Below are 144179 nucleotides of genomic sequence, written 5' to 3'. Positions count from 1 at the left end.
TGGGGGTGATCTCCCCTGCTCGTCTTCAAAATAACGAGATCTTTTACATAAATGCGGCCGCCGTTGCCAATCATGCCCACATCCCAAGAACGAATAATAATAATAAAAGGTTGACTCTAAACTAGGTTGAGTGGCCTGCTCCTATTTCCCGTGTTCTTACCAGCTCTGCCCCAGTCTGTGTCACAGGTTCGCTGCTGTCACCATGCCCCGGCAGGCTGGCGCTCAGGCGCTCGCGGCTCCAGCCCAGCGCGCTCAGCATGTCCTCAATGGATCTCGTGCAGCCCTGGCTGAATTCCAACAGCTCGCTCACGCGCTCCAAACGGCCCTGCAACCGTTTCGAATACTCGATGTTGGCCTCCACCGCCGCCGCCATTTTGCACACGGACCCGGTTTTAATCTACTCGCACATTATATAATCTATAATGAATGTCTATATTAAAAAAAAAACCACGGTCTCTAAATTTAACAAAACACAAGCACCACGACTCCGCCGCTGCCGACACGACTCGCCTCGCCAGAAAAAGCAACCCAGCCCAAGGAAGTGCCCGCCACTGCAGCAACTTTTACTCTGCCTCATTTCCGGGTCAGTAACAACAACACATTTATATCGCGCCTTTAACCTAACAAAACGTCCCAAGGCGCTTAACATGAATGTTTTAAGACAATTTTTTTGGACTATAGTCAAATATATGTACCATAGTCTTGGTAGATTTAAAAAAAATCTTTTCTTAATAAAACCTCACACAAGGAGTCACTTTTTTTTATTCGTCTCTGGCATGTGGGTGTCGCTGGCAAGGCTGGCATTTATTGCCCATCCCTAATTGCCCTTGGTACTGGTGAGCTGCAATTTAAGAGAGCAGTTAAGATCAACCACATTGCTGTGGGCCTGGAGTCGCATATATAAAAAAAGACTTGGATTTAAATAGCGCCTTTCACGACCACCGGATGTCTCAAAGCGCTTAACAGTCAACCGAAGTACTTTTGGAGTGCAGTCACTGTTGTAATGTAGGAAAGACAACAGCCAATTTGCACACAAGCAAGCTCCCACAACCAGCAATGTGATAATGATCAGATAATTTGTTTTTGTTATGTTGATTGAGGGTTAAATATTGGCCAGGACAGGATATAGGCCAGGTTTCCTTCCCTAAAGGACATCAGTGAACCAGATGGGTTTTTACAACAATCCGGCAGTTCTTGGTCACCATTACTGATACTAGCTTTTTAATCCAGATTTTTATTTAATTAACTGAATTTAAATTCCCCAGCTGCCGTGGTGAGATTTGAACTCATGTTGACCCCAAGTCTCGAAACCTAACCCAAAGTGCTCTCTCATCCATCCTTTTTTCCAGCGGGCTACAACAAATAAAGGCCTTTTTTTTTCCACTCAAAGGAAATTTGTAAAATTAATCAATACGGTTCTTGTTGGTGTTCGCCGCATGTCACATCCTTGCAGTGCCCACCAGTTGGCAGAAGGCCTCAAGTATGCTGGTGGAGACTGCGTGCACCTTCTCTAGGCCTGCGCAAGAGAGGTGAGCAGCAGAAGCAAACTTCCCTCCATGGGACGCGTCTAACCTGAACCTGTGGATGACCACCTTGGCCAGGTGGTTGCAGCAAACCCATGATGAGGTACTCTGACTTGTGCAGACCATTCCTGTTTGTTAAATATTTGTTAAACATGAGGAAATTGCATGTTTTTTACCAACTGCTCTGTTAGCATTGTGAAAGGGGCAACCTTGAAATGTTACATTTTTGAGAGTGCAACTTTGCTAGGGGTGGGGGAGTCATTAATTGAGAAAAATTTGTGTTATTCCATGGTTCATATCTTCTACACACCTCTGGGCCTTTCGCGACCGGTGAGCATTGCATGGTATAGAGGGGATAATCAACACAATTGCATTATGAATGAATTATTATTTGTGTAATGTTGTTATATTGTCCATAGCTAATTACTGTTTGTGGTGCCCTAGGGCACTTGGCTTAATGTTTTCTGTTCCCGTGACACTGGGACAACTCCCCCAATTGCTGTGGGATTTGAACTCATGTCTCCGGATTATTAGTCCACGCCTCTGGATTACTAATCTATTAACATAGCCATTATGCGGCAGTTGGCGAGAGGCGGGAGCAGCATCGGAGCGGCCTATAAAAGGCCCAGCGGGTGTTCCATAGGCAGCGGCAGTTGGCGAGAGGCGGGAGCAGCATCGGAGCAGCCTATAAAAGGCCCAGCGGGTGTTCCACAGGCAGCGGCAGTTGGCGAGAGGCGGGAGCAGCATCGGAGCGGCCTATAAAAGGCCCAGCGGGTGTTCCACAGGCAGCGGCAGTTGGCGAGAGGCGGGAGCAGCGTCGGAGCAGCCTATAAAAGGCCCAGCGGGTGTTCCACAGGCAGCGGCAGTTGGCGAGAGGAGGGAGCAGCGTCAGAGCGGCCTATAAAAGGCCCAGCGGGTGTTCCACAGCAGCGGCAGTTGGCGAGAGGCGGGAGCAGCGTCGGAGCGGCCTATAAAAGGCCCAGCGGGTGTTCCACAGGCAGCGGCAGTTGGCGAGAGGCGGGAGCAGCGTTGGAGCGGCCTATAAAAGGCGTACTTGTGCAGCTACAGCGGTGCGAGAAGGCAAAAAAGAAGTAGAAAGGAATCAAAAGGTGATGTCACAGCCAAGTGGGTAATTGATTGGCTGGTGATTGGTGAGTAGCTTTTCTTTTTATTTTTTATATCAGTAAGTAAACTGTAACATTGTTGTGCCAATTTAAGGGTATCTAAGGGTTAAGGCATGGCAGGAGAGCTCGGTCATGTGTTATGCTCCTCCTGCACCATGTGGGAACTCGGGGACACTTCCGGTGTCCCTGACGACTACGTGTGTGAGAAGTGTATCCGCCTCCATCTCCTGAGGGACCGCATTGCGGAATTGGAGCTGAGGGTGGATTCACTCTGGAGCATCCACGATGCTGAGAATGACATGAGTGGCATGTGTAGTAAGTTGGTCTTACCGCAGGAGAAGGATCCACAGCCAGCTAGGGAATGGAAGACCAGCAGGAAGAGTAGTACAAAGAAGGTAGTGCAAGGGTCCCATGTGGTCATCCCCCTGCAAAACAGATACACTGCTTTGAGTGCTGTTGAGGGAGATGACTCATCAGGGGAGGGCAGCAGCAGCCAAGTTCATGGCACCGTGGCTGGCTCTGTTGCACAGGAGGGCAGGAAAAAAAGTGGGAGAGCGATAGTGATAGGGGATTCAATCATAAGAGGAATAGATAGGCGTTTCTGCGGCCGCAACCGAGACTCCAGGATGGTATGTTGCCTCCCTGGTGCAAGGGTCAAGGATGTCTCCGTGCGGGTGCAGGACATTCTAAAAAGGGAGGGACAACAGCCAGTTGTCATGGTGCACATTGGTACCAACGACATAGGTAAAAAAAAGGATGAGATCCTACGAGAGGAATTTAAGGAGCTAGGAGCTAAATTAAAAAGTAGGACCTCAAAAGTAGTAATCTCGGGATTGCTACCAGTGCCACGTGCTAGTCAGAGTAGGAATCGCAGGATAGCACAGATGAATACGTGGCTTGAGCAGTGGTGCAGCAGGGAGGGATTCAAATTCGTGGGGCATTGGAACAGGTTCTGGGGGAGGTGGGACCAGTACAAACCGGACGGTCTGCACTTGGGAAGGACCGGAACCAATGTCCTAGGGGGAGTGTTTGGTAGTGCTGTTGGGGAGGAGTTAAACTAATATGGCAGGGGGATGGGAACCAATACAGGGAGACAGAGGGAAACAAAAAGGAGACAAAAACAAAAGACAGAAAGGAGATGAGTAAAAGTGGAGGGCAGAGAAACCCAAGGCAAGAAACAAAAAGGGCCACTGAATATAAAGGGGCTGCAGGAGGGGTCAAAACTAAAAATCATGGTTTAAAAACTAGGATGAAAACACTCTACCTAAATGCACGCAGCATTCGAAATAAAGTAAATGAGTTGACGGCACAAATCATTACAAATGGGTATGATTTGGTGGCCATTGCAGAAACATAGTGGCCAAGATTGGGAATTAAACATACAGGGGTATCTGACAATTCAGAAAGATAGACAAGAAGGGAAAGGAGGTGGGGTAGCTCTGTTAATCAAAGATGATATTAGGACAGTTGTGAGGGATGATATTGGCTCCAATGAACAAAATGTTGAATCATTGTGGGTGGAGATTAGAGATAGTAAGGGGAAAAAGTCACTGGTGGGCGTAGTTTATAGGCCCCCAAATAATAACTTCACGGTGGGGCGGGCAATAATCAAGGGAATAATGGAGGCATGTGAAAAAGGAACGGCAGTAGTCATGGGGGATTTTAACCTACATATCGATTGGTCAAATCAAATCGCACGGGGTAGCCTGGAGGAGGAATTCATAGAATGCATACAGGATTGTTTCTTAGAACAGTATGCAACAGAACCTACAAGGGAGCAAGCCATCTTAGATCTGGTTCTGTGTAATGAGACAGGAAAAATAAACTATCTCCTAGTAAAAGATCCTCTCGGAATGAGTGATCACAGTATGGTTGAATTTGTAATACAGATTGAGGGTGAGGAAGTTGTGTCAGAAACGAGCGTACTATGCTTAAACAAAGGGGACTACAGTGGGATGAGGGCAGAGTTGGCTAAAGTAGACTGGAAACAAAGACTAAACGGTGGCACAATTGAGGAACAGTGGAGGACTTTTAAGGAGCTCTTTCATAGTGCGCAACAAAAATATATTCCAGTGAAAAAGGGTGGCAAGAGAAGCGATAACCAGCCGTGGATAACCAAGGAAATAAAGGAAAGTATCAAATCAAAGACCAATGCGTATAAGGTGGCCAAGGTTAGTGGGAAACGAGAGGATTGGGAAAACTTTAAGCAACAGCAAAGAATGACTAAAAAAGCAATAAAGAAAGGGAAGATAGATTACGAAGATAAACTTGCGCAAAACATAAAAACAGATAGTAAAAGCTTTTACAGATATATAAAACGGAAAAGAGTGACTAAAGTAAATGTTGGTCCCTTAGAAGATGAAAAGGGGGATTTAATAACGGGAAATGTGGAAATGGCTGAGACCTTAAACAATTATTTTGCTTCCGTCTTCACAGTGGAAGACACAAAAACCATGCCAAAATTTGCAGGCCACAGGAATGTGGGAAGGGAGGACCTTGAGACAATCACTATCACTAGGGGGGTAGTGCTGGACACGCTAATGGGACTCAAGGTAGACATGCATCCCAGGGTATTAAAAGAGATGGCGGAAGTTATAGCAGATGCATTCGTTATAATCTACCAAAATTCTCTGGACTCTGGGGAGGTACCAGCGGATTGGAGAGCAGCTAATGTAATGCCTCTGTTTAAAAAAAGGGGGCAGGCAAAAGGCAGGTAACTATAGGCCGGTTAGTTTAACATCTGTAGTGGGGAAAATGCTTGAAACTATCATTAAGGAAGAAATAGCGGGACATCTAGATAGGAATAGTGCAATCAAGCAGACGCAGCATGGATTCATGAAGGGGAAATCATGTTTAACTAACTTACTGGAATTCTTTTGAGGATATAACGAGCATGGTGGATAGAGGTGTACCGATGGATGTGGTGTATTTAGATTTCCAAAAGGCATTCAATAAGGTGCCATACAAAAGGTTACTGCTGAAGATAGAGGTACGCGGCGTCGGAGGAAATGTATTAGCATGGATAGAGAATTGGCTGGCGAACAGAAAGCAGAGAGTCGGGATAAATGGGTCCTTTTCCGGTTGGAAGTCGGTGGTTAGTGGTGTGCCACAGGGATCAGTGCTGGGACCACAACTGTTTACAATATACATAGATGACCTGGAAGAGGGGACAGAGTGTTATGCAACAAAATTTGCAGATGACACTAAGATTAGTGGGAAAGCGGGTTGTGTCGAGGACTCAGAGAGGCTGCAAGGAGATTTAGATAGGTTAAGTGAATGGGCTAAGGTTTGGCAGATGGAATACAATGTCGAAAAGTGTGAGGTCATCCACCTTGGGGAAAAAAAACAGTAAAAGGGAATATTATTTGAATGGGGAGAAATTACAACATGCTGTGGTGCAGAGGGACCTGGGGGTCCTTGTGCATGAATCCCAAAAGGTTAGTTTGCAGGTGCAGCAGGTAATCAGGAAGGCGAATGGAATGTTGGCCTTCATTGCGAGAGGGATGGAGTACAAAAGCAGGGAGGTCCTGCTGCAACTGTATAAGGTATTGGTAAGGCCGCACCTGGAGTACTGCGTACAGTTTTGGTCACCTTACTTAAGGAAGGATATACTAGGTTTGGAAGGGGTACAGAGACGATTCACTACGCTGATTCTGGAGATGAGGGGGTTACCTTATGATGATAGATTGAGTAGACTGGGTCTTTACTCGTTGGAGTTCAGAAGGATGAGGGGTGATCTTATAGAAACATTTAAAATCATGAAAGGGATAGACAAGATAGAGGCAGAGAGGTTGTTTCCACTGGTCGGGGAGACTAGAACTAGGGGGCACAGCCTCAAAATACGGAGGAGCCAATTTAAAACCGAGTTGGGAAGGAATTTCTTCTCCCAGAGTGTTGTGAATCTGTGGAATTCTCTGCCCAAGGAAGCAGTTGAGGCTAGCTCATTGAATGTTTTCAAGTCAAAGATAGATGGATTTTTAACCAATAAGGGAATTAAGGGTTACGGGGAGAGGGCGGGTAAGTGGAGCTGAGTCCACGGCCAGATCAGCCATGATCTTATTGAATGGCGGAGCAGGCTCGAGGGGCTAGATGGCCTACTCCTATTCCTAATTCTTATGTTCTCATGTTCTTATACCCCTATTCACTATTCTGAGCTTTTAATTGAAATAGATAATCTGTGAGAACGTTTTATTGGCGGTATCCGCCTCTTGACAAGTTGGAGGGGGTGCACGTGCAGTGATGTTATTGGTCAGATGGCTCCAAAATCATATTGGTCCCTTTTCAATAGTCCATACACCTTTGCAGAGTGGATCTGTTTATTTTTCTTGTGTAAATAAAATTCAAATAAAGGTTGCTTCCATCCTTTTAAGACTTAAAGTTACTATGATGTCATAAAGGAGGTTGATATAACATGACTTTTTGCACCCCAACTGCCAGATGAAGCTCGAATTATGTCCAAGCACAATAGAAACATAGAAACATAGAAAATAGATGCAGGAGTAGGCCATTCGGCCCTTTGAGCCTGCACTGCCATTCAATGAGTTCATGGCTGAACATGCAACTTCAGTACCCCATTCCTGCTTTCTCACCATACCCCTTGATCCCCCTGGTAGTAAGGACCACATCTAACTCCTTTTTGAATATATTTAGTGAATTGGCCTCAACAACTTTCTGTGGTAGAGAATTCCACAGGTTCACCACTCTCTGGGTGATGAGGTTTCTCCTCATCTCGGTCCTAAATGGCTTACCCCTTATCCTTAGACTGTGACCCCTGGTTCTGGACTTCCCCAACATTGGGAACATTCTTCCTGCATCTAATCTGTCTAAACCAGTCAGAATTTTAAACGTTTCTATGAGATCCCCACTCATTCTTCTGAACTCCAGTGAATACAAGCCCAGTTGATCCAGTCTTTCTTGATATGTCATTTCTGCCATCCCGAGAATCAGTCTGGTGAACCTTCACTGCACTCCCTCACTAGCAAGAATGTCCTTCCTCACGTTAGGAGACCAAAACTGTACACAATACTACTCCAGGCGTGGCCTCACCAAGGCCCTGTACAACTGTAGTAACACCTCCCTGCCCCTGTACTCAAATCCCCTCGCTATGAAGGCCAACATGCTATTTGCTTTCTTAACCGCCTGCTGTACCTGCATGCCAACCTTCAATGACTGATGTACCATGACACCCAGGTCTCGTTGCACCTCCCCTTTTCCTAATCTGTCACCATTCAGATAATAGTCTGTCTCTCTGTTTTTACCACCAAAGTGGATAACCTCACATTTATCCGTATTATACTTCATCTGCTATGCATTTGCCCACTCACCTAACCTATCCAAGTCACTCTGCAGCCTCATGGCATCCTCCTCGCAGCTCACACTGCCACCCAACTTAGTTTCATCCGCAAATTTGGAGATACTACATTTTATCCCCTCGTCTAAATCATTAATATACAATGTAAACAGCTGGGGCCCCAGCACAGAACCTTGGGGTACCCCACTAGTCACTGCCTGCCATTCTGAAAAATACCCATTTACTCCTACACTTTGCTTCCTGTCTGCCAACCAGTTCTCACTCCACGTCAGCACACTACTCCCAATCTCATGTGCTTTAACTTTGCACATTAATCTCTTGTGTGGGACCTTGTCGAAAGCCTTCTGAAAGTCCAAATACACCACATCAACTGATTCTCCCTTGTCCACTCTACTGGAAACATCCTCAAAAAATTCCAGAAGATTTGTCAAGCATGATTTCCCTTTCACAAATTCATGCTGACTTGGACCTATCATGTCACCTCTTTCCAAATGCGCTGCTATGACATCCTTAATAATTGATTCCATCATTTTACCCACTACCGATGTCAGGCTGACCGGTCTATAATTCCCTGTTTTCTCTCTCCCTCCTTTTTTAAAAAGTGAAATAGAACCATACAGCACAGAAGTAGGTAATTCAGCTCTTTGAAAGAGCTATTCAATTAGTCCCACTCCCATGCTGATTTTGCCTTTTCATGTCCAATTCCCTTTTGAAGGAGAGTTTCAAACCATTTCATTTTTAACCAGCATCAAGACAGATGTTTTGTTCTTGAGTGATTACTAGTCTATCTTATCGAATAAGCTGACTCAGATCATCTGCTACTGAAACCCTCATCCATGCCTTTGTTACCTCTAGACTTGACTATTCCAACACTGGCCTTCCCTCTTCCACCTGCCATAAACGTAAGTTCATCCAAGTTTTGCTGCCCGTATCCTAACTTGCACCAAGTCCAATTCACCCTTGTGCTTGTTCGTCTACATTGACTCCCGGTTAAACAACGTCTCGATTTAAAAATTCTCATCCTTGTTTTCAAATCCCTCCGTGACCTTGCACTTAACTTAATTTGGCAACAATGCCAAAGGTTTTCTACTGATAAGAAAAGAAGAAAAAGATCAAATACTCATCAATCCAGCAGCCAATCACGTACCCGCTTGGCTGTGACATCACACTTCGATTTATTTTTACTTCTTTGTTTACCTTCTGCCCCTGCACTTGCACCAACTAGCTCCTCGAACTCCCGCTGGCTGCTCCTGTGTCCACTCTTGACAGTCGCGCCCTTTTATGGACCTCTCCGACTGCCACTGGCTGCTCCTGAAGGTAGTGAATTGACCTGACACATGGTCTTGATTGTAGGGCTTATCAATATTAGGAGGTTCTAAGAAATTGGGAGTTGCTCTGTCTTACGGTAGGGATTCTAATTGCCTGATTGTATGTAAAACTCACTTATGTATGTAAAGCACGCTTATATACTCACTTACATTGGGTTAAGAAGAGGGAAGCAGCAAAGCTTGATGGTTAATGAACCATCCGTTGAATTAACCTTAGTACAGACTCATGGAAACTTACATATTCAGTACAGAACAAGGACAGTAAAATGTTTGGGAACATATATTATAGCAGCATGGTTTGACTGGTAGTTTTGACTAGATTTCTTGGGAGAGGGATCAGGAGGCACCACCCTGGAAAACAAAGTTAATCAACACGTCATGAGGAACTGAGGCAAAGTTGACACCACTGAATAACACATTCCGGGAGGGTGACATGTGATGGGAGATGGACAGGTGGGGGAGAACCACTCAGAGCCAGTCTGAGCAGTAGGCCAATCGGTGGTTTTGTAGGAGGGTTGCACACCTCGAAAAATGTATAACAGTAATTGTAAAACTTTTGTTCTGAGAAATGTTCATCGGAAGCCTTTCCTCGCATGCTTGAATAAAAACTGGTTAAACCAAAGTTTAGCCTGAGTGATTCCATGGTCACTATACAGACGGGCGGGTGTTGATTCCTTATATCAGGGAGTCTTGAGAAAAAGAAGTCTTTTTACCCCAACAATCACCGTAAACAACCACAGACTCCTTGATTTGCATTACTTTTTTGTAATGCGCCACTGTGTCCCAGAAAGTGTTATCTATGAAGTAATTTGTTTAAGGTAAGGTGTGCAGGATCTTACAGATCTAAGGGTTAAGTCATGGCAAGAGAGCGGAGACCCGTGTCATGCTCCTCCTGTGCTATGTGGGAAATCAAGGACGCTACCAGTGTCCCTGACCACTATGTGTGCAGGAAGTGTGTCCAGCTGCAGCTCCTGACAAACGGCATTGCATCACTGGAACTGCGCATGGACTCATTCTGGAGCACCCGTGATGCTGAGGATGTCGTGAATTGCACGTTTAGTGAGTTGGTCATACCGCAGGTAAAGGTTACTCAGGCAGATAGGGAATGGGTGACCATCAGGCAGAGCAGTGGAAGGAAGGTAGTGCAAGGGTCCCCTGCGGTCATCTCCCTCCACAACAGATACACCGTTTTGGGTACTGTTGGTTGAGATGACTCATCAGGGGATAGCAGCAGCAGCTAAGTTCATGGCACCATGGGTGGCTCTGCTGCACAGGAGAGCAGGAGAAAGAATGGGAGAGCTATAGTGATAGGGGATTCTATTTTAAGGGGAACAGATAGGCGATTCGGGGGCCGCAAACAAGACTCCAGGATGGTATGTTGCCTCCCTGATGCAAGAGTCAAGGATGTCTCGGAGCGGCTGCAGCGCATTCTGGAGGGGGAGGGGGAACAGCCAGCTGTCGTGGTGCATATAGGTACCAATCTATATAGGTAAAAAAATGGGATGAGGTCCTGCAAGCTGAATTTAGGGAGCTAGGAGCTAAATTTAAAAAGTAGGACCTCAAAGATAGTAATCTCAGGATCACTACCTGCGCCACGTGCTAGTCAGAGTAGGAATTGCAGGATCGTTCAGATAAATACGCGGCTTGAGGAACGGTGCAAGGAGGAGGGATTCAAATTCCTGGGATATTGGAACCAGTTCTGGGGGAGGTGGGACCAGAACAAACTGGACAGTCTGGACCTGGGCAGGACCAGAATCTATGGCCTAGGCGGAGTGTTTGCTAGTGCTGTTGAGGAGGGGTTAAACTAATATGGCAGGGGGATGGGAACCTATGCAGGGAGGCAGAGGGAAGTAAAAAGGGGGCAGAAGCAAAAGGTAGGAAGGAGAAAACCAAGAGTGGAGGGCAGAGAAATCAAGGGCAAAAATCAAAAAGGTCCACATTACAACATCATTCTAAAAGGATAAAGAGTGTCAAAAAAACAAGCCTGAAGGCTGAGTCTGAGTCTCAATGCGAGGAGCATTCGTAATAAGGTGGACGAATTAACTGCGCAGATAGCTGTTAACGGATATTATGTAATTGGGATTACGGAGACATGGCTCCGGGGTAACCAAGGCTGGGAACTCAACATCCAGAGGTATTCAACATCCAGGGAGGATAGATAGGAAGGAAAAGGAGGTGGGATAGCATTAATGGTTAAAGAGGAGGTTAACGCAATAGTAAGGACATTAGCTTGGATGATGTGGAATCTATATGGGTAGAGCTGCAAAACACCAAAGGACAGAAAACGTTAGTAGGAGTTGTGTACAGACCACCAAATAGTAGTAGGGAGGTTGGGGATGGCATCAAATGGGAAATTAGGGATGCGTGCAATAAGGGTAGAGCAGTTATCATGGGTGACTTTAATCTACATATTGATTGAGCTAACCAAACTGGTAGCAATACTGTGGAGGAGGATTTCCTGGAGTGTATAAGGGATGGTTTTCTAGACCAATATGTCGAGGAACCAAATAGAGAGCAGGCCATCCTAGACTGGATCTTGTGTAACGAGAGAGGATTAATTAGCAATCTGGTTGTTCATGGCCCCTTGGGGAAGAGTGACCATAATGTGGTAGAATTCTTCATTAAGATGGAGAGCGACACAGTTAATTCAGAGACGAGGGTACTGAACTTAAAGAAAGGAAACTTTGATGGTATGAGACGTGATTTGGCTAGGATAGACTGGCAAATGATACTTAAAGGGTTGACGGTCGATAGGCAATGGCAGACATTTAAAAATCACATGGATGAATTACAACTATTGTACATCCCTGTCTGGCATAAAAATAGAACAGGAAAGGTGGCTCAACCATGGCTAACAAGGGAAATTAGGGATAGTGTTAAATCCAAGGAAGAGGCATATAAATTGGCCAGAAAAAGCAGCAAACCTGAGAACTGGAAGAAATTTATAATTCAGCAGAGGAGGACTAAGGGTTTAATTAGGAGAGGGAAAATTGAGTATGAGAGTCAGCTTGCCGGGAACATATGAATCTGACTGCAAAAGCTTCTATAGATATGTGAAGAGATAAAGATTAGTGAAACTAATGTAGGTCCCTTGCAGTCAGAATCAAGTGAATTCATAATGGGGAACAAGGAAATGGCAGACCAATTGAACAAATACTTAGGTTCTGTCTTCACTAAGGAAGACACGAATAACCTCCCGAAAATACTAGGGGACCGAGGGTCTAGCGAGAAGGAGGAACTGAGGGAAATCATTATTAGTCAGGAAATGATGGGACTGAAGGCCGATAAATCACTAGGCCCCGATAGTCTGCATCCCAGAGTACTTAAGGAAGTGGCCCTAGAAATAGTAGATGCATTAGTGGTCATTTTCCAAAATTCCATGGCCTCTGGATCAGTATCTATGGATTGGAGGATAGCTAATGTAACCCCACTTTTTAAAAAAGGAGGGAGAGAGAAAACAGGGAATTATAGACCGGTTAGCCTGACATCGGTGTTGGGGAAAATGCTGGAGTCAATTATTAAAGATGTAATAGCAGCGCATTTGTAAAGCAGCGACAGGATCGGTCCAAGTCAGCATGGATTTATGAAAGGGAAATCATACTTGACAAATCTTCAAGAGTTTTTTGAGGATGTAACGAGGAGAGTGGATAAGGGAGAACCATTGGATGTGGTGTATGTGGACATTCAAAAGGCTTTTGACCAAAGTCCCACACAAGAAATTAGTGTGCAAAATTAAGGCACATGGTATTGGGGGTAATGTATTGACGTGGATAGAGAACTGATGTGGATATCTGAACGGAATATATGGAATTAAGGACAGTAAAGTAAACGGGATATATGAAGACGTATAAGCCATGGAAGAATAGCTGGGAGAATGTCAGATTGCAAATAGTGCAACATCAGCATAGCTAACAGTCTGTCTCAAGGTTTCAAGTCACTAATCCTGCCAATAATATATAATTGTAACATGAAATACATCTGCAGAATTGCAAGGTCTCAGTAAATAGTCACACCATTAGATTGAAACATTTAGAGGCAATACTTGAGCTTTCAAGAAGAACATCTCATATAGATTGACTAATGAGTGGCTGAGTTAGACTGTCAATCCATTTGTATTTTGTTATCTGATTTCAAAACTGTATAACTGTTAACGCTTTACGATGTAACTTCACCTATCCGTAGGGAGTGTGTACGCTCTATCCAGAGAGTATATCTTCTGTCTGATAGGTCTTACTGGCCGGTAATAAAGACTGCTTTGTTCAAAGCACAAGAGGTATTCGACTCAGTAATTTTACTGAACCAGATTGAAGTAAAAGAATCCAGGAATTAACATTTGGTGTCAGAAGTGGGATCTCAACGGACGACTGCCGAAAACTTGCGAATTAAGAGCCAGACTAGCCTTGGACGAGACGAGGGGAAAATGGCCACTGGAGTGAGTATGATTTCAATACTGCTCCAGTTTCCCCCGGTTTCAAAAGTCTGAGGAAAGTTTAGCCACTCGCTGGTTCTCAGGTAGTGTCTGAACGAGATCCAGGACAATCTGGTGAATACCTTTCAAACTTAGAATAGGGATAGAGATAGGGAAATTGTGCGATGACGCAAACTAAGCGGCGACTTGGAAAGGGAAAGATAGTTAGAGCTAGATAGGGATAGATGATCAATCATGGATCCAAAAAAAAATTAATAGGAAAGAAAAGAGACTCTTATGAATGTCTGTTTAAATGAGAAATGCTTCTGTGACTTTTACTGTAAAAAAAAAAGCCGGGGAGTTGTGGTTTGTTTTATCTCAAACAGAATGAAAGTTTGTTTTAACCCTTCGTAGTGTTGTCCTGTATGTGGGAAGTTTAAGAGTGTGAACCTTATTGAATTACGTATATTCGGATGATAAGTTGCGGAGCCAGGAAATGCCCAAAGGATAGATTTGTTAAAAAAAGAAAAAATTACATGGTCCCGGTGGTTAAAAAAAAAGAAAAACTTGTTGAAAGCAAGCATTCAGAGAAGGCACAGCAAAACAACTGAGATGGATTCAAAAGGATTTTAAAAAAAAATTATATTAAATAACACGACCTTGAGGCTGGAACAATTGAGATAACGAAAAGCAGTCCACAGCCTACGTGCCAGACTTCTCTCTAGTTATAAAAAAAAAGTAACGTACTAAATAGGTGCTGAAAGAAAAAAAAAAAATGTTCTGAGATTTTAAATTATGAAAAATATAAAATCACTCCTGTCCAGTTGGCAGAAAAACTCCATTAAATTAGGGCTTTCATTGACTGATTGGATTTAAACTGCGCAGTAACGCGAAAGGATAGGGAAATTTGGAGACTAAAAGAAATTAATTGAGGCTCATAAGATATCAAAATTAGAAAATTAGGCTCACAGGGAATAAAATGGGGATTTAAATAGAGGATAGGTGTTCAACTCAGGTACGACGAAGGGACCTTGAATATCACTTGGCCCATCTAGGCTCTGATTGAATTGAAAAAAAAAAACCCCCGCAGCAACTCGGAAGGTAGGGCCGACGCGAACGCGCGGCCGAGAGGAGAAGGGCCGAAGCGAACGCGCAGTGACGTCAACGCGCAGTGACGTAGACGCGCGGTGACGTAGACGCGCAGTGACGCCGAGGCGCAGCAACGCGAATCGCGAAAGTCAGTGCTAATGGCAGTAAGTCTGTAAGTCTTAAAGTGTTTAGAGTTTTAAGTAAAGTTTTAAGTATTGAGATCGCGCGGCGACGCGGACCGTGCGGCGACGCGGGTAAGTGTTAGAAGTCTTTGTCTATTTTGTAGATCGCGCGGCGATGCGGACTGTGCGGCGATGCGGGTAAGTGTTAGAAGTCCTTGTTTACCTTTTAAAGTTAAAGTATCTTAACTCGCGCGGCGACGCGAGCCACGGGTCGACGCGGTTCGCGCGGCGACGTGAACTGCGAGGCAACGCGGATTGCGCGGCGACGTGAACTGCGAGGCGACGTGGTAGTTTAGTATTGAGATCGTGCGGCGATGCGGGTAAGTGTTAGCATTAGTAAAGTTTGGTTATTTGGAGTTAGTTAAAGTCCGTGTTAGTTCTGTAAAGTCTGTGTCTATTTTTAAGTTTGTTTAAATTGCATGACGACACGAACGCGTAGCGACACAGTAATACGAGGGGCAGTGTGAAAATGGGTAATCAGTTAGATAAAACCACGGATGCGGATAATCCGCTACAAAAGTTATGTGAGGAATTCCCTGAAAGAGCTGAAGACTTTAGAAAATTATCAGGAGCCCTGAACAAATTATTAGGGGATGACCAGTGGCCTCTAAGTGACACTAGAAGCGTAGAGGTAAAAAAAAAGCACAGAGGTAAAAAAAAAGCACAGGGATTAATTTGGAGAAGGGGACGAGGAAAAGGGGATAAAAAAATTTAATTGCAACCTGGCGACATTATTGTCAGAAATCAAAAGATGCATCACTTCTATCGAGTTGGCAAACAAATGCTATTAAATTAGGACTTGCATTGACAGAGGGAACACGTTAAAACTGTAGACGTCTTAAAAAAAAGAATGAATGTGCGCACGAGAAACTTGCTAAGAGATCCTCTGGGACCTCTGAGAAAGGTATTGATCAACTACAAGTTAAAATGGCTGGCTTTGTGTTAACCGAGGCTGATGATGAAATTGATGAGTGGCCACTGACTCAGCGCCCAACGGCGCCTCCCGCACCCCCTGGCCTCTTGCTCCAGTCCTCTTCCCAACACCCTCCACCTAACACTCCGGTAAAAAGAGTTAGGAACAACCACATATCACCAAAGCAACAAACCCAAACTGACTCCTCATCCTCTGATAGCGATTCGGATCCCCAGTTTACAAGCAATATAGCCGAAAGGACCAGATCTCACACGCGAAAGGGCAGAACTATATCTCGACATCACAAACAGTCCCGTAAATCTTCTAGTCAACCTACCAGTCCAAGTTGTGAAAGACATAGCAAACACCCACGCCGATCGAGACGCAGAACTGTCAAGCAGTCAGACAGCTCTGAAACATCCTCCGGCCTAGAAATGATTTCCAAGATCCCAAAGTCCCGACACCAATTCCCTGTCAGACCAATGCCAAACCCTGATGCACAACAAGCTGCAGACCACCTCTCTATAGATGTCTGTGATCTTCAAACAACTATTTGATTGCTCACGCTATCCGGACAGATGGAAAGGGCAGTTAGAGGTTATTGGCAGAAAAAGAAAGGGGAGGGGGGAGGTGCACCCCCAACCCGGGTCAAGACTGAATACGTGACTAGAAAGGAAGAGCCATCTCGGGAGGAAGGATCAATAGAACCGCAGTGTTGCATACAGGATTGGATGGATAAGCAAGGATACGGTTATACTAAACAACCAAACGGCCCGAGCCCTGCTAATAAACCTCCCTATTGTCCCCGGCATGGTATGGGAAGAGGCCGGGACTGGGTAAGAGGAATTGACTGTTTTAATTGTGGGCAGGAAGGACATTGGAATAAAAATTGCCCCTACCGTCAGCATAGAGGAGGAAGAGGAGGGGGGCAAGGGGGGAGAGGAGGATCTTACACTAACTTCTCCCAGAACAACTCCTTTGGTCAATTGTCCCCCGATTGACTACGCAGCTTGATTGTGCAGGGATCCTCCCCGGACGACGAACCCATTCTGAATGAGTGGCAACCCTTTTTGATAGATACGGGAGCCTTCATGTCTTCTGTACAATCAAAGCTTAAACTCCCTGCTTCTACTGAAACACAGGAACTTTCAGGATTCCTGGGACAAATCTCGACATTCCCAGTGTCAGAACCGGTTAAAATGGGTTACCAGGAAGAATCGGTGGAACATCGAGTTGTTATCACAACCAATCTGGACTGTAACTTGATGGCTAGAGACCTCCTTTGCAAATTCCAGTTGCATTTGGAGTGTGGAGATAATGGGATTATTGTAAAACAGGAAACCCTTAAGCGGCAGTATTATACCACTAGAACCCCTCAGTGGTGGTCTCTGGACCTGCCGCAGGCACCCTGTCACGTGACCCTAGCATACGATCCCAGTGGAAAGAATCAGGACCTGCAGAACTTTTATCAGGATCACGAAGGGGAAGTGAAGGGAATTCTATTAAGGGCTAGAGTGACTGGACTGGAAAGAGAGGCAGATTTTGTGGAAGTGGATAAGAATCTGTGGAAACAGCCCCTAACAATGGCACCGCATATTGCTCGTGAAGTATTAGCCCCTCACCATGCTAAAGATTTGGGAGTTATGGTACGCAAGGCCATAGATGAGGCTGACCCTACCAGCCGGGATGTGCAAATTGTAAAACATGGCCGAACAGTCCAATTTAATGGGGACCCCGAGAAAGTATTAACAACTCTACAGCATCATACTGGCTCGGACATACCTGACTATGTGGATCCTCATGTGTGGGCAGAGGACCCCTCCGAAGTGGGTTATACTCCCATTAATTGAGATCCCAGTGCAGGGCAATGTGGACTGGCCCTCTATCCGACAGAACCCACTGAAATCACAGGCAATCCTAAACTGACTTTTCGGCACTGTACTGCAATTAATCCGGCCTGTTTTCTTACTGAGCCACCCCAAGATGAGGAAGAACCCAGTCATGATTGTTTATGTTTGTTGACGGAAGTACTTTTATTAATCCAGAAGATACACGAATCTCAGGATACGCCATAGTAAACCAGGAGAATCAGGTCTTGGAATCTGCTGCTTTGAAACCGCCTATTCTGCTCAACAAGCTGAACTATTCGCCCTCACCCAAGCCTGTATCTTGGCCAACGATCTCAAAGTCAATATCTATACCGACTCTAGGTATGCCTTTGGGGTGGCGCATGATTTCAGACAATTATGGAAAAATAGGGGATTCCTAACCTCACAGGGGAATGAGATATCTCATAAACAGCTAGTATCTGATTTGTTGCAAGCCCTCATGTTCCCCAAACGCATTGCCATTGTACCAAGAGGCCAAACAGGCCTCTCGTGACCAACAGATGGTAGTGCCCAAAATTATGAGTCAGATTAAAAATCCTGCGAAGGATAAGTTAGCCTCGGAAAAACCAATGCCAACCATCCAAGATGTTATAAAAGCACAGGGGGACGCTCCTGAAAAAGATAAACTGTTGTGGAAATATTATGCATGTACTTATGACAATGTTTCTAAACTCTGGACCACTCCCGCGGAACAGACTTGCATGTCTGACGAGTTGGCCTCATGGGTTATAGAATGTCTGCATTTTGCTACTCATTGTGGAGCAAGGACCACGAGTGACACACTTTTGGCTACTTGGTGGCACCCTAAACTCCAGGCGCTCACCCAGAACATCAGTAGTCGTTGCCTGGTTGGCCAGCAACATAATCCAGGGAAGGGAGTCCCCTGTGATTGGGGTAAAACGCCCCTACCCGAAGGTCCCTTTGAGACATTTCAGTTGAACTACATTGAGTTGCAAAAAGTTCAGTGTTACAGATATGTGTTAGTAATAGTAGATGTGTTTAGCAGATGGATTGAAGCCTACCCTAACCTGGACGATAAGACTCAGACTGTTGTTAAGGTGTTAATGAGGGAAATTGTTCCTAGATATGAGATCTCAGCTAGACTGATGACCACCTATGTTCTTTCTCTGACTCAGGCTCTGCGACTAGTTCACAACCAGGTTCAAGATGCTCACCTCGACCTCCCAGTTTTACCCGAATTGTCCCTCGTGGCACCAGGGAAGTATGGATTCGGAAGGGATTAGAGCCACAATGGGAGGGGCCTTTTTAGGTGTCACTCACTACCCCCACTGCAGCCAAGGTTGAGGGGAAAAGTGCCTGGGTTCACCTGCACCACTGCAAGCTCATCACCATTTAAACAAATTTTGCTGGTTAGTCTAATTCCTGTTTCTGTTCCAGATCTCCTCCTCCCTATAGCTGAACAAGGCAGTTGAAGGAGGATCAGTTTGAACTCTTACCTGTCAGACAGCCAAATACACTGACGGAGACCTGAAGGGAAATGTGAAAACAGAACTCTTTTTATCAGCTAAATAATTGGACTATTTATAAGATGAGACTGTGTCTGTATGCTACTGTCTGCATAATAGTGTTGATATATGACAGTTTTGGTGCACGGGAAGGAAGACAAAGGCGAGAGCTCCATGTAAATACCTTTTTGTATATGTCTTACGTTTATGCGGAAAAAGGGCACTTCACTAGATGCTGGGTGTGTTCACATATCCCTATACATTCCAAAGGGGGAATTCCTTTGCGCACCGTTCCCCTGACCCTAACTGAGACTGTTAGATGGATTCAAAGAAACGATATTGGAACAGGTAGCTAACCGCACTGCTGAGGCTCTGGAGGGCATCACAGCTGAAATGGTAGCGATAAAGACCGTAGCATTACAAAACCGAATGGCCCTCGATTACCTGTTAGCTGAGAAAGGGGGAACGTGTGCCCTGATAGGATCTGAATGTTGCACTTACATTCCTGATAGTTCAGGAAACATAACCCACCTTGCCGATCACATAAGGAGGGAGGTGAAAAAGTTATCCACACCAGCAAAAGAACTTAGCAGGTTTGATTGGTTTCTGGGTGGATCTTGGAGATCCTATCTAATACATGGCGCAATTGTTCTCCTCATAATAATTACCTGCTGTTTGATTGTTGGTTGCCTTAACCTCTGCTGTAAAGCAATGACAAGGTTAGCAGATCCTCTTGTGGTCAAGGGTTCCCGGGTTATGATCCAACAAACTAGAGAACTACTCAACAATGCAATACTCATAGAATGATCCTAAATGTTATCATAGAATGATAAAAGGGGGGATGTGGATATCTGAACGGAATATATGGAATTAAGGACAGTAAAGTAAACGGGATATATGAAGATGTATAAGCCATGGAAGAATAGCTGGGAGAATGTCAGATTGCAAATAGTGCAACATCAGCATAGCTAACAGTCTGTCTCAAGGTTTCAAGTCACTAATCCTGCCAATAATATATAATTGTAACATGAAATACATCTGCAGAATTGCAAGGTCTCAGTAAATAGTCACACCATTAGATTGAAACATTTAGAGGCAATACTTGAGCTTTCAAGAAGAACATCTCATATAGATTGACTAATGAGTGGCTGAGTTAGACTGTCAATCCATTTGTATTTTGTTATCTGATTTCAAAACTGTATAACTGTTAACGCTTTACGATGTAACTTCACCTATCCGTAGGGAGTGTGTACGCTCTATCCAGAGAGTATATCTTCTGTCTGATAGGTCTTACTGGCCGGTAATAAAGACTGCTTTGTTCAAAGCACAAGAGGTATTCGACTCAGTAATTTTACTGAACCAGATTGAAGTAAAAGAATCCAGGAATTAACATTGGTTGGCAGACAGGAAGCAAAGAGTGGGAATTAACAGGTCCTTTTCAGAATGGCAGGCAGTGATTAGTGGGGTGCCGCAAGGTTCAGTGCTGGGACCCCAGCTATTTACAATATAAATGATTTAGACGAAGGAATTGAATGTAATATCTGCACGTTTGCAGTTGGCACTAAGCTGGGTGGCAGTGCGAGCTGTGAGTAAGATGCTAAGAGGCTGCAGGGTGACTTGGACAGGTTAGGTAAATGGGCAAATGCATGGCAGATGCAGTATAATATGGATAAATGTGAGGTTATCCACTTTGGTGGCAAAAACAGGAAGGCAGATTATTATCTGAATGGTGACAGATTAGTAAAAGGGGAGGTGCAACAAGACCTGGGTGTCATGGTACATCAGTCACTGAAGGTAGGCATGAAGGTACAGCAGGCAGTAAAGAAAGAAAATGGCATGCTGGCCATCATAGTGAGAGGATTTGAGTATAGGAGCAGGGAGGTATTACTGCAGTTGTACAGGGCCTTGGCGAGACCACACCTTGAGTATTGTGTGCAGTTTTGGTCTCCTATTCTGAGGAAGGACGTGCTTGCTATTGAGGGATTGCAGCGAAGGTTCACCAGACTAATTCCCGGGACTGACATATGAAGAAAGACTGGATCGGCTCGGCTTATACTCACTGAAATTTAGAAGAATGAGAGGGGATCTCATAGAAACATATAAAATTATGATAGGACTGGAGAAGTTAGATGCAGGAAGAATGTTCCCTATGTTGGGGAAGTCCAGAACTAGGGGTCACAGTCTAAGGATAAGGGGTAAACCATATAGGACCAAGATGAGGAGAAACTTTTTCACCCAGAGAGGTGAACCTGTGGAATTCTCTACCACAGAAAGTTGTTGAGTCCTGTTCGTTGGATTTATTCAAGAGGGAGTTAGATGTGGCTCTTATGGCTAAGGGCATCAGGGATTATGGAGAGAAGGTGGGAGTGGAGTACTGAAGTTGCATGATCAGCCATGATCATATTAAATGGCGGTGCAGACTCAAAGGGCCGAATGGCCTGCTCCTGCACCTATGTTCTATGTTTCTATGATTTTTTTTTTAAAGTCGTCCTTTGCTGTTTCTGAAAATTTCCCAATCCTCTGGCCTTCCATTATTCTTCACCACATTGTATACCTTTGTTTTCAATTTGATACCATCTTTTACTTCCGTAATTAGCCATGGGTGGTTCATCCTTCTCAGAGTTTTCTTTCTCACTGCAATACATCTTTGCTGAATTATGAAATATCTCCTTAAATTTTGCCACTGCTTATCTACCATCTTGCCCTTTAATTTATTTTCCCAGTCCACTTTAGCAAACTCTGCCTTCATACCTTTATAATTGCCTTTATTTAAGTTCAGGACACTAGTTTGAGACCTAGCTTTCTCATCCTCAAACTGACATTGAAAATCTTCCATGTTATGAGAACATATGAAATAGGAACAGAAGTAGGCCATATGGCCCCGTGAGCCTGCTTTGCCATTCAATAAAATCATGGCTGATCTAATCATGGGCTCAGCTCCACTTCCCCGCCCGCTCCCCATAACCCGTTATCCCCATATCGTTTAAAAATCTGTCTATTTCTGTCTTACATTTATTCAATGTCACAGCTTCCACAGCTCTCTAAGGCAGCGAATTCCACAGATTTACAACCCTCAGAGAAGAAATTTCTCCTCATCTCTGTTTTAAATGGGCGGCTCCTTATTCTAAGTTCTACCCTCTAGTTCTAGTCTCCCCATCAGTGGAAACATAACATAAGAATTAGGAACAGGAGTAGGCCATCTAGCCCCTCGAGCCTGCTGCGCCATTCAACAAGATCATGGCTGATCTGGCCGTGGACTCAGTTCCACTTACCTGCCCGCTCCCCGTAACCCTTAATTCCCTTATTGGTTAAAAATCTATCGATCTGTGACTTGAATACATTCAATGAGCTAGCCTCAACTGCTTCCTTGGGCAGAGAATTCCAGATTCACAACCCTCTGGGAGAAGAAATTCCTTCTCAACTCGGTTTTAAATTGGCTCCCCCGTATTTTGAGGCTGTGCCCCCTAGTTCTAGTCTCCCCGACCAGTGGAAACAACCTCTCTGCCTCTATCTTGTCTATCCCTTTCATTATTTTAAATGTTTCTATAAGATCACCCCTCATCCTTCTGAACTCCAACGAGTAAAGACCCAGTCTACTCAATCTATCATAAGGTAACCCCCTCATCTCCAGAATCAGCCTAGTGAATCGCCACTGTACCCCCTCCAAAGCCAGTATATCCTTCCTTAAGTAAGGTGACCAAAACTGCACGCAGTACTCCAGGTGTGGCCTTACCAATACCTTATACAGTTGCAGCAGGACCTCCCTGCTTTTGTACTCCATCCCTCTCGCAATGAAGGCCAACATTCCATTCGCCTTCCTGATTACCTGCTGCACCTGCAAACTAACTTTTTGGGATTCATGCACAAGGATCCACCGGTACGCTCGCGGCCTTCCGCGAGAGGTGGGTACCGGAGGGACTGGAGTGCATCATCACGCCCGGCAACCAAATTTTAATTTGATTTTACGTTTTAAAGTTTAATTTGTTTTAATTGCCGGTGCTTTTAGTGTCCCCCTTCCCTTTTATAGGGGGCACTGGGGAAAATTGTGATTTTAGTGCCCAAAAAAAAAAACCAAAAAAAAAAAAAAGAAAAACACAAAAAAAAACAAAAAAAAAGGGGGGAAAAAAAGGGCCTTGAAAATGTCTGGAGTGTCACCCAGGTCGGGTGGCACCGTTTATTGTTTTTATGTTTTCACAGGTGAACTCAAAAGAGTTTCATGCACAAGGACCCCCAGGTCCCTCTGCACCGCAGCATGTTGTAATTTCTCCCCATTCAAATAATATTCCCATTTACTGTTTTTTTTCCCCCAAGGTGGATGACCGTAAACTTTCCGACATTGTATTCCATCTGCCAAACCTTAGCCCATTCGCTTAACCTATCTAAATCTCTTTGCAACCTCTGTGTCCTCTACACAACCCGCTAATCTTTGTGTCATCTGCAAATTTTGTTATACTACACTCTGTCCCCTCTTCCAGGTCATCTATGTATATTGTAAACAGTTGTGGTCCCAGCACTGATCCCTGTGGCACACCACTAACCACCGACTTCCAACCGGAAAAGGACCCATTTATCCCGACTCTCTGCTTTCTGTTCGCCAGCCAATTCTCTATCCATGCTAATACATTTCCTCTGACTCCGCGTACCTTTATCTTCTGCAGTAACCTTTTGTGTGGCACCTTATTGAATGCCTTTTGGAAATCTAAATACACATCCATCGGTACACCTCTATCCACCATGCTCGTTATATCCTCAAAGAATTCCAGTAAATTAGTTAAACATGATTTCCCCTTCATGAATCCATGCTGCGTCTGCTTGATTGCAGTATTCCTATCTAGATGTCCCGCTATTTCTTCCTTAATGATAGCTTCAAGCATTTTCCCCACTACAGATGTTAAACTAACCGGCCTATAGTTACCTGCCTTTTGTCTGCCCCCTTTTTTTAAATAGAAGCATTACATTAGCTGCTTTCCAATCCACTGGTACCTCCCCAGAGTCCAGAGAATTTTGATAGATTATAACGAATGCATCTGCTATAACTTTCGCCATCTCTTTTATTACCCTGTGATGCATTTCATCAGGACCAGGAGACTTGTCTACCTCGAGTCCCATTAGCCTGTCCAGCACTACCCCCCTAGTGATAGTGATTGTCTCAAAGTCCTCCCTTCCCACATTCCTGTGACCAGCAATTTTTGCATGGTTTTTGTGTCTTCCACTGTGAAGACCAAAGCAAAATAATTGTTTAAGGTCTCAGCCATTTTCACATTTCCCATTATTAAATCCCCCTTATCTTCTAAGGGACCAACATTTAGTTTAGTCACTCTTTTCCGTTTTATATATCTGTAAAAGCTTTTACTATCTGTTTTTATGTTTTGCGCAAGTTTACCTTCATAATCTATCTTTGCTTTCTTAGTCATTCTTTGCTGTTGTTTAAAATGTTCCCAATCTTCTAGTTTCCCACTAACCTTGGCCACCTTATACGCATTGGTTTTTAAGTCAACCCCCTCATCCCCGGATCAACCTAGTGAACCTGCAAAGCAAGTAAATCCTTTCGTAAATATGGAAACTAAAACTGCACGCAGTATTCCAGGTGTGGCCTCACCAATACCTTATGTAGCTGTTGCAAGACTTCCTTGCTTTTATACTTCATCCCCTTTGCAATAAAGGCCAATATGCCTTTGGCCATCCTAATCACTTGCTATACCTGCATACTATCCATTTGTGTTTCATGCACAAGTAACCCCAGGTCCCACTGTACTGCAGCACTTTGCAATCTTTCTCCATTTAAATAATAACTTGCTCTCTGATTTTTTTTTCTGCCAAAGTGCATGACCTCACACTTTCCAACATTATACTCCATCTGCCAAATTTTTGCCCACTCACTTAGCCTGTCTATGTCCTTTTGTAGATTTTGTGTGTCCTCCTCACACATTGCTTTTCCTCCCATCTTTGTATCGTCAGCAAACTTGGCTACGTTTCACTCGGTCCCTTCCTCCAAGTCGCTGATATAGATTTTAAATAGTTGGGGTCCCAGCACTGATCCCTGCAGCATCCCACTAGTTACTGGTTGCCAACCAGAGAATGAACCTTTTCTTCCTACTCTCTCTTCTGTTCGTTAGCCAATCCTCTATCCATGCTAATATATTATCCCCAACCCAGTGAACTTTTATCTTGTGCAGTAACCTTTTATGTGGCACCTTGTCAAACGCCTTCTGGAAGTCCAAATATACCGCATCCACTGGTTCCCCTTTATCTATCCTGTTCGTAACATCCTCAAAGAACTCCAGAAAATTTGTCAAACATGACTTCCCCTTCATAACTCCATGCTGACTCTGCCTGACCAAATTTTGCTTTTCCAAATGTCCTGCTACCGCTTCTTTAATAATGGGCTCCAACATTTTCCCAGCCACAGATGTTAGGCTAACTGGTTTATAGTTTCCTGCTTTTTTTAAATAGGGGCGTTACATTTGCAGTTTTCCAATCTGCTGGGACCTCCCCAGAATCCAGGGAATTTTGGTAAATTACAACTAATGCATCCACAATCCCTGCTGCTACTTCTCTTAAGACCCTAAGATGCAAGCCATCAGGATTTATCTGACTTTAGTCCCATTATCTTACTGAGTACCACTTCCTTAGTGATTGTGATTGTGTTAAGTTCCTCCCTCCCTATAGCCCCTTGACTATCCACTGTCGGAATATTGTTCGTGTCCTCTACGGTAAAGATTGATGCAAAATATTTGTTCAGAGTTTCTGCCATCTCCATGTTCCCCATTACTAATTCCCCGGTCTTGTCCTCTAAGGGACCAACAGTTACATTAGCCACTCTTTTCCTTTTTATATACCTATAGAAACTCTTGCTGTTTTTATACTTAGTGCTAGTTTACTTTCATAGTCTATCTTCCCCTTCTTAACCTTTTTTTTAGTCATTCTTTGCTCGCTTTTAAAAGCTTCCCAATCTTCTGTCCTCCCATTAGTTTTGGCCACTTTGTATGCCCTAGTTTTTAAATTGGATACTGTCCTTTATTTCTTTAGTTAGCCATGGATGGCTCTCTTTTCTCTTGCACCCTTTCCTCCTCACTGGAATATATTTTTCTTGAGAGTTGTGAAATATCTCCTTAAATGTAAACCACTGTTCATCAACCGTCCTACACTTTAATCTATTTTCCCAGTCCACTTTACCCAACTCTGCCCTCATACCTTCATAGTCTCCTTTATTTAAGCTTAGTACGCTGGTTAGAGATCCAACTTTCTCACCCTCCATCTGAATTTGAAATTCAACTATGCTATGATCACTCATTTCAAGTGGATCCTTTATTCAGAGATTGTTTACTAATCCTGTATCATTACACAGGACCAGATCTAAGATAGCCTGCCCCCTGGTTGGTTCCGTTACATATTGCTCAAGGAACCCGTCCCTTACATACTCTATGAACTCCTCCTCAAGGCTACCCTGACCAATTTGATTTGTCCAATCAATATGGAGGTTAAAATCACCCATGATTATTGCTGTTCCCTTTTTATAAGCTCTCATTATTTCCTGGTTTATGCTCCTATGATCACTCTTCCCAAGAGGATCTTTTACTATGAGATCATTAATTAATCCAGTCGCATTACACATTACCAGATCTAAGTCTGCTCCCTGGTTAGTTCCATAACGTATTGTTCTAAGAAACTATCCTGAATACACTCTATGAACTCTTCAAGGCTACCGTTGCCAATTTGATTTGTCCAGTTAATAAGAGTAAAATCACCCATGATTATTGGCATACCTTTCTTACAAACCTCCATTATTTCTTGATTAATACTCTATCCTAGTTGAACTACTGTTAGGGGGCCTATCGACTTCTCCCACCAGTGACGTCTTTCCCTTATTATTCCTTATCTTACCCAGACTGTTTCTACATCTTGATCTTCTGAGCCAGTATCATTTCTCACTACTACACTGATCTCGTCCTTTATTAACAGAGCTACCCCACCTCCTTTTCCTTTCTGCCTATCCTTCCAAAATGGCAAATAACCCTGAATATTCAGTTCCCAGCTTTGGTCACCTTGCAACCACGTATCTGTAATGGCCATCAGTTCATACTCATTTATTTCTATTCGTGCCGTCAACTCATCTATCTTGTAATGAATGTTGCGTGCATTCAGATAAAGAGCTTTTAATTTTGTTTTTTTTTTAACCATTTTTCCCTACTCTGACCCCACTTTCTGATGCACTCATGTCCATACGCTCCTTTCGCTTACTGTCACACTCTGGTTATCATTACTCCTATCGCTACCCTGCACTATTGCCTTTTCCTTTCTCTGACATTTTAAATTTCCATTTACTTGTTTATTTAATATAAAATGATTCTGCTGCAGATGGGTTTGTAAGATCAGACTTTCAATTGTTAAGGCAAGCATTTTAGCAGAGGGAAGAGGGGTGATTGACAATTTTAACTTACTTTTATTTGCTACTTTTTTTTTTTACTAATTCCGATATTATACCGGGGTAGATTTATAGATTTAGTCTTGTAGCTGATGAAAGTTAATAAAAACTGTAACATAAAAAGGTGAAATTGGAGCTTACTTTTGAAAATCATAATTCTGGCATTAGGTTTACATTTATAGATATGTTGACACCTCAGTTTCTGCAGGCCAACCCAATTCACATCTGTCTGCTGAAGAATTCAAACCACCAGGGGGGTGGGGGCAACAGAGGTTGCCTCTTGTATTGGATGGTAGAGTGAATGTGGCCAGTTGAAGGGACTGCTGTCAATGGTGGAGCGATTAAAAAACACTTGCATTTATATAGCACTTTCATGACCATCAGACATCCCAAGCACATTACAGCCAATGAAGTATGTTCTGAAGTATAGCCACTGTTGTAATGATTAAATTGGAGCAAGAGACCTAAATTGGAGGAGCAGAGATCTTGGAGGGTTTTTACTATGTTAAAAACGCTATATAAATACAAGTTGTTGGTTATAGGGCTGGAGGAGGTTATGTTCCAGAAAGAGTAACGGTCAAAAGAGCGAGGTCAGCCTTCGAATGATGTGGCAGTGGGCCAACAATCCATCTACTCCTGCTAATATTGCTCATGTCAGTAATTGGTTAGTGACGGCCGAATGCACTTCCTGTCCAGGAGCCAAGGTCAGGATGGGGAAAAAAAACAAACTGATGATTTCTTACCAAATCTCATGATTTATGAGACGGTGGGGTTAATAGTTCTGCGAGAATATTCCATCACATTCTTGACCAGTGCCCCCTGGTGGAGAGGCTTTGGGTAGTCAGGAGATGAGCCTCTTACCATAGAATACCCAATCAATCCAACATGTAAACAGTCAACCGATGCATCTCCAGCTGCAATGGAGCAAACCCAGAAAATTTACCATATAGAATTTCAAGGCGAATATCTCTTTCAGTTCTGCTCTTCTATTCAGACCATTACTATGTAGTTGTATTGCTCAAAACTGTAGCAGGAGTTTTAAAGAGGTGTAGTGTACAGGTAGAAATTGTGGCCCTGAGTTTCCACAGGGTTCTACCAATCTCCTGCTATAACTTTGATGGAATATTGGGAGAACCCTTGAGAACAGCTATAAATGTTCATTTACACCATTGTTCCAGGGGTTCTGCTGCAGCTGCCTGAAGAACTCCTGTGGAAATTCCAAGTGCATAAGTTTTCCATTTCTTTAATTGACCATAATGGCATCTCCAAGCTGAATTGCAAAATCAGTGCCAACTCTGACAAATGTGAAGGCAATTGTGTTGTTCATGCTGATCCATTAAGAACAAAATTCAGATTGCCTATTTACTTATACTATTAGCAACCAACAGAGACAAAAAAAGAAAGATTCGCATTTATACTGCGCCTTTCACGACCACTGGACATCCCAAAGGGCTTTACAGGCAATGAAGTACTTTTTGAATCAAATGCAAAGCCATTTCAAATAATAAAACTTTATTAATAAAGAAAAGAATACACAATCTTAAAATTCAGCATACTTACAAACTGATAAAAGATTAACCATTTTCATTAGTAAATAGATTTTCTGGCCATGCACTGAATGGTCACCATCCATCAAAAAAAAAATTAAAATTTTAAGCACAATTTCCTCTCTTCCCACTAAAAACCCATAAGCCAGTATGAAACTACATTCAATACAGTGGAGCCCATTCAAGATCAATTTATGTTTCCATGTACAGAAACCTTTCACTGCAGTGTAAAATACCAATGTTGTACAATAAAATCCCACCGAAGATTTGACATTTTTAAATTGTTTCCCTTCATTGGCACCAATCAATAGCACTTTGAAACTGCTATATAGTATAGTATTAATAACTATGTAAAGTAGCAATCTTGTGGTAAAATAAATGTTTTACACTGAACTGTTTATTATATTTGAAACCTGGGGATATTGATTATTAAATCTCAAGTCAAATTAACTCCCTCTGCAACAAATCGATATTGATTTTAACAGGGCACTAGTGTATAATACAAACACATTTGAAAGTTTGAAAATAAAAATAAAAATTTGGATCTTCCAACACATTTTGAAAATCCACTGTATTTAGCTATTTGTAGTAAATGATTAGTGTATTATAGTACTGCCAATATAGGTTGTTTGAGTACTGAGAGATATGTTGCTTGAGGTGGCATCAAAACTTCCTCGCCTAGACCCACTTCGTGAACTTGAACGGGAACCCGAGCGAGAACCTGAACGAGAATTTGGTCCAGAGAAACCACCTATGTTGTAAGGACTATTAATTCCTTTCGTAGAAAACGATGCTGCTTCTAACATCCGCAAGCCAGTTTTATCTTCAACCATAGAACGATCTACTGCCTCTTTATACGAAATCTTCAATTTTGTTTTGGGACAGGTTAGGCTTTTTGAATGGCTACTGGTGTCTTGCAGTTTCTGACCCATTTTGGCATAAACCAAGCCCTTTCTTACTGCTTCATCAATGGAGATTCGTCCTGAAACATTTGGCACAACCAGTCCACCTGTGGCAGTCTGATACTCAAGGAAGCGTTGTCCAGCTTCATATGGCAGCCAATTCTCTTGCATTGCTTCTGCTGCAGAGAGCCTTTTTTTGTTTTTCACATCATCAAAACCAACATATGCTTTTTGTGCTGGCTTTAATCTCTTTCCCATGTCTTCCTCAATAATAGTTTGAAGTACAGCATCTTGAATGGATAGTTTTTGACCAGTTCCAGGATTTATTATACCTCCTGTACAGGCCTGGGCTTCCAACAACCTCTGCCCTGTAATAGTATCAACAATATTGCGACGCATGGCTTCAGAAATTGTCACTTTTTCCAATGTTTCAGTATCAAATATGGCTGCAATAGGAGTAGAATCATCAAAAGAATCAAAAGTTGTTTTTTTAAAATTTGGTGATGGACTTGGACTACTGTTTATTAAACTATTCTGTTTACTCCCATTATGTGTACCGGCATTAATCTTATCAGTGAATAAATCCGCAAACTGCGTAAGTGTCATACTTCCAGAGCGGTAAGCATCAATACTCTTCTTATCAATTAAACCTTTCTTTAATGATTCTTCAATGTCATACTGATTACCAGTTTTTCTGTCAACAACCACTGTTTTTGTGGTCCCATCTGATCCTGTAATTGTTATTTCTTCCCACTCTGCCTCCTGTTCAGAAAGTTCGAGAAAAGTTTCATAATCTATCAAGTCTTTGTGGTATGCTTCACGTACTGTCATTTCTCGGTTTGTATCAGGATCTACGATAACAACTCTACGCTTTCTCACTGCGGATGACCTGGTGGTTGTGGATTCCTTTTTCTTTTCTTTCAGTGGCAACAAACAAAGGCCTGTGACTTTATCAATAATACATCGTTCCATTAACTGAAGATAAGTCAGATTTTCGTCTGTGTTGGGATCAAAGAAGCCTTTGGTGTCATCATCTGGATCTCTCAGAATTTCATTCATTTCTTCATCAAAATAATTACGCTTGTAAGCAACGTCCACTGGCAAACGGTGGCTCTTGTTTGGATCAATAATTCCACCAGTTGCAATTTGGGCTTCCAGCAAGCGAATGCCATGAGTGTGTTCAATCAGGCCTTTTCTCATTGCCTGAAACAATGAGATGATTTTCCCAGTTTCAGGATCTCTGTAACCAGTAACAGCCTTTTCTGCTGAAAGAAGTTTATTTGTGTATTCTCGACCTATAATTCCGTTTGCAGTAGCAGCCTCAACTGTCAGATTTTGGTTATTGATGGGATCAATTATGTAACCTGTGGCTGCCTGAGCTTCTAGAAGCTCAAGAGCTGTGCCCTGTCTAAGCAAGCCCTTCTTCATGGCATGATAGATTGGAAGCTTCTCCTTTGTGGCTTCAACATATACTCCTGAAATGCTACAGTTGCCTTGCAGGTAACCCTTATACCGTTTACTGACATCGTCTACTGTTATGCTTCCACATTCAAGAAGTGTAGCTACATTTTGATCTATAACCCCAGCATTCACAAGATCTTCTACTGACACTGGTACTCTAATCCCTGGTAATGTTATTTCTGTTTTCTGCACTGGCAAAAGAAGGAGGTCTGTTCCAGGATCTGTTCTACAGGCTAACTTTAGCTGTTGATAGGAAACTTTTGTATTCGTATTTGGATCAACAAAAATTTTTGAGTCATCAAAAGGAGAGGTAAGTGTTTGATACATTTCTGCATCAATCAGCCCACGTTTATATGCAAGCTCTTTTGGTAGATATACACTGTTCATTGAATCAATTATTCCACCTGCCGCAATCTGCGCCCCAAACAAGCGAAGACCTGTCTCTCGGTCAACAATATCTTTTTTCATTGCTTCATACAGTGAGATAACTTTTCCTGTAAATGGGTCTTTATACCCAGTTGCAGCCTTCTCTGCTACCAGAAGTTTGTCTCTGTCTTTATAGTCAACAAGGCCCATTGCAACAGCTTCATCCACAGTCATCTTTTTGTTTTTGATTGGATCAGTGATGAACCCAGTAGCTGCCTGTGCTTCCAAAAGTGACAAGGCCACATTGGGTGCAAGGATATTCTTTCTTGTTGCTTCTGACATTGACAGTTTTTCTCCATTTTTCTGAGAGTAGACTCCAGCTATGTTCTCCAACCCATGAAGATTCAAGTTAATGTCATTGGAAACATCCTTCACTGTTTTTTGTCCTCTTAGTAGCTGTTCCAAAGTTGATTTATCAATAAGGTGACAATCATACAACTGGTTTGCTGTAACCTTTTTACGGACTCCATCAAACAAAATTTTTGCAGAATCTACCATAACTACATCACCTGTCTGAGTCTGCTTGTTGAGTGTTAGTGGTTCCTGACTAAGTTTTTCAATTTCTAGTTGGGTTTTAATATGCAGCGCTTCTAGCTCAAATTGCTTTGCTCTTTCACTTTCCTCAAGTTTCCGTCTGTACCTTTCTTCAGTCATTCTCAGTTCTGTTTGCAGTCTGTCAATTTCAGCTTTCAAACGCTCAAACTCACTACTTGACTTTCCTTTTTCTAGCTCTCGTATTTCTGCTTGACTCTTCCAGTAACTTAGATCAGTTCGGACAGTATCATTTTCATCCTGAAGTCGCTGCTTCAAGCGGTATTCAGCTTCTAGCAGTGCCTTTATGCGACTTAGTTCATCTTCATAACGTTGAAGCCTTGATTTATCCTGCTCCAAGAGTTTGATCTTCAGTAGGAGAGATTCCTTTTCTTGCAAAATGTCTTTATGAGCAGAATGTGTCTGCTGAATCATGTTAGTTGCCTAAATGTCAAGATAGAAGATAAATATTATTTTTTCACTTCAATATTTTAATCTTTAGTCAGCAAAATGAAGCTTTTTAAAAGTTATTTTAAACCAAATTATGTTTTATAAATGTTCTTAATATAGCCTGTCAAAATTATTCTTCCAACAGATTCATTAATTTCAAGCTGGTATTAGTTTACTTTCACTATCTTACACACTTCCTTAATTTCAAGTTTGTCCTAAAGAGATTAATCTTTCAAATGAGAAAAAACACATTATTGCATGTTATGAATTTCAGAATTATTTCTCCTGTTGATTAGCTATCTGTTTATATCCCATCACAATATGGAAAAACAGGCAATGATGAAGTAGATTTATGGAAAGGTTTTAATTTATAGTAATATATGACATCTTCATCAGAAGGATTGCTAGGTAAATTCAAAGACTAGAAAGCTTGTGTTAAATGGGTCAGAAGCACCTCAGATTTTTTCCAAAGTCGTGGCTTCCTTGGTAACAAGTATCAGCAAACAAGAGGGATGGGCCCATTTTAGACAATCTCCCTCAAACAGAGCTTACTGCCACTGCCCCATCATATGTGACCACCCCTCTTCTGGGTTTGCTGCGACTTAATCTGGAAGGCAGTGAAATTGCCCCCCCACCCCGGCCCCCCGCTATAGTTATTTAAATGTGGCTGGGCAGTCATGTGTTGGCAGCAGAGATTCCAGCGATCAAATTCTTCTTCCTTCCAAGATAAGACAATCAGGTTGTGGGGAATTCTCAGAGTTTGTGCTGGAGCCAAGGAAACTTGCCCACTACAGGTAGATATTGGAAAATTGGGACACACAAACACCAGTCATTTCCTGGTGTATGCTGGCAGTGGGTGAGGTTCCTCAGCACCAGCATGCATTTGAAAAACTATTTATTGTATGTGTGCCTAACAAAGAATTGACAATACTCAACTAAAGCAACACAGGCCTTTTTGAAAAAATTTCACTCAGTAATGTTCAGAGATTATGACAAGAATAATTTATGGAAAACCATGGAAAGAGATATGATTACCTACCTGGTAGATATCTGGATAGAACTTATACATAGCACGAGACTAAGCCCAGGTTACTGATGAAAAGAACAAAGGATATCCCTTTAAAGTGTTTTGAGCATATGTGACATTGGTTCTGTAACCCTACCTCCTACATCTCAAAAATATATTCAATGTTTTCATTTGTTTCTTTCCTCCTATAATAAGATAAACATATACCACCATACAATAATAGGATAAGGATAAATTTTGTTAACTTCAGTAGCATGGGTGTATACTTTCATCCTTAAAGATAGCAAGGGCTGGCTGGATGACACAAGGGGTGTATGTTCCATTAAATAATGAAGAACACTCTTACATCCTCCTTACCACACAAGATTTTTTTGTAAATACAAGGGTGAGGACCTTTTGCAGTGAGCCACAATACCTGCATTTAGAACTGATCTACCAAACAGCAGTATGTCTTAGAAGATAGGTCCAAACACTAAAGTTTGGTAACATTGTTGATTTATTTGGATTGATCTTTCAGGTTCTTTTTCATCAGTATAGAGACAAGTTCTTCTCAGGATTGTGCTGACAAGAAAAGGTTGAACACTGATATTTCGACCATGTGTTCATGAATACAGCTTAATTGAAGCTCTAAAATCAGTTACATAATGAGCCATTATGTCACTAAGATAAGGGACAGAAAGGTTTTCAGTTTCCATCCCTGCAGAATGTTGGACTGCAGAGATCACCAAACAGCCAGGAAAGAATCATGTTCTCCTAGCAACAGATGTGGCAATAGATGCTAGGGTTGAGTGAGGGAAAAGAACCAACTCCCAAGATGAGTTTCAGTTGAAGAATTCTCTCAAAAATCTCAGGTCATGAGCTATCATGATGCCACTTAGGTCAGAAAGAATCCTACATGCCGTTCCCTGATAATTCTCAGTTAAAAGAATTGTTAGTCCCCTTTTGGAGGGCCAGAAAGCAATGTTAGGACTGGAGTATGCCCAAGGCATTGAGCATTCATGCAGTCAGGTATTTCAAAAATTGGCAGAGGGAATCTTGATGAGCCAGTCATCTAAATGTAATCAGATGTCCAGGTGCTGTAACCTTAGTGATATTATGTAATAGATGTATGGTGAATGGAATTTCTGAGGGTCAGGGTTGAAACTATGCTATAGCATGTAGACAGTTTCTGGTTGTGGAAGTCTGCTCAAGTAAACCCAAGGGTTAACTTTATTTGTTAGCCAATTCTCAAACTCTACAGCTAGGCAGAATTGAAACAGGTTTAGATAAATTAATCAGTTGTCCATTGTATCACGTCTAGATAATACATACAAAAGGACAAAAATGATGTAATTGGCCTTTGCTAATCATTATGAGCTTCTGCTATTGTTCTATAGGTAGCCTTATATGGAAAATGTTTTTACTACATTACAACCAATTAAGTACTTTTGAAGTGTAGTCACTGTTGTAAAGTGCTTTAGGATGTCATCATGAAAGGCACTGTATAAATGCAAGTTCTTTCTTTTTTGACATGATAGTGCGATGGGTAGATGTCGTCATCATGGGCAGTCCCTCGAGTTGAGGATGACTTGCTTCCACTCCAAAAGTGAGTTCTCAGGTGACTGGAGAGTCCAATGCGGGACCTACAGTCTCTGTCACAGGTGGGGCAGACAGTGCTTGAAGGGTGGGAGGGGAGCCTGGGTTGATGCATGCTCCTTCCGTTGCTTGGTTTCTGTTTGTTCTCGGCGGTGGGACTCTAGGTGCTCAGTGCCCTCCCGAATTCTCTTCTTCCATTTTAGGCGGTCGTGGGCCAGGGATTCCAAGGTGTCGGTGGGGATGTTGCACTTTTATCAAGGAGGCTTTGAGGGTGTCCTTGAAGCGTTTCCTTTGCCCACCTAGGGTTCGCTTGCCATGTTGAAGCTCCGCGTAGAGCGCTTGCTTTGGGAGTCTTGTGTTGGGCATGCGGATGTTGTGGCCCACCCAATGGAGCTGATTAAGCGTGGTCAATGCTTTGATGCTGGAGATGTTAGCCTGAGCAAGAACACTGATGTTGGTGCGTCTATCCTGCCAATGGATTTGCAGGATCTTGTGGAGGCAGCGCTAGTGGTACTTCTCCCAGCGTTTTGAGGTGTCTGCTGTATATGTACTATTTTGAAGCGTGGGCAGGGCCCAGGTACAGAGAAGTGGGAAAGTCGGGGCGGATGAGCGGCGAGTGTTTGTGACGAGATGCGGTGAATGTTTATGGCGGAGGAGCGGCGAGAGATCGTGGTGGAGGTGCGACAGATGAGGATACGGGGCCCAGAAGAGCAGAGGGCTCAAGGGCAGCACGGGCCAGTCCACACTGCGATACGTGTGCGCGCTAGGTCCGTGCAGCAGAGCAGGTCTCCAGTCGTCTTGGTTAATCCTCGCCACTGGACCAAAACCTAGCTCTGTCAAGCCCATGTGGTGGCTGGTGTGCAACGGTCACTACACGGTAAAAAAATTCTCACACAGGCATCCTTCCACCCACTCAATTGGAGTTCAGGACTAGAACATCGGGTCCTTCATCGAAACACCTGTGAACTAGTGGAAGCAAGTCATCCTCATTCGAGGGACCGCCTATGACTGACTGTATATGTACTGAGCGAATGGTCAACAGGAAACCAATAATCATGTACCACTTTAACTGGTTGATAAAGAGAGATTGTAAATGTAACCATTTTATAAAAATGTTAAACTGACATAATTGAGTGTTAAAGGTTAGAAGTGGATGTCAAAAGACTATATAAAAGAAAGCATTTTTAATAAGATTTTGGATTTCATAAGAACATAAGAAATAGGAGGAGTAGGCCATTTGGCCCCTCGAGCCTGCTCCGCCATTTAATAAGATCATGGCTGATCTGATCTTGGGCTCAGCTCCATTTCCCTGTCCGCTCTCCATAACCCTTCACCCCCTTATCGTTCAAAAATATGTCTATCTCTACCTTCAATTTATTCAATGACCGAGCCTCCACAGCTCTCTGGGGCAGAGAATTCCACAGATTTACAACCCTCAGAAGAAATTCTTCCTCATTTCAGTTCTAAATGGGCAACCCCTTATTCTTAAATTATGCCCCCTAGTTCTAGATTCCACCACGAGGGGAAACATCCTCTCTGCATCTACCTTGCCGAGCCCCCTCAGTATCTTATGTTTTAATAAGATCATCTCTCATTCTTCTAAACTCCAATGAGTATAGGTCCGACTTGCTCAACCTTTCTTCATAAGTCAACTTCTTCATAAGTCAACATCTTCATCTCAGGAATCAACCTAGTGAACCTTCTCTGAACTGCCTTCAATGCAAGTATATCCCTCCTTAAATAAGGAGACCAAAACTGTACGCAGTACTCTAGGTGTGGTCTCATCAATAATGTTTTATAGGAGCAATAAACCAAGATGGGACATGGGGCACTATAGCACCACTCTGAAGAGATGTTGTAAAGAATTACAGGGTCAACTTATACCGTGTATGGCATTTAACAACAAAGTTAGTGAGATGAGAGATTTACAGCTGTTTGAACGGGGAATTATTATTCAATTTTGAAACTTGTTTAGTTATACATTGTACACGTGATGCTCTCATTCAAGATAAAGTCAGCAGTAAATATGTAATATCTTGAATATCTGTAAAACTAGTAATTGTGGTAACTGCAAGGAATCTTTGGGGGCGAAATTCCCCTGTTGTACATCTCCTATTAGTGCGGGAAAGTGCTTTTGCCTGTTGGGGGTGGGGGGGCGCTACTGACTCCCGCGAAATTGCGTGGGAGTTAGCGTACGCACAAATGCAGTAGTGCATGCACCCCACTGGTCGCATCTTGGGCCGCTGCGCCACCAGTGATGATGTAATCGTGCACAGCAACCCCATTTTGCCCTGTGGCAGAAATTGGGCAACGCCCAGTGATGCTCATGCCAGCCTCACAGGTCAGTACGGGCAATGCCCATGCCAGCCTCTGTCGTGAACCTGGCCGTACTTCACCTGCAAGACGAAAGTTAAAGGGGAGGTGCGCTGTGCCGCGCGTCGCCATTTTTTCTTCTCCAACTCACCGGTTGGGCCGTTGCCCAACAATGCCACGGGATCCAGGCCACGATCGTGTAGCCCCACACTCTGTTTCAGTGCCGGGCTGCGGCCACGGCACCCCGCATCCTTGGTGGCCCAATGGAGACCCATCAAAAAGCCTGCAGAGCACGCAGCGTTCCTCCCCTTTAACGCTGGAAATTCTACACAAATTAAACCTCGAGTATTGTAAATATATAGGCCAAGTCTTCAGTCCAGCAGCCACAAGCAAGAACAAATTCATTGCAATGAACCCCAAACAGCAGAAAGATAGGTCATCAATCTCTACTCCATCTACTTCAGGGCTCCTTGGGTTTTGTTGTTTTTTTTCTATTTTGTTGATTGATTAGACTATTGCCATGCCATATTTATGTGAAGCAGAACAGACATCTTGGCCAGAATCTTCCCAGACCTGCGAGGGCGGTTTTGGAGGCGAGCCGGCTGTCAAAATGGCCCTGATTGACTGTGGAGCGGTGGTCTGCTCTGAACCGTGTCAGTTTCTTAACTGTCGGGTCTGCGTGCAGATTGCAGACCCGACACCAAGCAGCTGGCCTGTCAATTAAGATGCTCAAGAAATAATTTGAAGGATTTTATCCAGGCACTTACCATTTTACCAAGTTTTCAACGAGTTTGCCATCACTCAAATTTCACGGCAGGTAAGTGCGTCGGGTTCTCAGTGTCTCTCCATTGCTTTGGCTAGTTGACAGCTGCAGAAGTGGTATAAAAGCTACCATTTCACAGCTGTTCACTTTCCAATGTCAGAAGTTGAATCCTTCAAGATTTGGAGGAAACTTTATAGCTGTATGCAATTTGGAAGTGTTTGCAGTGTACTCTCTATTCGTCACTTCCTCCGAGCAACCTCTCTCACCATTGACAGATTGCTTGTGTCATCTCAACCTCACCTGCCATCTATTCCTGCTGCATCGGTGCCCTTGAGAAAATCTCACCTTGGTCCTCAGAATCCCACCACGATCAGCCCCAACAACACTAAACACACCAACACCAACCTTCTCTGCAATCACCTGCACAGGACACAGGGCATCAGCACCTGACCACATTACTGCCTGGGAGGCCAGAAATGGCCTCACCATGGCTACATTTATTTCATTTGATGCTGTACACCCTGGCTGCCACATGATGCACCAGGTTGGCACCACCCCACACCTGAACCATAAAGCATCCCTGCAATGCCCAAACTATTCCTTTCACACTCGTCGCCATTGTGCAGGGTACCCTTATGTCTCACCATTCACAACTCACTAAGCCACTTCCAAAAGGTGCATACAAATCTGTCCAAGAACACAAAGTGTTCAAAATAAAGATTTCAAAGTTTGACAACACATTAGCAGAAATTTCACAAACATTGGCTACAACACCCAAGTGACTACCCTTGTGTGTTGTTAGTTGGTATGACTGCATGAGGCTGAGGGGTGGCTAGTGAGATGGGGATGTGATAATGTAGATAAAGAGGGATGGGTGGAGGTTCATGGTCAGTTGATGTGATTAAGGATGTGCAGGAGTAGGGTAGGGAATGCAGAGTGATGGGGATGTGATGAATGGCACAGCAGGATGAGGTTGAGTGTGGCTTTGCAGTAACGTTTCATGATCGACTGAGATCATTGAAAGGTTTGCGCCACTGCAGGCAGGTCCTTCTGACGATATCCTTGCTTGTACCCTCCTGTGCAATGTGCAACCAGGCTGCGTTGGTTTCCTGGGGCAGTCTCTTCGGTCTATTGGAAGGGAAGATAACCTCCCTGCTGTGTGCTGTGACTCTCTCCATAAGCATCTGGAGGGAGTCATGGGAAAGCCTGGGTACAGCTGTGCACCTTTGTGCATTGCTAGTCAGTGTTTGCAACACCTTAATGCTGTAGAACACTGACAGAACAACTGTCAAAAAAAAGTTGGCCATGTTCCCTTTAAGGAAACCGGCTGATGATGTATCCGATGACTTCATCAGACCCGCCACCAAAGATTGTGTTGAGAGGGCGGGATGGAGCCGGGAGCTCATGCTGGCCACACCAGACTTGCCACTGTTGGTGAAATTGCGGCCCTTAAGTGGTTGTTGATGATCTAAAAGATTCATAGGCACCTAAAAAGTCACTTGCCAGTTAGAGATTCCTTTCTTTTCTATAATAAATAACTGAGAAAACTTGGTACCAGACTCTTCAATAAAGCAAAAACATTAATGGCACTGGAAAAAAAAACTGTGGCAGTAATTTTCGTGGGGCTTCTCTCAATCACCCGTCGTATCAGCAGAAACAACAGATAAAAGGCGTAAATGTCCATTTACTCAGCTTCTCCGGGATCTTCCACCAGAGTTACGGTCTGAGATCAAGGAAATCCCATGGGTGTTTCTACCCTATTATGGCAGCAAAAGAAGTGTCATTTTACACTGCTAGAGAGAATCACAGGACTAACGTCACAATGTCACATATGCTCAAAACTTCTTATAAGTTGTCACTTTAGAAGTGGAATGCAAAAATAATGAATTTTTAATTCCACAATTATAGAACTCATGAAGCAGTTATTGGATAGAACTTTGATAGGAGTTCCACAATCTTGCTGTAACTTGATAGAAGATCAATAGACATCCGGTGAAATGGCGTGAAACAGTTGTTTATGCCATTTCTCCAGGGATTTTGACGATCTAGTTACGTCGAGAGTTCAGAAAAACCCACGGAAATTACTGTTGATTGGTTTTAAAATTATTTTTGTGAGGTTGATCAAATCATAAATCATGCAGTAATCAATTTATAACTACGTTTTAGGCACCACATTGAATTTTATTCTTAATCATTGCAATTCAATTTTTAAAACCAGAAAATAGTTAACCACGCAGTATTTCACTGATTTTCCATGACCATGTAAATGTGGAGAGAAGTGTCTATAATTTATACAGGGGTTCCCCTCATCGTCTGCTGTAATTTTGATGGAAACCCCAGAGAAACGACAAACAGCCATTTTACCGATCTGCCGCTGGCATTACATAACATAAGAAACAGGAGCAGGAATAGGCTATTTGGCCCCTCAAGTCTGCTCTGCCATTCAATCGTTGGGAGATCAGGGAACTCCTGCAGAAATACTACCTCAATTTATTGCCCACAGTTTCTAGAAACCAAGTGTGCTCAAAATAGTAAATTACCAAATTACATTAGCATTCACCTTTTATATTTTTTTGCACAGTAAAAATTGTTAAAAAGACTAATACAAAATACTTCATATGATAAGACAGTAAAACTTGCATGTACCTCTATAGCCTGCTTTTGGAATGTTTCAACTTCCAGTCTCAATTTTTCCCTCTCATTCTTTAACTCATTAATTAGCCCTTGAAGGTCAGTTGTTCTTTTGTTAGTTAGTTCAAGTTGGAGTCTTAGTTCAGAGATGGCTTTTGATTTATCACCTTCAGCTTCATTTTGGATTCTCTGAAGATCAAAACTTGTCTTCAAATTTCTTAATTCTTCTTCCAGCTTCAGTCGTTCTTTTGTGAGATTTTCCACAACTGAACGCAGTCTGTCTATTTCGTTTATGCTTTCATTCAAAGCCTTGCTTTTATCTTCAATAGTTTTCTGGAAGTGTTCATTTCTCTGATAAGCCTGTCTTGTATTCTCCTGTTCTTGACTTAACTGACGACGCAATGTTTCTACGTCAGCATACAATCTGCTCAACTCCTCTGCGCTGATTGTCTTCTCTTTGAGTTGTTGGTCAAAAGCTTTCTGGTTTTGGCAGAGATCATCTTCAACTTTTTTCTTCATGATTGAGATATTTTCAATCTGTTGTGTGAGTTTAGTAATTGAGATTGTATGTTCCCTGCAATTTTGTTCAATGCGTTCCACCTCTTTTTCAGCCCTTCTTCTCTTTGAAGATTCTTCTAGCACATCCCTCCTTAGTTGCATTAGCTCCTCATCTATCTTGTTTTTCACAACACTTGCTTCCCTTATACTATTCTGGAGTCGTGCAATTTCTTGTTCCATCTTACCCTTTTCTCTAGATATTTTCTCATATTCTATCTTTATGAATGTAAACTCTTGCTCTGTAGTTTTAATTTTGGTAAGTTTTTCTGTGTCCTTCTTCTGAAAATCAATTTGTAGTTGTTTTAATTTATCATTTTCATTTTCCAAATGTTTCCGTTTATTGTCTTCTTCCTCTAATAAAATTCTTAGCTTTTCAATCTCCCTTCCTTTGTCTTGGATAGCCTTAGCAGTATCCTGCTGAAAAGTTTTAAACCTCAATGTTTCTTCGGTTTTAAATTTGTTGAGTGTTTGTATTTGTAGTTCAAGTTCCTGTCTCTTTCTAGTTTCCTCAACACCAACTGATTTCTGCTGCAAAGCATCCTTCTCTGCCCTTTTTCTACTGAATTGAGTTTCTACGATAGAACTTTTTAATTGTTCTATTTCTTCCTTGAGATTCTGTTTCTCTTTCAAAGCTTTCTCCAACTGAATTTTCAAAGTTGCAACATCATCTTCCTTTTTTATAGTTAGCTTTTCAACTGTGGTTTCTCTTATATGAACTTCTCTTTCAATCTGTGACTTTAACATCCTGTTTTCCTGCTCAAACTTGTCCCTAAGGCTGTCTAATTCACTTTCACACCATCTCCTTTTTAAAGACTCTTCCTGCAATAGATTCTTAAGCCTTTCCATCTCTTTTTCTTTGTCTTTGATTGATTTCTCAATCTCCAATTTTAGCCGCATGGCGTCATCCAGTTCCCTTTGTTTTATTTGGAAAGCACGGTCATGATCATCCTTTTGCTGGTCGTACCGGTTTTCAGTTGATTTTCTCTTACTTCTTTCCTCATCAATTTCAAATGTCAGTCTTGTAATCTTCTCATTGATTTCTTTTATTTGGATAAGGTATGCATCCAGGCTCTGCTTTGTGGCATCGCGGTCCAATTCAGCATTTCTCTTCTGCTCCTCTAAGAGTTGAATCCTTTTCCTGAAGTCTGCATACTCCGTTTGAACCTGGCTTAAATGTTGATCAAGGAACTTCTTCTGGTGTATACTATCAGCATTCTCATCTTGGGCATGTTTAAGTCTCTCTTCCAAAAGTTCTATTTTTGTGTTTTTTATCTGTATAATTAAAATTAGATTAAAGTGGCCTGTGATATTTTGCTTTGTATCCTACATTTTTTACTACAAACATAAAATTTATAATCCAAAAAAGTTGTTTACATTTGTAACCATGGTTATATATTGAGCAAATAAAGGCTGTCCAATTGGTAAATGTAGAGTTTTAAAAATAAACCAAAGTATATTACGAGAGAGAATATTTTACTTCCTGTATGAAAACAGCCAGTTACCCTTGCAATATTGTCAGGAAGAGCTACAATATGAATATTCCTGGAACTGAAAAATAAAAATAAATTCACCTTTACTTCGTCCATGTTCTTCAACATCTCATTTAGATTCTTGCAATAATCACCAGATCTTGTAAAAAGTTCTATATAACGAGATTGCAGATCTGCAGACTAAAAGAAAAAAGTAGGGATTTTTGACGACAATCTGGGAACACTCTCGATCATTATTTCTGGAACTAGCCCTCAAATTACCATGTTTATCGAATTCAGAAGTTGCCAAAATGGGATCTCAATTTATAACCTCTGGATTGACAGTTTAGTATTATAGGGCCCAAATTTGGCCTCCGGTTTTTTCGGCGCACTTACATGAAGTGCGGCGACTTTCCACGCTCAAAACGGCGCCGAAAAGATACCGGCATATTCTCCCCGATCTGTCGACTATCCTTGTGCTTGGTGCGGCGTGGCAATTACAGTGGAGGGCGGAGCTAGGGCTCTGCGCTCAAGAGTACCGGCAGCTCAACACATGCGCACTGGAGGTTCGCGCATGCGCAGTAGCTTCTCTGCAACGTCGGACCCATTGTCCCGCCCCATCCCAGTCCGAGTGGCCTCCCGCACCGAGGTAGGACTTGAGTTTTATTTTTTAATTTATTGATGGTTGTGCTTTTTAGTGAGGAGAATTTTGATATGGGGGGGGGGGGGGCGGGGGAGGAGGAGGAGTGTTTTAATGAGGGTGGGGGGGGGGGGCAGGTTAGGAAGAGTTTTGATCTGGGGTGGGGGGGGGGGGGGTTCAGCAGTCCTGGGAGAGAGAAGTCCACCAGTCCCTCGGAGTTGACTCCTGCAGCCTCAGTTTTCTGCAAGCCCAGCCTGCTGTGTGTTGTGTGTGGCCAGTTACTTGTGCTCTCTCTCCCGCCCAGGCGTCCCACCCACACCTATCCCCAATAGAGTGGCTCTCGCACCTGCAGGCCCGCTGACTTCCCGGGACGAGTTATGAAGGCAGGACTTAAGTTTTATTTATTTTTTTATTATTGATGGTTTTTATGCTTCTTGAATGTTGGTGTGAAGGTGTTTAGTGCTTTGCAAGGTCCTCTCTGCTTCCCTTCCCCCCCCCTCTCCCCCTCCCCCCCCCACCATCTCTGGCTACCTGCGCTGATTTCTTAACTCGCCGCAAGGATTTTCTGTGCAGCCACAAGTGGCCACCACATGCTGGCCTAAGTTAGTTTGGAGCAACTATTACCTGTCCGAGCTGGCTTAAATGCCCAAAACAGGCATAGGTGGCTGGTAACGCCCCCTTTTGAAAAAAAAACGCAACTAAAAAAAAATCCTAACTAACTCACTTACACTGGCGCAAATTAAATGTGCAGAATGGGGATTTTTAAGATACTCCAGAAAAATCAAGTTGCTCCAAAAAGAGAGAACACTCCTGGGCAAATTTGCGCCCATATACCCACTTTACCTAGTGACCGACAGCAACTCCTGCAAAGCTATTCAGTGCCAGAAGTTCAATGTCAGAAGTTCAATGTCCAAAGTAAAGAGTGCTTGATCATCTCCTGCACCTGATATCACCCTCATTAAGGCATGATTTTGGATACCTGGGTTGCATTCCGTAAGTAAGCAACACCTCAGTCTCCCAAAACTCCTGCTGGAAAGCATCAGCTAGCTATCTCATAATCTCCTGCCACTGAGGATACACAAAGGATTAGCAGAAGGTTGGGACCGAAAGGGGAAGCATAGAATTAAAAAAAAATATATATATATATTTTATAAATGGTAGGAAGGCAAATAGATTTGTTTTCCTTAAAATGTTTGTGTCACTGATAGAATATGTGCAGAATGATTTGGGACATAGCGGGGGAATGCCTGCGAGAAAGAGTAGTAGAATGTTTTCAAAATGGGAGCCTACTTAGTGTTGGCATGGTGAAGGTGTCCCTTATAAGCTGTGAGCTGTGTGAACATATCTAACAGTTGCCAATAATGTCCAAACAAGCATCACAGCTACATGGGACAGGTTAGATGCTCCATTTGGTCTTTTCCTGTGTTATTTTCTTATGTTTGTGGAATGCCCATACTGAGCAGGGTGATTGGAGCAGAGGCTGGGGGTGATTACAGCAGAGGTCTGCTATAGCTAGAGGTCTGTGCAAAAAGAGTCTTGTATAGCAAAAATTAAGCAACAAACACAAAAAAAAACAGAAACTGCATCCAAAACTAAGCTAAACAAAAAAAATGGGTTCTAGCCTTGCGAATTGATGAGTAATTTTGGCGCAGGCGGAAAACTGGGAGGGGGGGATTGCGGATCAGCCAGACATTATACATCCTGCCTAATTTTCCTCTCCACAATAACCCCCGACATTTTCAGTGATACAGAATGGAAGTCAACAACTGTCCATTTTAATTGGGCAAGCAGCACACAAAGGGTCAGCTTTTCTTCTACTTGCACTTGAGCATAAAAATAGTCTCGGTGGAGCACAGAGGAAATTTGGGTGGGAAGTCTCACGACTGATTTTACACCCATTCATGGGTGGGAAGTCAGTCAGGCTCCATTATGGACAAGTGAACCCTCTTGGATTTCAATTATGAACTCTGCCCAGTTGATCCTTTACGCCCAAGCACAAGTAAAAATTCTGCATTCATATAATAGTCTTATGTCAACGACTTTAATAGAGATATTAAGTCATTTAAAATTAACAAATTAATGTGTTCTCATTTAAATGATGCATTAAGCATTTGTCTGCAATTATTACCAGCAGTAATCTCTTGATTAATGTTTGTCATACAACTGATTGAAAGTTACCATAAAATCACCTTTTCTGATAGAAATACTGCAGTGTACTGAGGACACCAAAGGCAGAACTGGCAAGCAAAACAGATGTAACCTGCTTGATAACAGTGTATATTTTAAAGGTTAATAATACAATGGGGTAGAATTTCCATGGACATTCCCTGATCATCCACTGTAGCTTTGGTGGAAACCCCGGTAAACAGCATTGATAAATGTTTACACCATTGCTCCAGGGTTTCGGCCAATCTTCTGCTGAAGTTAGGGTGGACATCAGGAGAACCCCCATGGAAACTCCTGGTGAATTTCTCCACTTGGCAATCTATTTTTATTTAGATACAATCGAATATCGAGTGCCACCACTCATTTTTGAAGGGGGAAAAAAAAAAACTTACTATTTGTATACACTCAGCACTGATCTCAATTCAGCATTACGGTTTCTTTCCAATGACAAAAACTATTACTTGGGGTGCACAGTGGATCGTAATGCTGTTTTTAAAAACAACACAGTTGTGTGGTCTAACCTCCAAAAGCATATTTTTCACACTTCAACAAATGGGAATCTACAATCTGATCATATTTGAAATGCAACATTTGGTAAATAACATTCCTTGTGATACAAGACTAAAAAATTATTGTTGGCAGTATTAGGAACCAAATGTTTAATGGGTTTAAATAAACTGGTTCATGCCCCTGTTAAAATAGTGAACAGAGAATGTCACATGAAGGGGTTAAGCATTCAGTTACTAAGATCTGCAGAAGTAAGTTTTGGCCTTTAACTTAAGTCTAGGACATCGATTGCAGAGCACTGTTGCTTTAAGCAAAAGTACAGAAAAAGAAAATGTTTTACATACCTCATGAAGAATTATAGTGGACATCGATTGTGTCAGTTGTCTCTGGATTGGAATATTAAACAGTGTTTCCAGGCCAGCACTGTATGACACTAATTGTAGCTCGTAATCCTGTTCAATAAATAAGATTATGTACATGACTCATCCCACAATATCACATGCAAACATTATTCACCTATTAGAACATATTGGAGTTTCTTACCTTTACTGATGTTGCACATAGGTCTGCATGTTTTTGGTAGTCTTCAACATTGCCTCGTTTGCCCTTTATTTCTGAGTACAAGTTCTATTCAACAATAAAACAAGTATATTAGCATCCAAATGGAAAGGAGATATTTTCAGCAAAATCAAACCATCTCAATTATAATATTGAATGATAGGTAACCGAATTAACATACATTTTCTGAATTGATGTGAATCACTCCAACTTTCCTTGAAGTTAATGTCAATGTGTGGGGCATTATTGGGGTGAGCAGGGTCTTGCTGGGGTCTAAATTTGTGGCATTACTCATTTACACCAGGTCATCCCCACTTTTCCAGTGTAAGTGGTTTCTTGATTGGGGAAGGAAGTAGGATCTGATGGTTCCTGAACTGTCCCCATTGTAGCAGCCGTAGAAAGAGGAGGCAGGACTGCTGCAATCTGGAAGAATTCCCACCAGTTCTGCATCTGGCATCATCATAGGCAGTCCCTCGAAATGAGGATGACTTGCTTCCACGCCAAAAAAGGATGAGTTCACAGGAGTTTCAATGAAGGACCTAATATTCCAGGTCCCAAACTACATCCTGAAGGGTGGAAGATGCCTGTGCGTGGATTTCTTTAACGTGTGGTGACCATTGCATACCAGCCACCACACGGGCTTGACAGAGCTAGGTCTTGGTCCAGTGGCAAGGGTTATCCAAGACGACTGGAGACCTGCTCTGCTGCATGGAATTAGTGCGCAAACATATTGCAATGTGGGCTGGCCCGTGCTGCCCCTGGGCCCCTAGCCCCGAACTCGCGCCTCTCCTGGGCCCGATCACGTCCCTCTACCATCTCTTGCCGCTCCTTCGCCCCGATCACGCCGCTCCTGCTGTACCTGCCCACGCTCCAATCACCGACCTGGACCTTGATGACGTCATTCTTCGCTGCCGTTGCCCTCCTGCACCAGCTCGCGCTGCTCCCTGAATAGTATGCCTCCACGTTGCTCCAGAGGCCGCTCGCTGCTCCTTTTATGGCCCTGAACTGCCGCTGGTGTTCTCACGCAGGTAGGGGCCTCACACTGCTCCAGAGGCCGCTCCTTTTATGGTCCCGACCCGCCACTGGTGTTCACACCTGTGGCATCACTATGTACTGTACACAAAACAGGCCACAAGTACTGCCAGGTGGCTGAATTGAGAACCACCAGATTTGCAAAAGGCTGGTTTACTTACAGGAAAGTGATCAGCTGCAAGAAGGAAATTGGCTTTCATAGGGAATTTTATTATCCATGCAGAGATTCTTCAGCCAGATCTGGCAGCACTGGATACCAGCCAAAACTCCCTACCCTGTGCTCCGCCCCTTCCCCACCCCGCCCACCCCCACCTAGCAGGTGCCCTAACTGCACCGATAGTTGCGTAGGCACCAACTCACTTTGTACAAATTACATGATTCTGGGCATTCCAATAGTGTCTAGAGTGCAACCGGCCAGAGCAGGGAAAGTTCTGCACTGCCATTGTTACAGCTCCAGAGCAAGAAAAAGACAGACTTGTATTTATATAGTGCGTTTCACGATCACATGACGTCACAAGGCGTTTTACAGCCAATGAAGTCCTTTTGAAGTGTCGTCACTGTTGGAATGTAGGAAAAACAACAGCTAATTTGCGTACAGCAAGGTCCCACGAACAGCAAAGTGGAAATGGCCAATTAATCTGTTTTAATTATGTTGGTTGAGGGATAAATATTGATCAGGACACCAGGGGAACTCCCTTGCTCTGCTTCAAAATAATGGCATGGGATCTTTTATATCCACCTGAAGGATAGCACCCCGGTCAGCACTGCACTGAAATGTCAGTCGAGATTTTGTGTTCAAGTCTGGAGTGGGACTTGAAATCACAACCTTCTGACTCAGAGATAGAAATGCTACAACTGAGCCACGGTTGATACCAAGACTGCAGCTTTTTGAGGCCAATATCTCTTAAATAAGTAGAAACCCAATAATTAAATCTATATTCCTCATTATATCTAGGGCAAAGTCTTATTACTACTATACTTGTGTTGGTGCTAATTCCAAGGGTCAAGCAATAGTGAAATACCGACACAAGGTACCATAGAGTCAAATAGTTTGGGGGCAGATCTTCCTCTCTTTTGTGCCAGGTTGCCCCAGGTCACTATCCACTTTACTCCCCGAGGATGTCCTTGGGGAAGCCCCAAAAGGGTGATAAAGCATTTTTATCCATATCTAGCACACTGCTTCAAATGAGGTGAGAGGAAGCAGCACCAGCCCTCTCATCTCAATTTCTTGTCCATTTGGAGGGGTTCTGATGCCCTGTATCCACGTCCCAAATCGGAAGATCTGAACAGGGCCAGGGTACCACCCCCTGGGGTCCACCAGATGGCACGCAGCTTCCCTTTTGGCAACAAGATCAACTTTGGACTAAAAAATGCCACATTTGAATCTCTCCAATCAGGTTTCTGCCCCTACCACAGTACTGAAACAACCCTTCGCAAAGTCACAAATGATATCCTGTGTGACTGTGGTAAACGATCCCTCCTCATCCATCTCGACCTGTCTGCAGCCTTTAACATAGTTGACCGCACCATCCCCCGCCAATGCCTATCCTCCGTCGTTGAGCTGGGTGGGACTTCCTCATCCGGTTTCATTGGCCCTGAAATTCCGGTAGGAGGCTTCTTGCCTCCGACCGGAGAATTTTTCCGAAAGTATCTGGTGGTCCCAGAGGAGTGCGAGATTCCGTTGGGGAGGCCTTCTCTTACCACGCTGTGAAGCGCGCTCCCGTCCTCTAGGTTCCCACGCAGAAGGTGCAGTCACATGTGACTGCTCAGCCAATCAGGTAATGTATTCTCAATTAATAGCAATGGGAACTCCGTATCTACGAGTTCTCATTTTTTTTCCCTCAATTAATAGCAAACACAATAACACCAATTAAAAAATAAAAAACACACCTCACATAATTAAAATTAATTGAAATTAAAGTTAATAAATACCCGAGAAAAAAAAAGTTTGATTTTTTTTAAAAAAACATTTAAATTATGGTTTAAAATAAATTTAACGAAGTGAGCAGGATTTTTAAAAATAAAGTGTATTTTTAATTTTATTTTTTATGTTTTGTGTGTGTTTTAAGACTCTTACGTCTGTAAAAGTAGGCTATGCGCGTGCTTTTATCAGGCGCAAGAGTTTTGAGGACATTTGCTGGGCAAGATATGGGTAAATACCACATTCTTGCCCTTGCAAATGTCCTCGCTCCCGAGATGCGGATGACCTGTCAACAGATCGGAAAAGCTAGTTTTCAGCACATGCGCATTGTGTGCTGAAAACCGGCTTTTCTGATGCCTTCCCAGGTCCGTAGAAACTCCGTACGGACCAGGGGAGGCCGGAATTTCTGGGCCCTTATCTATCCAGTTGTAGCCAGAGAATCACCTGCAATAGCTTCTCTTGTTTCCTGCACCGTTATATCTGAAATACCCCAAGTATCTATCTTTGGCTCCTTCTACATGCTGCCCCTCGGCAGCATCATCCAAAAACAAAGTCAGGTTCCACATGTACACAGACGACACTTGGCTCTACCTCACCAACCACTTCTCTCGACCCCTCCACGGTTTCAGATTTGTCTCGCTGCTTGTCGAACATCCAGTACACGATGAGCAGAAATTTCCTCCAACTAAATATTGTGAAAACCAAAACCAAAGCCACCAACTCCATCCCTCTCACTGGCAACTGTGTGAGGCTGAACCAGACCATTTGCAATCTTGGTATCATATTTGATCCTGTGATGAGCTACCGACCACATATCCACTCCATCACCGAGACCGCCCATTTCCACCTCCAGAGCATCACCTGACTGCCCTGGCCTCAGCTCATCCATTGCTGAAACCCTCATCCATGCCTTTGTTATCCCTAGACTTGACTATTCCAATATTCTCTTGGCCAGCCTCCCATCTTCCACCCTATATAAACTTGAACTCATCCAAAACTATGTTGCCCATATCCTAACTTGCAACAAATTCCGTTCACCCATCTACCGCTGACCTACATTGGTTCCTGGTCCAGCAACACCTCAATTTTAAAATTCTCATCCTTGTCTTCAAATCCCTCCATTGCCTCCATCTACCCATTCCCCCCCCTCCCTCCACCCGATTTTAAAAGTTCTACCATTGGCGGCCATGCCTTCAGCTGCCTTGGCCTAAAGCTCTGGAATTCTCTCCTTAAGCCTAAACAAATGTGGAGCCTCATTCTTTCAGAATTCAGTTAGTGTTATAGACCTTTAAAAAGTAAAAATTAAAATAAAATAAAAAAAACTGTGTCTCTTTTAATCCCATCTTTCTTTCCCTCTCTTTATTTTGCTTTCTGTACATGATTTAAATCTAATTTAATACTTCCTCATTTAAACTCTGCATGTCCCAATGAAGATTCTTCAATCTGATTGGTTGAAGAGCTACAGATGCCACAGATCCCTGTAGAGAGCTATGCTGAATCAGATGCCCGAAGACAGCAAGTTGCGGCTCAAAAGCCCACAAAGTCTGCGGGAAGCTGTCAGCATAATGAATGGGAAGCGCTGTTCCTTCATCGCTGACCGCAAAAGTTTCCTTCCAGCACACAAGTGTAGCATGCACAGGAATTATGAGATGAACCAGTACTTCAACTGGACATTCCTCTGAGTTGGATTGTTATTAATAAAACAAAACCTTGGTAACAGCAGAAATGCTGCACAAGACTGACTCATTTAAAAAAAAAGTGTATTTATTTAAACTATCCGACATGTAGTGAGATTAATCATATGAAAAAAATAAATGTCAGTTACTGTAAATCATTTTTTGTGGAAATATGCAAAACTGCTAATAGCAATTGTTCTCCACATTTTTTGTGATAGCACAATGTACAATCTTAATCTGTAAATTTTATTACATTGGGGTGTCTGGATTTAATGCTTTAAATACATATGTATAATGGTTATCTGTCCATTAATTATAAGTAAAGCACAAAAGATCTTAAATTTCATACAAACCTTTTGCTCATTTAACTGCACCATAAGGGCATTTGTATCCCCAAATCTATTGACTTGCAACCCATCCTGTTTGCGTTTTGTTGTATCAATCCACTGGCTAAGCTTCTGGAACAACTCTCCGTAGTCTTTCAGCTGCCTATATTCTTTATCTAGGTCCAAAGATCTGCACAATGGAAAAAAAACACCAATCTAATTCCATGAGAATAATAATGAATCTATAACAACATTTTATGATTAGGCTACAAATGAATGTAACCTGGTTTCTTTGGAAATTAGTAACTAACCAAATTGCTGGCACACAAAGGTTTCTAAATCACAACTTCAGAAATGTTATGGGCTTTAGCTGTGAACAGCTACAAAGGTAAATGTAGGAGAGAAGTTATTTGAATGAGCAACCAGAGCTTTACAATAAAATATATATTATGCACTGCTTACTCCAGCATTTAGATTTTATGCTGAAATCACAATCTCCCACAAATGAAAAGGTCCACCGTCAGAATCAGGTTTATTGTGCAGCTAGCGCTGGATATTGGTCCTCTTCAGCACCCTTTACTTTGGGGCATTGTGCTCCGAAGACTTGGGACACTTACCCCCCCAGGGTTTCAACTCGAGGTTGGACACAAGGAACTTCGATCTTTACTTGTTTATTACAGATCTACACACTCAACACTTTCTCGTGTTCATATGCTCATTGCAACTTTTGAGAAATGCTTGGGATAGTCCAAGCCCCTCTTCAGCATCTCTACCTACAAAGCAGACCACCAAGGAAAGTGGATTTAATACCTTTAATTCATTTGTTAATAAACTTATAGCTTCCTCAACTGCCATGTTTCCCTACCACTGGGTCTCAACTCCACTTTCCCTGGTGGCTCCACTACAAGGGAGCAGCCTCAACCTCGAGTCAGTAAATGAAAGCAAAAGGAGGGAAATTAGGCCATTCTACGAGAAGACTTTGCACCTTGACATGTTCGGTACTAGAGTGGCTCAAAGCCTATACATGCTAATTCCAGAAGTCATTGCATCCAAGGCAGGATTTTTTGCAGACATCTCTTTTTGCACCACCCCCAAAAGAATATAAACTGAAAGGCAAAAAGAACCCAGGATCTTGCCCAGATTAAATAAGACCTACCAAGTCCACTATGCCTTTGTTGATCTCCTGCACAGTACTTCAATTACTGGTCATTTGCAAGTTGTGTCAAAATTCAAATCCTAATTACCCAGTCAGACTCATTGAGACAACCAGTTTTTCAGCAGCATTTTTTGCAGTTACCAAACACCTATCTCCAGATGTAACGAGCCAGACTTATTCAGAGGTATTGGAAGACGACAGCACTTTTGTCATTTTCACAGGCAATGAGACGTTTTGAATTGTCTATGAACTGTGAAGAAAACTGCAACTATGGTGATAAGAAATAAGACCTATTCATGGGAAGGTTTCATTTAAGAATATTCCTTTGTTTTTTAAACTTAGACAATTACGTTCACAGTGGGCAAACATCCCAGAAAAGGGCTGTGAAATGGGAGATCAGGGCTATCAAGTGAGTGGTGACCTGGTCAGTTGCCAGGAGAATCATGGAATTAATTTCCAATCGTTGACCACGGCTAGAATGAACTCTTATGCGAATGTCTTTGCTTTTGAATTACTTAGGGAATAGGCAATTTTTAACTGTTAAGAAGTACTTTAAATGGGATAGGTTGATGTGGGTTAATAATGAGAAATTATTGTGCATTTGGTGCTATTGTGATTACTTAGAATAATGAAAAGAAATACAAGCAAAGATAACCCCCGGACAGGGGTGAGAAAAGAAACATCCTGATGTTTTTGTCTCAAGTCCGAACTCTATAAAATGAAGAGAAAAGTCATAAATCTTATAGGCTAAAACCTGTTTTAAGATAAATCTTACATTATTCAACTGAATCTACCAGTTCTCTTTCCTGTTATATATTTCACAACTTGTGCATCTTCAACATTGCCTCAATCTATGAAACTCAGTTCCATTTGTATCCTTTGGCAAGTTCAATCTTCCAAGATCCTTGATGACATGGAACTTAAACTAACAAGCCCCTGATTCAGGGACAAGACCGCTACTAATGGAGCTAAACTGATGTATTTAATTTAAAAAAATATATAAATAGGCAATATCCAACCTGCTATCGATTTCTTTGTAAATCCTTTGCCATCGGTGCAATAGCTGTGTGACTTTCTCGTTGTATTTAGTAAGATCTATATCACACTTGTAGAAAGATGGCATTATGTCATGATTGATACGTAGGGTTTCTTGCATATTTTGTTGCATCGATGTCATTAAGTTCTTCTTCTGATCCAGTTCAGTCTTCATTTTCTTAGATAAAGTGTAAAACACTAATGTTAAAAGCTGCTTTTTATAAAATGATGAATTCATTGCAAGACTTCCAGGTTGCAGTTTGGCTTTTAGCACAAACATTAATGCAGGCATTAATGAAGTCTGCCAGCATAAAATTGGCAAAAGATGGGCAGGACGAGACACACCGTCACTTACTCAGGTCAGAGGAAACTTGTCCCATTTTCCAGGTCCCCTCATTCTAATAACTTAAGTAAGCTGCAAGCTCAAAAAGTGTGCTTAGCATTGGCAGCTCACTGATTGGTGCAGGGTGGCAGGAAATTGGGTGCTGCTGAAAGTTCTTAAGATCCTGCAGCAGCTGAAAGGGTCTCGCCAAAGTACCGAAGGAACCTTTGAGCTGCAGGAAGATATCTGGGTTCAGGACAATACCTGCAAGCACCCAAGATTTTGAAATTCTGTTGTGGGGGTGCTGATGTAGCAGGTTTAGTCCTTCTAAATACCATTGAAATGCTCCCGTCTAATATCTTCAGCCACTCATCGTTTGTGGCCAGGACCTGGAAGCGATGTTATTCCTACATTACAATAGTGACTGCACTTCAAGAACATTGGGACGTCCCGAGATCATGTAAGGTGCTTTAGAAATGCAAGTTTTTTTTCCGTTTATTGGGGCAGAACAGTCAAGAAGATGTGAAATATGCTTTATAAAATGGAGAGAAAGCAGGAAAGGGGTACTGAGGGAATGATCAGCTATGATCTTATTGAATGGTGGTGCAGGCTCGAAGGGCTGAACAGCCTACTCCTGCACCTATTTTCTAAGTTAATTCTGTTCTTTCTTTAAAGGCTGTTTAAAATATGCATTTAAAACATAAGAGACACCAAATACACTAGTTAGGTTTCAGGATGTTTTGGTCATTTATTTCCACACAAAAGATTAGAAAATTATTTTTTTTTTTTAAGAAAACGTATATATTTGGAATTAAAGAGACACTCAGACAGAAGATAATTAATATGCTTAAATTCATTAACTTTTTCAGTAATTGAGAAAAAACAGGATGCTAAATGGTGTTGGAAAACCTTTTGATCCCAGGCTAAGGAAGTAAAAATGTCAGCTGGGTTTCTTGCACTGGCAGCTAATGCAAGCAATTGAGTGTGGACACTGGATGAAGGATCAGGCTTGGCTGCAACAGCTACCACGATCAAACTGTCCACCAACACGCACCTTGCAGACTCGTCCATGTGGCCGTTCCTGGTGTACAAGGTTTCAGAAAGCTGCCAACATCCATAAAATTGTAACCCAGCATGAGTTGGCACTTTTAGAAGAGGGCCAAAATGAGAAAGTAGGAATATATAATTGTTCCATAGAGAAACAAAATATAAATACAAGACCTCAGAAAGCAATAATTACCTTCAAGATTTATCAGAGATCACAATTTTATTCCTTTTTTAAAAAATTAATAGTGTAGTGATCCTCTACACTCCACTCTTAATGGTTTATTAGATAGATACTGTGCAATGTCAAACTATGTCACATAGACTAGAAGAACCCAGGGGGTCTGATTTATGGCCTATGTTGAATAATCTGATCTCAACCAAGCCAGTTGCCCTCAGTGATGTTGGGTATGTTAGAGATTAAAATTGAGAAATAGTTAAGAAATCCACTTTGCATGAATCAATCACTATATTGCTTCCATTTTTAGTTCTACAGGTTGAACCTCCCCTTTCCGGCACCCTCAGGACCTGGCCTGTGCTGGATGAGGAATTTTGTTGGATTAGAGGAGGTCATCAGCCCAAAGGAGGGGGGGGGGGGGGGGGGGGGGGGGAAAAGAGAAGGAGGTCGGCGGCCCCTGAGGTGTCGGCGGGCTGAGAGGGCCCCCGAGGTGTTCTAGGGCTCTAGGTTGAGGAGGCTTCTGCTACTGCTGATCACTTTTTTTCTAGTAAGTGTGTTGATTTTCTGTTTATAATTTAATTAAATCATTTACCTAAAGGAAAGGTATCACTGTTGTGCCTAAAAAGGGGGGTGGGTCAGAGTTCTGCGCATGCGCCACCCGGCAGCCGGGAATGGTGCTGGATGAGGGGTGGTGCCGAATGAGAAGGGTTCAACCTGTATATTTAAAATCTTAGAATTAAAAAATGTGCAAATGTAGCTGGTTGGCAATATCTGTAGAATGTCAACAATCTGTAAGGCTGTAAATGTTGTAATATAAAATAGCTGTAGATAGTTCTAATCTCATCAATAAATCTATATGTTTATTCTTTTCTGTACACATAAATAGATAAGGTAGTCTGTTATATCCTGAGATCCATGCTGTGGAGCCGTTTTGAGTCGTGGGGTGTTGAGCTACAGATGCGATCCGCATGCGCAGTTGAATAACCTAACACTCGCTGTTTAGGCTTGCACACAAAGAATAATCATTTTGTACTAGAGCTTCACTACCTGAATGGTAATCTAGCAGAGTAGATCGCACGCCTTTGTAGAAATCAACAACATGAAAATAGGGCAGGTTCTACTAATGCTTGGACAATTTGTTCCACCAAATTACCATCCACCCAATAAATTTATGATTCTATTTACCTGCAGATTGATTCTGTAAGACTCTATTTTATCCGTACTCATTGGGACTGTTTCTTCTTCAGTTAGTCTAGCTTCATAAACTTTTATCACATCCTCCGCTTCAAGAATATTTTGAAAGAGTAACTTCAATGCTTTCATTCTAAAAATAAATTAATGCAATTAGTGCTTTCATGCAAAACATAAAAAGCAAATCATTAAGCCCGACCCACAAATAAAATTCTAATGTATTTGCCACAAATTTTGCAAAGGGCCATATCACTGTGATTTAAAAATCAATACAATTCCAGAATATGCTCTTTTGGTTAAGTTAATTTTGATTCAGTTGTAATGATGCAGCTTCTTCATATTATAAATTCCCATGTCGACATTCATAATGGGTTTTGCCTATGTAGAGACAGCACTCTGATTTCCACTGATTGTTCAAATGCTTTCTAAAAAAGAAATTCAGCTGCTATAATTTCTAATGTCCAAAATAGGGGATTAAACAAAATCTAATACACATATTTCATAATAACACGATTAAGTGTAGCCATTGAATTATTCTTTTGAGTCTTTAAATGCCTTCATTAAAGTTTTTACTTGATGGTCTCAGCCTCTAGAAAATACATGGGCCAAATTCAAACCAGTCACAGCAATGGACATTTTTGTCTAATATCGTGACTGTGGCTTGATTTTGGGTAATTTCCCAGGGAGCATCAGTACCAGTCACTTGTACTGATGGAATATTTTTCTTCACAAGAGCAACATAAAGGGATATCATCGAACTATAGAAAGTTACAGCACAGGAGGCGGCTATTCGGCCCATCGTGTCTGTGCTGGTTGAAAGAGCTATCCAGTTAAATCCCACTTTCCAGTTCTTAGTCCATAGCCTTGTAGGTTACAGCACTTCAAGGATTTCTGCCTCTACCAACCTTTCAGGCGGAGCGTTCCAGACCCACACTATCATCTGGGTGAAAACATTTCCCTTAAACTCCCCTCTAATCCTTCAACCAATTACTTTAAATCTAAGTCCCCTGGTTATTGAGCTCTCTGCTAAATTAGGTGCTTCCTATCCACTCTATCTAGGTCCCATATAATTTTATACACCTCAATTAAATCTCCCCTCAGCCTCCTTTGTTCCGAAGAAAACCACCACAGCCTATACAATCTTTCCTCATAGCTAAAATTCTCAAGTCCTGGCAACATCCTCGTAAATTTCCTCTGTAACCTCTCTAGTGCAATCAGATCTTTCCTGTAATGTGGTGACCAGAACTGTACGCAGTACTCTAGCTGTGGCCTAACTAGTGATTTATACAGTTCTAGCATAACCTCCCTGCTCTTGTATTCCATACCTCAGCTAATAAAGAAAAGTATCACGTATCCCTTCTTAATCACCATGTCTACCTGTCCTGCTACCTTCGGGGATCTGTAGACTTGCACTCCAAGGTCCCTCTACATTTCTCAGTATCATACCATTTATTGTGCGTTCCCTTGCCTTGTTAACCCTCCCCAAATGCATTACCTCACATTTCTCTGGATTGAATTCCATTTGCCAATTTTCTGGCCGCCTGGCCAGTCCATTGATATCTTCCTGCAGTCTACCGCTTTCTTCCTCACTATCAACCACACAGCCAATTTTTATATCATCTGCAAACTTCTTAATCATATCCCCTGCATTGAAGTCTAAATCATTGATATACACCACAAAAAGCAGGGGACCTAATAGTGTGCCCTGTGGAACCCCACTGGAAACCGCCTTCGAGTCACAAAAACACCTGTCGACCATTATCCTACGCTTCAAAATAGATGACCAAAAGTTTGGTCAAAGAGGTAGGTTTTAAGGAGTGTCTTAAAAGGAGGAGAGCGCACTAGAGAGGTGATGAGTTTATGGCGGGAATTCCAGAGTTTAAGGCTTTGGCAGTTGAAGGTACAGGCACCAACGGTGGTGCAAAGAATATCGGGGATCCGCAAGGGCATTGGAGGAGCACAGAGATCTTGTAGGGTTATAGGCTGGAGGAGGTTAGAGATAGGGAGGGGTGAGGCCATGGAGGGATTTGAAAACAAGGATGAGAATTTTTTAAATTAAGGCATTGCCAAGCAGTGAGCAAAAGTAGGTCAGTGAACACAGGGGTGATGGGCAAACAGGACTTGGGGTGACTTAGGATACCAGCTACAGAGTTTTGGATGAGTTCAACTTTAAGGAAGTTACAAGATGGGAAGCTGGTCAGGCGAGAATTGGAATTGTCGAGTCTGGAAGTAACAACTGTATAGATGAGGTTATCAGCAGCAGATAAGGTGAGGCAGGGGCGGTGACGGGCAATGTTACTGAGATGGAAGTAGGCGGTCTTGGTGATGGAGAGGATGGAAATAACGCATGTTGAAAAACATTCATTTGTACTATGCAACAGTTCAATCTCTTAGATCATATAAAATTAACAAAAGCCTTTTGCTACCTATTTTCAGATTTACAGTAGCTTTATTAACTTTTTCAGGATATGTGACGAAGCCACATAGACTCTCCATGAAGAGGAATCTGCTGCATTAATTGTGAATTTACAAGGGTGGCACAATAGTTCCAGGTTTAACAATCTGGACCATTACTTGGAGAATCCAATTGAAAATGGCAGGTTTAATTGCTGTTGAAACTTGAGTCACTTCAATTAGGACTTTAGATAAACAGATGTAGTAATTTGTGTCAATGGAGATCTCCACTGTAGGAAGGGAGGTAAGGCTGACAGAAACCATGCAGCACTTCACGTTACTTAAATATAATTCCCATTCCACTGTGGTAAATGTACGGAACATTTGAAACAGTGTAGTTTGACAGGATCAGTCCCTATCCTATGAGCATAATAAACGGGAGGAGTGAAAATCTAAACAGGGAGGTTAAAAAAAAGTTGAAGTACAAATGTAACAAACTAGCGGATTGCTCATGGTAAGTCACTCTTTAATAAGGACAGCAACATTGCACATTATAACAAGTAACGCACATTATTCTGCTTCTAAGATGCAGCACTATCATTTTAAGGCCACAAGCTCCAATTACAAATCCAAAAGTCAACTAGAGGTCAATTCCTTTCAGAAGCTCCTTAGGTAAATTAAAGGATGACAGTGTCCCAATTTTGCAGCAGCGGGGAACAACAGGCTTTCTTTCTCTATTTTATAAATTTTTTTTAAAAAAGAGGGATTGTTTTGCATCTGTAACAAAATGTGGCATCTGTGTAATGGAACCATTTTTTATATGTATAAACTGTAAACTAACAAATCTCCTGTGGTGTTGTTCAGATAGTTTGGAGCACAGTTTTGATATGTCTAACCTGACATTCTGAGTTTAACCTGGCCCATTCCCTATCAGGGCAACAACAACTTGTATTTATATAGCGCCTTTAACGTAGTGAAACATCCCAAGGCGCTTCACAGGAATATGATGATAAAACAATGATACTGAGCCACATAAGTAGAAATTAGCGTAGGTGACCAAAGGTCAAAGTGGTAAGTTTTAAGGAGCGTCTTGAAGGAGGAAAGAGAGGTAGAGAGGCGGAGAGGTATATAGGCAGGGAGTTCCAGAGCTTGGGGTTTAGGTAACTAAGAGAAATTTGGCATTAGGGGTACCAGCGGGACAAGGGTTAAAGTGCTGGTTCCTGCTCCAACCCATAAGGAGGTAAAAGGCCTCTCTTCGGCCTTGTACCAAGGTTCCAGGAGTTACCAATTCAATAATATTCCGACAGGATACGATGTGAGAACCTAAACAGACATTGATAAGACCTTGTGAAGAGGCTCGAGGCGGACTCACGGGCACCAAGGAGAATCAACAAAATCTGACCTAATGAAGTAATTCTAGTCACGGCCTAAGGTGGTTACGAGGGTCTTGGCCTGTCAATCCAAAGTAGCACTAATAGGTAGTACAATTAGAGAAGTAGCACTGATAAGGTAGTCCAATTAGAGATCTAGGGAGGTCTTTTTGAAATGTATAAAAGTTGTATGATTGTGCTGTTCGGAGAGCATCTCCACTCACAGGCGGCTGTGATAAGGTGTGTTCCCGGACGTTCGTAATAAAAGATCGTTATACCTTGTCATTCGTCTCTATCTGCTAACTCCGGGGGCTGTTACGCGGGTTGGGGCGAGCGTCGACCCTCTATATCAGGGGGCCCGCTCGTGGGAGGAGAAGCCTTCCCATTTTCCCCTTACAGTAACAGAAGGCACGGCCACCCATGGCTGAGCAATTATATTCAGGGATGTTGAAGAGGGCAGAATTAGAGGAGCGCAGACATCTCGGGGGGGGGGGGGGGGTGGGGCGGAGGAGTTGTGGGGCTGGAGGAGATTTCAGAAATAGGGAGGGGCGAGGCCATGAAGGGATTTGAAAATAAAGGATGAGAATTCTGAAATAGAGGCGTTGCTTCACCAGTCAGTGAGCAAAGGGGTGATGGGTGAGCAGGACTTGGTGCAAGTTAGGACACGGGCAGCTGACTTTTGGATCACCTCTAGTTTGCATAGGATAGAATGTGGGAGGCCAGCCAGGAGTGTATTGGAATAGTCAAGTCTAGAAGTAACAAAGGCATGGATGATGGCTTCAGCAGCAGATGAGCTGAGGCAAGGACAGAGACCTGCAATGTTACGGAGGTGGAAATAGGCGGTCTTAGTTATGCGTCGCATTTGTGGTCGAAAGCTCATTTCAGGGTTAAGTATGACCAAGGTTGTGAACAGCCTTGTTCAGTCTCAGACAGAAGTTGAGGAGAGGGATGGAGTAAGTGGCTAGGGAACGGAGTTTATGGTGGGGACCGAAAACAATGGCTTCGGTCTTCCCAATATTCAATTGGAGAACATTTCTGCTCATCCAGAACTGGATGCCGGACAAGCAGTCTGACAATTTAGAGATCATGGAGCGGTCGAGAGAAGTGGTAGTGAGGTAGAGCTGGGTGTCATTGGCGTACATGTGGAAACTGACGCTGTGTTTTTGGATGATGTCGCCAAGAGGCAACATGTATCTACAAGGATAGATCTTTGGGGGACACCAGAGGTAATGATGCGGAGGCGGGAAGAGAAGCCGTTGCAGTTGATTCTCTGGCTATGGTTAGATAGGCAAGAATGGAACCAGGCAAGTGCAGTCCCACTCAGCTGGATGATGGTGGAGAGGCATTGGAGAAGGATAGAGTGGTCAACCGTGTCAAAGGCACAGCTTAAGTACTCCTTCTGGAAAAGTGGTCTAAACAGGCAACTGCAGGTAAATTATTGTTGATTGTAAAATCCTGATGTCAATCAGATAGCAGCTGTAGCTCCTTGAAACTTCTGGCTACCCGTTAGAAAATCCATCGTGCAATGTCTACACTAGACACAAGATTTATCTAAAATAAAGAAAAGCCATGTAGTTGCATAAGTTTTTGGCATTTACGCTATTGTAAAGTGCATTTATACATGTATAGTATCTGTTGCGGTTTCATTCAAGTTATTACATATATAAAACATAGTTATCATTTACTCCCGCTCACCTCTCTAAATACGCTGAAGAAAAATCGCTGCCATTCTTCAGTCTTTGGCCTATCAGGTTAAATTCTGTTTCAAAGAATGCTTTCGAATCACTTGACACATTGGATGAGCTATACCACCTTTGCTGTAGGCTGACAAAATCATCATCAATTGTATTCAACTGATCTTGCACAAGCTGTCAAAATCAAAGTGAAAAAATAAATTAGAATGGAAACAAAGTGGTAATGTTCAACATCAATTTCAGATTAAAAACAAAACAAAATTAGGCTTCAGGAATTCAGGACAGCTTTCACATGAAGTCTGGAAGCTTGATGTAAGCACCATTTATAAGGTGGCACTCAGAAAAACTAATTGACTAGCAAGTGGTCTGTTACTTAACTGCCCAATTGTATTTTGTGAAGGAGCACAGGATGAGTTTTAAAAAAAAAAAAAATGAATTTTGTACCCATCAAGACAAGTTACTCCCATTTCGCCTTGAAATTAGGTGGGAAATCTTCCACTTTATCGCTCCAGGCATGTACTTCAAATTGCACACGCCCAGCCTGTGATTTTTTATCCATTAATTTTAAAGCAGAATATCTCACCAAAGGTTCTTGAATATTGATCATTATTGATAATGTTCAACCTATTTAAAATTAACACGTTAACACCTCCATTAAAAATGCCAGATAAAAAATTTTTTTTTTTTAAAGATATGCCAATACTTAAATAATCCAATTTCAATGCACTGTCAGCTTCAAGACTGCCTATAAGATAGAATGCAGACATCTGTAGCGTAATGCTCCTTCTATTCTGCCTTAACATATCTTAGACCTAACCTCAGATGAGAACCCATATGGCACCAGCATGGTACTTCCATTTCCCACTTCGAAATTGAAAATGAGTGTTGAATTAGAGGTGGTTTTATGCTGTGGGAGGCCTGCATGCATTAGGAATTGGCATCTGACTGATTAAAATCATTTCACACAGACCTCTGCATCTGTCAGAGAGGGGAAGCTTTCATCCCATTTAGTCTGGGTTGGAGTTTGAAAGGTGAAATGGAAGTTTGTTAATAATACAGCGAGCGGCAGATTTTCCATTGTTGTGCTTGGATGTAAATAATCAGTGCAGAAATTAAAAGTAGGCTGGGTGGGGGTGGTGCTTAGGTGGAGCCTGCCTAATTTTCCTACCATTTAAATGAAGGAAAAGAAAATGTGCAGTCGTCATTACTGTCCAATTTTCCTCTATGTGCTCTGCTCAGCCAATTATTTATCCCCAAGCACAATAGAGGAAAATCTGCCTGATAGTTTCAAAGGGGATTGCACCACCCAGTTCTTCCAGAATCTACTTTATTACAATGCAAAATGCTTCCCCTTTTATTTTATAGCATAAATGTTAGGAGAAATACAGCACTCACAATGCAGTGATGCAACATTACAGATCAGATGGAAGCTGTGATTTATATTCAGCTGAAGTTTGTCAAGAGCACCAGTTTGCTGATTTAAAATGGTCAATTATTAAATATCTCTGACCCAGCCAAGATGTACTTTGTACTAAAAACAGAAAATGCTGGAAACACTCAACTGGCTCGGTGGCATCTGTGGAGAGAAGCGGAACCAACACTTCAGTCTGTGACCTTTCGTCAGTGCTTTGTACTTCTGTTTCTCTCTCCATCATTTCTCTATCTCTTCCTTCACTTTAGTCTTTTCCCTCTGGTTTTTAAATATTCAAATGGTAAAATACGCTATCTCATGAATTTACTCAGTGAGAAGCTAATATAGCCCAACAAATTAAATAGATGTTTGGTTGCCCTTTACGAATGCTGCTTACCCTGGCATTGCTGGTCCAATGGTTAAAATATTTCTTTAAGTTCTGGAAACCAAGTTCAAATCTGACCACCTTGAATGAAACATGTCTCCTCTCCCAAATGACTCATTATTCTATGAGTATTGCTGTGATCAATACTGAGTTCTTTGTCTTGCACACAGTATTAACAGATTACATTGAAGCAAATGACAAACATATATAAAATCAATCAATAAACACAGAAAACAAATAAACACTGAAGTTTTTAAGTTAGAAGTTATTTTTAAAGTTAAAATTTCACAGTTAATATTTCATGCTTACCTCCAACTCAGACATCCTTTGTGCAAAGTCCTCGTGCGCATTAGAATCAATGAGGAGATGTATTTTTTGCATCATTTTATGTTCATTCAGCTCCAAACGGTGACGTATCTTCTGGAGTTCCTGTTGGAAACTCATGTCTATCTTTGGCAGTGTTGGTTGTGGTGGTGGTACTTGTCCTTTTAATGGTATTGCATTACAAGGGAACAAAATTTGGGATCAGAAAATGCCATTACTTCCACAGATCACATGATCTCATCATCAACCCTACTCATTGTCTCTTGAAGCAGGCAATTATCCATGAAATAAGTAAAACCTCCATAAAGATAATGCTAATTTCCCTCACCCACTCCCACCCCAAACAAGAAAAGCTCTAGAATATTAAAGCAAACATAACCTACCTGTACAAATCTGCCTAGCTGCATTCCATAGGTGATTCAAACAGTCCTTTCAATACAGGAAATACCCTATTTCATATGGCATTTGATTAACTGATTTATTCTCGTCTTCAATTCTATTCCTAACCAGGTAGTTACTCGGCTCTTTTATGAAGAAGTTAATCTTGATGGGAATTGTTTTTACTCCACTATTCTTTAAGGGGAGGGGGGGGGGGCGAAAAGACGAGGGGAGAACAAAAGTTTTAAAATCTCTAGTCCTGCTTGAGACTTGCTAATTTTGCAAAAGTTAAATATTTGAAATATTAAATAAAGTACTTCAATAACATCTTTGAAAGTAGGGTGATTCAGTATGCGAGCATTCATTGTCAGTGAATTTGGGGCAAGATTGTTTTCTCTCTCTGAACATGACAGGGGTTCTTTCTTTTGCTGTCAGCCTGATTTCATCATGATCTCTTGACACCGCTCCAACTCCTGTTGGTCTTCTGACCTTTCCTCAACTGCTACCACTCTCCTGATCTGGCCTCTTAGTAAAAGATGAGAGGATTTTAAGTGATAAGAAATGAAATGTCTTCAATATTCTGGTGAAAATGAAGTATATGTGGTGCAACATTGCCATCTACTGGTGTAGTAGCATGATAAGGATCACATGACAACAAACTCAATTAATAGTTGCTTTGTTCTTTGACTATGAATAGGATCACTTTCAGTATTTTATTATTTTTCACTTGACAACTCGCCTGAATTAGTAATTCTTAGTTCCCGATGGATATCCTACTTATAAATATACAGATGTATAGACTTGCTTGTAATATTTTATCAACAAGTTGGATTAATCTACGCGATTGAATAACACATTCCACAGCCTCACAACAATCTGAGTAATACAGCTTGTGTTGCTCTTTGTCCCAATTCTCTTACACTTAATCTTATATCTATGACACCTCATTATAGGCCCTCAATCAGTGGAAACAGTACATCTCTATTTATTCTCTCATATCCCTTCATAATTTTGAAACATCTTTATTAAATCATATAATCTCCTTTGTTCTAATAAAAGCTGCCTCAGAATTTTGATGTGGTAATACATTTATGAACACGATCACTATCTTGAGCCAGAGGACAATGTAAATGTAAAAATAACCAAGAAAAATGCATAATAAGCCACTTAAAAATTAAAAAAAAAAAATTCTATCCTGGTTACTTCAATATTTAACTTAATACTTTGATAGTCAGAGAGAAAAGTAAAACAAAAAAGAGAAAGTTATCGGACTTCTACAACAATGCAATTCATCTAATCAGTTTTATTGGTATATGTCACTCACGAAGCTGACAGCATTAGTTGCTTTTGTTATACTTCATTCTTCTAAAGACATTAGGTTTATCTAGTGTATATAAGAGGGCTGATTTTACAAAAGCATGCTCTCAGCCGGGTGCCTCGCACAAATTCCCAATGTATCCTCCCAGCAAGCGGGGTTCACTTCCTCCCATGCGCTCTCTCTTTTTTTGAAAGTTCAAATCAGGCATACAAATAAGCATTGACATCAGGCCTCCAGAAGAGGAGAGAAGAAAGTGAATAATTTAAAAATAGTCACCAAGAAATGTCTATGCTACTATCGAGAAAGTGATTGTAGTCCACTCTATTATGTGCTCTTGATGGAGCAACATTTGAGTGGTGGAAGTGGCATTCAGACATCAAGCACAGCAATGTAACACATATCAAATTATGTATCACAAAGCAACATCAAGTCAGAAAAAGAATAGTGGGGTACATTGGGTGACAGTTTTCCATTCAGAGACAGAATCCTAATTGAGTCAGTCAATCTCCAAAGAAATTTAGAAGAATACAAAAGAAGTACAACTAGCTGTGGAACCAACATCTCCAAAGCAACTTGAAACACAAACACCAAAATGCTCACACTCTTGTTATCCAATCAGGACAATAGTATGTATAAGAACTCGTGAACTTTCAAGTAGCTGCTTCACATTGAGCTTTCAGAGGAAGCCTCCACATCTTGGCCCAAAATGTGGTCACTGCCCAGGTATAATGTTTTGCCCCCTGGAGGGAGTTCCAGATTTCTACTACTCTGAGAAAAAGTACTTCCTGAATTTAATTACATCACCCTCGACTGTCTACAGTCAAGGAAATACAAGGTGCTGATTACTAGAGTAATTGGTAGCTCTTTCAGAGAGCCAGGACAGATACAATGGGCTGAATGGCCAATATCTAAAACACAGAGGATAGATCCCTGGGGAACACTGCTCGTCACATTTTGCCAGAGTACATTCCCGTTATCCCTACCTTCCAAATAATTACCAACCTATGTCATAAGGTTACCTCAAATCAGTGTGCTTTTATTCCTTCTAACAAGCTCATGTGCAGAACCTCATCAAATGCCTTCTTCAAGTCCATATACACACACACACAACATCCAAAGAAACACCTCTATCCACCATGTTCGTGACTTCCTCAAAATATTCAACTAGATTAGTCAGAGATGGCTCACCCTTCACAAATCCGTGCCGATTCTCTTTGATTAGCTCATACCAATTGCTCAGCCACTCTGTCCCAGGTGACAGATTTCAGTAACTTCCCCACAACTAATGTTAAAACTGTCATATGCCTGTAGTTTTCTGGTTTCTCCCTCCCTTCTTAAATAATGGAGTGACATTTACAATTTTCCAATCCATAGAAACAATTCCTGAATCTAGAGAGCTTTGGAAAATTATGACTAATGCACCTGCAGTTTCTTCACTTATTTCTTTAAAAAACCCTGAGGTGGAAACCGTCAGGTCCTGAAGATTAGTCCATCTTAAGTCCCATTATTTTCTCCATTATTTTTTATTGATATGAATGCCAGTAAGCGCTTCCCCATCACTTATTTTAGGTTCCCTGGTATTTTGTCTTCCTCAACTATTAAATGGATTATTTATATCCATTTTAAGAAGTCTGCCGTTTCCTCATTGTCCATTATAGTCTAACCTGTATCTGTCTTAATGGGCTCACATTCCCCCTATCCAGTCTTTCTCTTAATATATTTATAAAAACTTCTACTGTTAGCTTTGATATTAATTACAAGTTTTTTCAATCATATTCCTTTCTTGGCACTGCTCATTACTTTCATAATTCAAAAGAATAATCATAACTTGTACAACTTCTTAAGTAAACACAACATAATTGGTACAAACCATGCGTATAAATGCTTTCTTCCTTCAAAGTGGTCACCAACGTTGTGTAATGTTTCTTGCTGGAGCCAAATTCAGATTCCAGTGTTCTCTTATCTGCGTCAGTAAAGTATTGTGAATCCTTACTGTACATCTGGAAATTTTGAAAGTTCTCTTCCAGGTTTTTTATGACCAGCTCATAATCCTCACGAGACATTGTCCGTAACTGAAAGCAAATCAAAGATTACTTGCAAGGGATAAGTTTTCTGACTTAATTCCCCCTGGAAGGTCACCTCACCCATTGCAATGCACATCAGCTATCTGGGGGTCAACTGTGAGTGATTTTCCGACCATTTAAATGAACGATGGGAAAATCAGGTGCAACATAATCTCAAGTTTCTGATGCACACTTCTAGCAGGGAAGGCTCCCCATTGGGAGGAGATCAAACATTTCTCCATTAGCTACAAATGTTGAGTAAATAGGAAATCTGAACCATTTCTCATTGTTTATCATTCTCATTTTATGTTAATTTCTCTAGTCTTTTAAATCTCTCTGTGCCATTCATCATGCCCAATGGAGAGCAGACACACTCTCTTGATACTACAAGCTAATTGGGACAGGAGGTTCATCACAGCAGGACAGGTCGTTGTCTTTCTTTGCTTTCTCTCGGAAATAGGCGTGTTGTACTTGGCTAATGTGGGACTTTAGTCTCTTATTAACCAATACTGAAATGGCATACATTTTGATATTTTCAGTATAATGTATTACCTCATTTGCTCCAAACAGGTAAGATTTCAAAGCACACAAAAAAATTATTTCAAAAGTGGAGTCCTTACCAATGACACAGTCCAACTACGTATCTTTTCGACATCCATCATGCAATATTGCCAAGATATCAAGCTCTTCATGTTAATATACAATTGATTCCACAGAGAAAGAATAGCCTCATAGTACTGATCAATTCTGATTTCAAAACAAGACAAAATAAAGCATCTTTTAACATTCATCAACAAAGCATCCAAACTGTATTCATAAGTTAAAAAAAGGGATGTGGTTTCATACTTGTTTGCAAGGTCAATTGCACCAGGATTTGGAGGTGGGATGAGAAGACAAACAGACGGAACCAACATTTCCATTCCACCAGGTCCTATCACCCTCCACTTGCTGCGTTGTGAGTTGTCCAATAAAATGCATTCATTTCCCCTATGGACAATCCTCTGAAAAAATGCAAGTTAAAAGAGAATTAATATATTAGAATTGTAGCAAAATTATTTTAATATATTTATTATGTCTCAAGGAATGTACAATGATGTACATTTTGTCACTATTTAGCATATTGGCTCCAGTATGCTATAGGAAACACCTTATTTAAACCAAACACACTACTAAAAACAGAAATGCTGGAAATACTCAGCTGGTCAGGCAGCATCTGTGGAGAGAGAAACAGAGTTAACTTTTCAGGTCGATGACATTTTGCCAGAACTGGAAAAAGTTAGAGATGTAACAAATTTTAAATAAGTGCAGGCCAGGGAAAGGGGAGAAAAGAACAAAAGGGAAGATCTGAGATAGGGCAGAAGGTAGGAGAGATAAAATGACAAAAGGTATTATTACACTAAGCAAAAGGAGATGGTAATGGTCTAGAAGAGGTGTAAATGGGAATGGCAGAATCATCAACAGCTGCCATGTGAAAAAACAGGGACAACGGTTATGGTCTGAAATTGTTGAACTCAATGTTGAGTACAGAAGACTGTAAAGTGCCTAATCGAAAGCTGTTCCTCGAACTTACGTTGAGTGCAAGAGGCCAAGGATAGAGAGGCCAGAGTGAGAGTGAAGTGGAGACATGCGACCGGAAGCTGGGGGGGGGGGGTCAAGCTTATGGACTGAACGGAGGTGTTCCGCAACCCCTGCTCTTTTACCTCCTCCCTTCCCACTGTCCAGGGCCCCAAATACTCCTTCCAGGTGAAACAGCGATTTACTTGTATTTCTTGCAATTTAGTATACTGTACTCGCTGCTCACGATGCAGTCTCCTCTACATTGGGGAGACCAAACGCAGATTGGGTGACCGCTTTGCGGAAAATCTCTGTTCAGTCCGCAAGAATGACCATGAGCTTCCGGTCGCCTGTCACTTTAATTCTCCGCTCCACTCCGATTTCTCTGTCCTCGACCTCTTACACGGTTTCGTGCCATAGATGCTATCTGACCTGAGTATTTTCAGCATTTCTGTTTTTATTTCAGATTTCCAAGCAGTATTTTGCTTCTGTAAACACACTCTAATATTTGGTAAATGGCTTCCTAGGAGATTATTTTTTTTAATTCATAACCTCAAATTGTTCCCACCAATCACTAATGTATAAATTGTACAACAATCTGGTGTTAAATAAAGCAAAAAGAAATTCTACAGATATAACCTAAGCTCAGCAGGACAAATCTTATAAAACTATATTACTTGGTGATTTTCACAGCACAATAAAAAGGGACACACACCAGTCATTACCATTCATTGAAATTATGATGACAACATATGGCCCAATCTGACTCTAGATCAGATTTAAGCTTAAACTTTAGAACAATTATTTTGCATTGACAGTAATTTTAGAGTAAATGTAACTTCAGGATCAATTAATATTTTATTAATGTCATAAGTAGCTTTATTGATTTAAATCCAAAGAATGGTGATCTGGTCATAGTACCCAAAGGATTAATTGTAACTTGATCTGATTGTTTCACGGTCACCATATTTTCATAATTTATTTTACAATTAACTACGCAAATATGGGATAAAGATAGAAAAATAAATCAATCATGGTAAATTCAGTTAAAGGAACCTGTTTTGTGGAGCTCAATTCAACAGTATTGAGGAAAGTTTTGAATACTTTCAATTTTCTCATAACAAAATTATACAATGCATAGTTTCTCATTTTGACTGGACATATCCTTCACGTTCCAATGGACTGTGATACCACTATAAAGCAAGTACATTCTCAATGCATTCAACAATGAGAATGCTTTATTAGTCCAACTATCTGCAACAAATGTAATCTACCTGCCAATTCTCAGCACTTAACAGAAATCCCACTGTACACTGGCTGTTTTAAAAATTTACAAAAATGACTCAACTGACCAGGGTCAGTTAGCAAAATGCTAAGCAGAAATTATACCTGATCCTGTTTGTAGTCACAAAGAGCCTTGAGAACGATTTGGTTTGAACCCCGCTGATCAGTACTAATAGGTGGATTGCGTGGTTTCAGCTGCACGATTTTCTTTGATTTGTTTACCAGGTTTGACACCTGTCTTTTGTATTCATGGATTTTTTCTTTATCCTTCTGCCAAGGTAAAACAGAGAAAGTATACATAATAAATGAAAAACCCAGATGGTAAGGTGGTTACTTTGAGGATCACATGTTCCTGTACATGTGCTACTACATTACAGTAGAGGTTGAGAAGTACAAGACTGCATGTACATAGAAATAATTAAATTTGTATGCTTGAATACAGGCTAATATCTCATACAGTAACATTCAAGAATTTAAACAAAAGTAATAACCCACAAAGTTAATTGTTCACATTTCTTTGACCCCCCACCCCTCTAGCTAGGTTGATCTTGGCATCACAGGCTGTTACTATGACCAGAGGCATCCCAGCTGCAAGCCATTGCCTTGGCAGGGCCCAGCGCCAGAAAACGGAGAAGTAGAATGCAGTTGCAGGTCTCGCCATCAACCTTCAGGGTTTCTGGTTACTTACGCTTGTGGAACACCAGTCAAAGACCTCTGGAGCTGAAGCTCAAACTTGGCCCGCTAAAAAAAAGATTCCTCACCTACCTTCCAGCCTTGACACAGATCCCCCAATTTAAAAGCAGCATCAGTCTAAAGCCCAAAGCAAACTTCCTTAAGCAGCTTGAAAATAGTCGCCCAACCAACAGAAAATGGAATTGAGGTAGCAGCATCAGGAATACGTTCTGCATCCTCTTTCCAGTATCATTGGAGGCCCAGCTCCCCTCTCTCCAGGGAAATCCTAGGCAACACAAGGGGGGAGTATGGGGGGAGGGGGGTGAGGGGGAAACGACACTTAGCACAATAGATCTCCACCCCTTTACATCTGGAGAACAGGAATTGCATGGGACAAAGGGTCAGGAAAATTGAACCCAATATCTGACAATTAACATTCTGACATTCACCCAATATCGGCCAACAAAAAAAGTCTCTGCTTTAAAATTATAAACGGGGTACCTCGGATTCTGCAATCATCTTCTCCAATTGCGGCAGTGATGTTGACTTATCACAGACAAACTTCTTTCTTAGGGAGTCCTGCATTTTTTTCAATGAGTTTTCAGTTACTTGAGCATCCTCAAAAAACTATAAAATGAAGAGTGTGTGAAGGTTAATATAATAACATGAGCAAGAACAAAATCACACAGATGTGTAGTGAAGAGTGCTACTTAGCCAATTAATTTCTCTCTTGTCCACCTAACCATTTTCTTAAACTGCCATTTCCCACTTTAAATAGAAGGTCCATGTAAACTTCCTTGGTGCCACAGTTCGACTAATCCACAGGGCAAAGTGAACCACCTTCTTTCATCTCCCCATTTTCGGAAGTTAAAACATCTGCTATACTAAGTAAAGCAAGCAATAAGCTCTACAACTATCTCACTTGACAAAACAAGTCGTATTTTCAAATTTAAGTTACATTTAATCTGTTACTGGTCAGTATACCTGAAAGTAATTGGAGTTTTCTTTCAGATGAACCTCAATGCATTTGGTAAGCTGGAGAATCCAACTCCACTGTGTCTGTAGCGTATCGATGTATGCCTGCAAAAAAACATTCTCTATTAATATATATTCTGTAGATTCAAAACAAAAACCAAATTGTGATATATGCAGAATAGAAATGTATAATTTGCTATGATGAATATCACTATTTTTATACAAGCTAAAGTTCACAGATATAATTTGGGATCCTGGTGTCCTAGTGGCTGTCATATGAAAAACTGGCCTGGGCTGATGTTCCAAATGTTTCTGAAGGTAGTAAAATGTCCTTGTGTACTTACAGCTTTCCTATTGTCTCATTAAAGCATTCTCTATGTAGCAGTCAGTGTTCTTCTAGTAGATGCAAAATATGGCCCATGGGTCGTATTCGCTGGATGGGACAGAAATAGAACGCAAGCCAGAGATCGAGCTGCACATTAGTCTGAGTCAAGTCATGGCTGTTCATCGAACAGAGTACGCCAACTGACGAGTTCTCATCGCCAGCTTAGGTCATGGGAGTGGATCCCGGAGCACAAGGACTCCAAGCAATGGCACGCAATTGTAGTTCAAGCCTTGCGAAGCCTCGGACTCCCATAGTCAGCACACTAAAAAGAAAACACCTCTCACGGAGGCACAGCAGACTCGAGCCGCTCTGCCAAATAGCCACATAGACTTTCAGTACAACATATAATCGGTCAATCATTTCATTTTTTAGTAATGGAAGATTTTACTATTTGACACTACATTTTGTACATCTAAGATAGCATCTGACTACTATCTGAATTTAAGCTTATAATTTATTGTGAAAGTGGAAGTGATAATCAACAAATTGGCCTGTTTCAAATTTAATAATTTAGCACTTTGCTCTCACCAATGACCATTAGTGAGGTTATTAATTCTTGCACAATTATTTACTCAAGTTATTGTCCCACTTAATTAGCAAAGTGGAGGCATAACTAAATGGACGTGGGTATATTGCACATTGCATTTACTGTTTTTAATTTTAACGGTAGCTGTTGGTCACACAATACATTTTGTGTGCGGCAATGTTTCCTCTAATTTTTTTTTCGTGCCGATCCGTTTAAATTTGCTGCGTGGGACCTCGCCATTGGTGCGCGATTGCGCACCTTAGGGGGAACATTAGTGTGTGGCCCTCGACAGCTTACCAAATAATTGCCCACCCCTGTTCTCGAACTTCATAACTTTTCCCCCCCTCCGTGCTGATGAAGCCTCTCATTGAAGATTATTGCTTTTAAATATCAAGCATTAATGAAAATTATTTTTTGCTCCACATATGCAGACTCCTGAATCCTGTATTTCCAGCTCTTCTATCTTTATTCAAATCTTCAGTAGTCACTGTTTAGAATCTAAATATATATTTAGGACTGCACAGTACTATTTCTTCAGTCTTTTCTGAAAATGCCCACCGAACATGTAGGGTTTAACTCAGAGAAAAAAAATCAGAATCTGTGTTCTTCAAAGACTGCAAACAATTAGCTTACTTGTTTTGTGTGAAGGCGTTGCCAAAATATGAAGTTGACACTTTCACGTGCCCAGTATATAGGAGAATAAAAATGTCTGGTGAGAAATGGAAACAGACAATTCTCTACCAGTTTAGTTTTTTTTTTTATTATGATAAATAAAATGTAACTTAAAAGGACAAAGTCCAAAAGGTGCCCACCAGGAAAGAAATGTTACAATGCAAATTTCACATTTTAAGTAATTTCTGTAACCCAAAAAGGGAATTTCACCAATTATAGTCTAAAAACTGCAGACAGAATTTGTTCTATTTAAATTAATTGTAAATTAAATTGAAAATAGGAAATTAGGTTAACAATTTGCTTTTTGGTTTCAGGGGGCAATAGTATCTGTTCTACTACAAGCTGAAGCCTTTCATTGAAGATTATTGCTTTTAAATATCAAGCATTAATAAAAATTATTTTTTGCGCCGCATATGCAGACTCCTGAATCAGTGATGTTTACTGTTAGAGCCAAAAGCGACAATGCATTGTACTGGAACAGGATTTTTTATATGGCAGAGATGGGGATTTTCCAGATCCTACATATGTGGCACCGCTAGTCTGGATAGAGAGAGGTCCTGTGGAAAGGAGGAAGGAAGGAGGACAGTAGGAGTATGTGCGTATGTATTGGCACATGCGGGGGAGCCTGGTCTCCAGTCGTTTTGGATCCCAAGACCTTGCTCCGTGTGGTGGCTGGTGTGCAACGGCCACCACATTAAAAGAATTCAAGGAGGGAGACTAGGTGACATCATCAAAACGCAGGTCGCCGTTTGGAGTGTGGGAAGGAACATCAGCAGGGCCCAGGTACGGCGGAGGGCGCATGGCGGAGGAGCGGCAAATTGGGGTACGGGGCCAAGAAGAGCCCAGGGCACAGGGGCAGCACGAGCCAGCCCACACTGCGATATGTACGCGCACTAGGTCCATGCAGCAGAGCAGGTCTTAGTCGTCCTGGTTAACCCTTGTCACTGGATAAAGGCCTAGCTCTGTCAAGCCCGTGTGGTGGCTGATGTGCAACGGTCACCACATGTTAAAAAAAATCCCACACAGGCATCTTCCACCCCTTCAATTGGAGTTCAGGACTGGAATATCGTGTCCTTCATTGAAACATCTGCAAACTCATCCCTTTTGGTGTGGAAGCAAGTCATCTTCGTTCGAGGGACCGCCTATAATGAATGCTGATCATGCTCCACATTTTCAAGAGTGGTTATATAAGAACATAAGAATTAGGAACAGGAGTAGGCCATCTAGCCCCTCGAGCCTGCTCCGCCATTCAACAAGATCATGGCTGATCTGGTCGTGGACTCAGCTCCACTTACCCGCCCGCTCCCCGTAACCCTTAATTCCCTTATTGGTTAAAAATCTATCTGTGATTTGAATACATTCAATGAGCTAGCCTCAACTGCTTCCTTGGTCAGCAAATTCCACAGATTCACAACCCTCTGGGAGAAGAAATTATTTCTCAATTCGGTTTTAAATTGGCTCCCCCATATTTTGAGGCTGTGCCCCCTAGTTCTAGTCTCCCCGACCAGTGGAAACAACCTCACTGCCTCTATCTTGTCTATCCCTTTCATTATTTTAAATGTTTCTATAAGATCACCCCTCATCCTTTTGAACTCCAACGAGTAAAGACCCAGTCTACTCAATCTATCATAAGGTAACCCCCTCATCTCCGGAATCAGCCAAGTGAATCGTCTCTGTACCCAATCCAAAGCTAGTATATCCTTCCTCAGTGACCAAAACTGCACGCAGTACTCCAGGTGCGGCCTCGCCAATACCCTGTACAGCTGCAGCAGGATCTTCCTGCTTTTGTACTCCATCCCTATCGCAATGAAGGCCGACATTCCATTCGCCTTCCTGATTACCTGCTCCACCTGCAAACTAACTTTTTGGGATTCATGCACAAAGACCCCCAGGTCCCTCTGCACCGCAGCATGTTGTAGTTTCTCCCCATTCAAATAATATTCCCTTTTACTGTTTTATTTCCTCCCAAGGTGGATGACCTCACATTTTCCAACATTGTATTCCATCTGCCAAACCTTAGCCCATTCGCTTAACCTATCTAAATCTCTTTGCAGCCTCTCTGTGTTGTCTACACAACCCGCTTTCCCACTAATCTTTGTGTCATCTGCAAATTTTGTTATACTACACTCTGTCCCCTCTTCCAGGTCATCTATGTATATTGTAAACAGTTGTGGTCCCAGTACCGATCCCTGTGGCACACCACTAACCACCGATTGCCAACCTGAAAAGGACCCATTTATCCCGACTCTCTGCTTTCTGTTAGTTAGCCAATTCTCGATCCATCCTAATACATTTCCTCTGACTCCACGTACCTTTATCTTCTGCAGTAACCTTTTGTGTGGCACCTTATCGAATGCCTTTTGGAAATCCAAATACACCACATCCATCGTGAATGTGAATGTGTATAGCAGTACAGGTGCTGCCACTTCCCTATCTCTAAACCAGATGGCAAGCTTGATTGACAAGACTTTTAGTCAAGATTTGCACTGCCCTAAATTGATTGATTAACCAGGCACCCCACCTCAATCTTGTCAGCTGCAGGATGATTATTTGCTACTAGCTGGTCACCGTCTTGTTTGAGTTTGTTTAACTGCTTTTCTTTTTCTTCCAACTGGCTCATCATCATCTGGCAAAAATAAGTGAAGTTTAAATAATTAACCACAAGATATGCATAATCAAGGCAGTAAAATAAAATGTTTTTAATTGAATAAAATTTGCCCCACAAGATGATGTCAAACACTGAAGATAGACCAAATGTACAATATAATGTCACTTCCAAACACTACAATGCCTCTTCTGACATATAAAGATACTGTATGTCATGTATAAAATATCTCTGCGTGCCCAGTTGACATCAGTTTACATGCACTAGATTCAAATTTTGACCAGGTAACCATCATGGTTACCAAGTCAGGAGCCTGACAACACCACCAAAGACATATACAGAAAGATTCACAAAGCTCACACTCAAGAGTCTTGCCAGGCTAGAGCGAGAGCAATATAGAGAGAGAGAGATATGAAGATTGTCCATCTCCTAAGTGTTGTTCTTTTTGCTGAAATGCAAAACTTACATTTTTTTTTAAAACTTGGCAATTTCTTTTCCATAATTCCTCTGTTCCAGTTGTAAGTAGTTACTGCTGACATTCATATCATTTTGCATTCATTACCATGGGTTAATTATACAGGATGTAAATACTACAGGAACTCCATAAGGGTGCAGAAAACAAAACAATAAAGCTGAAATATTCTCCCTCTCTTCCAGAACACAAAGTAGTGCAGAAAGAAAGAAATTTTCAAAAGAAATCATCCTTTTTCCTTCAAGTTGCATTTTAGAAAGCATTTTTTTTCTAAGCAATTAAAATTATACTGTCTTTGAAGGGACACAGATGGCAGTGAAATCATTAAACAAAAATCATATCTTTACATATAATTCAAAGTTTAATGTACTACCATTTTATGGTCATTTAAATTATATACATCATCGTTAGGTACCATTATTTACCATTTTCCCTGAAAAAATTAAGTTATTCTACAAAAATGTACTCTAATGTATAAACTAAAAAGGTGAAAATGCACAAAATTACACAAAAAGAATGTTGATTCAGGAAGTTTATGAATATCAAGGGCCAATTAGTTATATACAGAAAATACATAATTCCCTGCATTGGTTTTTCCTTAAAGAAATGGAAACTAGATTGCTGTGAAAAAAAAGCAATTATTCTTTGATTTTCACCAAACTTAATGATGGAGTAAATTTTTAAACAAGTTAGCGCTCTTGGCTTGGATTCTGGCTCCATGACAGGGCAGATATGCAGTCAGGCTTGGAGCTTCAGATATACTTGGTTAGTCCACACTTGGAGGATAGAGAGGCACTGGAGAAGGTGCAAACATTTATAAGGATGATACTCAAACCGAGATGTTACAACTATCAGAAAGATTGAACAGACTGTGGCTCTTTTTTTTCCAGAAAAGAGAAGGCTGAGGAGTCTTTAAAATTATGAAGGGGTTTGATAGAGAAGATGTAGAGATGTTTCCACTTGTGGGGGTGTCCAAAATTAGGTGCCATAAGTATAAAATAGTCACTAAAGACTTGAATTGATATAGTGCCTTTCACAACCAACCAAAGCGTTTTACAGCCAATGAAGTATTTTTTTTTTTTTTTAAGTGTAGTCACTGTTGTAATATAGGAAACATGGCAGCCAATTTGCACACAGCAAGCTGCCACAAACAGCAATGTGATAATGACCAGAAAATTTGTTTTATTAATGCTGATTGAGGGTTAAGTATTAGCAAGGACACCGGGGATAATTCCCCTGCTCTTATTCAAAAATAGTGCCATGGGATCTTTTACATCCACCTGAGAAAGCAGGCAGGGCCTCGGTTTGATGTCTCATCTGAAATCCAATAAAAAATTCAGGAGAAACTTCTTTACCCAGAGTGGTTAGAATGTAGAACTTGCTACCACAGGGAGTAGTTGAGGTGCATAGCATAGATTCCTCTAAGGGGAAGATATGATGGCAGTTACAAATTAATGACAACTGATAAGTACAGACAGACTTTGATTTTTTTTTAAAAAGGAACCTTTTTTTGGTTATTTTAGCAGAGATCAAATTCCAACTTTGAAAGCATTACATTTGGCAATAATTTTAAATTTCACTCCAAGAAAATTTGGGGAACAGTGGTGAGAAGAGCATGAAAAAGAAACTGGAGTAAAAATGTTACGTGGACAGAAGTAGTAATTCTATTTGCATAGAGCTAGAATTTCCTATCAGGCTGCCAACCCCCCGCTAAGATTGGGAAGATTATCAGCGGCAAAAACTTCCCCCCAAAAAATAAAGAAATCCGCCGAGCAAAAAACATTGGCATTGCACCCGTATTCTGGGCGAAAAAGTGCAATTTAGAGTCGATTGGGCGGTTCCTAAACAAAATGAGCGATAAATTTTTTTTAAATCAATAAAAATTTACCGAGGTTGGGCCTAGCAGCAGAAAAATAATAAAAATAATTTTTCAAAAAACTTTACCGAAAACATCAAAAAAACATTCCCAAAACCATTTTAAACTAAATAACCACAACAGATTTTTAAAATAATTAGTAAAAAATCAATTACTAACCTTTTTCTTGCAGAGGTACTCACCTACCGCCCAGCTCCACTGATCCTCGTGTGCGTTTTTTTTCATACTTATCTATGGGTCACTGCTGACCCAAATATCGTGCCAGGGCAATCTGAGGATGATGGTACCTCGAAACCCCCGGCTTAACTCAGGTAGAGAATTTTCCGCTTACCTCATTAGCACCCACAATGGCCAATACTGCCCAGAAACCAGATGGTAAGCCATTGGAAATTCCAGCCCATTGTCATGAGCGTTTGTCTTTGGCTTTATTGGGCCAAACTTGAACAACCAGTCAGTAGGAACAACTTATCTTTTAAAAATGCTTGGCATCAAGAACATGTGCATATTTCTGAAGCAAGTACAAAATACTTATTGAATGTCCACCTTGGGTATAAATTTTGCCACCCTCACCCAACCCTACTGGCTTTCTTTTGGTGGATGTGAGGAAGATAATTTACAATTCTAACTTGTAATTGTAGAATGCAGCTTTGATGAATTTTGTGGTTATCTGAAATATATGGACTTACTGAGAAAGCTTCTTGTTTTTCAGCAATGTGTGTGTTGTTATCACTCCAATCATGAACGAGTTCTTCTTCTTCATGGTCATTTATCCACATAATCTCATTGGATGTGGCTGAAATTATGTTCTGAAGCTTTTTCAGTTGATCAAGTCTATCCACTGAAGTTTTCTAAAATGTACAGCAAATCAAGACTCATTATTTGTTCAATTAAAATCAAAAATTAAAATTTCAGCTTAATGAAAGACTTCCACTTACCAAAATGCTTTCATAATCATTATCTACTGCTTGAATGCTTTCTCTGTAGTTGTCAGAATAGTTGTCATGCTAGGAGAGGAAGAAATCAATCAGAACCTCTGAGTGCATAACCATCATTAGATATTTATTTTGTAATAACAGAAAAATATAGCATTGGTAATTATACAGTGGAATCCAGATATCGTGATCGATTTGGTAAATATCAAACGATCGCTATATCCAACTAAGCATTTACAGTAGCAGTCAATTCTTTTTTGATCCTCCAAGTCCCCATTCTGGAGCAATAAATGCTGGCCTTGCCAGCGATGCCCGCATCCCAGGTACGAATTTAAAAAAAAAGAACAGCAGCCGATCTGCTACCACCAGTTTCTTGCCTGGCAGTGAAAGTTAAAATCTACCCTGCAAGTGAGCGTCACTAGCACAAATCTTAGCACAAAATAAAAGCAGCTTTTAATAGTTGTCTTTCAATCTCATATAAATGATATTCTTAAGATAAAGTAATGCATCGGCAGAGCAGCTCAAGTGGTAATTAAAGTTTAATGTTCCAAGCTGTATATTCAATCTTTGTGCAAATTGGTTATTTGATTCGGTCATCAGCCAACATAGATTTACTATTTTGGTTTTGCAAATATAGTGGGCTAGAAATTCATTGCGGTCCGCTTTCGGGTGCATAACTGATAGCATGCTCCCAGCGCACGGCCGAACCAGGAGGCCAGCGATTTGACAAAAATTGAGCCTCATTGTAATATTAGCGGCAAGCTACGGGTTGCTTGTCACTCCTCCAAAGAATGAGGGGGGGGAAATCGGGCAGGGGCCAGCAGTGGCCCACAGTGGTCACTTTAAGGACCACTGGTTTGGTCGCTGTAGAACTGGAAAAACAAGTCTGAGTATGCACAGCATTTTGTATTATCTCAACGATTTAGGTTGACTTTACTTCCAGTATGAAAGAATCTGAATTGTGCAGCACAGGTATTCTTGGTCGTGCAGTAAAGTAGTCTGATAGAAGAGACACTTTAAAGCAGCAACAGCACACCTAGGTGAATTAAAATTGATTTTGCTGCGCATTGGCATATTTATGTGAGATACACATAAAATAATATTGACCAAGGCCAATTAGAATTTTTCTGCTGTAAAATATATTGTGGAAAATATAAAACCACTTTCATATATGTTAATAATAGTCTTACCTAAAAGGGTGCTGCAGGTAAGCTCAACTAAAAATTTAAAAGTTACCAACAGAGGGCAGTGTGTCATTTAGATTCCTTAGTTTCTTGCATATTTCAGTTAATTTTGACTAATATGGTCACCTCCATAGTTAATCTCTGATTCTGAACTGTGGTTCCCCCTACAGTTTAAAAATAGCCTTGACAAGATTCCAGTCTTCACAATGCTGGCAATCATCATCATCATAGGCAGTCCCTCAGAATCGAGGAGGAATTGCTTCCACTCTTAAAATAAGTCCTTAGGTGGCTGAATAGTCCAATAGGAGAACCACAGACTCTGTCACAGGTGGGGCAGATAGTCGTTGAGAAAAGGGGTGGGTGAGACTGGTTTGCCGCAAGCTCGTTCAGCTGCATGCGCTTGTTTTCTCATGCTCGCGGCGATGAGACTCGAGGTGCTCAACGCCCTCCCGGATGCACTTCCTCCATTTAGAGCGGTCTTTGGCTGGGGACTCCCAAGTGTCAGTGGGGATGTTGCACTTCATCAGGGAAACATAGAAATTAGGAGCAGGAGCAGGAGCAGGCCATTCGGCCCTTCGAGCCTGCACCACCATTCAATAAGATCATGGCTGATCATTCAACCTCAGTACCCCTTTCCTGCTTTCTCTCCATATCCCTTTGGCCGTAAGGGCCATATTTAACTCCCTTTTGAATATATCTAACGAACTGGCCTCAACAACTTTCTGCGGTAGAGAATTCCACAGGTTAACCACTCTATGAGTGAAGAAGTTTCTCCTCAACTCAGTCCTAAATGGCTTACCCCTTATTCTTAGACTGTGACCCCTGGTTCTGGAACTCCCCAGCAACAGGAACATTCTTCCTGCCTCTAACCTGTCCAATCCAGTCAGAATTTTATATGTTTCTAAGAGATCCCCTCTCATTCTTCTAAACTCCAGTGGATACAAGCCCAGTTGATCCAGTCTCTTCTCATATGTCAGTCATGCCATCCTGGGAATCAGCCTGGTGAACCTTCGCTGTACTCCCTCAATAGCAAGAACGTCCTTCCTCAGATTAGGAGACCAAAACTGAACACAATATTCCAGGTGTGGCCTCACCAAGGCTCTGTACAAACTGCAGTAAGACCTCCCTGCTCCTATACTCAAACCCTCTAGGTATAAAGGCCAACATGCCATTTGCCTTCACCACCTGCTGTACCTGCATGCCAACCTTCAATGACTAGTGTACCATGATACCCAGGTCTCATTGCACCTCCCCTTTTCCTAATCTGCGGCCATTCAGATGATATTCTGCCTTCATGTTTTTGCCACCAAAATGGATAACCTCACATTTATCCACATTATACTGCATCTTCCATGTATTTGCCCACTCACCTAACCTGTCCAAGTCACCCTGCAGCCTCTTCGCATCCTACTGATAGCTCACACCGCCACCCAGCTTAGTGTCATCTGCAAACTTGGAAATATTACACTCAATTCCTTCATCTAAACCATTGATGTATATTGTAAATAGCTGGGGTCCCAGCACTGAACCCTGTGGCATCCCACTGGTCACTGCCTGCCATTCTGAAAAGGACACGTTTATTCCGATTCTGTTTCCTGTCTGCCAACCAGTTTTCTATCCACGTCAATACATTACCCCCAATACCATGTGCTTTAATTTTGCACACTAATTTCTTGTGTGGGACCTTGTCAAAAGCCTTTTGAAAGTCTAAATACACCACATCCACTGGTTCTCCCTTGTCCACTCTACTAGTTACATCCTCAAAAAATTCCAGAAGGTTTGTCAAGCATGATTTCCCTTTCATAAATCCATGATCTACCTTCCAGTCCATAGGAACTGATCCAGAGTCAATAGAATGTTGGAAAATGATGACCAATGCATCCACTATTTCTAAGGCCACTTCCTTAAGTACTCTGGGATGCAGCCTATCAGGCCCTGGGTATTTATCAGCCTTCAATCCCATTAATTTCCTGACTAATAAGGATTTCCTTTAGTTCCTCCTTGTCACTAGACCCTCGAACCCCTAGTATTTCCGGAAGGTTATTGGTGACTTCCTTAGTGAAGACAGAACCAAAGTATTTGTTCAATTGGTCTGCCATTTCTTTGTTCCCCATTATAAATTCATCTGATTCTGACTGCAAAGGACCTACGTTGGTCTTCACTAATCTTTTTCTCTTCACATATCTATAGAAGCTTTTGCAGTCAGTTTTTATGTTTCCTGCAAGCTTCCTCTCATATTCTATTTACCCCCTCCTAATTAGACACGTTGTCCTCCTCTGCTGAATTTAAAATTTTTCCCAGTCCTCAGGTTTGCTGCTTTTTCTGGCCAATTTATGTGCCTCTTCCTTGGATTTAACATTATTCCTAATTTCCCTTGTTAGCTACGGTTGAGCTACCTTCCCCTTTTTATTTTTACTCCAGACAGGGATGTACAATTGTTGAACTTCATCCATGTGATCTATAAATGTCTGCCATTGCCTATCCACTGTCAACCCTTTAAGTATCATTTGTCAGTCTATCCTAGCCAATTCACGTCTCATACCATCCAAGTTACCTTTCCTTAAGTTCAGGGCCTTAATCTCTGAATTAACACTGTCACTCTCCATCTTAATAAAGAATTCTACCATATTATGGTCACTCTTCCCCAGGGGGCCTCGCACAACAAGACTGCTAATTAGTCCTCGCTCATTACACAACACCCAGTCTAGGATGGCCAGCTCTCTAGTTGGTTCTTCGACATATTGGTCGAGATAGCCATCCCTAATACACTCCAGGAAATCCTCCTCCACTGCTTTGAGGGTGTCCTTGTAACGTTTCCTGTACCCAGCTTTGGCTCGTTTGCCGTGAAGGAGTTCCGAGTAGAGCGCTTGCTTTGGGAGTCTTATGTCAGGCATGTGAACAATGTGGCCTGTCCAGCGGAGCTGATCAACTGTGGTCAGTGCTTCAATGCTGGGGATGTTAGTGCGTCTGTCCTCCCAGGGGATTTGTAGGATCTTGCAGAGACATCATTGGTGGTATCTCTCCAGCGACTTGAGATGTCTGCTGTACATGGTCCATGTCTCTGAGCCATACAGGAGGGCGGGCCTACAGCCCTGGAGACCATGAGCTTGGTGGCAGTTTTGAATAAACCTTCTCTGAGAAGATCACCTTTCCAAATTCAAAGCCACAATTTGTGGAGCTATTCATTAAGGCTGCATCCCTCAAACATGACTCTAGGACCATTTGCAGTCCAAAACCTCATCTGCTGCGCATTTCTCTGCTGTCTGCTCACAGCTGTGGGATGCTGCTAGAGCCAAGCGACAGCACCAGTAACACAGGCTAGTTGAATTTCTTGGAAGTATGGATCTTCTTCCAGGAATAGTGTTCCAAGTACAGCAGCGAACTTCTTTCCACATCAGACGAAGCACAATTTTGGGGGAAAAAATGTTCCGACAATGGCTTTGCGCAATTACCTGTTCCATTTTGAGTTTATCTATCTTCCAGCGAAAGTCTTCGAGGGTCTTGTGGTATCTTCTTTGCTCGTTTATCTGTTGCTCTACCGAGGCTGCATCTACACCCCATTCTTGAGCATCTAATACATTCTGTATGATGGGGAAAGAAGAGAAGAGATCAATTGCGTCAGAATATTGTTTTTTGAACCACTTTCCTATTACATAAGGCTATCTGTCAATTGTGATTTAGGTGGCTTTTAATTAAAATATATATATATATTCTCCACATATTGACGTAATACAAGACACAAGCATTAGGAATGACAAGAAAAATCAAGCCTTGGACATAGTTTTGTCTACATGGGACACGAGATCAAGCATAAAATGAATGCTGATGGCTTTGTCTACATGGGACATGAGATCAAGCATAAAATTAATACTGATGACGTTGTCTACATGGGACATGAGATCAAGCATAAAATTAATACTGATGGCTTTGTCTACATGGGACATGAGATCAAGCATAAAATTAATACTGATGACGTTGTCTGCACATAACACAGAACTCCACTCTCCACTTGCTTGGATGAGTGCAGCTCGAACAACACTCGAAGCTCAACACCATCCAGGACAAAGCAGCCTGCTTGATTAGAACCCCATCACCACCTTCAACATTCACTCCCTCCACCTCCGGCACACCGCGGCTGCAGTGTGTACCATCTATAAGGTGCATTGCAGCAACTTGGCACGGCTACTTCGACAGCACTTCCCAAACCTGCAATCCCTACCACCTAGGAGGACAAGTGCAGCAGGCACATGGGAACACCCATCACCTGAAAGTTCCCCTCCAAGTTACACACTATCCTGACTTGGAAATATATTGCCGCTCCTTCGTCGTCGTTGGGTCAAAATCCTGGAACTTTTATAACAGCACTATGGGAGTATCTTCATCACGAGGACTGCAGGGGTTCGAGAAGGTGGCTCACCACCTCTTCTCAAGGGCAATTAGGGATGGGCAATAAATGCTGGCCTGGCCACATCCTGGAACGAATAAAAAAAAAAAAAAACGGGATTTTAATTTCCTATACCATCTAAGCATGGAGGCCTACAGCCAGATACCTGCAGCTAAATTAGCCGGTTGGCACCTGACCTGCAGCTTCTGGATGTAGGGGCACAGCTGTAAAGGCGACAACCACTCCAGATTTTTACACAACTGGATGTTTCAAGCGGCCTCTGGTAATATTAGTCATGCAAAACAATCAGCAGTGCATCACTACAGTAAATAGTTGACCCAAAACCCCGTTCAGGCAGGTCTCAAATTCATTAATTTTTTTTACCCGCGGACCCAAGGTAGAGAGAGAGAGCGAGAAAAAAAGCTAAATCAATTTTTTTCAACTGCAGAATTCCTTCAAGGACACGCTACCATTGATGACACCCATATGGCAATAAAGGCCTCATCTGAAAAGCCATCAAATTCATCAACTGGAAGAGATTTCATTCACTGAGTGTGCAGGTTGTGAGTAACACCAGCCACTTCATTCTACATGCCAATGCCTGCTACCCAGGAGGTGGCCATGATGACTTTGTTCTTGGGCAGTCCAAAATACCTGAACTCCTTAGCCACAGCAACACAAGTACCCGCTTCAGCCATGGTTGATGACAGCTCTCAGTCATCCAAGGATAGAGGCTGAAAACAGGTACAAGTATTGAATGCTACAAGAATAATAATTGAGATTCTGCAGGCATGTCAACGTGATAATCCTAGGCGATTTACAATTCCCTCCATCTTTCACCCAAACATTACCACCCTTGGACTCAAAGTGGAATAAGGAAGAATATAATAGTGGGGGGAGGGGGTGAAATGTGTGGCTGTGGAGGCGGGGTTAGGGAGGTATCTTGTAAATAAAGAGCTAAATGAGTCAGTTAATCGTCACACAGTATGCACATTAAGAGGAGGGGAGGCCCATATATCCCTCAACCAAGCCTGGTGCCTTCTCCTCAACCCACCTTCCATAGAACTAGAAATAGGAATATTGCCCATCATAAGAACATAAGAATTAGGAACAGGAGTAGGCCATCTAGCCCTTGAGCCTGCTCCGCCATTTAACAAGATCATGGCTGATCTGGCCGTGGACTCAGTTCCACTTACCCGCCCGCTCCCCATAACCCTTAATTCCCTTATTGGTTAAAAATCTATCTGTGACTTGAATACATTCAATGAGCTAGCCTCAACTGCTTCCTTGGGCAGAGAATTCCACAGATTCACAACCCTCTGGGAGAAGAAATTCCTTCTCAACTCGGTTTTAAATTGGCTCCCCCATATTTTGAGGCTGTGCCCCCTAGTTCTAGTCTCCCTGACCAGTGGAAACAACCTCTCTGCCTCTATCCTGTCTATCCCTTTCATTATTTTAAATGTTTCTATAAGATCACCCCTCATCCTTCTGAACTCCAACAAGTAAAGACCCAGTCTACTCAATCTATCATCATAAGGTAACCCTCTCATCTCCGGAATCAGCCTAGTGAATCGTCTCTACCCCATCCAAAGCTAGTATATCCTTCCTTAAGTAAGGTGACCAAAACTACACGCAGTACTCCAGGTGCGGCCTCACCAATACCCTATACAGTTGCAGCAGGACCTCCCTGCTTTTGTACTCCATCCCTCTCGCAATGAAGGCCAACATTCCATTCGCCTTCCTGATTACCTGCTGCACCTGCAAACTAACTTTTTGGGATTCATGCACAAGGACCCCCAGGTCCTCTGCACCGCAGCATGTTATAATTTCTCCCCATTCAAATAATATTCCCTTTTACTGTTTTTTTTCCCCCCCTCCCAAGGTGGATGACCTCACACTTTCCGACATTGTATTCCATCTGCCAAACCTTAGCCCATTCGCTGAACCTATCTAAATCTCTGCAACCTCTGTATGTTCTCTACACAACCTGCTTTCCCACTAATCTTTGTGTCATCTGCAAATTTTGTTATACTACACTCTGTCCCCTCTTCCAGGTCATCTATGTATATTGTAAACAGTTGTGGTCCCAGCACCGATCCCTGTGGCACACCACTAACCACCGATTTCCAACCCGAAAAAGGACCCATTTATCCCAACTCTCTGCTTTCTGTTAGCCAGCCAATTCTCGATCCATGCTAATACATTTCCTCTGACTCCGTGTACCTTTATCTTCTGCAGTAACCTTTTGTGTGGCACCTTATCGAATGCCTTTTGGAAATCTAAATACACCACATCCATCGGTACAGCTCTATCCACCATGCTCGTTATATCCTCAAAGAATTCCAGTAAATTAGTTAAACATGATTTCCCCTTCATGAATCCATGCTGCGTCTGCTTGATTGCACTATTCCTATCTAGATGTCCCGCTATTTCTTCCTTAATGATAGCTTCAAGCATTTTCCCAACTACAGATGTTAAACTAACTGGCCTATAGTTACCTGCCTTTTGTCTGCCCCCTTTTTTTTTTAAAAAACAGAGGCGTTACATTAGCTGCTTTCCAATCCGCTGGTACCTCCCCAGAGTCCAGAGAATTTTGGTAGATTATAACGAATGCATCTGCTATAACTTCCGGCATCTCTTAATACCCTGGGATGCATTTCATCAGGACCAGGGGACTTGTCTACCTTGAGTCCCATTAGCCTGTCCAGCACTATCCCTCTAGTGATAGTCTCAAGGTCATCCCTTCCCACATTCCTGTGACCAGCAATTTTTGGCATGGTTTTTGTGTCTTCCACTGTGAAGACCGAAGCAAAATAATTGTTTAAGGTCTCAGCCATTTCCACATTTCCCATTATTAAATCCCCCTTATCATCTTCTAAGGGACCAACATTTACTTTAGTCACTCTTTTCCGTTTTATAAATCGGTAAAAGCTTTTACTATCTGTTTTTATGTTTTGCGCAAGTTTACCTTCGTAATCTATCTTCCCTTTCTTTATTGCTTTTTTAGTCATTCTTTGCTGTGGCTTAAAATTTTCCCAATCCTCTAGTTTCCCACTAACCTTGGCCACCTTATACGCATTGGTTTTTAATTTGATACTCTCCTTTATTTCCTTGGTTATCCACGGCTGGTTATCCCTTCTCTTACCGCCCTTCTTTTTCACTGGAATATATTTTTGTTGAGCACTATGAAAGAGCTCCTTAAAAGTCCTCCACTGTTCCTCAATTGTGCCACCGTTTAGTCTGTGTTTCCAGTCTACTTTAGCCAACTTTGCCCTCATCCCACTGTAGTCCCCTTTGTTTAAGCATAGTACGCTCGTTTGAGACACTACTTCCTCACCCTCAATCTGCATTACAAATTCAACCATACTGTGATCACTCATTCCGAGAGGATCTTTTACTTGGAGATCGTTTATTATTCCTGTCTCATTACACAGGACCAGATCTAAGATAGCTTGCTCCCTTGTAGATAGCTTGCTCTCACTACTGTAGGTGCCACACATACTATCAGATATTTCCAATACATTCACTTTTGTAAAAATGAATAGTGTGTCTAAATGATGTAAACACCAATTTCACCCAATATTCATAGAATTGTTACAGCACAGGAGGAGGCCATTCAGCCCGTGCTCAGCTAGTCCCACTCCCCCCCACCTTTTCGCCTTACCCTGCAATTTTTTCCCTTCGGGTACTTATCCAATTCCCTTTTGAAAACCACTACTGAATCTACCTCCATCACCCTTTCAGGCAATGCATTCCAGATCATAACCACTCGCTGCGAAGAAAGGTTTTTCCTCATGTCACCTTTGGATCTTCTGCCAATCACCTTAAATCTATGTCCACTGGTTCTCAACCCTTCAGCCAATGGGAACAGTTTCTCTCTATCTATTCTGTCTTGACCCCTCATTATTTTGAACACCTCTAATCAAGTCTCCTCTCAATCTTCTCTGCTCTATGACATACAACCCCAGCTTTGCCAGTCTATCAACGTAACTGTAATTCCTCATCCCTGGAATCATTCTTGTAAATCTTTTCTGCACCCTCTCTAAAGCCTTTACATCCTTCCTCGAGTGGGGTGCCCAGAATATTCCAGTTGTGGCCAAACGAGTGTTTTATAAAGGTTCATCATAACTTCCTTGCTTTTGTACTCTATGCCTCTATTTCTAAAGCTCAGGATACCGTATTCTTTTTTAACCCACCCTGCCACCTTCAACGATTATCCCAATAATCGATTATTCCTGAACATTATCCCTAATGTACTATTATTCAAAAATGGCTTAGTGGAGAAAGGACTGAAAACTGGAAAAATTAAAGAAAATAAAAGGTAATATTAATAAAAACCTGAATATTAAAAGGCCAGTTCTCTTTCATTATTTTGTAAATTATTTAGTGTGACTGAGCTTACCTTTTGCTGTTTTAGCCAGCTGAATAGCTCAGTAGTTGACCTTGAAAGCCCTTCATCCCAGGAACTTTTGGATTTCTGGATAGTGGGTTGCCGCATTGACCAGGTTCGGTCAATCGTTCGGACGGCATATCGGTCACTGACAATTTTTGAAATGACACGCATCTGATCACGAAGAAGACACACACTGCAGAAGAGTTTCAAAGGTATTAAGTACTGAACAGATGTAACTGAAGAGGATACCAACAAACTATAGCAGCTTTGGCATGGGTGTGCATTATCCATACAAGTGCTATCAGACGGATTTAACTCTTGCTCTAATAAATAAGCAGTAACTTCATGGAGTCAATTTTCACCTTTACTATCTGGGTATAAAAAAATTGCAGAACACAAAGAGGAGGATCGGGTGAGGAGGATCACATGCCCGTAACAGAGCCCATCTTCCAGGGCTGGGGCAAGAAAGGCCGAAGGATTACTCACAGCTCCTCCTAGCTCCCAAGGATTCCGACCGAAAAATAAAAAATCTTACTTATCTTGGCCTCATCTGGCAACTCTGCTTCATTGTGCCAAGTGTCTCTGGCAGGTTTGACACCAGGCAGGCCATCTCAAGTTTAAAAAAAAAATCACATCACAGCATTGATGATATCATTGGACCATGACTTTAAATTTAAATTAGACCCTTGCTGGCCTGCAGATGGTACCTTGGCCAACTTCAATGATGGTGAAGCCAAGATCTTGCCAGGCAGGAATGGAGCGATGTAGGCCGGGAAGTGGACTTGGCCTGATTTTAACTATCCCTGCACACCATTCTCGCTGGGTAAGTGGGGGTGTTAAAATTGAACCCAAAAGGCATCAACTTATAATCAATATTATGACACTGTAGAATCTGATGAATCAAACATTTTGCAACAAACACTGTAAAAGTACACAGGTGACGATCTTGCCCAGTTTGCTTTCTGTTAACCTTTAATATTGCTAGATTTCCAAAATTATTCTGATTTGCAATTATATTGGCTGGTAATTTGCGGTCAGCAACGAAGCTAAGGCACTCAACGCGGACCTCAAAGTAAGATGCAAACAGAGATCTCGCGATCTGTGGCAAGAACTTTACCTTTCTCGACATACAACTGATTGCAGTGCTGTGTAATGGGAATCCCCAGCGAAGAGCTGCTGTCACATCAACAAGCTGTCTAAGCAGCCAATCACTTTGAAGAATTCTCAGACAGCAAATAAAAAGCAGCTTTTATCCTCACTTTAAAAAATATTAGGGAGCAAAAAAAGATTGGTACTTTCACACGGGGATAAGGTAGAAGCTAAAATATCATTTAAAAAAATTTTTAAAGTTTGTTCAAGTTTTTATATGTTTTTAATTTTTTATCATAAAGGAGAAATTTGACACTCCACAAATATCGTTTTTCAGGGCCAGAATGGTTGTTTAGCAGTCAAAACCCCAGCTACACCTATTCCAATAAGGTTAAACATTTAATGGAGTATTTAACAGTGATATTACTGCGGAAAAGCTCTCAAGTTTTCATCAGTGCCATTGATTTCCAGCTATGGGGGGGGGGGGGGGGGGGGGGGGGAAGGATCCACAGCACAACCAGTGTTGGAATAGTGATTGGTTGACCGCAACTTCAGGATATCCATATTGCGCATGCGCTAAATCCTGAAGTTATGATCAGTTTCAAAAGGAGTAAAGATGCCAAAGGCTGACAGTTTGCCGTCATTACACACCGCAAAACCCGGATCATTGCGGTTATACAATTTCAGCAACGCAACTGACGGCCAACATCTTTTGTTGTCCTGGTACCCAAATTTTCAGGGGAGCAGAGTTAGGGAAAGCTGGACTTGTAATGAAAATGCAAAATAAAATAAATCACCAGTCTCGAGTTAAAATGTCGTCATTTAATTTTGGGCGGCTCAAAAAGTTGCTGCAAACATATTTCCATTTATTTAAATTTCATCACACAGATGCACACCAAGAACATTTTTCTAGTCACACAACTCCTATTCATGGAAATGATGGCCCCAGAATTTATGGTCTGGATGACGGTGAACTGGTAGTGTTTGCGTCATTTCGCCTTTGAAACTGACCGCAACTTCGGGATTTGGCACAGGTGGAAATCCCGAAGTTGTGGTCAGTCATCAACAGCTTTGAATCAGGCTGCACTGTGTCCCGTCCCACAGAGCCGGCAATCTGTATAATCAGCCAAATCAGGGAAACTGCCGAAAACTTCGGCTCTTTCGCAGTAATTACGCTGTCAAATTCCCCACTAAAAGTTAGACCCCAAAGGGATGAGATGTAACTGGGGTTTTGACAGTTATTACTGCTACACAAGTATTAAGGACCTGGAAAACTAATTTTAATTTTGTGCAGTGTGAAATGTGTCCATTTTAATAAATACATTTTTTAAAGAAACTTAAATTGTGTTTTAAAGTTTGTCCATCTTTATTCCAGGTTTGCCTTTTCCCCATGCGAGAGCCCCAATCTTTGTTTTGCTCTCTCTAACTATTTTAAAAAGTTAGAATTTTAAGAGCTTACTCACTTCCTTGTTAGCTGTCTGAGAGAATTCGCATTTTGATTGGCTGCTTGATTGACAGCTTGTTGACATCATAGCAGTCCGCACAAGGGGATCCCCACTATCGATTGAATTGAAGTTCAGAAAACCTGAAGTTTGACACAGGGATTGCGAGATCCTTGTGTGAAGCGTACTTCGGGGGCAGCAGCGAACGTTTTCGCTTCTGACTGCAAATTCCAGGCCAATACATTTATTTCTTTTTATTTAAAGATTTTTTTTTTGGATTGGCTGCTGCACCAGCATTCACAGGGTTCTTTGGAATCTAGAGGTGGATTGCATGAAGCAGGCCTACTTACACTGATGACTCGCAGCTGAGCAACCTCGAGCCTTTTGTTACTATACATGCCTGTACACACATACAAAATGTTGCATACAAGTCAATGACAGAGGTTGCACACATATGTTTAGTACTTGTGTGTACTGAGCTGGGTGAATTTGCTGACTAATCACTATGATTCTGTCCTAGATAATGTCCCATGAGGAATTTAGAGTTAATAATTCAACACATTATTTTCAAGCCTGCATTCAGCCTGCTCCAGTCTCCATTTACCAATGTTAAACAAAATAAGCAACCTTCACCCAAATGCTTTTCTGAATAGAATTGCTGCACTGTAATTACATAGAGGCATTAAAAGAACTGCCATCCAGAGTGAGGTCCACAATATGGGCCCAACTTTGCCCAACCCCTTTTTTTCGGCGCACTTACCTTAAGTGTGCCGATTTTGCGCGTTGGAAAGAGCGCCGGAAAAAAGGGCCCCCATCCTGGCCGCTCCTCGGAGTCGTGGCATGGCATGCAGTCTGAGGGGGGGGGGGGGGGGGGCAGAGCAACAGGCCTGCATGCATGCTCCTGCCCTCCCAGCATGTCCTGTGGACTGTGAGCAGGACCCGATGCTCGCAGCCCCTATCCCCGGCCGAAGGGACACCCGATCTTGCTGCACCCTATCCCCAGCCGAGTGGCTTCCCGCGCAGGCCGGCTGGCCCACTGAGTTCCCGGCAAGGTCGGACTTCGGTTTTATTTTTTATTTAGTGGTTGTGTGTGCTTGAGAGTTTTGATTTGGGGGGGGGGGGGGGGCGGAGAAAAGAGAGGAGAGTTTTTTTTGGGGGGGGGGGGTGGAGAGGGGAGGAGAGTTTTGGAGGGGGGGGGCGGGAGGAGGAGAGAGAGAGAGAGAGAGAGAAAGTGTTTTGTATACCAGCATCTCTCTCCTCTCTCTCTCTCTCTCTCTCTCTGTGGCTACCACCACCCCCCCCTCCCCCCGCAATACTCTCTCTCTCTGCCCCACCGTGACATCGCAGCCAGCAGCTCGCATTTCTCCAGTAGGACTTATTTCATTTTTTATTAGTATTTTAATTGTTTGAGTTTTTCTTTGCAATGTTATTCAGATCCTCTCCAGTTCCCTTCCCTCCCCTATCCCTGTCCTAATGTCTGCCGAATGTGCGCTGTTTTTTCTTCACTGCCCGCAAGGTTTTTCAGAGCTGGCCACATACGCTGACCTAAGTTGATTTGGAGTAAGTTTTTGCTGGCCAAAGTGGCATAAATGGCCAAAATTGGCATAAGTGTCTGGGAACACCCCCTTTTGAAAAAGAAACTGACCTAAAAAAAAATCACTGTTAATGGTTTGTTAGCTACTGGACTAATGAGTCTGAATGATGAAGCTTGCGAATTCTGAAAGTTATTTCTTTACAAACGCCTTTATCCACAGTAACTGACTTACTCTGGAGCAATTTGGGGGGGGGGGGGGGGGGAGGGGGGAAATGGCAGTTTTAAAACTTACGCCAGAAAAAAAAACTTACTCCAAAAAAATTGATGCAAGTCATGGCCAAAGTTGGGCACTATGATATTCTCAAACTCCTATTTCCAAAGCTCACCAATTTATTATCTTCCTATATAGAATATGGTCGTTATTAGAATAGTAAATTTACACCACTTTAAAATTTCAGGATTGTGCTCAATGTAATCATTTCTATTTATGGCAGGTTCCTGAAATGGCTTGCTGCTAAAGAACACTAATTTATTAACAAGCTCCATCACTGACAGATTGGATCCCTCCCACAATGAGTGTCTGATCTTAAATGGGTTGTCAGAGGGACAAAAGAAACTTCTTTTGAGTGCTGGAGAAAGGAAGAAAATCATTTTAACATGTTCACAAGATGAAGTTGTCCCTGTCAAGAGAATTAAGATAGCTACTGTTAACTCGACGCCACATAATGGCTAAACAGTTTGCCATCAAGGTCAAAACAAATTGATCAAAAGGTTGCTGTCCATGATCTTTCCTGCATTGTGTGCTATTTAATTTGCCTTATGTCTATGTCAATAAAACTGTCCTGATATTGTGTAGCAAACCTCACTACCCTGTATCTCGAAATCAATTAAGATGCTGACCATCACTCGGGTGGGTACATTGCTACCTGCTTGTAGGTGGATAAAGGTGTTTGTAAAGAAATAACTTTCAGCATTCGCAAGCTTCATCATTCAGACTCATTAGTCCAGTAGCTAACAAACCATTAACAGTAATTTTTACTCTGTTGGAATATCTTGATAACATACCTCCTCTTTTACATGTAGACTTAAAGGTTACATTCTCCACTGATTCATAGTTAATTAGTGGAAAATCTAACTATGTATCCCTTACACTGACTTGTTTTGCAAGCTAAAAAATACCAACATAAAATATTCATGATTGGTCCACAACCCAATATATTTTTGCTCCAATTTGGCCAAAGCAATTACCAATAAAACCACCTGCAAAAAATAGCCTGAGACAATGGGGGAAGAGCGGAGAGAAAGGGAGAGAGAGAGAAGAGTGGGATAAGGAGAGAGAGAGCGCGAGAGCGAGAGCGAGAGAAAAGGAGTTTGGAATAATTTTCTTTCCTAAAAATGAGATAGTGTCTATTGAAATCTTTCTGGTGCAATTTCTTTTGATTTTAGTATTAATAAATCACCTGAATTTTATATTTTTTCCTGACAGATTATCTGGTCATTATCACATTGCTGTTTGTGGGAGCTTGCTGTGTGCAAATTGGCTGCCATGTTTCCTACATTGCAACAATGACTACACTTCAGAAAGTATTGCAATGGCTGTAAAGCGCTTTGAGAGTGGTCGTAAAAGGCGCTGTATAATGCAAGTCTTTTTTTGACAAAATTAAGTTCATCAACAGCGATACTTCCTAATCAGTCCACAATTACAGAATAACAGTTTCTCTTTCTGTTGTTTGATATTCATTTAACTACACAGTGTAGGGCTACTAACAAATGTGTAAATGCAATCAACTTCATTTTGACTGGTCATATTTTGAAATGTTGATTGATTAACTGTAAAACTAAGATCAGCTTAACATGCAGGTACAAGCAGCAAATAAGCTAACATGCAGGAAAGCAAACAATTAGGAAAACACATATGTTAGCCTTTATTACAAAAGGGATTGGAGTACAAGAGTAAAGAAGTCTTACTACATTTATATAGGGCCTTGATGAGACTATATCTGGCAAATGATGCACAGTTTTGGTCTCCTTGCCCAAGGAAGGATATACTTGCCTTAGAGGGAGTGCAACAAATGTTTACTAGTCTGATTCCTGAGAAGAGGGGATTGTCCCATGAGGAGAGATTGAGTAAACTAGGCCTATATTCCCTAGAGTTTAGAAAAATAAGAGGTGATCTCATTGAAACTTATAAAATTCTTAAGGGGCTTGACATAGTAGATGCTGGGAGGATGTTTCCTCTGGAAAAACTAGGGACCAGTGTCTCATAATAAAGGATCGACCATTTAGGACTGAGATGAGGAGAAATTTCTTCACTCAAGGGTTGTGAATCTTTGGAATTCTCCACCCCAGGAGGACTATGGATGCTCAGCCATTGAATATATTCAAGACAGAGATCAATAGATTTTTGGATACTAAGGGAACCAAGAGATATGGAGCAACAGCAGGTAAATGGAGTTGAGTTGCAGCTCAACCATGATCTAACTGAATGGCGGAACAGGCTCATAGGGTTGAATGGCAGACTCATATTCCTATGATTCAAAGCAGATCTGCAGTAAATTTCAGTTTAAACTGGAATAGAAGTCCTTACTTTTTTTGGATTGATTCAGAAGGCTTCCCATTACGCTTTAAATCTTCAGCAAAGTCTTCAATTGATGCTAGCTGTACACCAGCCACTCTTAACAAATCATCAATGTGCTCTCTGTATCTCCCAAACTGACCCTTATCGAAAGCACTCATATCCTGGTATAAAATAGTATGAGAAAATAAATGGTATTAAGGATTTAACCAGGCGTAATTCTGTTCCAATGCAAGCTGAATCAGGTCTTCAGTTCAAACAACAAAATATGGTATCACTTTACAAACATCTAATGTCTCTGTACAAAATTATTTAAATATTTTAACATGACAAGTTAGTTTCAGCTAAAATAACAAATTTCATTTGAATACATGATGTATTTTGTGCAAAGCTCTTCTATATACAGTATCAATTACTGAACGCATAAATACAAGAGTTACCATTTATAGATCACTCAGATGCTTGTACATCCCAGTCATACAGTAACAATTACTCAAATTACACACAACTGTGGTTCGTATACATCACAATTTGCGCTTCATTGCAACAAGATGGAGATAGTCCTTCCTCATGCTCCTTACTACAGTTGACACTCCACTATATACTTACATCCAATAACGACAGATATTAGACTGGGCTATTCCAAGAGCGCCAGAGTTAAAGTTAGTTCAGTACCATATCCACGACACTGCTGTGCCTACATTATTTAGGGCCCTACATTAGTGAAGTCGTCTAAAACTTTATACAAAGAAATTCTTTATGCTACCAAACCAAAAATTTGCACGCCGATTTTTACACAACTCCATTTATATACAAAACGATATTGTATAATTTAGCTACTTAGTAATTATAGCCACTAAATTTCCCTCAGAAAATTGTTACCGTCATACAATGGCCGAATTTTCTACCCAGCATAAAGTTTCATGTTGCACCGATAGTGGATATTTCCCTTCCAGAGCACAATGGGGCTTTGTACACAAATAGCCATGGGGATTATTCCTATCACTTAGCTTTCCACACACGTCATCAATAACCATAGCAGTGGTATTGAAAGCTTCAAACTGTGGTTGATGTCACAAATAAAACAAAAAAAAATCAACTTTCAAATATTGTTCGCTTCATAATTAAACTAGAAAACAGTAATTGTAAAGAAGAAACAAAAGGCTCTTTGCCCAAGTGCTTATGATGGCTAGCTTTGAAAGGAATGTGGTAATCCTGTTCAACCAGTTTGAGAGTAGCGCTCCTGTGTATGAATTAATCATTCATGCAGCTATATAGGAATCAACTAAAATGGTTGTGATCGTTACCAGAAAGTAAATAGTAAAACAACAGGAAAGGAGACTGCAGAATGTTACTCAGACATTACGTTTAGCACAGAAGTCTGAAAACATAAGAGACCACAAAACACATACCACAGTTCCCAAAATAATCAGTACTTGGCATAAAATTACTGAACAAAATGCAGTTTTGCATCATAATTTAAGAGTGTAGGAAAGGATTTAATTTCATCAACAGGAGAAAGCTATCCCCCCACCCCCCCAACATACAGCACTAGAGAACATTGGAACAGGAGTAGGCCATTCAGCCCCTCGAGCCTGTTCTTCTATTCAATTAGATCATGGCTGATTTGTACCTCAACTCCAATTACATGTTTTTGCTCTGTGTCCCTGGCTGCCTTTACCCAACAAAAATCTAGCCAACTCAATCTTGGCTCCGTATCCACAGACATTTGAGGGAGTGAGTTCCAGATTTCCACTACCCAGTGTTAAAAATATGCTACCTAATTTCACTCCTAAATGGTTTAACTCTAATTCCTCCTTATTCTGGATTATCCCACCAGAAGAAATAGATTATCTGTACCTAACCCATCAAATCCTTTCAAAGACCTGGATTAGATCACACCTCAACCTTCTAAACTCAAGGTATTCCTTGGAGGACAATCCAGCTATGCTTCTATTGAGGTTTTCCCCATTGCTAAAAAAAGAGTTTGCCCAGGGAGAGCAGAAAATAGGTAAATGAAATTGTCCTTTGTTTTGTGGTATATGTTTTAGTGGCAAGAGGAGATGGTGAGCCATAGCCTTAGTAAACAAAGGCAACTGCGTAGGAAAGCTAGATATATGTGCAGTGACTGAAAGTTGAGGAAATTGCTTGATAGAATTTTAACTATCCAGTGCAAAGCCATACTGCTTGAAATAAAATAGCACCAAGCCCGCAACTTGTATCAAACTGCAATTTCAATGTTAAGCTGTACACAACATACCCAGAAGCTGTAACACAAAGGATCAAGGCGAAATACACAGACAAGATGATCCCAGGTTCAATTTCTAGTTTGTGATGAATTTGTTGATCACAGCCAGGACAGCAGGCATTCTGCAACTAGCCTCATATTCTGGGATAAGGAGAAAATAATCAGCTAAGAGTCCCACGCATGACAGCTATTGGTAATCCCCGCTGTAAGTGCGCATTTATGGATGCTGCGGAACGACAGGTCCGAGCTTGGTTATGGTTTCTCCACAGTTAACAACCTGTTAAAATTAATGCCCGACTATCCCTCTACAGTTGTTCCAGTCTCCTGCAGTAACTCTGGTGAGAGAAGCAGTATAAATGGCCATTTATGGCATTTTTCCAGAGGTTTTGCTACACTCCAACCGAGGTAGCGACAGAAAATTGGGAGAACAGCCACTGAATTTCAGGGCCCAATTGTCTAGGTTCACACGTGAGAAAAAACCTCGGATCAAGTACCAGAGGGCATCCCACATCCGTGAAACCACACACCAGCATAAATGAACATCTTTGGTAGAAAACTAGGGTGGAAAAAAGCAGGAGAAAACAATTAGCAAACAACCTATAGATACATTTAAAGGGAAACTAGAGAAGGATGAGGGAGCAGGGAATCAAGGGTGATGCTGAGAGTTAGATGAGGAAGGATTGAAGGAAGCACGAGTGGAGCATAAAGGCCAGCATGGATTGGCTGGGCTGAATGGCCTGTTTCTGTGCTGCACTATGTAATTCTTTGTATCCTTAGCCACCATATGCCACATAGAAAGTGAGGACAGTGCAAATTGAGCCCATTTCAAAATTTTCCTTCAACTCATGTTAGATGGCCAAAATGGTGAACTTACTGAGTATGGATCGAGTACATTATTGTTCTATGGGTCAATTCCAGATCTAATTTATTCTGTAGTAATCATTTCTGTTGGCTCTGCCATTTCCTTAATGTCAAATCCATTGTCCTCATTCTAGATGTTTAAATTTGAATAAGTACAGGCCTTATTAAGGCCACATTAAAACATAGGAGCAAAAGAAAAAAAAATAGGGAATTAGGTGCATCAAATCCGCACAACAATTTTGTTAACCATGACATTGGGCCCAAGTTTCCACATGATTTGCGTCTGATTTTTAGGAGCAACTGGTGGAGAACGGACCATCTTAGAAATCGCAATTCTCCACATTTTTTTTTTCTGCAGTTCTAGTCAGGTAGAACAGTTCCACTTTGGAACAGAATTTTTTCTTCAAAAAGGAGGCGTGTCCGGCCACTGACGCCTGATTTCAAAGTTTCCAGTGTGAAAACGTACTCCAAACTAACTTAGAATGGAGCAAGTGAAAATTTTTGTAGAACTGAAAAAACCTGTTCTACACATTAAAAAATCAGGCGCAGGTTACAAATTAGGCGTCCAGAACGAGGTGGGGGGGAAAAGGGAAGTCATTAAATTCTATAATAAATCCTTATTTATACTTCTACAAATAAATCCAATCTGAATAAACATTTATAAGCAAAGAAAAGATTAAATAAACCATCTTCCTACCTGTGTGAAAGTGTTTCAGCCATCGTTTGTTCCCGCCGGGGGGGGGGGGGGGGAAGAGCCGTTCCGTTCGTTCCCGCGGGGGGGGGGGGTGCCTTTCCGTTCGTTCCCGACGGCGGGCGGGGGTGGGGAGGGAAGCGGCTGCCTCAACTTTGAGGCTTCCTGCACCTTCTCACTGGTGCAAGAAGCCTCAGTGCTGATCATGGAAGGGCAATGTGCTTTTATTAAAAAATGTTCAAAAATTAAACAGCTACAAAGAACTACAAAAATGGCCGAGTGCCAATGTTTCCTTCACACTGCACGTGCGCGAACGCTCCAACGCGCAGCGTTGCCGGCAGGAAAAAAAACTTATTTAAATGGTACTCGCCCCCTCCCACTTACAAAATCGGTGCGAGTGTAGGCTCCGCCCCCCCTGGGTGCCACGCCAGGCAGACAAGGAGCTGCAGGGCGCTCGAGAATAGCGCGGTTTTTTTTAGGCGCTGTTTTAGGCGCGAAAAACGGGCGCCCAACTCGGAGGGGCGTCCGTTTTTTATCGTGTGGAAACTTGGGCCCTTAATCTTTTTAATCCAAATTCATTGCCATTTCTGCATATCTCTTCATACCCATTTCCAACTAAGTATCTATATTCCTTTTAAACATATCAAATGACTTTGCATCTATGGCGTCCCAGGGCAGTCTGTTCCACGATTTCATAAGAACACAAGAAATAGGAGCAGGAGTAGGCCATGTTGTCCCTCGAGCTTGCTCCACCATTTAATAAGATCAAGGCTGATCTGATCATGGAGTCAGCTCCACTTCCCTTCCCGCTCTCCATAACCCTTTATTTCCTTATCACTCAAAAATCTGTCAATCTCTGCCTTAAATATATTCAATGACCCAGCCTCCACAGCTCTCTGGGGCAGAGAATTCCGCAGATTTGCAACCCTCAAGAAATTCCTCCTCACCTCAGTTTTAAATGGGCGGTCCCTTATTCTGAGACTACGTCCCGCAGTTTGAGTTTCCCCTATGAGTGGAAATATCCTCTCAGCATCCACCTTGTCGAGCCCCCTCATTATCTTATATGTTTCGATAAGATCACCTCTCATTCTTCTGAACACCAATGAGTATAGGCCCAACCTATCTTCATAAGTCAACCGCCTCATCTCCGAAATCAACCTAGTGAACCTTCTCTGAGCAGCCTCCAATGCAAGTATATTCTTCCTTAAATATGGAGACCAAAACTGCATGCAGTGCTCTAGGTGTGATCTCACCAACACCCTGTACAGTTGTAGCAGGACTTCTCTGCTTTTATACTCCATCCCACTTGCAATAAAGGCCAACATTCCATTAGCCTTCCTGATTACTTGCTGTACCTGCATACTAACTTTGTGTTTCATGCACAAGGACCCCCAGGTCCCTCTGTACTGCAGCATTTTGCAATTTTTCTCCATTTAAATTATAATTTGCTTTTCTATTTTTTTTCTGCCCAAGTGAATAATCTCACATTTTCTCACATTATATTCCATCTGCCAAATTTTTGCCCACTCACTTAGCCTGTCTATATCCCTTTGTAGATTGTGTGTCCTCCTCACAATTTGCTTTCCCACCCATCTTTGTATCATTGCGGCCCTTTATGTGAGCTACTTCTTCCTAGGTTCATTTAATTGGATTTTCTCAAATTCTAATTTTGTTTTTAATTATTTGCTCTCAGGATGTGGACAACACTGGCAAAGACCATATCTACTGCTCATTGATAGGTAGCCCAAAAACATGAGGACGGGACTACTTGAATCACTGTTGTCTTTATGATGAAGGTTCTTCCATAATGCATTAGGTAGAGATTTTGACTCAGAGGAAGAAGGAACAGCGATACTTGGAGGTGCCATTGTTCCCATGACATTGCTGCTCTTATCCTTCTTGGTGGGGCCGGGAGGTGCTATTGAAGCACACTTGGTGAGTTGATGCAGTGCAGCTTGTAGATAGTACATACTGCAGTCACAGAGCAACAGTGTTTGAGTAGGTAGACACTGACTCCAGCAGCAGGAAGGCTGATCAAGCAAACTGCTTTGTCCTGGATGTTGTCAAGTTTATTCAGTGTTGGTGCAGCTGCACCCATCCAGGTTACTCTATCACACTCCTGACTGGAGCCTTGCAGATGGTAGAAAGGCTTTGAGGAGTCTGGAGGTGATTCTGCCATGCTCCTCTAGAGAGTGTTGATATTGCTGGTCCAATTAAGCTTCTATTCAATGAAACTCTCTCAAGATGATAAAGGTGTAGAACTTGGTAATGGTAGTGTCTTTGAAGATCAGGGCTGGAGATACCAATTACCTGCTGATGCAAATGTTGCATAGAAACATAGAAACATAGAAAATAGGTGCAGGAGTAGGCCATTCGGCCCTTCGAGCCTGCACTGCCATTCAATGAGTTCATGGCTGAACATGCAACTTCAGTACCCCATTCCTGCTTTCTCACCATACTCCTTGATTCCCCTAGTAGTAAGGACTTCATCCAACTCCTTTTTGAATATATTTAGTGAATTGGCCTCAACAACTTTCTGTGGTAGAGAATTCCACAGGTTCACCACTCACTGGGTGAAGAAATTCCTCCTCATCTCAGTCCTAAATGGCTTCCCCCTTATCCTTAGACTGTGTCTCCTGGTTCTGGACTTCCCCAACATTGGGAACATTCTTCCTGCATCTAACCTGTCTAACCCCATCAGAATTTTAAACGTTTCTATGAGGTCCCCTCTCATTCTTCTGAACTCCAGTGAATACAAGCCCAGTTGATCCAGTCTTTCTTGATAGGTCAGTCCCACCATCCCGGGAATCAGTCTGGTGAACCTTCGCTGCACTCCCTCAATAGCAAGAATGTCCTTCCTCAGGTTAGGAGACCAAAACTGTACACAATACTCCAGGTGTGGCCTCACCAAGGCCCTGTACAATTGTAGCAACACCTCCCTGCCCCTGTACTCAAATCTCCTCGCTATGAAGGCCAACATGCCATTTGCTTTCTTAACCGCCTGCTGTACCTGCATGCCAACCTTCAATGATTGATGTACCATGACACCCAGGTCTCTTTGCACCTCCCCTTTTCCTAATCTGTCACCATTCAGATAATTGTCTGTCTCTCTGTTTTTACCACCAAAGTGGATAACCTCACATTTATCCACATTATACTTCATCTGCCATGCATTTGCCCACTCACCTAACCTATCCAAGTCGCTCTGCAGCCTCATAGCATCCTCCTCGCAGCTCACACTGCCACCCAACTTAGTGTCATCCGCAAATTTGGAGATACTACATTTAATCCCCTCGTCTAAATCATTAATGTACAGTGTAAACAGCTGGGGCCCCAGCACAGAACCTTGGGGTACCTCATAGTCACTGCCTGCCATTCTGAAAAGTCCCCATTTACTCCTACTCTTTGCTTCCTGTCTGACAACCAGTTCTCAATCCATGTCAGCACACTACCCCCAATCCCATGTGCTTTAAACTTTGCACATTAATCTCTTGTGTGGGACCTTGTCGAAAGCCTTCTGAAAGTCCAAATATACCACATCAACTGGTTCTCCCTTGTCCACTCTACTGGAAACATCCTCAAAAAATTCCAGAAGATTTGTCAAGCATGATTTCCCTTTCACAAATCCATGCTGACTTGGACCTATCATATTACCTCTTTCCAAATGCACTGCTATGACATCCTTAATAATTGATTCCATCATTTTACCCACTACCGATGTCAGGCTGACCGGTCTATAATTCCCTGTTTTCTCTCTCCCTCCTTTTTTAAAAAGTGGGGTTACATTGGCTACCCTCCACTCCATAGGAACTGATCCAGAGTCAATGGAATGTTGGAAAATGACTGTCAATGCATCCACTATTTCCAAGGCCACCTCCTTAAGTACTCTGGGATGCAGTCCATCAGGCCCTGGGGATTTATCGGCCTTCAATCCCATCAATTTCCCCAACACAATTTCCCGACTAATAAGGATTTCCCTCAGTTCCTCCTCCTTACTAGACCCTGCGACCCCTTTTATATACGGAAGGTTGTTTGTGTCCTCCTCAGTGAATACTGAACCAAAGTACTTGTTCAATTGGTCCGCCATTTCTTTGTTCCCCGTTATGACTTCCCCTGATTCTGACTGCAGGGGACCTACGTTTGTCTTTACTAACCTTTTTCTCTTTACATATCTATAGAAACTTTTGCAATCCGTCTTAATGTTCCCTGCAAGCTTCTTCTCGTACTCCATTTTCCCTGCCCTAATCAAACCCTTTGTCCTCCTCTGCTGAGTTCTAAATTTATCCCAGTCCCCGGGTTCGCTATTTCTGGCCAATTTGTATGCCACTTCCTTGGCTTTAATGCTATCCCTGATTTCCCTTGATAGCCACGGTTGAGCCACCTTCCCTTTTTTATTTTTACGCCAGACAGGAATGTACAATTGTTGTAGTTCATCCATGCGGTCTCTAAATGTCTGCCACTGCCCATCCACAGTCAACCCCTTCAGTATCATTCGCCAATCTATCCTAGCCAATTCACGCCTCATACCTTCAAAGTTACCCTTCTTTAAGTTCTGGACCATGGTCTCTGAATTAACTGTTTCATTCTCCATCCCAATGCAGAATTCCACCATATTATGGTCACTCTTCCCCAAGGGGCCTCGCACAACGAGATTGCTAATTAATCCTCTCTCATTGCACAACACCCAGTCTAAGATGGCCTCCCCCCTAGTTGGTTCCTCGACATATTGGTCTAAAAAACCATCCCTTATGCACTCCAGGAAATCCTCCTCCACCGTATTGCTTCCAGTTTGGTTAACCCAATCTATGTGCATATTAAAGTCACCCATTATAACTGCTGCACCTTTATTGCACGCACCCCTAATTTCATGTTTGATGCCCTCCCCAACATCACTACTACTGTTTGGAGGTCTGTACACAACTCCCACTAACGTTTTTTGCCCTTTGGTATTCTGCAGCTCTACCCAGATAGATTCCACATCATCCAAGCTAATGTCCTTCCGAACTATTGCCTTAATTTGCTCCTCAACCAGCAATGCTACCCCACCTCCTTTTCCTTTTATTCTATCTTTCCTGAATGTTGAATACCCCTGGATGTTGAGTTCACAGCCCTGATCATCCTGGAGCCACGTCTCCGTAATCCCAATCACATCATATTTGTTAACATCTATTTGCACAGTTAATTCATCCACCTTATTGCGGATACTCCTTGCATTAAGACACAAAGCCTTCAGGCTTGTTTTTTTAACACCCTTTGTCCTTTTAGAATTTTGCTGTACAGTGGCCCTTTTTGTTCTTTGCCTTGGGTTTCTCTGCCCTCCACTTTTCCGCATCTCCTTTGTCTTTTGCTTTTGCCTCCTTTTTGTTTCCCTCTGTCTCCCTGCATTGGTTCCCATCCCCCTGCCATATTAGTTTAAATCCTCCCCAACAGCACTAGCAAACACTCCCCCTAGGACTTTTCAACCCAAGTCTGTCTGCTCGATGTGAAAAGCACTCAGTATGCAGGGAGAATTGCTTGTGGGACTTGCTTAAGACAGCATTACATTTGGGAGATATAAATTAATGATGTTTTAAAAAAAATGTACTGAATATGTTGGATGGTAATTTAGACAGAAATGTTAATGAGAAAATCATTTCCGACTGCAGTACTTCAAGAATGTTTTTAATTATATATTATGCCAATGTTCAATAAATCAATAATTTTGCAGATTTAATGGGGGCAGGTATTAGTCTTGTGCGGCAGTGCAAAAGGGCATCATCTCATTGCCCGCCTGTTATCATCATTATCATACGCAGTCCCTCGGAATCAAGGAAGACTTGCTTCCACTCCTGAAGTGAGTTCTTTGGTGGCTGAACATTCCAACACAAGAGCCACAGACTCTGTCACAGGTGGGACAGATAGTCATTGAGGGAAAGGGTGGGTGGGACTAGTTTTCCGCATGCTCTTTCCGCAGCCTGCGCTTGATTTCTGCATGCTCTCGGCATTGAGACTCGAGGTGCTCGGCACCCTCTCGGATGCACTTCCTCCACTTAGAGCGGTCTTGGGCCAGGGACTCCCAGGTGTCATTGGGTTGTCGCACTTTCAGCGAGACTTTGAGGGTGTCCATGTAACGTTTCCACTGCCCACCTTTGGCTCGTTTGTCGTGAAGGAGCTCAGAGTAGAGCACTTGCTTTGGGAGTCTCATGTCTGGCATGCCAATAAGGGAATTAAGGGTTATGGGGAGCGGGCCGGTAAGTGGAGCTGAGTCCACGGCCAGATCAGCCATGATCTTGTTGAATGGCGGAGCAGGCTCGAGGGGCTAGATGGCCTACTCCTGTTTCTAATTCTTATGTTCTTATGATGTAAACTATGTGGCCTGTCCAGCGGTGCTGATCGAGTGTGGCAAGCGCTTCAATGTTGGGGATGTTGGCCTGGACGAGGACGCTGATGCTGGTGCGTCTGTCCTCCCAGGGGATTTGTAGGATATTGCGGAAACATCGTTGGTGATATTTTTCCAGCGACTTGAGGTGTCTGCTGTACATGGTCCATGTCTCTGAGCCATACAGGAGGGCGGGTATTACTACAGCCCTGCAGATCATGAGCTTGGTGGCAGTTTTGAGGGCCTAGTCTTCAAACACTCTTTTCCTCAGGATGCTGAAGGCTGCACTGGCGCACTGGAGGTGGTGTTGGATCTCGTCGTCGATGCCTGTTCTTGTTGATAGGAGGCTCCCGGGATATGGGAAGTGATCCACGGTGTCCAGGGCCGCGCCGTGGAACTTGATGACTGGGGGGGCAGTGCTGTGCAGTGAGGACAGGCTGGTGGAGGACCTTTGTCTTACAGATGTTTGGTGTAAGGCCTGTTATACATTTCTATTGAAGTCAGTGAAACTAAATATCGGTCATGGCGTATAATAGGCAGCTGGGCAATACTGCCCATTTTGCATTACCACCCCAGATAAGTTTCTACCACAGTAGCTCTATATGTTATAGTAATAGCTGTAAAATCGATCAGTCTGATTGTATCATAGATCTAATTAAGGTAAACTTGAAACTGCATGAGGTTACAAAGTTGAAATGAAACAAATACAGTTATTGGAAGAAACTATACTACACGCTCAATATGAAGGATCACATGCTACAGGTACAACGTCCGAAATCCGGAATCCTTGGGACCAAATCTGTTCCGGTTTTTGGGTTTTTCCAGATTTCAGACAAGAAAATCAAGTCTGAAATCTGTAATCCTCGACTAAATCCTTGCCGGGTTTTGATCGGCCAAGTTCAAAATCCTGTATGGATTCAGTTGAGGATTCTGGATTTCAAACTTGATTTTCTTGTCCGAATCCATGCCGGCTTTTGCCTCAAAAATGTCCGGTTTTCGGACAAAATTCCAGATTCTAGACGATTCCATCAGCTATGCACAAAATGTCCGATTTTCGGACAATTCTGGTTTTTGGAGTTCCAGATTCGGGACGTTGCACCTGTATAATGGTAAGATTTTAATTTTAACAATAGAGTACATGTGTAAATCATTTTTGACCTTTGTTACATTGAGACTGTAGGTATATGAACATTACATTTTGTAGTGACATGCAATAAAAGGTGTTTATAGCACCTTAATAATCTGTGTTTTTAATTTGAGTAAGAATTTACCACGGAGAGCATCTTCTCTGCCTGATTGAGGTTCGTCCAACAATCTTCCACCATTCTATGGACCAGATCATGCCGTTTTATTTGCGACTCTATATTACTTAGGAGGAAAAACAGAAAGTGTGCGCAATATAAGTACATGTTTCTATGCATCAAAATCAGTTGATTCTGTCCTGTAAACATACAGCTGTAGTTCTACACGTTGGTACATTTCAGCCCCAATACGTCAGCAGAATTCATTGAATTGCATTCAATTAAAATATTAGAAACATTTATACTAAAATAAATTCTGAATACTGTAGTTCAAAAGATACATGTAGTAGTTGTGCATTGTATTCACTTAAAACACCAAACCATATTTTAGCTGAGAAGATTAAACATTTTACAAATAGCCACTCGGGAAAAATGGTTGGTTCAGGGGTTAATAAATCCCTCTGCCATCGGTTTTCAAACTGGGGGGTTGGGGAGGTAGATTGGAAGATCCCGGGAAAAACCTGACCTCATCAGATTTCTGAATCCTCATTTTACTCTAATTATTGGCTTAGGAGCAAGTTACTTTAAAAATAAATCTGCAAAGATGACACTGCTTTCCTTTTGTTAGCCGACATCGTCTTTCCATCATTAATTGGGATGACATCCTTCAGAATGTCAGTGTTTAAAAAGCGCTCCGAAGCGGTGTCAATAATTTGCAGGAGTTCTACCTTCCCCGTGAAAGAAAGAAGAAAACAAGTGAGACTTGCATTTATGTAGCTCTTAACATATCCTGAGGCGCTTCACGGGAGCAAACTGACTGAGACACAGAGAGAGAGAGGTCAGGATGGATGACCAAAAGCTTGGTCGGGTAAGTTTTAAGGAGCGTCTTAAAGAAGGAAAGAGAAGTAGAGAGGTAGAGAGGTGGAGATGTCCACAGAGGGAATTCCACAGCTTAGGGCCAAGACAGCTGAAGGCATGGCCGCCAATGGTGGAGCAAAGAAAATCGGGGATGCACAAGAGGACAAAATTGAAGGATTGAAGAGATGTTGGAAGGGTTTAAGGCTGGAGGAGGTTACAGAAGTAAGGAGGGATGAAGCCATGAAGCAATTTGAAAACAAAGATGAGAATTTTTTAATTGAGACATTGTCAGGTCAGCAAGCACAGGGGTGATGGGTGAACGTGACTTGGTGTGAGTTAGGATACAGGCAGTAGAATTTTGGATGAGCTCATGTTTATGGAGGGTGCAAGGTGGGAAGCCGCCCAGAAATGCATTGGAATAATCCTGAGTCTAGAGGCAACAAAGCCATGGATGAGGGTTTCAGCAACAACTTGTATTTATATAGCACCTTTAAATGTAGTAAAGTATCCTGTAATGTCTGTAAGCTTGTAATGTTTGTAGCTCCACACTGTGGATGTGGACATATTGTGTACCGCAATTGCAGAGTTAATCATTAAACAGAACCAGGCAATTCCGGAGGCTTCCGAGAGAACAGCCTGCCATGTTAGGAAGCTGTGTGTGCTGTGCTCTGTGAAGATATCACATTTGGTGACTGAGATGGGATTTTTCGGATGATTTAAAACTTAAATTTTGTTGATGAAGGATTCAGCCAGCCGACAGAGACACTTTGGAAGTTTCTGTCTTTGGAAAAAAGCTACAAAATCCGAGGTAAAATACAGCACACGGTGTGAACAGCTAGAGATTAAAAAGGCAGAGTGTTTCTTCTGCAGAAAGACTGGGCATCTTGCAAAGGCATGCCGACTGAAGGGTAAACCAGTTTTTAAAGCTATGAGTCCAGCATTCAAAGCTATGAGTAGAAATCCCAAGAGACTACATAGCTTGGAAGAACAACAACAGGACGAGATATTGTTAGAGTTACACGTCATCAAGAGCACGAGGTTAACAGACAGCGATTCGGAAAGCATCAAAATCCACAGATGTTGCGGGATTCAAGATACCAATGGAAATTGACACGGGTGCCTCCGTGAGTGTAGTACCGGAGTCACTGTACCGTGACAAATTGCGTGATTTCCAACTGGAGAAATCCAAGATAGAGCTGCGAGGCTACTCGGGAGAGAAAATTCCTGTGGTAGGCCTATCACCGTACCGGTGAAATATAAAGATCAATTTCAGAACTTGTCTCCTTTCACTACTATTAGAGGCAAGTCTGCCTTACTAGGAAGAAATTGGTTGAGCTCACTGAAGCTAGATTGGAGCAAGATTTTCTGTGTGGAAGCAAGATTTTCATCAATGGATGAGGTTATCAAGAAGTATCCGAAGGTGTTCTGCGAAACGGGCAGTCCGATCCAAGGCTTCAAGGCGCGTGTCAGGGTACAGAAGGACGCTAGATCGGTTTACTACAAGCCACGTTCTGTACCATATGCACTCAAGGAGAAAGTTGAGCGCGAACTCAAAAGACTAGAGACTGAGAACATTATTTGTAAGATAGATCGATGTAATTGGGCTACATCCATTGTTGTTGTACCCAAGTCCGATGGTAAGGTAAGATTGTGTGGTGATTATAAAGTAACCATAAACCAAGTTCGTGAGGATAATGTCCCCAATACATTGCCGAATATAGAAGATTTGTTCACAACACTGACAGGTGGTCAGATCTTCTCAAAACTGGATCTTACGAATGCCTACTTACAGCTTGAACTCGATGAGGAATCCAAGTCATGTTTGACTATAAATACTCATCTAGGCCTATATCAATTTAATAGGCTACCGTTTGGAGTATCTTCCGCCCCTGCCATATTCCAAGGGGTGATGAACCAAATTTTGCAAGGTATTGAAGGGGTAGTATGTTATTTGGATTACATACTAATTTCAGCACCAAATAGGCAAATTCATAATAACATATTGAATGAAGTCCTCAAACGGCTAGAGAAGCACAAAGTACGAGTATCTGCACATAAGTGAGAGTTATTTAAAAACTCAGCAGAGTACTTAGGGTACAGAGTAGATAAAGATGGTTTACATCCAACCATGGAAAAATTGGATGCAATTAGAAATGCACCCACTCCCAGGAATGTCACTGAACTTCATTCATTCTTGGGTCTTTTCAACTATTATGGGAAGTTCCTACCAAATTTAGCTGCAGTATTACATCCACTGAATGAACTTTTGAAAAAACAAGTCCATTGGAAGTGGTCAAAAGAATGCGATACAGCATTCAAGGGGTGTAAAAGCAAATTGGTAGCGACCACCATGTTAATTCACTATAACATATCTAAGGAGCTAGCATGTGATGCCTCTCCATATGGAGTTGGGGTAGTAATCTCTCATGTATTAAGTAGTGGGGAGGAGAGACCAATTGCTTTTGCTTCACACACTCTCAGTGCCAGTGAGAGTAATTATGCGCAAATTGAAAGTCAGAAGTTTCACAAATACTTGTATGGTCGTAAGTTTACCATCGTTATGGACCATAAGCCCCTAACAGCAATCCTCCATCCAAAGTCCCCATTTCCAATATTAGCTGCAGCCCAAATGCAGAGATGGGCTTTGATTTTGTCAGCATATACATATGATATTGAATAGATGATCAGCTGATCACAGTAATGCTGATGCAATGCCTAGATTGCCTTCCCCATCACAAGTTACACCAGATAGGGAAGAAGTGTTTTATTTTTCATACATTAATGAACTGCCAGTCACAGCTGAAGAGATTGGTAGGGCAACCAAACGTGACCCAGTGATGTCAAAAGTGTATGAGTATATTGCAAATGGATGGCCAAACCAGGTAACAGACAAAGATACACATCCATTCTTCATTCGTAGGAATGAATTATCAGTCGATAAAGATTGTATCATGTGGGGTGCAAGAGTGGTTATACCAAATAAATTCAAGTCCAAATTATTAGGAGACCTCCATGACCAGCACCTAGGAATGTGCTTGACCAAGAGTTTTGCACACAGTTATTTATGGTGGCCAGGTCTTGGACAAAGATATAGAGTACATCGTGAATCAGTGTACGACATGTCAATCGGTAAGCAAGCAACCACCACCAGTTCCATTACAGCCGTGGAAATGGCCTCCCAGGGTGTGGCAAAGGCTACATATTGATTTTGCTGAGTTAGAAGGACAACAATTGTTCATTGTGATTGATAGCCATTCAAAGTGGGTTGAGGTGTTTCCAATGTGGAAAATAATAAGTAGTAAAACATTGGACATTTTACGAAAATTATTTTCTTCATTTGGCCTCCCTGAAGAGATTGTTTCGGATAATGGACCACAATTTTGTTCAGAAGAATTTGCACAATTCACGAGCAAAAATGGTGTGAAACATACCAAGGTTCCACCATACCATCCTGCTTCGAATGGTGCAGCAGAGCGCACTGTACAAAATGTAAAACGTGCCCTCATAAAACAAATGTTAGATCCAAATCCAAGGAAACGACAGTTGTCATTGGATCACAAATTGGCTAATTTTTTGATTACATATCAAAATATTCCTCATACAACTACTGGTAGAACACCAGCAGAATTGTTTCTCAAACGACAGTCATGAACCAGATTCTCATTGTTAAAGCCAAATTTGGCACAGTCCATATAAGAGACACAATTAAGACAGAAAGAGAATCATGATAAAGGTAGAGTAAAAGAGAGAAGTGTGAAATTAAACCAGAAGGAGAGAGTGAAGAACCATCACCATAAATGGTTAAAGTGGTTACCAGGAAGAGTGAAGATATGTGGTCCTCGCACATATTTGGTAAAGATTTTTGATAATGGGCAGGTGAGGTTTGTTCATATTGATCATATTTTACCTACAGACATGGAAGGAGTTGAAGGTGGGAATGATTCAATTATTTCTGACTCATCAGATAGTTTTGATATACCAGTAGCAAATCCTAAATCCAATGTACTGGAAACAAATCCAGGAGAGAATCAGATCGAAAGTCTGAGTCCGAATCAGGAAAACAAAGAGCCTAAAGTTAGAGTGAGTTCAAATGAAAATCAAGGAAATTCCATGGAGGAAAACTTTCCTCAGGATGAGCCTCAAAAGAGTTTAGATTCGACACCATGTTTGGAAGGTTCTGTTCAAGAGCAAAGGTATCCTCTTCGAAACAGAAAACAAGTGGTAAAGTTACATTTGTAAATATGGAAAAAAATAAGTTTATATCCTGTGTTATGTATAACATTGAAGTTATGTATGATGTTTGTTATGATGGCTTCTTCATTAAGGAGGGAGAAGTGTAATGTCTGTAAGCTTGTAATGTTTGTAGCTCCACACTGTGGATGTGGACGTAATGTGTACTGCAATTGCAGAGTTAATCATTAAACAGAACCAGGCAGATTCCGGAGGCTTCTGAGAGAGCTGCCTACCATGTTAGGAAACTGTGTGTGCTGTGCTCTGTGAAGATATCACATATCCCAAGGCACTTCTTAGGAGCATTATCAAACAAAATTTGACACCGAGCCACAGAAGGCAATATTAGAGCAGATGTAGGTTTTAAGGAGTGTCTTAAAGCAGGAAAGAGAGGTAAAGAGGTTTAAGGAGGGAATTCCAGAGCCTAAGGTTTTGGAAGCTGAAGGCAAGGCCGCCAATGTTGGAGCAGTTAAAATCGGGGATGTGCAAGACGCCAGAATTGGAGGAGCGCAGATATCGCAGAGGCTTGAAGGGCTGAAGTAGGTTACAGAGGTAAGGAAAGGCGAAGCAATGGAGGACACAGGCAGCAGAGTTTTGAATGATGTCAGGTTTATGTAGGGTGGAAGATGGGAAGCCAGCCAGGAAGGCGTTGGAATAGTCAAGTCTAGAGGTAGCAATGGCATGGATGAGGGTTTCAGCAGCAGATAAGGTGAGGCGGGGTGGAGTCAGGCAATGTTACGGAGGTGGAAATATGTGGTCTTTGTGATGGCGTAGATTGGTGGTCGGCAGCTCATCTTAAGGTCAAATACGACACCAAGGCTTGCAAACAGTTTGGTTCAGCCTCAGACAGTTGCCAGGGAGAGGGATGGAGTTTGTGGCGGGACCAAAGATAATGGCTTTGGTCTTCCCAATATTTAGTTGGAGAAAATTTCTGCTCTTCCAATACTAGATGTCAGACATCCAATTTAGAGAGAGTGGAGGGGTCATGAGAGGTGGTGGTGAGGTAGAGCTGGGTGTCACCAACGTACATATGGAAACATGAACAACAGACAAGGGTTTCAGATGAGTTGAAGCAGGGTCAGAGACGGGCAACGTTACCAAGGTGGAAATAGCCTTTCACTACCTCAAGATGTCCCAAAGCCCTTTACAGCCAATGAATTACTTTTGAAGTATAGTCACCATCGTAATGTAGGCCAGGACAAAAAAATCCTTACTCCAAGCACACACTAAAAAGTGTTTGTGAAAGTTTCTCTGTTTTTCAAGGTTATACAATAAAACTATAACCGTCTTATTTTAAAAATTGCAAATGTAGATTTCCAAAAAAAGGTGCGATTCTAGTTAGTGGCTGCAAATAGGCGACCTATTTAAACACATTTGACTTATATCATAACTTTCCATTACTAAAAAGGTGCAGCAAAGGGTTGACACGCCCACAGCAGGTGAGCCTCTCTCAACCAAGTGTCCATTTTGAAACACTCCAGGAACTGCTCGCTGTCTTGCATACACCCAGCAGCGATCATCTTTCTTTTCTCTCCCCACCCAAATCGAGTAAAAATTCTTAAACCGCAAACCCCCCCCCCCCCCCCCCCAGAAATATTTTAATAAGACATTAACAAAATAAACTTTGGCACACAAAGTTAGATAAGTTGCTTCAAAAAAAAATACTGAAGGGAGGAGGGAATTAAATTTCTCTTTACCCGGAGTAAAGGATTGAGTTGACTTTCTCGACGACCTTGGTCTCTGCCTGCTGCGGGTTCCTCGGGAGAGACATTATTCGGTTCCGAGTGTTTCCCAGCTGCTCATAACTTCTTGCCGTACCGTATAGCTGTTGTCCGGATAGGTGCAGGTTTCCTCCACCGCCACCTCCACCTCCTCCGGATTCCCGGTGCATGGACACGAACACCTCTTCCCCATCGCTGCGGGTAGAGAAGTCGCCACGCGAATGAACGGGGAAAATACGCTCGGTCAACGACTGTCGGTTCAGCGCCGACTGCGAGCTGCGAAAACTCATTGTGGCGGCGGCGGCACCGCTGCTCTCCACACAAAGTACTCCTCAGATAAAAAAACAACTCGCTATATTTTTTTTTAATCCAGCCGATTGCAGGGAAACGGCAGGAGCAGCCGAGGAACGACCCGCCGCCTCTGCGCCTTCCTGCGACACTAAGCGAATGATAGGAAGAATTCCCCTTTGACTCCAGGGCCACCGCCCCCGATTTTGGGTGCAGCAAGGTTCCGCCCTCAGCATCCGCCCACACCTGAGTAATAGCCGCCTGGCCTGGCCTCGCCTCTCTGTTCCCCAGACTACCACGCCTGTTGTCCTCTGGCAACAAAGTCTAGGGTGTGTTTTTTCACATATATATTAATGAAATAAAGATCAAACCATCTTTTTGTTTCTAACCAGGTGGAGTATTAATAAGAAGCATTATTTGTTGGAGTTAGTTGTGGGAGTTGAGGTTTTTATAGTGATGTTTGGTCCTGCTCATACCAAAAATGTCTACTTTCGCTGGAAAGTAAAGCGATCAGTGTGTAAATATTAAACCGGACCCAGTGCTGCATTTTGTGAAATAACGAAAATATTTATTTTAAGCGGGAGCCAGACTTCCATCGCACTCTAATCAATGGAAAGCTATTTAATGGCCAAAGTTTTGCCCAGCTCATTGAAGACTGGATGAAGTTTCCGCTGCTTCGCTCTGAAGTGCATAGTTTTTTTTTAATGATCAAATGCAAGTGAGGGAGTAAGGCACTGAAAACCTCGGTTCCGAAAATTGATCACAGCCTTTGAGCAATTGGGATTTAATCTGAAACAGGCTTTGTATATTCGTAATGTAATTAATCTCACACAACACTAAACAATTTAGCTACAATAAAAGGTAACGCGTTTCTGGAATAGTTAATCCGATCTTTCTGATGGAATGAAGGGTGTTAGACGTTGGAAGATTTTTTATAAACTGAAAAGCATATGATATTACACTAAGAATAATTTGTTAACCTCTCTTGATCGTGAAAACGGAGACCGCCGAAATTACCACATGCCTAAAAGCTCTGGTTAAACCAGACTGCCCACTTTTTGCAGCTGATATTCACTGGATGAAAGTGAGGCCGAACGTGTTTTAACTTATTTCTTGTTGCATGCCCTTCCCATCGCCTGTTTTACACACAGGCGTGCAAATAATCAGTCGTTTTAAGCTGAAGATGAGGGAGACTTAACCTTTCTTCGAAAATAAAAACAAGCTGTAAAAAATGAAGTTTGCGCTCTTCAGTCTGAAGAATGCTAATGCTACACAATAGAACTTTTTCCATATCTGGCTCCTAATGTTAGTAACACATTCCCATGTCAAATATAGACAGAGTTTGGTTAGATGGGGAGCAAATGTCATTCTACTCTGGTGGATAAACACCAACAGGGACTGGTTAGGCTGAACTGTTAACGAATTCATACGTAATTCATATGTAATAATCTGCCCCAGTTCCTCAACCTTTGTCTCAGAAATGTGTGGAAATCTCAGCAGGTCAGGCAGCATCTGTGGAGAGGAAGCAGAGTTAACGTTTCAGGTCAATGACCCTTTCTCTCCACAGATGCTGCCTGACCCGCTGAGATTTCCAGCATTTTCTGTTTTTATTCCAGATTCCAGCATTCGCAGTATTTTGCTTTTGTCTCAAAAATGTGTACTCTTCATCATTCCATTGTCCATGCCAGCCATCCTTCAGCCCCTCTGAGTGAGATTTGGTCAATTAGTGACAAGTGTTGGCCTGCGCACCCATGCCCACTTCAAATTGCATTGAGACTGATTAAACCCATTTAAAGTAGAATTTTTACCATCAGCAAAGAGGTGATTTTCATCCCGTCATTTTGGATTAGACTTGACCCACTTTCCAGTGCCTACGATCCCCTTTTTATTCCCCGTGGACCTTCCATTGCATTGTTTATGGATAGACCAGGGCTTGAGCACAGTTTCTGAATATTTACCACAGCTCAATTCTGAAATCCAGCAGTACCTGCTCCCACTCTGAAGCTGCGGCCAATCTGTGGCAAGATTTCCCCACAATTGGCCCTAAAATCTTGATCAATGAGGAAGAAGAAAACCGACAAACGCATGAAGACGGAAATCGATGGCCATTTTAGACAGGCGCCACAGTCACAGACTGCAGTTATACTTCATTTGGTGACCAGCCGAAGCAGATCTCTGGAGCGGATCTCACTCCACTTGATTTTACTGTGTTCTGGAGTCAGAGCAGGATTGTAACAATAATGCTGCTATGTAAAGGATATTAATCGAAGGGTATCAGGAGAAGTCCCCTTCATAGCGAGGGGATTTGAGTACAGGGGCAGGGAGGTGTTGCTACAGTCGTACAGGGCCTTGGTGAGGCCACACCTGGAGTATTGTGTACAGTTTTGGTCTCCTAACCTGAGGAAGGACATTCTTGCTATTGAGGGAGTGCAGCGAAGGTTCACCAGACTGATTCCCGGGATGGCGGGACTGACCTATCAAGAAAGACTGGATCAGCTGGGCTTGTATTCACTGGAGTTCAGAAGAATGACAGGGGACCTCATAGAAACGTTTAAAATTCTGATGGGTTTAGACAGGTTAGATGCAGGAAGAATGTTCCCAATGTTGGGGAAGTCCAGAACCAGGGATCAGAGTCTAAGGATAAGGGGTAAGCCATTTAGGACCGAGATGAGGAGAAACTTCTTCACCCAGAGAGTGGTGAACCTGTGGAATTCTCTACCATAGAAACATAGAAACATAGAAAATAGGTGCAGGAGCAGGCCATTCAGCCCTTCTAGCCTGCACCGCCATTCAATGAGGTCATGGCTGAACATGAAACTTCAGTACCCCCTTCCTGCTTTCTCGCCATAACCCTTGATCCCCCGAGTAGTAAGGACTTCATCTAACTCCCTTTTGAATATATTTAGTGAATTGGCCTCAACTACTTTCTGTGGTAGAGAATTCCACAGGTTCACCACTCTCTGGGTGAAGAAGTTTCTCCTCATCTCGGTCCTAAATGGCTTACCCCTTATCCTCAGACTGTGACCCCTGGTTCTGGACTTCCCCAACATTGGGAACATTCTTCCTGCATCTAACCTCTCTAAACCCGTCAGAATTTTAAACGTTTCTATGAGGTCCCCTCTCATTCTTCTGAACTCCAGTGAATACAAGCCCAGTTGATCCAGTCTTTCTTGATATGTCAGTCCCGCCATCCCGGGAATCAGTCTGGTGAATCTTCGCTGCACTCCCTCAATAGCAAGAATGTCCTTCCTCAAGTTAGGAGACCAAAACTGTACACAATACTCCAGGTGTGGCCTCACCAAGGCCCTGTACAACTGTAGCAACACCTCCCTGCCCCTGTATTCAAATCCCCTCGCTATGAAGGCCAACATGCCATTTGCTTTCTTAACCGCCTGCTGTACCTGCATGCTAACCTTCAATGACTGATGTACCATGACACCCAGGTCTCGTTGCACCTTCCCTTTTCCTAATCTGTCACCATTCAGATAATAGTCTGTCTCTCTGTTTTTACCACCAAAGTGGATAACCTCACATTTATCCACATTATACTTCATCTGCCATGCATTTGCCCACTCACCTAACCTATCCAAGTCACTCTGCAGCCTAATAGCATCCTCCTCGCAGCTCACACTGCCACCCAACTTAGTGTCATCCGCAAATTTGGAGATACTGCATTTAATCCCCTCGTCTAAATCATTAATGTACAATGTAAACAGCTGGGGTCCCAGCACAGAACCTTGCGGCACCCCACTAGTCACTGCCTGCCATTCTGAAAAGTACCCATTTACTCCTACTCTTTGCTTCCTGTCTGACAACCAGTTCTCAATCCACGTCAGCACACTACCCCCAATCCCATGTGCTTTAACTTTGCACATTAATCTCTTGTGTGGGACCTTGTCGAAAGCCTTCTGAAAGTCCAAATATACCACATCAACTGGTTCTCCTTTGTCCACTTTACTGGAAACATCCTCAAAAAATTCCAGAAGATTTGTCAAGCATGATTTCCCTTTCACAAATCCATGCTGACTTGGACCTATCATGTCACCATTTTCCAGATGCACTGCTATGACATCCTTAATAATTGATTCCATCATTTTACCCACTACTGAGGTCAGGCTGACCGGTCTATAATTCCCTGTTTTCTCTCTCCCTCCTTTTTTAAAAAGTGGGGTTACATTGGCTACCCTCCACTCGATAGGAACTGATCCAGAGTCAATGGAATGTTGGAAAATGACTGTCAATGCATCCGCTATTTCCAAGACCACCTCCTTAAGTACTCTGGGATGCAGTCCATCAGGCCCTGGGGATTTATCGGCCTTCAATCCCATCAATTTCCCCAACACAATTTCCCGACTAATAAAGATTTCCTTCAGTTCCCCCTCCTTACTAGACCCTCTGACCCCTTTTATACCCGGAAGGTTGTTTGTATCCTCCTTAGTGAATACCGAACCAAAGTACTTGTTCAATTGGTCTGCCATTTCTTTGTTCCCCGTTATGACTTCCCCTGATTCTGACTGCAGGGAACCTACGTTTGTCTTTACTAACCTTTTTCTCTTTACATTCCTATAGAAACTTTTGCAATCCACCTTAATGTTCCCTGCAAGCTTCTTCTCGTACTCCATTTTCCCTGCCCTAATCAAACCCTTTGTCCTCCTCTGCTGAGTTCTAAATTTCTCCCAGTCCCCAGGTTCGCTGCTATTTCTGGCCAATTTGTATGCCACTTCCTTGGCTTTAATACTATCCCTGATTTCCCTAGATAGCCACGGTTGAGCCACCTTCCCTTTTTTATTTTTACGCCAGACAGGAATGTACAATTGTTGTAATTCATCCATGCGGTCTCTAAATGTCTGCCATTGCCCATCCACAGTCAACCCCCTAAGTATCATTCGCCAATCTATCCTAGCCAATTCACGCCTCATACCTTCAAAGTTACTTTTCTTTAAGTTCTGGACCATGGTCTCTGAATTTACTGTTTCATTCTCCATCCTAATGCAGAATTCCACCATATTATGGTCACTCTTCCCCAAGGGGCCTCGCACAATGAGATTGCTAATTAATCCTCTCTCATTACACAACACCCAGTCTAAGATGGCCTCCCCCCTAGTTGGTTCCTCAACATATTGGTCTAGAAAACCATCCCTTATGCACTCCAGGAAATCCTCCTCCACCGTATTGCTTCCAGTTTGGCTAGCCCAATCTATGTGCATATTAAAGTCACCCATTATAACTGCTATACCTTTATTGCATGCACCCCTAATTTCCTGTTTGATGCCCTCCCCAACATCCCTATTACTGTTTGGAGGTCTGTACACAACTCCTACTAACGTTTTTTGCCCTTTGGTGTTCTGCCCATATAGATTCCACATCATCCAAGCTAATGTCTTTCCTAACTATTGCATTAATCTCCTCTTTAACCAACAATGCTACCCCACCTCCTTTTCCTTTTATTCTATCCTTCATGAATGTTGAATACCCCTGAATGTTGAGTTCCCAGCCCTGATCATCCTGGAGCCACGTCTCCGTAATCCCAATCACATCATATTTATTAACATCTATTTGCACAATTAATTCATCCACCTTATTGCGGATACTCCTTGCATTAAGACACAAAGCCTTCAGGCTTGTTTTTTTAACACCCTTTGTCCTTTTAGAATTTTGCTGTACAGTGGCCCTTTTTGTTCTTTGCCTTGGGTTTCTCCGCCCTCCACTTTTCCTCATCTCCTTTCTGTCTTTTGCTTTTGCCTCCTTTTTGTTTCCCTCTGTCTCCCTGCATTGGTTCCCATCCCCCTGCCATATTAGTTTAAATCCTCCCCAACAGCACTAGCAAACACTCCCCCTAGGACAGAAAGTTGTTGAGACCAATTCACTAAATATATTCAAAAAGGAGTTAGATGAAGTCCTTACTACTAGGGGGATGAAGGGGTATGGCGAGAAAGCAGGAATGGGGTACTGAAGTTGCATGTTCAGCCATGAACTAATTGAATGGCGGTGCAGGCTAGAAGGGCCGAATGGCCTACTCCTGCACCTATTTTCTATGATTCTGTGTTTCTAATTCCATAAACTTAAATTTCACATCAGAAAACGGACCGAAAATTTACCGTAAGGCTTCCGGCTCACTTCCAAACTGCATTGCATTTACCAGTTTAGAGTATGTTCACATTTACATAAACTAAGCCAAACTCTTTTGGGGATGTAGTTCACTATTGTAGCCTCTTCTTGCCAAAGTTATCAGTTATCAGTTTTAATTCGTTACGGGTGAATGTAGATTTACTACTATAATAACTATTATAATAACTCAACATCAGTTTTCTTGACTTCATACAGGAGACAGTTACCTTCAATGTCTGAGATTAATGCAAAGTTAGCCAGGCTATTTTAATGTTAGATTCCTTGTTTAGCTAGCAGGCTAACAGCTTTGAATGACAAGGATTCGGCATATTGCTGATAAGCTAGTAGCTTTACACCTTGTTCTACCAGATTGGTTGTTGAGAGTTGGGCAATCCACCTCCTCTATAACATAGAAACATTGGGCCCAAGTTTCCACAGGATAAAAAACGGCTGCCCCTCCGAGCTGGGCGCCCGTTTTTCGTGCCGAAAACGGCGCCGGAAAAAAAACGCGCAATTCTGGAGCACCCTGCAGCTCCATGTCTGCTTGCCTACACTCGCGCCAATTTTGTAAGTAGGAGGGGGCGGGTACCATTTAAATTAGTTTTTTTCATGCTGGCAACCCTGCACGTGCGCGTTGGAGCATTCGCGCACGCGCAGTGTGAAGGAAACATTGGCACTCGGCCATTTTTGTAGTTTTTTGTAGATGTTTAATTTTTGAACATTTTTTAATAAAAGCACATTGCCATCAGCACTGAGGCTTCTTGCAGCAGTGAGAAGGCTGCAGGAAGCCTCAGAAAGTTGAGGCAGCCGTTTCCCTCCCCCCCGCGCCCGCCGTCGGGAACGGCTTCCTCCTCCCCCCCCCCCCCCCGCGGGAACGAACGGCTTCCTCAATTCTCCCTGGCTGAAGCACTTTCACACAGGTAGGAAGATGGTTTATTTAATCTTTTCTTTGCTTATAAATTTTTATTCAGGTTGGATTTATTTGTATAATATTTGTGTAAGTATAAATAAGGATTTATTATAGAATTTAATGACTTCCCTTCCCCCCCCTCCCCCCCCACCTCGTTCTGGACGCCTAATTTGTAACCTGCGCCTGATTTTTTAATGTGTAGACAAGGTTTTTTCAGTTCTACAAAAATCTTCACTTGCTCCATTCTAAGTTAGTTTGGAGTACGTTTTCACTGTGGAAACTTTGAAATCAGGCGTCAGTGGCCGGACACGCCCTCTTTTGAAGAAAAAATTCTGTTCCAAAGTGAAACTGTTCTACCTGACTAGAACTGCAAAACAAAATGTGGAGAATTGCGATTTCTAAGATAGTCCGTTCTCCACCAGTTGCTCCTAAAAATCAGGTGCAAATCATGTGGAAACTTGGGCCCATAGAAACATACAAAATAGATGCAGGAGTAGGCCATTCGGCCCTCCGAGCCTGCACTGCCATTCAATGAGTTCATGGTTGAACATGCAACTTCAGTATCCCCTTCCTGCTTTCTCGCCATACCCCTTGATCCCCCTAGTAGTAAGGACTACATCTAACTCCTTTTTGAATATATTTAGTGAATTGGCCTCAACAACTTTCTGTGGTAGAGAATTCCACAGGTTCACCACTCTCTCAAGTTTCTCCTCATCTCGGTCCTAAATGGCTTACCCCTTATCCTTAGACTGTGACCCCTGGTTCTGGACTTCCCCAACATTGGGAACATTCTTCCTGCATCTAACCTCTCTAAACCCGTCAGAATTTTAAACGTTTCTATGAGATCCCCTCTCATTCTTCTGAACTCCAGTGAATACAAGCCCAGTTGATCCAGTCTTTCTTGATATGTCAGTCCCGCCATCCCGGGAATCAGTCTGGTGAACCTTCGCTGCACTCCCTCAATAGCAAGAATGTCCTTCCTCAAGTTAGGAGACTAAAACTGTACACAATACGCCAGGTGTGGCCTCACCAAGGCCCTGTACAACTGTAGTAACACCTCCCTGTCCCTATACTCAAATCCCCTCACTATGAAGGCCAACATGCCATTTGCTTTCTTAACTGCCTGCTGTACCTGCATGCCAACCTTCAATGACTGATGTACCATGACACCCGGGTCTCGTTACACCGCCCCTTTTCCTAATCTGTCACCATTCAGATAATAGTCTGTCTCTCTGTTTTTACCACCAAAGTGGATAACCTCACATTTATCCACATTATACTTCATCTGCCATGCATTTGCCCACTCACCTAACCTATCCAAGTCACTCTGCAGCCTCATAGCATCCTCCTCGCAGCTCACACTGCCACCCAACTTAGTGTCATCCGCAAATTTGGAGATACTACATTTAATCCCCTCGACTAAATCATTAATGTTCAATGTAAGCAGCTGGGGCCCCAGCACAGAACCTTGCGGTACCCCACTAGTCACTGCCTGCCATTCTGAAAAGTACCCATTTACTCCTACTCTTTGCTTCCTGTCTGCCAACCAGTTCTCAATCCACGACAGCACACTACCCCCAATCCCATGTGCTTTAACTTTGCACATTAATCTCTTGTGTGGGACCTTGTCGAAAGCCTTCTGAAAGTCCAAATACACCACATCAACTGGTTCTCCCTTGTCCACTCTACTGGAAACATCCTCAAAAAATTCCAGAAGATTTGTCAAGCATGATTTCCCTTTTACAAATCCATGCTGACTTGGACCTATCATGCCACCTCTTTCCAAATGCGCTGCTATGACATCCTTAATAATTGATTCCATCATTTTACCCACTACCGATGTCAGGCTGACCAGTCTATAATTCCCTGTTTGCACTCAAATGCACCTCTGGGGACATCTGTAGGAATTAATCTCCACCTGTGGTCATCGCATTTCTTCCCTTTTGGATTGTCGCCTTCTGGTATATTGAACAACAACAGCAACTTGTATTTATATAGTGCCTTTAATGTAATGAATGATCCCAAGGCACTTCACAGGAGTATTATGAGATTAAAAATTTGACACCGAGCTGCATAAGTAGAAATTAACACAGGTGATTAAAAGCTTGGTCAAAGAGGTATGTTTTAAGGAGCGTATTGAAGGAGGAAAGAGAGGTGGCGAGGCAGAGAGGTTTAGGCAGAGAGTTCCAGAGCTTGGGGCCTCGGCAACAGAAGGCACAGCCACCAATGGTTGAGAGATTATAATCAGGGATGCTCAAGAGGGCAGAATTAGAGGAGCGCAGACATCTCGGGGGTTTGTGGGGCTGGAGAACATTACAGAGATAGGGAAGGGCGAGAATTAGAGGAGCGCAGACATCTCGGGGGTTTGTGGGGCTGGAGGACATTACAGAGATAGGGAAGGGTGAATTTTGAAATCGAGACGTTGCTTAACTGGAAGTTAATGTAGGTCAGCGAGCACAAGGGTGATGGGTGACTGGGATGGTGCGAATTAGGACACAGGCAGCCGAGTTTTGGATCATCTCTAGTTTACGTAGAATTGAATATGGGAGGCCAGCCAGGATTGCGTTGGAATAGTCAAGTCTAGAGGTAACAAAGGCATGAACGAGGGTTTCAGCAGTGGATGAGCTGCAGCAAGGGGGGAGACGGGTGATGTTATGGAGGTGGAAATAGGTCGTCTTAATTATGCTGCAGATATGTGGTTGAAAGCTAATTTCGGGGTCAAATATGACACCAAGGTTGTAAACAGTCTGGTTCAGCCTCAGACAGAAGTTGGAGAGAGGGATGGAATCAGTGGCTAGGGGACGGAGTTTGTGGCAGGGACTGAAAACAATAACTTCGGTCTTCCCAATATTTAATTGTAAGTGCTGTAATATCTGGACTATGTCTAATTTCTCTTTGCTATCAGAGATTTGAACTGTTAAATAACACTATGATATATTTTAAATGTTTTGAGTCCATCAGACAAAATGCGCTCAAATCTTCCAAATAAAGCCTTTCTTTTCCAACAAACCATCTACTCCAAATCTTCTCGCATTTGTGCATCAAAAGTATAATGTTTTATCCTTTGCTCTTGAATTTATAGTATAAATATCCCTTTTTGGGCCACTTAAAAAAAAAAATCACTTTTTAAGTCACTTTCCAGAACTAAACAGGCAATTTACTATTATTGCACATCTGAAACGGCTCGCAACAACAAACATGTGGGACTATGAGCCTTACATTAATCTTTGTGTAACTCTTGCTAATCCTTACTGCTTTTGGATTTCTTCTGCCTACATTGCTGATTTTTGGGTCATATTTGCACTAATGTATTTTTTTCACTCTCCCTTTCTCATTACAGTTTCATTTAAATGTTTTAAAGTTTCAAATTTGTCCTCTGAATTATGTCTTTCCCAATTCTGATAATTGTTTTCCTCCTGTATAGGTGTCCGCTCACTTATCATTTCAGTTATGTTGGTCCCATTGTTTTCTTTTGCTTTGTAACCTGATTATTTTCTCATCTCCTGCGCAGCCAAGCATGGTGTCAGAAACAGAGATCATGTAACCGAACACACTGGGTACTTCATTGTCGTGCAAGAAAATCACATGGGTGCATATCACAGAACAATTATGCATGAGGTGTGGCACCCAAAGCATTCCACAACATGGCAGAACTCAATGCTGGGGTAACTAGGAAGGAAGCAAAATTCTAGATCTGCACTGCGCCAGCTCTTGGGATAACATCACGGTATCTTTAAAAAGCTGTCAACTGAGGCAGACCTGTCCATCAACAGTCAACAGCACTGAGTTGAACAACTTATTCCTCATTGCACTGCACTACCCAGTTCCCAGTTAACCATAGGCTCAGATGCATCTTATAAAGAGGATATAGGGCTAGATTTTCCATTATTTTTGCATGCAAACCGCCCACTTAACATCCATTTTAATGCTGAAATGAAGTGTAACACCCAGATATCGCCCATTTAGCCACAAAATGGAAACTGATGCCCATTTCTCGGTCACTTATCGCCGAGTGTTACTTTTGGCATGTATGTAACGGCGATAAAAAATAATACTGCCCGCCCACTTTTTTTGGCGGAAACATCAGAATGGGCGGACCCAGCGCCCATAATATCGCCCAGCGTTACTTTCAGCACGTAATTTACACCGAGATTCAATAATACCGCTCGCCCACTTTTTTGTCGTAAGTATCACATTTGCCGAAACTAACGTCCAGTATATCGCCCAGCATCACTTTCAGCTCCTCGCACACATATCACCCAGAATCCCGCTCGCCGAAAAAATTGCTATGAAAAAGTTGAACTGACCTGAACTAATCATAGAGGTGTGGACGTCATTTTGTAAATCGCAGGTCGCTTCATTGAAAAGGCTGTTTCAACTTTGGGGGAGTTTGGATGTACTCTTGAGTTCTTTTAAGGTGATGTGACCATCTGAACAGACATCTTATCATACTATGAACGATTGGATTTTACTTTAGGTGTCTTAGTGGGGACATTTATTGCTTGTGAACAATCGGCATTATACTTCTAGTTATTGGAATGGGGCCAGCCATTTCTCAGCCTGCCTTGATGATAACGCAGATGCTGCAGAGAACAAATGGCACAACGTCTAATCCACAGCATTATGTGCTCAATCTAAAATGTGCCAGACTGATGAGGAGGACCAGACCATACATCCCCCGCACTTACAGGGAGAAGCAGTCTTACCTCGACTTATCCAAGAACACCTACCTTCGGAGACTGCGCTTCCACAAACTGGCTATCAGTGAGATATGCCGGCTCATTAGGGCAGATCTGCAGCCTACCAGCACCATCAGGACTGCACTGTCCGTCGAAGTCAAGGTGACTACTGTCGTTCTACGCATCGGGTTCCTTTCAGGCCTCCGCTGGCGACATTTGTGATATATCTCAGCATGCCACACATTGTTGCATTAGACAGGCCACTGAAGCCCTGTAAGCACATAGGATGGACTTTGTCAGTTTCTCTATGACCACGGAGGCTCAGACTGACAGGGTTCTAGGACTCTACTGAATTGCTAACTACCCAAGGTGCAGGGAGCAATAGACTGTACGCACATTACCATGCAGGCACCTTTTCAGGATGCAGAGGTTTTTCGCAACCAAAAAGGATTTCACTCCAACTTGTCGACCACAACCCGATAATTATGGCAGTGAATACCAAATTTCCAGGCAGCATCGATGAGGCTCTAATCCTGTTTCAGAGCACTGTATCTGACATGATTATCAGTCAGCCACAAGGTCAATGCGGGATGCTTGGTGACAAACGATATGGCCTCGCCACCTGGCTGATGACCTCCCTGCGTGACACCCACACCGAAGCCGAGAAGCGATATACGAGAGCCACAGAGTCACTCGCAATGTGGTCCAGAAAACCATCGGTGTGCTTAAGCAGCACTTTAGATGCCTAGACCACTTAGGAGGGGAGCTACAATACAACCCTGAGCAGATAGCTCAATTCGTGGTCATGTGCTCCATGCTGCACAACTTGGCTATCAGGAGGGGGCAACAATTGCCAGAAGGGACTGACGGTCCACCTCAGGAGAGAGAGGAAGAGGAGGACGAGGAGGTGGATGCTGACCTCGGGCCAGACAATCAAACTGACACTGAAACCATGCCCTCGCCCCCCTCTAGACTGCAGAAAAGGGCCCGTGGTGGCTATATAGCTGCAAGACTCTTAAGTAAGCAGCTCATAAATGAGCGCTTTGCCTGAAAGAACGTTGCTGTTATTGACAAAGCTGACACAGTGCTGTGTGTGCAGCTCAGACATCAATGGTGGGCATCACCTTGATGCCAGTTAAAGTTTAAGTTGATTCAAATTAAGTTTACTTATACCCTTTCATGTTAAGGAATCACCAGTGTGTAACAGTGCAGCTATCTGAGACAATTCGCAACAAGGTTATGTTAAATAAAAAATATTTAATCCGACCATTTGTCTGAAATCTTAAGTATAACGGTCAAAACCCCCACCCCACCCCAAAACACATTTTATAACATTGACATCAATCAAATGGTCAACATTTCCAGCAACACAGAACACAAATACAAACCAACAGGGTGGCCCCCTGCCCTCTCATCCCATACCTTACAACAAATTTCACACACCAAGATGGAGATATAACAAAGCCATCACCTGCGGACATGCACCTCACTTTCCCCCACCTCCCTTCTCCCCACCTCTACCCCTTCCCCTCATAACTCCATGCCGCCTGGCAGAGGCACTCCTCAGGCAGTGCCTCATTGGGGGGGATGAAGGCAGAGCCGGTGGTTGCATGGATATGGGAGCGGGCGGTCCTGAGGTGGGAAGCTTTTCCAATCCAGAAGCAAGATATTGCTCCTGCCTAGCATGTGTCATTGACAATGGGGGCGTGGCACTTTGGGGTGCAGTGCCGTGCTCCGGGACCACTGGGAGGCCTCTGCCACCAGTGTTCCTGGCTATCGCCTCCAGGGCCTCCGCCATCCATGGAACGTATTCCGTCATGGTGCCGGACATGCTGGCCAGCTGTCGGGATATGCCCCCCAATGTCTGGTGGATCTGCTGACCTATGCCAACAGTCCTCCTGGACAAGTACACCATGTCTCCGGTCAGACCTGCCGCTGGTGGAGCAGACCTGCCGCATCTAAGAAACCTTCACGGGGTCGGCGCCGTCCTGGGGACAACTGGGGTGCCCTATTGGTGAGGTGCTTGGGCCCAGTATCTCCAGAGTGGAGGTGTGAATGGCCGCAGGAGCACTAGATGGCGTTGGGGTTGAGGTGCAATGCAGGCTCCTCAAAGTCTGCGCTGTCACCCAGCAGATTGATGAACGACAATCGGAGCTCCTCAGCACCAGGTGTAGGATCGTCCGGCAAGTCCGGCCCCGCACCCCCACCTGCTGGGCTCAGTGGTCTTACCTGGGGACGTGCAGCTGGCTGAGCTGCAAAACACAAATGAGGTTATTAGAGGAGAAGTGGGTGCTAGGGTCACAAGGTAATTACAGCACTACACACAGCATATGCACATCAAAAGCACCACCGTTATCAAAATCAGCACAGACATATTTCATGACCATCAACACATTCTGCATTGCAATGATTCTCATGAGGCCAGCATTATTTAGAGGACACTTTTAGCAATCATCTATCATATATTATTGTTCGGTATGAGTGAGTATGGCATCTATTGACTTTACATCACACAATGGTGTATACTTTACTCACGTGGCATCACTTCAGATTCTGTAGCTGCTTGCGTGGCCGACCGGGGGTGGCTCCCCACGAGTGCGAGCACCCGCCCCTCTATATCGGTGATGTCGATGATGACTGGTGGCTCCCACCCGTTCATCTCTGCTTGGCCCTATTCCTTGAAACCTTCTTCTGTAAAAGGTAACAACAGGACGACATGGCATGAGATCATTGCATGATATCATTGCTAGATACTGTCTCAGAGACTGATACAACACATAACCGGCAGATGTAATCATGATTATTATGATAATTATCATTCTTTACCTAAAGACGTACACCGTGAATGCAAGCTTGGAGTACAACATTCCCGATAAAAGTGAAAGACCTCACATTTGATTTTAATCACTCATGACACTTACAAATCAAATTATCTAAATATATAAGTACATGTAAATAAATGTTATGCTTAATCTGGCGGATCCAACAAGGTCGTCCCATTGCTTTCAGCATTAGTTGACCTGACGCACCTCGTTGGTCGCCGACGAGACTACCTCGGCTACCTTGGCCCATATCTTCTGGTAGGCCTTTGTGATGGGTTTCCCACGACCTCCCTGTATCAAATCACCCCAGCGTGACTCAACCTCCTGCATGAGGGAGACATTTGCCTCATCCGAGAATCTCCTCACTCTCTTTCGTCCTCCCAATTGTTCCTCTCCCAGCTCACTGCTTTCACCAGCCTCAGTCTCCACAGCGTGCTGTATCGCCTCCTCCACTCCCTCCATTATAGGCACTAAATGAATGAAACTATCTGGCTGGTACCAGCTAACTCTTTTCTTATAATGTTGTATTAAGGTCAAAATTCTCCCTCCTAGCTCCTAAAACAGGCAAACAAGCACACCCCACCCACACCTTCACTCCCTTTCTGCTCCTTATCTCTCTGTCTCCTCTTATGCACATGTAATGATGATCCCTGACCTCCTGAAACACGGGAAATGAGTGTTGCCATGTTGTTGCTAAGGACGGCAACACTTTACGACAGAAGGTCAGAGAAATTTAATGCTAATGCCCATTTCAGATCGCTCGCAGTAACGCCCATTTTATAAAATGGAAAGTAGGAGTTTGAAAATGGGCGATAATCCGGCAATCTGAAAACCCATATTTACCGCCCACACAGGAAATAACACCCATTTTTGGGCAATCTGCACAATAGTGGAAAGTCTAGCCCATAGAGTCATTAGGGAAGGTAAAAAAAGATTCACAAGGATGATACCAGAACTGAGAGCTTATAACTATCACAAAAGACTGAACAGACTGGGGCTCTTTTCTCGAGAAAAAAGAAGAATCAGGAGTGACCTGATAGAGGTCTTTAAGATAATGAAAGGGTTCAAAAGCATAAACGTGGAGAAAATATTTCCACGTTGGGGAGACCAAAATTAGGAGCAATAAGTATAAGATAGTCACTAATAAATCCAATAGGAAATTCAGGGGAAGCTTCTTTACTTAGAGAGTGGTGAGAATATGGAACTCACTACCACAAGGTATAGTTGTGGAGAACAATTTAGATACATTTAAGGGGAATCTAGATGAATATGATGGAGAAAGGAATAAAAGGGTATGTTGATAGGGTTAGATGAAGAGGGGTGGGTGGAGGCTCGTGTGGAATATAAACGCCGACATAGACCAGTTGAGCTGAATGGCCTGTTTCTGTGCTGTAGACTTGATGTAGCTCCATGATGTAACTCGATTACTTACTTTCCTTCCATGGCCACTTGGCTCTGGAGAGGAATCACATGGTATCCACCAGTACACATGAAGCTGTCTTGGCTGGTGGGCACCACAAGACGTTTATAATCGCTGAAAAAAAATTATGATTTAGTTTCAGTTTTATCTTTGCACATATTTTAGTTTGGACAAACCATCTATGCTTTTCGTTTATTAGTGTTTCCCTACTCATTGTCCCTGGGAGGACAGACGCACCAACGTTAGCATCCTCGACCAGGCCAACATCCCCAGCATTGAAGCACTGACCACACTTGATCGTTCGCATGCCAGACACGAGGCTTCCAAAGCAAGCACTCTACTCGGAACCCCTTCAAGGCAAGCAAGTCAAAGGTGGGCAGAGGAAACATTACAAGGGCACTGTTGAGGGGAGAGAGGGAAGGCTTCTTTCCCATGAGCGGGCCCACTGATATAGAGGGTCGACGCTCGCCCCAGCCCACGTAGCAATTCTCGAAGTTAGCAGACAGAGACGGATGGCAAAGTATAACGATCTTTATTATGAACGTCCGGGAACATCCCTCATCACAGCCACCTGTGAGTGGAGATGCTCCCCGAACAGCACAATCATACAACTTTTATATATTTCAAAAACCCCTCTGTTCACGGACAAGACCTCCCTAGATTTCTAATTGGACTACCTTATCAGTGCTACTTCTCTAATTGGACTACCTTATCAGTACTACTCCGGATTGACAGGTCATGAGCTCTGACTGACAGGCCATGATCTCGTGACCATCTTAGACCGTTCCCAGAATGGTATCTCTAGGGTGGAATTTGTTATACATTTCCTTTGGTGCCATGAAGTCTATCTCGGGTCTCTTCTCACGTCCTTATCAGCGGTCTGTTTAGGTTCTCTCCTATTGACATTCCATGTTGGAATACTATCTGGTATCCCAACCCATAACAGTACCTTCTGAAGCCTTGGTGTGAGAAGAAAGGTCTTTACCTCCTTATGGGCCAGTGCAGGAATCAGCACTTTCACCCTTGTCCCGCTGGTACCCCTAATGCCAAATTTTCCTCTTACATATCCCTCCTTTTGGCCCTTGGCTATACACCAAGCTGGTCATATTTCCCGATAACTATCTCCCTGTAGGTGAGTTCCAGATAGGTTCGTTCACCTGGGTGGCCATCTCCCAAGCTTCGGGACCTCCTGAAACCTTCCCACAGAGTTATATAAGGTAAGTCCTTCCTGTAGGACTGCTGAAATTTTCATCCCCTTTGGCCTTAATCATAGCGCGGGCTCTATCGTGTCGTTTGGCCTAGTTCATTCGTGCACATGTTAATCCAATCATGACCATCAGAACCAGGCCCTGTATTACTACGAGCACATGTGATATTATTCTTATCCATGGGTGAATTTGAATATTAAGTCCAATGTCCCACAGCTTTGAGTACCAGAGCTGATCAGCCAGCATTGCGTTAGTGTCTCTCTGTAAGTTGTCTATTTCTTCCATCAGCCGGACATACTGTTGTCTTTGATTCTGGATTCCTTGCACCAAACGTAATTGTTCCTCATTTAGTTCTGGTATCTGTTTGCCTTGCGGTTCCCATACCGCCTCTTCGTACCCTTCTCGGAGGGTATCCGTGATTGTTCCGTGGATGATTTCCGTTGTCTCGGGATTTATGTGATATCCGTCTATGTCTATTTCTCCCTTGGGTCTGAAGCAAAAGTTAGGACTAATGAGGACACAGGGGGTGACTCCTCCCCTGGTCTTAATGGTTAAGTTAGCTGCCCCCGTGCTCACGCACCACTCTCCGTTCCCTTGCGGGGCAGCGATGGTCTCAAGATCGTGTTCAAGAGGAGTAATACTCAGCATACATCTGTTTATCTGGTGGAATCCACAATCATCATTCATCATTCATGGCGTACCTCGACACAAAACCACTTGGTTATTTTTATAGCAGTCGGTTATGGCAATGCCTTTGGTACTATTGTTAACTTTAATCGCCCATCTGGCAGGTTGATGGTAACGTAACCGAGTTTGGTTTCTCACTTCACCAATATTATCAATCTGGTATAAGGGGTCTCCCTTTGCTACATCAGACTGTGGTATGGACAACACAAATCCGATCATATTCACCCGCCCAGTAATACATCTGAATTTCGGCACCCATGCGTGATTATTCCTTCGTACCTCGCATGTGTTATTCAATTTTTTATCTAGAGTCCAATTATTAAGTATGCTGATCGGAATCCAATCTGGTATGTCTCCATTCTGGAGTTGCTCCAAATTATGTTGTACCTCACTTAATCCAGGCCCCATACCCGGAGCAAACTATCTCAGCTTGTCATCGTTTACTTATGTCGTTCCCCATTGCGTGGATCAAATTTATTGTCTTGGCATGCTTCTGTAATGTATGGGCCACTTGTAACAGTTCCCCTTCCGCGCCATCTCCCAAACACGCTTGTAGGGCTTGGTTATCCAAGTCTCTCCCCAGTAAACCCCTCAAAGCTACGCCATTAAGTTGTTAGCCCGGTCATATATTGCATACAGGTCTATGGAATTCATCGTCACAACCCCTGCCGCGTAACCTGTGCCTAGTGTTTCCATTATTCCCCATTTTGTTCGACCTTGTCCTGTTCCCTTTCTGAAATTAAATCTCAGGGTAGTGGATTCTGGGCCTTTGAGGATCCGTTGTGCCAGGTTCTGGTAAAGACTTATAGTTTCATTCCCACAGAAGCTAGGAAGAATGATATCCATTAGATTTAGGTTAAGTAGTCGCTGACGCACCCCAATTATATCCTTTCTTTAGATTCTTTTATTACTAGCCCCCCTTTGGCTCCAGTCTTTATGGATGGGCTTATGGGGGAACTTGCGTGGTTGTGCTGGGAAGAGTTGTTGTCCCCAGGGTGGTTGTTAGGGAAGTGGTAGGGCTTCCCAGGGTCCCTTTGGGCGTGTTTGGTGTTCCAGCCGGACCTTTATTGTCATCTTTCCTCCACACTCCATCCGCCCCCCTTTTTAGGTTGTATTCCTTCCTGTTTGTGCAGCGCATGATCAATACCGAGCTTAGAAACATAGAAACATAGAAACATAGAAAATAGGTGCAGGAGCAGGCCATTCAGCCCTTCTAGCCTGCACCGCCATTCAATGAGTTCATGGCTGAACATGAAACTTCAGTACCCCCTTCCTGCTTTCTCGCCATACCCCTTGATCCCCCGAGTAGTAAGGACTTCATCTAACTCCCTTTTGAATATATTTAGTGAATTGGCCTCAACTACTTTCTGTGGTAGAGAATTCCACAGGTTCACCATTCTCTGGGTGAAGAAGTTTCTCCTCATCTCGGTCCTAAATAGCTTACCCCTTATCCTTAGACTCTTTCCCCTGGTTCTGGACTTCCCCAACATTGGGAACATTCTTCCTGCATCTAACCTGTCTAAACCCGTCAGAATTTTAAACGTTTCTATGAGCTCCCCTCTCATTCTTCTGAACTCCAGTGAATACAAGCCCAGTTGATCCAGTCTTTCTTGATAGGTCAGTCCCACCATCCCGGGAATCAGTCTGGTGAATCTTCGCTGCACTCCCTCAATAGCAAGAATGTCCTTCCTCAAGTTAGGAGACCAAAACTGTACACAATACTCCAGGTGTGGCCTCACCAAGGCCCTGTACAACTGTAGCAACACCTCCCTGCCCCTGTACTCAAATCCCCTCGCTATGAAGGCCAACATGCCATTTGCTTTCTTAACTGCCTGCTGTACCTGCATGCCAACCTTCAATGACTGATGTACCATGACACCCAGGTCTCGTTGCACCTTCCCTTTTCCTAATCTGTCACCATTCAGATAATAGTCTGTCTCTCTGTTTTTACCACCAAAGTGGATAACCTCACATTTATCCACATTATACTTCATCTGCCATTCATTTTCCCACTCACCTAACCTATCCAAGTCACTCTGCAGCCTCATAGCATCCTCCTCGCAGCTCACACTGCCACCCAACTTAGTGTCATCCGCAAATTTGGAGATACTACATTTAATCCCCTCGTCTAAATCATTAATGTACAATGTAAACAGCTGGGGCCCCAGCACAGAACCTTGCGGTACCCCACTAGTCACTGCCTGCCATTCTGAAAAGTACCCATTTACTCCTACTCTTTGCTTCCTGTCTGACAACCAGTTCTCAATCCATGTCAGCACACTACCCCCAATCCCATGTGCTTTAACTTTGCACATTAATCTCTTGTGTGGGACCTTGTCGAACGCCTTCTGAAAGTCCAAATATACCACGTCAACTGGTTCTCCCTTGTCCACTCTACTGGAAACATCCTCAAAAAATTCCAGAAGATTTGTCAAGCATGATTTCCCTTTCACAAATCCATGCTGACTTCTCCGTGTTATTACCATGTCACGCTTCGGGACATACACTTATATTCCAGAGACCTCCCTTGGTCTTAATTTTATCCCACTGGCCAGTTTTCCTAAACATCTTGGGATCCCACCCACCTTTTGCTCCGTTCTGTTCCCACCCTTCTGTTTCTCTTGCGGGGTAGATTTGGCTGCTTGTTTTGCACCTTCGTCCGCCCAGGCATGGGTTTCTAGAACTGAAATTCCATCCAGTTGGATTTCTGCGCCCTTCCCCTTTTGGTCCTATGAACTAGTTCCTGTCCTCGGAATCTACTGGCGCCCATGGCATCGGCAGCCTGCTGCATTACAACCTTACTTAATACACTATACATAGCCATGCGTTAAAGTAAGTTCTGTCCTTGCTCCAGCCCTTGGCTGCTGGGATGCATATTTCGGCAGTTAAATTAAACAAAGCTAGTTCATGTAGTTGTGTCTTTCCCGCGTGTGCTATATCTCTTGTAGTCCATCTGTATTATCCAGTGCTTGCATGGACCTTAAGGTTCCCAGTATCCTGAGTCTCCAGAGTCGAAGTAGCCGCTGCGGTCCCATCTCGGTGAGTGTTTTATCTGCAAATTTTAAACAGATAGCCTGGTCGTCACCAGGTGTTAGGTTCTGGTCTACTCATCTTTTATCCATGCATGTCGAGGTCACTCTGCGAAATCGGAGGCAAAGGTTAGGTTGTGTTTGTGGACTACACTTACCCACCGTGGGCTCTATTGCCATAGGTGATGGTGCTATGGCTGCGCACTGCACTATCCGTCTGGTCCCATTTAAAAAAAAATCTCTTCCAGCTTATTTATCTTAGCTTTTAACTCTTGAATTTGTTTTGTTTGAGTATCTTTCTTTTATTTGTATCAGGCAAGTATTATTACACAGGCTAGTTCTGTTTTTATTTTTATTCTGACTATCGCACCATTTCCTCTATCTGTCAGGTGAGTCTTTTTTATTCTATTTAGAAATCCAAATGAATAATGTCCAGTATAAAACAGCTGTCAATGGAAAGGGTTAACTCCTTTACAGGTTTGTAAGAAAGCCTGATGTCATTACGTGACTTCGCGTAATCATCCGAAAAATTCTTTTTTAAGTCTTTGTGCCTTCAAAACTTGCTTAGAAATTAGGAATCCATTAAAACAGAAGAACTCATTAGTAAAGCCGTCATAATAAAAGTCTTCTCATCAGGAAAGACGGCATTTTAGATTAAACTCCAATTTTTTCTTAATTTCTAATTCAAGTACTTGCCAAAGATTTTTTTTTTAATTGATTTAAAACGAGACCACACATTTTTAATAGCTATTTTGTTTACTGAAATCCAATTTTCACACATGCTGTATACATTCCAACATTTCATTTTATTTTACGGTCCCGTTCACTGGGCAAATCTTGTGTTTTATTTCTCTCTCAGTACAAAATCTAAACATCCGTGCCAGTTCCATTTTCTATAAGAATTTAAAAATTCAGTAAGATTCTCTAATTCCCAGTTTTTTCTTTCTGTGCTGAGTTCGCATAGCTTAGATTTTTTCTCCTCGTTATTTTCAAAACCCTCCTGCTTGTTTAGACTGTTTGGGACTTTTCTTGATAAATAACGTCCATTTTGGAAATCTTTCAAACTGCAGTGAAACTTTCTCGTAATTTAAAATCATTATCAATGGAGAGTGTCTTTTACCTCTTCAAATTCTTTTTTTTTCCAATTAAACCAATATCTTTTTCACAGCCGATATCAACTAGTATTTAGTAAGTTAAGTCTTTTTCCATCGCAAACACCCATTTTTTTTCCCAGCACCTAATTAGTGCGTTACATCTTTTTTTTTCCAGATCACTTTTCTTCAAATTAGGTTTTGTATTTTACACAGAGGGCTCGTGACTCCGTAAATTTGTTAATTTAAAATCATCAGACAATCAAAGACACTTTTTCTTTCAAATTCGTTCAATTTGTTTACTTTCAAAGTGGCGTCTTTATCTTTTTCTTTTCTCCATAACTAGAACGGAGTCTAGCACGTAGGCTTTGAGGGCTGCTTTTCGTTATCTCAAATTCCAGTTTCAAGGTCGTTACAATGTCTTTTTCTAAACTGTTAAAGCTTGTTGTTTTAACATTTTCAAAAGTCCCTTTTACACCTTCGCAGATAGCTCGCCACTCGCCCAGGAGTTTGACCTGACCCGTGAAGGTATTTCTAGATTGTTTCCAAACCTTTTAGTTTTATTTCTCCTTTTTTCTTTAAGAGATTAATTTAATAATTAAATTTTTTTTTTAGTTTGAATCCATCTCAGTATTTTCAAATTTTGTAATTTCAATCTTTATTTAAAACTCTTTTTTTTCTGAGCTAGAAGCTTTTGCATCAAGGTTTTACACAAAGGAAAATGGGAGTGTACTTCCCCAGCCCACAGCCGCGAGAGATCCTCACAGGCCTTTTTTAAAAGGCTTCTTTATGTCATCCCTAGACTAAATTTACGTCTTTCAACCCAATGTAATCAATGATTGCGTGTTTTCTTTCGACAAGTAAGTGAACGTGTCAAATAAATTCTTTTTTTTTTAACCACCGGGACCATGTATTTTTTATCTTTTGCTCAACAAACCTATCCTTTGAGCATTTCCTAGCTCCGTAACTTATCATCCGAATAAATCCACACCTGCATTTTTAACTTAAAATGTCTTAAAACTTCCCACATACAGGACAACATTACAAAGGGTTAAAAAAAACTTTCACTCTGTTTGGAAAAGTGCTGCACTATTTTTCCAAACAGGCTTTCAGAAACATGAAAAATTCATCCCGCAGTCAAAAATCACACAAGGACTCTCACTCAACGACAGACATTCACAAAAGTCTCTCTTCATTCAACAAAGCCTATTAATTGTTTGGCCGGCTCTATTTTTGGATCCATATGTCACTTAAGATAGTCACTATCAGCTTTTTTATGGAATTACGTAGTTACAATTGGTTTTATTCGCCTTTTTAATAACCGTGTTACCCATCTTCTTCGGGCTATGAGGGTCTTGGGTACTCCCTTAAATTCGTGTTAGGTATGCAGGACGTTATTTATATCTATTGTCTTCCCTTGGCGCCGTATACTCGTACTGCCATGCTTTGGGTCAATATATCCCATCACTGCAGGGACGTTGTCTCTATGTCCTCACTCTCTCATCCCTGCACAGTGCGCTCATACCGCTTTGGGTCAATAGACCTTCCCCTATATCTTCCCTTGCATCGTACCCTCACACTGCCGTGCTACCGCCACGCGCGCGTTTTAGGATGCACCTTTTGACCCCCTTTCACCCCTAGATCGTCCTTGTCCTCCGTCTCCGTCCCTCTGAGACTCACTACATGGTTCTTTTGTACGGATGTCCTTCCCTTGTGGTTTACAGTTCCAGAGCTCTAACTTGAAGGTGGTAAATTAAAACATACTCACCCCAACAGCTGGGCCATTGTTCCGTTCGGGAAGTCCGTACCCTGCTCGCAGCGCCAAATGTTGAGAGGAGAGAGGGAAGGCTTCTTTTCCCATGAGCGGGCCCACTGATATAGAGGGTCGATGCTCGCCCCAGCCCACGTAGCAATTCTCGAAGTTAGCAGACAGAGACGGATGGCAAAGTATAACGATCTTTATTATGAACGTCCGGGAACATCCCTCATCACAGCCACCTGTGAGTGGAGATGCTCCCCGAACAGCACAATCATACAACTTTTATATATTTCAAAAACCCCTCTGTTCACGGACAAGACCTCCCTAGATTTCTAATTGGACTACCTTATCAGTGCTACTTCTCTAATTGAACTACCTTATCAGTACTACTCCGGATTGACAGGTCATGAGCTCTGACTGACAGGCCATGATCTCGTGACCATCTTAGACCGTTCCCAGAATGGTATCTCTAGGGTGGAATTTGTTATACATTTCCTTTGGTGCCATGAAGTCTATCTCGGGTCTCTTCTCACATCCTTATCAGCGGTCTGTTTAGGTTCTCTCCTATTGACATTCCATGTTGGAATACTATCCGGTATCCCAACCCATAACAGTACCTTCTGGAGCCTTGGTGCTGGAATGTACAAGGCGTGAAAAGAAAGGTCTTTACCTCCTTATGGGCCAGTGCAGGAACCAGCATTTTCACCCTTGTCCCGCTGGTACCCCTAATGCCAAATTTTCCTCTTACAGGCACCCTCAAAGCCTCCCTGATAAAATCCCTGGCCAAAGACCGCCCCAAGTGGAGGAAGTGCATCTGGGAGGGTGCTGATCACCTTGAGTCTCATCGCCGAGAGTAAGCAGAAATCAAGCGCAGGCAGCGAAAGAGCATATGGCAAACCAGTCCCACCCACCCTTTCCTTCAATGACTATCTGTCCCACCTGTGACAGGGACTGTGGTTCTCGTATTGGACTGTTCAGCCACCTAAGGACTCATTTTTAGAGTGGAAGCAAGTCTTCCTCGATTCCTAGGGACTGCCTATGATGATGACTCCTGAATGGGGCACTTGTAGTGATCTTTTCTTCAGGTGGTTACCCCAGTGCCACTCAATGGTCAGTTCAAAATAGTCCCAGTTTAACTTGCTTTCGTTAATATATTGATGCCTGTGTTACTAGTTTTGCAAAATAAACTTTCAGCATAATTTCTTGACAATGAAGAATTTCAGAGACGAGCAAGAAGTTCTTCATTCATAATTTACACTTTTAATGCCAAACATTACTCAGTTGGGTGTATGCATATGTTGGTGGAAATATTGAAGAGGCAGCATTTTACTTTGTCTTGAAATCTAATTTCCTGTCACTAACAAACCAGTTTGACTAATTCCCTTCATCTCCCTATCCACACCCTCTCACTTCAACAGAAAAACCCTACCTCACCCATGTAGAGATTTCTGTTTGGTTGGGTTTGAATTTGTGAAACCTCCAAGTGCCATCTTTAGTTCCAAATTTTGGAACAAAAAATCCCACAGAAATAGGTGTTAAATGTACTATAATTTACAAAGAGAAATCCAGAAATAGTATCTATGTCTACATCAGAAATAGTTGTAATGCAGTTTTGCTTGTAAGAATCATCTCCAAGACAGTTTAATGTGCCTGCCTAGTAGACAATGCAGATGTCATCGGCAGAAACCGAGGAATGAATCAGCTTTCTGTTCTCTTGGCTGAGTTTGTGCATTACTCAGGGAACCCAGTTAATGAAGAAACAGATAGGGAGAAAGAATATATATTTTTTAAATAGTTACATTTCTTTCTAAACCGCAATATAATGGTGTCTATACACGAACGTACTATTTATATACACCTCTGTGGATTGAAGAGTTAATCATTCAATTAATATTCAAAGCTGCCAAATTCTATCTGTTCATTTCAATGAAATGATAAGATGAAGAAAGGTAAACCAAACCCCAACTGTAGCCCAACCCGAACGTGGACCAAACCCAAACTCGAACCCAGCCCAAAGTTGGACCAAATCCCAACTATAGCTCAGCACCACCCCAATCTCCTGCTTACAGCACAAATTTTCTTAGATATTATGTACTGTAGTGGGCATTTGCATGTGTTATTGCTTTTTATACTTTTAAGACAAGGCAGAATTTCTAAGCATTAAAGTTATTGAAACAATAAGAAACAGAGGGCTGGAATTTGCCCAAATAACGATATCAGCGTTTTTTGATGTTATTCGCGGTTAATGACTTTTTTTGTCGCCGAAATAACGCCAAAAATAAACGTTCACATTTAGCCAAACATTTTGTACACTTTTGGCGCAGCATTAAAAAAGCGGCGTTTTTAACGACAAAAATGAAATAATTTCGCGATTAAAAAAACAGCCGTTCTGTGCATGCGCAGAAAAAAAAATGTGTCCGTTTCTCACGTGACGGGTGCCCGTGCATGCACGGTACAGTTCCAGGTCTAAATCAGCCATTTTTAAAGGGAATTTAAAGTTCTAGGCGAGTTCTCCATACTTCCACACAGGTGCCACAAAATACAGTGTGGTTTGGGAAGGAAGAGGGCTAGGAAGTTACCCCTGACGCAAATGAGGCCTTGGTAGGCGCTGTAGAGAGAGGATGGGGCCAGATTGGGAAGAATGGTAAAGGGAAACTGCACGCATCTGTAGTGGCAGAAGCATGGAAACGCGTTGCCGAGCAGGTTACCTCTGTGGACTCCATCAGGAGGACCCATCTCCAGTGCAGGAAGAGGTGGCATGACCTTTGCGGGACAGCCAGAGTAAGTAATATTTTTATTTATGCACTCCAATTACTTAAAATTATAAATGTGACCCATCTTGATATCGCTAGCCTTCTGATCGTCACACATTATAAAGACTGCTTTTTTTCTGCACTGCACTTTGATGTTTACATGCTAAACAATGTGCAAGTAAAGTGACATTATACAGATCACTTAATTAAATGCAGACATATTGTATTAGTGCTTTATTGACTATCTGCATGTGCCACGACAGCAGAAGACCCCTCTCTTAAAGATTTCTATTGCCATCTTTGCAGAGAAAGTTGTCCCAGAACTGGCGACAGCAGTGGAAAACTGGTGACAGTCCGGCAATACTAGTCCTACTCACACACCTCGAAAGATGTGTTGCAGGTCTGATTGGTGCGTTGCAGAGATTGACCACCTGTGCGGATGTTGATCTCATGTTCAGGAGTGACAGTAGTAAGTCCTGAAAAATCCATAGTCTGGGTTGGCTCAATGTTAAGTACTGTGTGGGCTAGGCTTCGGTTTATGCAATGTACTATCATTCGTCGTGGTCCTTCAAATGAGCCTGCGCTGTGTGGGCCTACTCATGTCACCCTGCCCTCTCCCCTGCTGCTAACTAGTCGCCCTGTTCTTTAATATTTTGCAGATGATTCAGAAACATCCAATACTGGAGAAGACCCCGCCAGCTTGCCACAAGCGGAATTGGATGACACCGACCTCAGCCATCCTGACCAACTTCCACAGGAGGAGTAGGAGGAGGAACAAATGGATACGGTGGGTGGGGGAGGGGGGGTGGGGGGCATCAGGGGGAGGAGGGAGAGATGGTGTTGTTGACTTTGGAGGATGTCTCACAGGCACAAAGGGCTACATCTGCAGCCAGCACTATGCAGGAGGGGACATTTCACGGTTATCCACCATGCAAGATCCCGTGTCCCATTGGATTGCAGGAAACCACACCCAGGGCAGCAGCAGGCCAGCTGACATTTGCGCGGAGGCTGAGATGTCAAGACCGCTCTGACGAAATGCAGCCTGAACGGGAAGTGTTAGATTTAATGGGAATGACCGGGGAGAGCATCCAGCTCACCAAATTGCTCCTCGAGGCCATGGGTGGGATCTCGGGAAGCATCACAGTACTATCTGGTGACATTAGGGAGGGCATGTCAGGAGGTGTAGCAGTACTATCTGCAGAGATTGGGGAGGGTATGCCGCAGATAGTAACTGCAACGTGTGAAAACACCAAGGCTGTCAATGCCCAGCGGCAATTGACGGTCTCAACTAATCCCACTCCAATCCCCAGACCAACCTTACCAGACAGCATTCAGGTTGAGCAACAGGCTGGAGTGTCCAAAACCAGGCCTTCCACAGCCTCAGGTTTTCGACAGCTTCCATTGCCATCTCTTTTGTCTGTCCCCCAACAAGCGCAGCGCCCTACCCACAAAACTACTAAAAGACAGCTTGGGGTCACCGGGACTAGGAGTAAGCCTATGGTAATGGGAAAGACTAATGCCAAAGGCAAGAAGGGGCAGGGGGGGTTAAATTAGAGTGGGGGGGGGGTGGGGAAGAGGTGGCTGCAGCTGAAGTTTATTTGCTGCTGTGGTTGTTGTTGTTTTGTTCTTTTGTTCTTCTTTGTTGTTGTGGTTGGTTGTTTGCTTTATTGTTATTTAAGTGATGTTATTTAAAAGTTTAATATAATACAAAAATGTTTAATTAAAGTTAAGAAAGTTGCTTTTAAGTACAAGTGTACAAATGTTTAATAAATTTCAAATTATTTTTTCAACTAAACCAAACTTATGCAGTGTCTCATTCTAGCTCTCTGCTGAATAGCATAAGCAGTCAGCAAATATGGCACAGATAGAATAGGCCCCATTCTTAAAATGCCCTTAAATGTCCTTGAATATCCTTAAATGTCCTTAAAAGCAAAGTAAAAACTCACACAAAGTTCAATCTGTAAAACTCAGCCTTCCATACAAAAGCTTTAATTCATTGAACTGTAGCTCCGTTTTCCAAGATTGCGCTGTTATCGACGATTTCGATCCAACTCGACCAGGTAAGACAAGCTTTTCTTTTGCGGTATTTATCACTGTCTTTAAATATGTCATTATTGGGCAAATTCACAAAAACGGTGATATTGTTATTTTTGACGCCTAGTGATGTCACAAAAACGGTTTTGAAAAAAGGCAGTGGTTATTTTTTAACGATAGCATTAAAGCACTGGCCAAATTAGCAAAATGTCTTAATAAAAACACTTTT

General features: G+C 42.4%; 2 protein-coding genes across 4 annotated transcripts in view; both read right to left on the bottom strand.

Moving 5' to 3' along the window:
- The window catches only part of snrnp48 (small nuclear ribonucleoprotein 48 (U11/U12)), a 26277-nt gene extending 25755 nt beyond the window's left edge, over positions 1–522 (bottom strand). For both annotated transcript variants that reach the window (XM_070888545.1, XM_070888546.1), the window contains exon 1: positions 161–522. In XM_070888545.1, the coding sequence (XP_070744646.1) occupies positions 161–373 (213 nt within the window). In that variant the 5' untranslated portion in view covers positions 374–522. The remainder of the gene's footprint in view (positions 1–160) is intronic.
- Positions 523–29211: 28689 nt separating this feature from the next.
- Positions 29212–115590, bottom strand: dspa (desmoplakin a). 2 transcript variants are annotated; one of them, XM_070888543.1, is made up of 24 exons: positions 115139–115590; positions 108384–108480; positions 96967–97118; positions 90324–90507; positions 84990–85118; positions 80357–80425; positions 80108–80269; positions 76990–77094; positions 72895–72990; positions 72412–72537; positions 71344–71508; positions 69247–69401; positions 69021–69147; positions 68208–68409; positions 64627–64802; positions 62523–62695; positions 57058–57196; positions 54313–54506; positions 52165–52327; positions 47168–47251; positions 46969–47076; positions 43414–43512; positions 41300–43114; positions 29212–32969 (listed from the first exon to the last, which is right to left on the bottom strand). In XM_070888543.1, the coding sequence occupies exons 1-24, from the start codon at positions 115450–115452 to the stop codon at positions 29802–29804; spliced, it is 8202 nt and encodes a 2733-aa protein (XP_070744644.1). In that variant the 5' UTR covers positions 115453–115590; the 3' UTR covers positions 29212–29801. The 2 variants fall into 2 exon arrangements, with proteins under 2 accessions (XP_070744644.1, XP_070744645.1); XM_070888544.1 differs by lacking the exon at positions 41300–43114.
- Between the last annotated feature and the right edge of the window lie 28589 nt (positions 115591–144179).

Source organism: Pristiophorus japonicus, chromosome 1 (assembly GCF_044704955.1).
Source record: "Pristiophorus japonicus isolate sPriJap1 chromosome 1, sPriJap1.hap1, whole genome shotgun sequence".
NCBI classification, from domain to species: Eukaryota; Metazoa; Chordata; class Chondrichthyes; family Pristiophoridae; genus Pristiophorus; species Pristiophorus japonicus.
This window is presented reverse-complemented; position numbering and strand designations above follow the sequence as displayed.

Coding starts and splice junctions, on each gene's coding strand:
- dspa (XM_070888543.1), bottom strand. CDS start 115,452: ATGAGTTTTCGCAGCTCGCAGTCGGCGCTGAACCGACAGTCGTTGACC. Junction 69,148..69,246: donor GCAATTGACCTTGCAAACAA/GTATGAAACCAC, acceptor TTTTGAAATCAG/AATTGATCAGTACTATGAGG. Junction 47,252..52,164: donor TGCAGTTAAATGAGCAAAAG/GTTTGTATGAAA, acceptor ATTGTTGAATAG/AACTTGTACTCAGAAATAAA.